The sequence below is a fragment of the Amphiura filiformis genome, chromosome 8, assembly GCF_039555335.1.
Source record: "Amphiura filiformis chromosome 8, Afil_fr2py, whole genome shotgun sequence".
NCBI lineage: Eukaryota > Metazoa > Echinodermata > Ophiuroidea > Amphilepidida > Amphiuridae > Amphiura > Amphiura filiformis.
Window position 1 is genome coordinate 31,218,655 of NC_092635.1, and position 104,863 is coordinate 31,323,517.

General features: G+C 37.7%; 5 protein-coding genes and 1 non-coding gene across 6 annotated transcripts; all 6 read left to right on the forward strand.

Moving 5' to 3' along the window:
* The first annotated feature begins 6,220 nt into the window (after nt 1–6,220).
* On the forward strand, nt 6,221–17,108 carry LOC140158249 (cytochrome P450 2U1-like). Its single transcript, XM_072181362.1, has 4 exons — nt 6,221–6,723; nt 14,857–15,041; nt 15,683–15,798; nt 16,291–17,108. Exons 1-4 carry the CDS (start codon nt 6,277–6,279, stop codon nt 16,470–16,472), a joined length of 930 nt encoding a protein of 309 aa, XP_072037463.1. The 5' UTR covers nt 6,221–6,276; the 3' UTR covers nt 16,473–17,108.
* Nucleotides 17,109–27,563: 10,455 nt separating this feature from the next.
* Nucleotides 27,564–37,914, forward strand: LOC140159485 (cytochrome P450 2U1-like). Its single transcript, XM_072182974.1, has 7 exons — nt 27,564–27,783; nt 28,497–28,625; nt 31,808–31,950; nt 32,415–32,921; nt 34,339–34,523; nt 35,152–35,267; nt 35,780–37,914. The coding sequence occupies exons 1-7, from the start codon at nt 27,564–27,566 to the stop codon at nt 35,959–35,961; spliced, it is 1,482 nt and encodes a 493-aa protein (XP_072039075.1). The 3' UTR covers nt 35,962–37,914.
* Nucleotides 37,915–39,866: 1,952 nt separating this feature from the next.
* Nucleotides 39,867–54,948, forward strand: LOC140158950 (cytochrome P450 2U1-like). The gene is made up of 7 exons (XM_072182241.1): nt 39,867–40,179; nt 43,299–43,427; nt 46,238–46,380; nt 47,230–47,736; nt 49,073–49,257; nt 52,303–52,418; nt 54,701–54,948. Exons 1-7 carry the CDS (start codon nt 39,960–39,962, stop codon nt 54,880–54,882), a joined length of 1,482 nt encoding a protein of 493 aa, XP_072038342.1. The 5' UTR covers nt 39,867–39,959; the 3' UTR covers nt 54,883–54,948.
* A 5,484-nt stretch (nt 54,949–60,432) lies between these two features.
* On the forward strand, nt 60,433–60,506 carry Trnat-cgu (transfer RNA threonine (anticodon CGU)). The gene has a single exon. It is a non-coding gene; the product is annotated as a tRNA-Thr (tRNA).
* A 593-nt stretch (nt 60,507–61,099) lies between these two features.
* LOC140158949 (cytochrome P450 2U1-like) lies at nt 61,100–83,069 on the forward strand. Its single transcript, XM_072182240.1, has 7 exons — nt 61,100–61,388; nt 61,665–61,793; nt 66,137–66,279; nt 66,727–67,233; nt 69,329–69,513; nt 81,569–81,684; nt 82,426–83,069. The coding sequence occupies exons 1-7, from the start codon at nt 61,115–61,117 to the stop codon at nt 82,605–82,607; spliced, it is 1,536 nt and encodes a 511-aa protein (XP_072038341.1). The 5' UTR covers nt 61,100–61,114; the 3' UTR covers nt 82,608–83,069.
* Nucleotides 83,070–88,857: 5,788 nt separating this feature from the next.
* On the forward strand, nt 88,858–96,274 carry LOC140158951 (cytochrome P450 2U1-like). The gene is made up of 7 exons (XM_072182242.1): nt 88,858–89,197; nt 89,942–90,070; nt 92,152–92,294; nt 92,840–93,346; nt 93,928–94,112; nt 95,467–95,582; nt 95,837–96,274. The coding sequence occupies exons 1-7, from the start codon at nt 88,978–88,980 to the stop codon at nt 96,016–96,018; spliced, it is 1,482 nt and encodes a 493-aa protein (XP_072038343.1). The 5' UTR covers nt 88,858–88,977; the 3' UTR covers nt 96,019–96,274.
* The last annotated feature ends 8,589 nt before the right edge of the window (nt 96,275–104,863 follow it).

Sequence of the window (104,863 nt, forward strand, 5' to 3'; positions counted from 1 at the left end):
ATCAGAACATTCCTCGTATTCAGAATACAATTCGATATGTCTGATGTGCTCTCATCTAACATCGAATTTTAAGCGGCTTTAATCCACCCAATTGGGCAATCACAACACCAGTTTGGTGCTGCGGGGACCCAATAATGGCCGACCAAATCCTGACCATGACTTGGCTCGTTGGATTCGTCTATAGGCCAGTTTGTTACTTTTAAAACAACGGGACCTTCGACTATTCAATTGCTTGTAACTTTACTTCTCGAAGTCACATTGGATTCAATGTGGTGTCATAATGTGCAGGATTAGATAGTGCATCTGTTACAAAAATAAATTTACCCCAATATGGTTCAGTTTTGAAATTGTGATTATTTTTCCAAGTGTAAGGATACTTTTTTGGCGCAGAATAGATTGTACACGTAGCGATGCATTTTAGCCCACGCTCGTTTTTGGAGAGGAAGTAATTTCGAGCAGCAATACATTATTTTGTAAATTAAATCTAAGTAATACTGAAACTAAAATTTGCATCTCACTTTGCTACGTTGTGTCCGAAAACATCGGACTTCGTCGTCAGGCATCTGATAGATGATGTTAATGTTGTGACATCAGATGTGATGATGCCAGATGGCGAGGAATGTCTCGTAACGCCGGGTCACATGCGTGTGATAACTGGAAGCGCCAGAGTCCACCTTTCTAGTTAATGGCGGGCTCCTGCACTCTCTCCCATATGGATTCTCTGACTCTTCTCTCGAACCACCTCTCCTCCTTATCTAGGATAACTGCTTCTTTGTTACGTGTCTTTCATTCTAACAGTCTTCCATACAAATTCTACATTAGGGGGGCTACCCATGCATATTTGCGTTGCTGAAACCAGGCTGAAACTGTCATTATAAAAACATGAATACCGTGGTATGAACAAGTTTATGCACATCTCTGACCCACTTATGCTTAATATGCTTATTTATGCCTGGTATTCTATCTGGAACTGTGTTGAGAAGTCCGCGCATCAATCCGCTGTTTCTCAAGATGAAGTATTGTGCAACATCGAAATGGAGGTATTAAAACAGAATTTGGCTTGAAGTTTGGTTAGGTATGATCCAATCATTCTGAATGATAAATAAGCCTAAACATGACTTACTATGTGAAATATAGAAACACACTATTTTGAGACATAATTCGAGGGTTGACAAACAGAAGGCCTTAACTCAAAAAGTGCCTTTTTGAGAAAAATGAGTAAAATAATATTTTTGCATTGAGATGTGACCAAGTATTATTGTGCTATAGATGCAATATTAAGTTGAATTGAGTTAAGGCTTATGATTTTAAGAATCTGTGGGTATTACAGATTATTTTGGTACCAAAATCTCAACATGGCCATAAGTGAGTTAAGGCCTTCTGTTTGTCAACCCTCGAATTATTAGCCCAGGAAAGTTGAGATCCTTGAGATAAGGAAGAGTAAAAAGAGCTTTAAAGGGCATATCTATTGCAAAAACAAGTTTAACTCCATTCGAAGAGAATAATCATTACATTACAAGTTGACACTCGTCATGCTCGTTGCAATTTTTTATTCGTATTTCTCCTGAATAAAAAAGAGAAATTGTGTTGGTAAAATGGGGACTCGTACGGGTCCTCCCCCGTACGAAGCGAAATTGATTTCCAAGGCAGCGGGTTGATGACGTAAATGAAGTAAATGAAGAGGACACCATGTGTTCTCGAGTAGTACATAACACATGAGCCCTAGAGCTCTCTTGAGGTTCATTCATGAATAAATGCGCGACCTTCATCACGATAAATTGGGAATGGACAACAAAAGGCTAGCTCACGGGCCATTGAAATTGTTTATTTACATAATACATACAATATTGATGTGTCACGCTCAAATTCTAAGCTCTTACGGTATTAACATTGCGCTAAAATATTTTCTATTTTTTAGTCCAAATATTTCTGATCATGTTGATATACATATGAATTGTAATATCACAATTTACTAATATATAATAAAGAAGCGGCCTGATTTTATCCATATGTGTAAAAACCATTCAATTTGTAATACTTTTTTCTGATAACATGCACAGTATATGTTCTGTGCATTGAGAGTGTTGAAAGTCTATTCTCTCCAAGCTGGCACACTTCATTTCATGACATCACAGTTTTTTCTAAGTCAAATCTGTCTCGTTCGAAGGAACTCACCGCTTACAGTTCGTTTTAAGGAATATCAATTTTAAACGACTTATTTTCTCAAAAAAGGAGTAATTTTCATTGTCCTCATAATATTAGCTTGCCAATTATATGATATTGTCCGAGCAATATGCCCTTTAAATATGTACTATGCATGAGTGAACAATGACACTTATTATTATAGCACATTGATGTAACACTATAAATTTCACTGAACTCTCAGAGCATCAATGAAGAGTTCCAACATATTGTCAAAGTGTGCTCAAGTATGCCAAAAACTTAATGGTGACGTAAGAATATAAGAAACATAATTGGTGATAGCTGGTCATCAGCTTTCGTGCAACATTTTCCACATTGTTTTATCTACACACCCTGATCTTTTCATGTGCTAATGATGCGAATTTTTGTCATGGTTTGTTTGTACTTTATATTAGATGTCCCTCTCGTGATAGTAACAGGATACGATGCAATAAACAAAGTACTGCAATCCAACAAAGGTTTTGACTTCGCAAGCAGAAATGAACCAATGTTCCTACTCCAGCTTCACAACCCCAAGAAATTAGGTTCGTATATGTGTACATACATAGTGCCACATTTAAAATTCGCCTTTTCCATGCCAAAAGAAGAATTTTCCATTAAGCAAAAATATCAAAAAAGCAAAATCATAAACTAGCAAGAAATATATAAAGGGTTCAATAGTTCTACATTCCCCCAAAGAATATTAAAAAATAAATCGATATTTGTTACGCAATTAAAATAAAATTTACAATGTCACACATCGTATTTGGTCACAAAATGGCTAATTATTGGTTCTGAAGATGGCACTCGCTAGAGTTCCGAACTCAGCCCTCTGAAAAGGACTTCTCTAGGAATAGATTAAATCTTACCCAATGGCTAATTACGTTTAAAAATATGCAGTTTTGAAAGTTGCACTTTGGTCAAATCAACACCCACAAAGCATGAAGAATGTAATATAATGTAGATCAGGTGTACTGCATATTTGTGACGTGTCATGTCAAAAGGAGACACTTTTGGGCAGGATCGTAAATGAAGAAATAGCCAAAAATCTGCCGGGGTGTTTTTTTCACAATTTGGGTTTGTTGCGAATTTTTGATGTTATTAATGTTCAAAATATTGTCTGATAGTTTCAGACCAGAATATAAGTGGCATTTTCAAGGTAATTCCTAATTTCCAATTTTATAATTTACAATAACTTACGAACTCGCTTAGCATGCTTAGGAATGTCCGATTTCATTGGAGAAAACGGCGTTGTGGAGCAAAATATCTCTTAATTTAAGATATATGTAAACATCAAAATTGAAAACCTGCCCAAATGTGTCTCCTTTTGACATGACACGTCACATTTATAGAGTTGAATGGACCAAAGTGCAACTTCCGTTAAATGAAATATTACAAAACGAGCCATTGTAACGAGGTGTAACATTTGTAAATTGTATTATTTTACCACTTTCAAGAAATTTTAAAAGTCACTTTGCCCTCAATGGGACAATCCTGGCGACGCAATTGCATGAGTGGCACTTGTGTGTGTGTGATGAACGGAAGAATCAATTAATCATTTTAATCTAAATGTTGGAAGTTAAGGCAAGAATGGTTCAAATGCTTCATTTGCACCGTCATATCATCTCTGCAACCATGTAATATATCATTTGATGCATGTTTCAAAACCATTACACATTTGTTTGTCCTCCCGTTCAGGCTTGTTTGCAGCTGACTACAGTGAAGGGTGGCAACAGCAAAGAAGATTTGCGCTCTCGACGTTACGTGGGTTTGGATTTGGAAAGACTAGTTTTGAGGGGAAAATCACTGATGAAGTTAGCTTGCTATCAGAGGATGATTTAAGCACTTCCCAGAAGTCTTGCGGTTAGCACAGCTGTGTGAGTGAACATGACACCACTGCCCGCCCACTGCATACACACGTGCATGGTTAAATTTGAATTTGGACATATATATTTACAATAAAAACACCTTCAAAAGGTTGGTCGATTTCACATTTTATGTTATCTACAGAAGGTGTGAATTATCCTTCATGCATACATCACTTTAGATCTAAAATCGACCAAGTAATGACGACACACGGGCAATTCTAAAACAACATCTTTTGCACAGAGTTCAATGGGATTTGAAAAGTAAAGTGGCAGTTGAAACTCTAGTGATAACACATTTACGGTGCATGATGGGGCTTCCTTAAATCATCCTCTGGCTTGCTATTAAGTCATCTTAAGGTATGATTGACAGATCTTTAAGTATACTGGAAGAACACTGATTCTTTAAAAGATTTGAATCAAACCTTTAGTAGGTTTGAATTCTGTTTTTCTTTTGATATTTAGGCTTAAGGGGTGGGGGTATGAACGTTTGGACAGTATTTATTGTGGGACATTAGAGCACATCAGACATATCGAATTGCATTCTGAATACGAAGAATGTCCTTCTGATATCAAATAATTTAGATTTTTGAAATTCGCAATGTAATACAAATTTTATGGCAAATGATTAAAAATTGATATTTTTGATATTTAACAGTACTAGAAGTAAACTTTATAAACTTTATAAATCTGATGATTTATAGTTAAAGTGTATGTAGGTGGGATGAAAAGCCGACGATCAATTGAAAATTTTGACCTTTCGTATTGAAGATATGGATTTTTTCCCAAAACACCAAAAAAAAAAATTAGGTCTTTTTGGGAAAAAAATCCATATCTTCAATATGAAAGGTCAAATTGATCGTCGGCTTTTCCTCCCAGCTACATACACTTTAAGAATATGTCATTAGATTTATAAAATTTACTTCGAGGACTGTTATAGTATCAAAAATGTGAAAAATATTAAATTTTAATAATTTGTCATAAAATTTGTATTATATCGTGAATTTCAAAAAATATTTGATATCAGAAAGACATTCTTCGTATTCAGAATGCAATTCGATATGTCTGATGTGCTCTCATGTCCCACAAAAAATACTGTCGAAACGTTCAAAACGCTCATTCCAGATCCTTTAAAGCAGTAATTGAAGATTTGTGAATTCTTAAGGGCTGGGGTATGAACGTTTGGACAGTATTTATTTTGGGATATTAGAGCACATCAGACATATCGAATTGCATTCTGAATACGAAGAATGTCATTCTGATATCAAATAATTTTGATTTTTGAAATTCGCAATTTAATACACATTTTATGGCAAATCATTAAAATTGATATTTTTGATATTTAACAGTACTTGAAGTAAACTTTATAAATCTGATGATTTATACTTAAAGTGTATGTAGGTGGGATAAAAGTCGACGATCAATTCAAAATTTTGACCTTTCGTATTGAAGATATGGATTTTTTCCCAAAACACCAAACAAAAATAAGGTCTTTTTGGGAAAAAATCCATATCTTCAATATGAAAGGTCAAAATTTTCAATTGACCGTCGGCTTTTCCTCCCTGATACATACACTTTAAGAATCATTAGATTTATATAATTTACTTCGAGGACTGTTGTATATCAAAAATGTGAAAAATATCCAATTTTTATAATTTGTCATAAAATTTGTATTATATTGTGATTTTGAAAAAATGAAAATTATTTGATATCAGAAAGACATGCTTCGTATTCAGAATGCAATTCGATAGGTCTGAGGTGCTCTCATGTTCCACAAAAAATACTGTCGAAACGCAATAAACGCTCATTTTGGATCCCTTAAAGAATGATAAAATTATATTATTATTTTACACTTCATGTATTCAGATATGTTCCAATATCATTTGGAGCCGAAGCAATAGTAAAATGAAAAGCGACATTTATTTCATTATGTACAGCGCCTAGATCGTGGAAGTGTGTATCTAGCCCTACTATAGGGCCTTTTAAACACACTATATCCGAGAACCGCTAAAACCCACTAAACCGCTCCACCTGGGGAATAGCAGTCACGGGGTTTAGCAGTTCTCTGGATATAGATATGAGAACAAGTTGAGAGACTACTCTTGAATTCTCAAGTAAATCTTACAACCGGGTTGGTTCATGTTGAAGTTCTAATTTATCTTTTTTGCAGGATCTAGCCAGGGTACCTCAGGATTTATCTACGTTGCTTACCTCCGGTGTTGCCAGTGTGATGTGCGATACGTTCTTGGGTTGCCACTATGATCATAATGACATTGAATTTCAACACGTTCTTCATGCAATGGAAGGGTGTTTTAAGATATATGGTGGGAAAAAGAGTCAGTTGTTGGACTTTGTCCCTATATCACGACCATTTCTAAAGCAACATGCACAGAAGATAATTGACGTGAACGAGGAATGGTATGGATTTCTGATGGGCAAAGTTTCAGGACATCAAAAGGCATCTGTAGCAGATAGCGAGCCTCGTGATTTTATCGACTGTTACTTGGCAAAGAGTTTGGAAGAACCAGATATCTTTACCATTGAAGACTTGAAATATGTGTTGAGCGATATGTTCGCAGGATCCACAGATACGACAGCAAATACCCTTAAGTTTGCTTTATTATATATGGTGATGAACCCTGATGTGCAGGAGAAGGTACACCAAGAATCAATGAGGGTGAGTGTGAAGTAGTTTCTCATTTTAAAAGAATTGTTTTTTTATTTTTACACTTTCTCAAGATTAATCATTCAGTGTTTGGGTCAGTGAAGTGAATTCGTATCCAATCTAACCTCTAAAACAATTCGCTGTCGTAGTGCATGTTACAATATGACCGTTGACAGGTCAACTGGATCACGCTTTCTTTGTTACGAACCACTGATCGAAATGGTCACAACACAAAGCCTATGGCATATCAGAATTCGGAACGGGTGTATGAGCCCAGGCTTGGAGCAGTAACCAATGGTTACTAACGTGCACTACGACAGCGAATTACCCAAATTCACTTGTCTCACTTGGTAGTTTAGATAAAAATTCCTTTAAAAGGAATAGGGTGGGCAAATGAAAAATTGTCAAGAGAAATGAAAGAATGAGTAAGTCAAGTTCACAATTAAAAACAGGGAAAATATGACACAACATCGATTTCCAATATAGACAAGTCAAAATTTGAGAATTTGTGCTTACTGGAGGCATTTCGTGTTAAAAGTGGTTAAACAAGCTTTTTAAGATAATTCGAGGGTGCTGAATTTGAAAATGCTGTTTAACCAGTTCAGTTTTGGAGTCTTAGCCCTCAAAATTTAAAAAACAAAATGGCCGCCATTTTCAACATATTTTTGATAATAACTTGAATTTTAAACAGCATAGGAGGTTAAAAATGGTGGCAATATTCATGTTTATGATACAGAGGAACCCAAAATTGATTGTTACTGAAGTTTCAAGTGTTATGGTTTTGCCGCCATGTTGAATTCCAAAATGGCCGCCATTTTCATCAAATTTATGCATTTCCTGCTATAACTTGGATAGTAGGCAGCATAGAAGTTTAAAAATGATGGCAGTACCCATGTTTTTAATACCAAGTAAAGGATTCCAAATTATCTGTTACCTACTATCTGTTGTAACTAGTCACGGTTGCCACCATCTTGAATTCCAAGATGGCCGCCATTTTTATCAAGTTTCTGCATTTCATGTTATAACTTGGATAGTAGGCAACATAGAAGTTTAAAAATGATGGCAGTACCCATGTTTTTGATACCATGGATTACAAATTATCTGCTACCTACTACCTGCTGTAACTAGTTAGGAACTATTTGATTCTTTCTATTTGACCTTTCACTTTGTATTTCAGTGATTCCTAACTTTAATTGACCCCTTTTAAGGCAAGAGTGCAGAAACTTGTAAAGTCTCTTCTGTTTCTGCACTCTTGTTGGCAGTTAAATGCACACGTATGCACAACCATCTGTGCATGTTAGCTTAGGTTTCATGAAGCTGCAATTGTTTATATATACATCCATTGGTACATTTGCATGTTGGTGGTAGATTCTCCTGTGGACAATCCTTTGAGAATAGTATCACATGTCCCTTATCGCATCTGTGCACATTATGCACCTTGCAAATGAATTGTGCTAAGAGCTGTCAACAATTGCTTGAAACACCTCCTGTCTTTTTGCCGTGGCCAGCAAGCTGTGACACACTGTCACAACCAGTTATGAAATAGAAGCAAAGCCTCCACTTGGCAAGGCAGCAGTTCCTGATGGATTTTATGGATTGAGATGTATTTGGGCTTCTTACAAATCCTGCCTTCATCCTACAGCTGAGTGCATAGCATCTTGTCAAAATAAGCAGCCAGCAAGACAAGTATGTCAGTGTCACATACTGAAACCACTACAGCTTCAGCATTTGTGTTAATGCAATGAAGTACAAAGTGAGTATCCGCCTCCTCAGGGCCTCTAGGGCTGTTGTGTCCATCCCTGAATCTGAAGATCTAACTTCTGTTATATGTGCAAATCCTCCAGCCACTACAAGTGTTGTGGGTGCAATTGATACAGCATTTGTCATAAGCTGTTGAGATGGGAGCGGCAAGATTTGCTTTATTCTCTGTGAGAGAACAGAGGATGTTTAAAGACATTCCCACAACCCAATGGGGTTTCTGACCTTGTATGTCTGGCTTTTGTACACATGTGGTATAGTTGATCATACCTTGCATTGGGATTGTGTGCAAATATCTGGTGTTTTCATCCTATTATTTAACATTCAAAACATCGAGACTTAGGAACAAAATTAATGCAGTGGGACAATATGAATGTTTCCTGTAAGAAAATCAAATATCAGTCCTAAGTCTCAACTATTAGCTCGTTGGCTGCAGTTTTAAAATTACCATTTTGTGTGTGTGGCAATGGGGACTTTGCCTTTAAAATTAGGTTATATTGATCAAATTTCCCAATCATAGTGCATTGTAGGAATGCCTTTAAGCCTCCTCTGGTGACTGGTGAGAGAAAGTTAGTCCAGTTATTCGGTAGAGAACGTTGTGGTTTTCTATTACCCGGCATACTGGTCGATAGCCCAGGTTCGTTTTGTTTTGGTTCCAGTCTTGATGGAATCATGCTGGTATCTGTCAAAGGTTACCTCAATCCTCTGAAACTCAGCCGCCACTGCTTATATGCAGACTCCCATTCATGGCAGCAAGTGAAATTTGAACAGGCATAAGTTCATGCTGCAGAATCTGGTCCAAGTTGTACGTCCTGCCTTAGAGGCGGTCACAAATCGCTGTAGAATGTTTCTATCTGCCTTAAGGGCTGTATTAGTGGTGTAGTTTATGGTGTCAAGTGCGCTGAAGATCAGGAGTGCCAAGCACTTTGATAAAATTGATAAAAACCGACCAATCCTTGCAGAGTCGCATATCCCAACTTAGACATGTTAGTTCAAGTGGCAACGATTCCGCAGTCTACAAACATCTTGAGGGCAGCGGTCACAGCTTTGACATTGACAAAGTTGTCATTTTGGACCGTGAACTATGTTGGTTCGAGCAGGGAGTCAAAGAAGTGTGGGGACAAGCCGAACAATCGTCCCTCAACAGGGTGAATCTGTCACATGGTTGGGATCAGGTCATCAAGCAACTTTCTCATCGATTGACCTGGGATGACCCTAAATCATCCATGGGGGATAGGGGGGTAAATTTCCCCAATATTTTGCCAAGTGGGTGGTCCATACAATCACCCCCCTCCCAATATTGACACCTGTATGTGTGTTTCCAGCCAAATTAACATGATATTTGGCCATTTTAGCCTAAAACTGTAAAAAGTGCAAATTTTTGCGCGCATTTGTACCATCATCTTATTCTGTTGCTTATAAAAGGTGCTGGATTCACTATACTTCAAGAAAATAATAAGCGTGGGTAAAAAGCAGTAAAGACAAAAATACAGAACAATTTGGAGTAATGAATTAAAGAGTTGACAGGAGTTATAGGAGTTAATGCTTTTTGCTGTTTCAGTGTGCATGTTCTCACCATTGATGGTTTGGTGAACTGTCATGTAACATAGATGTAAGCGTGATCCTAAAAATGCCTTTCACGGTGACCCAAACTATTTACAAGACCTCTTCTGCATTGAGGCTGGCCTTCCCTTTTAGAGGGAATTTTTATTGACCCCCAACCCCACATGTCAAAAAGAAATCTATGCCACTAGCACTGGCCAAATCTTTGGTTGCAATATTCTACAGTACAGGAGATGGTACCCCCTTGTTGAAAACATTGAATCATCCGAAAGCTGAGACGACTTCTCCTCATCGAGGTTGTCACGCTCTTTTCTGGATGGTGTGATCTCGTTGTACACATACTCACTTTCCAATTGGGAGTGTTCCATCATCAGCACTTGCCTAATTTACTTGATATGCAAGTTCTCATGTTATATAAGAGAGTACCCATCTGCCTAATGCAGTGATACTTCTTGTGATACCTACAATCCCACCGCTCCTCTTCCCAGTACCATTCAACCATTCTTGGCTATAATCAGGGGATACTTGGTTGAATTTCCGCACGGACTCCTTTACAACGACATTTCCTGCCTGGAATTCAAGGAGGACTTTTGGTGGACATGGTGGAAGGTAGCTCATTTCTGCCATATAAGTGGTACCCCATTTGGCATTGTGGTATGATCATACCTAAAAAAGAAAGTTAGCATCCTTCTGAAGGCATACAAGTGGAGATCCCAGACACCATCACGCTGTGCTCTGATGAAAGCAAGAGAATGCTCACCATGTCCATATATTGCCAGATGATGTGGACAGATGCAATAAGGCACGGGTGATACTATTTTCAAAGGTTGTCCACAGGAGAATCTACCACCAACATCTGATGCAGTAAGGCTTCACACAAAGTATGCACATTACCAGGCTTGTATTTGGAAACAAGCAGTCACCATTTCTCCAATTCTCCCCAAAGTAACTGACATGGGATGGACCTACATAGATAGAACCTGGTTCCACAACTGATGACACTACCTCCTATTCACAAAGCATGTCTCGAGATAGTTTCATGCATGTATAAATGGCAATTGCAGTTGCAAAAAGGCTAAGCACATTTAACAGCCAACAAGAGTGCAAAAACAGAAGAGGCTAAAGCCATTAATCAGAGTTTGGAATCACTGTACTACGAAGTGAAAGGTCAAATAGAAAGAATCAAATAGTTGAAAGATCCTAACGGGAACAATTAGCCGAAAGTAAAATCAAGTGCCAATGTTACCAGTTTTAAGAGTTGTACGGTGTAAAGTATAGGCCTAGTAGCTAAAAAGCGGCCATTTTGAAATCTTTTAAAATGCACTTGGAAAACTAATTCAATATCACTGTTTTTGTTCTAAAGAAATTAAAAGTGCATTTGGCCAGAGAAAGTAATCTGCCCTTATGAAAACGATGACAATTTTGTTTTTCTGAAACACACCCCAGAAATTACCTAATGAATGGCGGCCATCTTGGAATTCTAGATGGTAGCAACCCTAACTAGTTACAACAGATAGTAGGTAACAGATAATTTGGAATCCTTAGTATTAAAAACATGGGTACTGTCATCATTTATAAACTTCTACGTTGCCTACTATCCAAGTTATAGCAGAAAATGCAGAAACTTGATGAAAATGGCGGCCATTTTGAAAATTCAACAAGGCAGCAAAACCATACCAGTTAAAACTTCAGTAACAATCAATTTGGGTTCCTCTGTATCATAAACATGGATATTGCCACCATTTTTAACCTCCTATGTTGTTTAAAATTCAAGTTATTATCAAAAATATGTTGAAAATGGCGGCCATTTTGTTTTTTTTTTTTTTTTGGCTAAGACTCCAAAACTGAACCGGTTAAACAGCATTTTCGTATTCAGCACCCTCGAATTATCTTAAAAAGCTTGTTTAACCACTTTTAACACGAAATGCCTCCAACCTTTTAATAAAGCACAAATTCTCACATTTTGACCTGTCTAATAGGGGAATAACACAAAACGTATAAACAAAGTTAAAAGAGTTTTTAACTTTATACGTTTTATACGTTTGTTATTCCCCCATTGGAGGTTGTGTCATATTTTCCCTGATTTTAATCTGATCTATTGCTTATCCTTTGTTCTCTGCTGGTCAGTTGGAACATATTTCCCTGTTTTTATATTAACCCTTCACATCATAACACAAGACGTTTTATGTTAACATTTTATATAAAACATGGTTATAAAACTGTTGTAGATAATAGTTATTTAAAACATTTTCGTAATCATACCTAGAGTGTTTTTTTATCATCAGATAGAAAGACTTCTGCTCATCTTCTCTGGTGAGACAACAGGGCTGGGGTATCTTTCCATATCAAAGTTTAAAAATCTGTCATATCAATTTCCTCAATATGTTGTATTGCAACTTATGAGGGGAAATGTTTGATTTTACAATATTTCGATATTATTTTTTAACTTTGTAACTTTATTATGATTACCATAACTGTATTTCAAAGCGTCAAACTATATCATTATTTTGTCCCAACAAAAATAATCCAGGGAATAAAATATTCATTCATATGTTTATTTATTTTATTCAACCTGGGCCATTTCTACTGGTGCACATGCATTCTAATAATTTGTCTATAATACCTTATACAAGCATCATCAAGCACTATTTGTCACAAGATTTGAAAAGTAAATAGCCTATGTACACACTGAACACAATGCACACATACAAGCTGTATTTAAGTACATGCCGAAGCTGTCAGTATAAAATGATATATATGACCTTCACGATGCTATTAATTTAGCCCAAAGATTAGGAAAACTAGCAAAACTGGTGAACTGGTACTGTTCAAATAAAAACATCTGCAAATCTTGCTGCAATTTCCAAATAGTATTTCTATTACTTAAATAATTATTTTTGTTATTTCTTTTAATACAAACACATTACTGCCTATGACGACTTTATCGTATTACTTACATATCAAAATCAAGTAATAATTACAAAACTCGCCGTAATCTATCACCTCTGTGGGTGTTTGGGATATAACCGGCACGAATATTTTCTCAACACTGCGGCATGTGAAAAAGTAGGTAAATAGTCAGAGAATACAGGGTGGGTGCGGCACGCCGCACCCACCCAAAAAAGTTCCGTCATTCGGATGAAAGTGTAGTGTCTTTGTAATTCGGGCACAAAAATAGGTTCTGGGAGATACTTTCAAAACTTCCATTTCGATTGTTCAGATCATTCAGAAACTTCTGCTTCATATCTCAGCTTCTACATACAGTAGCGATTTCATATTTTCTATGATTAGTTTTTTGTCCAGCTTGTAAAAATTTTGCTTTAATATCTTTTTTTTAGTAAAGTAAAAATAATATCATGATTCAGAAATATGGAGTAGACTAACTAGAAATGACCGTAAATACACCACTGCGTCACTTCAGATGGCTCAAATTGAAGCTGACATAAAGACAAATATTGAAAACTAAGTAAACTGATCCAAAATAAGTTGCTTCATTTAAAGCAACACTTCATTTAAAGCAACACTGTTGCAAGGAAACGATAAGAGTATAGAGGAACTGTCATCATATTTAATGATTTTCTTTATAATGCCCAAATATACATTTATGCAGAAATTGTCTGTATTCGAAAAAAAGGCTAGCTGGAAATATTTCAAACCTGCTACGGATATGGCACTAATTGGACATCAAGGAAACTAATTTGAAAATAGCAAGTAACAAAAAGTAGTCGAGTGTCTTTATTTTTTAACTTAGCTCTGAGACAAAACTTAAAAGTCACATACGGATGGTCCCCGGTCCCCAATCAGATTCTTATTATGATCTGAAAACCCATCAGACATAAGAGTAACAATTCTCGCGTTTCACATTACGATGCGCCTCCAGCGGTCGCTGGGTCGAGGCCAAAATACGCAGTGCATCATGGGAAAATGAGTCGACATCCAAAGCCCGCGTATTACGAATACAATACAGGAATATGCATCATTGTGGGTTTAAATGTCATTATAATGATGTTGCATGCGAATGCACACTAAAACAACAATTTACAACTATACACCAATCCGAGAAGCGTTTACTGTATTTGGCCCTCTATTGACGGCAACACAGATGTACCAGAGCGGGAGATTTAATTCGTAATTCAATACTCATGATTGTGTATTGAATATCACTGTTGTGTACAATTCCCGGGTACAATTCTGTATAGCACACAATAAATAATGGATAGAACCCCCGACCTCGGGACACCGCAGTTTTACATCGGGGACACCGAAGTAATGGCGAAGTCGGATAGGTGTATAGTAGATCCATTTTCTATCTATTGATCACGGGAATCCTTCGTGGAGCTGTTTTCAACATATTTATTATCACACTCGCGTGAAAATTCAATAGCAGCTAGAACGGCGATGTCGACTCTGGAGTCGAAAATTTGACTGCCAAAAGCAACCGCTGGCGGCGCATTGTATTGTGAAACGCGAGAATTGGATGCTGGTATGATTTCTTAAATGTTGAAATGCATTCTCGTAATCTTATTAGTCGTCATGATGTCTGGTTGCACTTTGCACCTTGCTGTTTGGTTTCACATTTGATGTTGTTTCATTCATGATGTAAATTTATTAGCATAATCACAACACTTATAATATCAAGCTCATTTTTACCGTCTCTCGTGTTTCGCTTCTGAGATCAGCTACGAACAACTGGAAAAGGTAGAATTTACAGAAATTAATTTACAAAAGCGGAGACTAATATTGAATCTGATCTAATTATACACCGTGTATAGCCTATGTATGAATAAATGATGTCTCTCCCCCAAATCTCATAATATTTCATAGGTGGTAGGTACATCTCGACTACCTTGTTTGGAAGACCGTGACAAGATGCCGTATACAGCAGCTACGATATATGAAACACAAAGACTGGCTACAATCGGCCCATCTATTCCTCGGTGTGCTACTGTTGACACTACATTGGCTGGTTACTCCATTCCCAAAGGAACCAATGTCGTTTGCAATATATGGTACGTTATATCATGAAACCAGATATGAGCTAATTATGCATTCAGAAAGTGTTTGTGTTGGCACAAATATACAGGGCCGTACCGACCGGGGAAAGTAGCACTCCCCGGTTACAATTGACCTAATTTTGAACCATTTTAGCATTAAAAATTTTGCGCGCTTCGCGCGTACCTGTCCCAGTAAATTACTTGTCCCAGTGAAGTCAATTTAGTAGCGGATCAGCATGACGATTTTCAAATGTTTCCCTCATGGCTCAGTGGCCTTGATAGCACCTGCTGAAATGTAATGCAAAGCGATGCCGCGTTGTGAGTTTTACATAATTTACAGATTTGTTAAATGTGAATTAAATATGTTTGTAAAACCATTTCATTATGAAATGTGACGTGTACAATCACAAATGTAGAAGAATCTAGTAATGCAACATGTAATGTAACGTAGTGTAAGTAGGCCCTAATATTAATTAATTAATTATCATGCAATCTATCAGAACTATTGAGAGGCCGAAGGGGTAGACAATTAACATTATGTAACCCATTTTACAAAACCCATCCCTTGGACAGATAATTAAAACAAAAACAAAGTAAACTGCGTATTCTTTGTTAATCTAGTGATTTTTGTTATTTGTTGTTTAATACTTCTTCAGGTCAGTACATCATGATTCAAATCTTTGGCCTGATCCAGAACGATTCGATCCATCCAGACATCTGAACGACAAGTTGGAAATGGTCAAGAGTCCACACGTGTTACCCTTTGGAGCAGGTATAATACTGATGATTCTTTAGTCAAAGGGGATGGGCAAAGGGCAGCTTCCCCCTGTGAGAAGTCTTGCTCCCTCTTTCCCCCTATGAGATGTTGCCCTGTGAGATGCTGTGAGATATTTAGCCCATTTTGACCTTTTTCGTCAAAGTCGGCCCATCCTCTTGAAATTTGTATTGCACCCCCCCCCCTCCCTCTCTCCCTTTTTGTCCCCCGAGCTTTGTCCACCCTCTGAAAAAGTGCTGGCTAGGTCACTGTTCTTTAGTCCATTTCCGAAAATGGTCCTGCTATATACTAACGAAAAACGCAAGCAGTCTATTATAATATTTAGGACCAGACCTACATAAAAGTCTGCCCAGCTGGGAACTAAAAGATAAATCCAATGCAACTGCAAAGCAAAGTCACAGGAGGAAAGAGTAGTATAGTTTTCAACATAGCCCAAAAAGTCCGTGGTCGATTTAGTCGGAACTAAAATTTCTGTTATCTCCCCAACAGGTCGACGTGTGTGCATGGGTGAAACCTTTGCCAAGATGGAGCTATTTCTATTCTTCTCCAGTTTGATGCATCGGTTTAAGTTTGAACTTCCTCCTGGTAGAGAATCACCTTCGCTGGATCCTGCTCCTGGGTTTACTGCATCACCTTTTCCATTTGAAGTACTTGTCAAAGAATATTTATGAACTTTTCTTTAAATACGTTATTCCTTGGCATACTTACATCCGGGGTTGTGCACTCACATATATCGGCCATGTGCCTGATAATAGAGCCCTTTTCTTCAGGCAAATCTGCCACCCAATGACCCTCTTTTTCATTAATATGCACCCAATGACCCCTTTTTGAACAACTTTTACATGCCATTTCATGCTATTTTTTGTGTCTAAAATGAAAATAAAAAATTTTGGTATTTGATGGTCCAGTGCGAGCGAAGCGCGCAAAATTGTGCAATTTGCGCCACATGTTTGCCCAAAACACTATGTTTTCGCGCTAAAAAGGAAGCTGCACATGAAAATTATTGCTATATGATTTATCCTATTATGATTTTTACTGAGTAGGGGGACGTCCACCATTGACAAATTGAGGAGGCTTGCATTGTCCCCCCCCCCCCTTCAGCCGCCATTGCTCAAATGACTTTGGCTACTCGCGATCGAGATTTTCAAGGGTAGGGAGGATCGTTTCTGACATTTATTTATTTATTTTTGCTCTTAAAATATTCTTAGAGATATTGAGTTCAAGCTTGATATTTATATTTCAATAGTAATATCATTTCAAATTTAGACTTTGTAGCTTTGTGGCAGATTATTTGCATATTAAGAATATTAATTACCTTATTTACATATTCTTTGTATTTGCAAACCTTTGTTATTAACAAATAAAGCTTTGATGTTTACAAACCTTTGTTGTGGGAGCCACCTTAATTACGAACCGTGTAATTCTAGTCTTGCTTAAGGGATCTGGAATGAGCGTTTTGAGCGTTTAGACAGTATTTTTGTGGGCCTTTATAGCACATCAGACATATCGAATTGCATTCTGAATACGAAGAATGTCTTTCTGATATCAAATAATTTTCATTTTTGAAATTCACGATTTTTGATATTTAACAGTATTCGAAGTATTCTTAAAGTGTATGTAGGTGGGAGGAAAAGCCGACGATCAATTGAAAATTTTGACGTTTTGGGAAAAAATCCGTATCTTCAATACGAAAGGTCAAAATTTTCAATTGATTTTCATCCCACCTACATACACTTTAAGAATACTTCGAATACTGTTAAATATCAAAAATATCAATTTGTAATCATTTGCCATAAAATTTGCATTACATTGCGAATTTCAAAATATCAAAATTATTTGATATCAGAAGGACATTCTTCGTATTCAGAATGCAATTCGATATGTTTGATGTGCTCTAATGTCCCACAATAAATACTGTCCAAACGTTCATACCCCATCCCATCAATAATTTGTCATAAAATTTGTATTATATCGTGAATTTCATAAAATAAAAATTATTTGATATCAGAAAGACATTCTTCGTATTCAGAATGCAATTCGATAGGTCTGATGTGCTCTCATGTCCCACAAAAAATGCTGTCGAAACGCTCAAAATGCTCATTCCAGTTCCCTTAAGGGGTTGTTTGGAATGACAGGTGAGTCAGGGGTCAAAAACAAAATTTTTACCTTTTTGACCTCAGCACATGTGTATGTATGATCTGCCATACAAAAATTAAAAAACAATACCTCAAAGTATCATTTTTAATGTTTTTGTCATAATCACGCTTTTCTACAAATTTCATCTGTTTGTACCGGGGCGTGTCTGTTGCCAGGTAGGCCTACATGACAGCATAGACACACGTTACAACCTTGAATAATAATACAGAATTGTGACGTTATATTCTTCTTAACCTATCTTAGAACTGCCTATTATTTCAATTGTTATACTGTTCTGGTTGGTTTATTGCATATACTGTATAGAAATTATGCAATATGACGTCGAGCATGACAGAGTCATCTTCATTCAAATAAAATTCAGGTACCCGTAAGGTACCACGGAGCAATTCGCACGATAATACAATAAAACAGATGAAAGGTATGAATGGTTGTGGAATCGAATTGCAGACCTGTCCCTCTGTCACCTTAGAACTGCATCTCGTAGGCAATGGTAGGTAATAAACCAACCGGAACGGTATAACAATTGAAATAACAGCATGTCTTGGTCTCAATTCAAGATGTGCAATTTGGACACACCTACTCGTTGGCTGATTTATACTTCAACAGTTCCTCAAAGTGATATCAGAAAAGCCACTATCTCATTGTTCATTGGCCCGCAGTATGCGCTCGCCCCGGGGCACTCAACTTTAGAATTGATGGGTATATGTGCCTACAAGCGTCGCGAAGTAGGCGCATATCAGTACAAAACGTTGGGGGTTTTTTTAAAAAAAAAAAGGGTCATTATGTACAATCAAAATGAAAAAGGGGTCATTGTGTATAATATTTTGAAAACTGAAGGTGCCTGGTCATCGGGTATAGTCGGCTTCAAAAGAGGGGCATATATTGACAGGCACATACCGTCACCTCTAAAGTTGATGCCTCCCCGGGTACTCGCATTATATTTTGTTCATGGCTCGGCTTTTAAAACTCCCACACATCACAATAAGGCTATTGAAAAGTGTATAGAATAGCTAATGATAGACCGGTCCCTGCGATTAGTCGCGGACCCGAGCGACAATATAGTAAACACATCGAGTTTATAACACAAGTGACAGTAGTCGTGAATTATGGAGGGTTTCATTGAACTTCTACCAGCAAAATATGGAATAATACTAACACAAGACACCAATCGAGATGATGATACCAGCCATAGTGGAAGGCTTGTATTTGACCTTCTTATGAATCCAATTTCGTGGCGAGAAGTTAAAAGGTAATGTATATTTCAAGAAATTTGGGTTCAAAATTCCGTATCAGCTCGTATCATCAATTCCGTAAATATGGCGTATAGAGGCACAACTTGACAATAAACTGAACTATTTAAACGTAAAGGACGCACTGGATACACATAAATTTGTGTTTCCTTGCTGGCGGAATAGTTGCAAAACTCTTTTTTGTCAAAAAAGTTGGACAATTTATGAATTATGATTGGCAAAATAGCGAAAGGAAATATACTTTTCCAACCATGTAAAACTACACTGGGTTGTTGACATGGTCGACATACAATAAGGCATACGCATGTTCCTAAAGTAGGAGGTAAGTACTATAATTAATTGTTTAAAGTGCTCAACATACCAGCAAAAATTCATAGGGTCATCAGAGTAAAGGGACTTTGTGAAATACTGGGTACAAAAAAAAAAAGTGAGCCGATATGCAACATCAAATATAAAAGCCGATTTACATAATTTCCCATGACCTTACAGAAGTGATCGTGCTCAAATATAAAACTATAGAGTTTGGTCCTTGATATGCACCATCAATTGTGTACTTGTGATCAATATTGCTAGGCAAACAATCACAGCAAACATGCCAAAATCCTCCCATTTCTCCTCCATTTACACACATATAAACCCATCCCTTAAGGGTTCTATGAGGATGTTTTGTGGAAATGTCCAGCGCCGCTTCATTAGACTTTTCGACAAAATGGAAATTCGGACTTTCTCATCGCAAGCCAATTCAGCATCGAAGTGGTTACATAGTCCTCTTGGTTACCGGATCACGCTATTTTGGCGCTATGGGGGGAGATAGTAAGTTGGTCATTTCCCCCCCTCATATTTTTCTTGCCCCCCCAGTTTTGAGGCACCCCCCAATTACGTAAATTTCCGCTTTTTGCGGCAATTTCCCCTTCCCCAATCCTCCTGGTGCCGCCGCTTCTGTCGGCTGCAAACACCTTTCTCTCTTTTTACATAATGGCTAGGAATAAATAAATTATATCCAGTGGCGATCAGCCAACATCTACAAGTCACGTGCTTTAGATTAGGAATGGCTGATGCATGACAAGTATACCATGCTTTTGAGAATTTTCGTTTCGATTTCAATATTTTTCACGTCGCGACTGCAAAAATGTCCAACTCGGGTACTTTATTTCGAATACAACCAGCATCAGGAGAAATAATAGATATTTCTATTGCCGTCAATCATTTGAAAATTTTGACATTTCGTATTGATGATACACATTTGTTTTTACCAAAAAAGACCTATAATTCTTTTTGAGAAAAAGAAAGTACATCTTAAATACAAAAAGATGTCTGATGTGCTCTCATGTCCCACAAAAATACTGTGCAAAGGTGGGTGACCGACCCTTTAACTCACTTTTTTTTGTCAAAATGTAACTTTATTTTCAGCCCAAATTCTTATTATTCAAGTTTTTATCACAGGTTAGCTACAAGTTCAGTGGTGGTATCTCTGTAAACTCAAGATTGAAATACAATTCCTGGGGTAGGTGTGTCCAGCCAAACTTCTTGTTGGTGTGCAATGGGATTAGTAACCTCGGCCACATCGACAAAGGCTTGAGGCAGAATTGGAAATTGCAGCACTCTACTCCTAGTAGTGTCCAATACTAAAACCCGTCCAGAGGGTACATGATATGCTACGTCCGTTGGTCCGATTATTCCGCGATTTGAACCAGCTACATGTGTCACTTTTGTATCGTTTCTTAGATCTAACACATCTACACTACTTCGCGAAAAATCAGTAACTATCAATGTGTGTTCTTGTGGGCCTATGCAAAGACCTTGCGGAACACCAAGTGAATCAAATGCTCTTACTGCTGTACTATCACGATTATCGAAGACTTTGATGCAACCACCAAGCGAGTCTGCGACAAATATGAGTCTGCCATCATTACTGCATTCTACGTAACTTGGCTGTTTTATCGGATTCGCCATGTTCACCCCACGGTTAGGGGTACTGAAGGTGTGAACTACTTTACCATCAAAAATGGAATGTTTTGTAAGTGTTCGTGTCCTTATATCTGTAATGTATATGTACCAATCACTTGTAGCTACACCGTGTGGACGAATAAGATTGTCATCAATAGTTTTAAGAAGTCTGCCTTCAGAATTCAGCAGTTTCACAACACCATTGCAGCTGTCCGCAACTGCAATTGTCAGTGGGGGATTTTGATGGCAACTGATGCCACATGGATATAGGAAGTTATCATCATTGGCAAAAGTAAGACTCTTTTGTGGTTGCAATTCTCTCATCTGACCAGAGTCATTGAGAACCATAAGCCTTTGGTTGTATGTATCTGATATGAAGATAGACCCAGCAGGTGATGTGCACAATCCATATGGCCATCTGAGATCACAGAATCTATCGTTGATGGACTTGTGAAAATGGGTCGACTTTGGTGCAATCCATCAGGATGCCGCTGCTGTGTGACATCAAAAGTAAAATCTAGATTTGTCTGCATTTGTAGTTTGTTTTCTATATTTTTAGTCTCCTCCAACCTCTGACGCTTGATCTCAAACTCCTGCACTGGGTTCGCGGTCAGTTCATACTTTGATGTCTCATTTTCATGTTCCGATTTCTGTTGGCCTTTAGTAACATCAACCGCAGCATGATACATATCATAGAAGACATGTTTCATATATATTTTTACGTGCTTAATATGCTCCGTATCGAATGCACATTCTCCACAGAGTGTTACGAGGCATGATCGACACATATATTCAGCAAGAACGTTCTTCTTCGGCTTGAACCACCAGAGTGATGTTTTACACGGTTTGCATAGCGGTACTAAATTCTTACTCTGTCGCTCTGTCAGGTGCTTAAAAAGGTTGTCAAAAGAGTGTTCTGATGAAGTCGCCATGCCTAAAGTACAAATATCGTGTACACGGAATGATAAGGCAGTTCTACCTACACACAACTACTGAGCTATACAAGCTTATACATATATATACCAGCCACTGCTTAATGAACTTGGGTTGAACGCGAACCTAGTCCATAGTCCAATACGCATCTTGCTCGAATACATGTTTTATCGTCCTTAATGACATACAGTGTGTTTCGACTAATTGAAGTTGAAATCTTTCTGAACATGAAATTGAATCTTGATCGCGGGTAATGCTGATTTCCCGGCAATACTGGTTTCAAACGCAATTTCCGGTGTAAACTGAATTATTTGGGCTTGGTCGTTTGGCCATGGGGTGTCATCGGAACATAGCAGCGAATCATGCGGGAGAGGTTCAGGCGGGTAGATTGTTCCCCAAACGCCTTTATCGGGCTGGCCAGTTCCATTCACCGTGCAGAAATCATATCAATTTTTAAGCGCTCTTTAACCAAAGTTATTGTTTATTAAACTTACAACCGTATGACAAAACAGGCAAAAATAGATAGTAACTTTTCGCACAAGATTTGCAATTTAAAGAGAATTGGCCATTGCCCATTTAAATGAATCTAGTATATGAAAAATATAAGTGTGCTCTTTTATTCAATGACATAAAATTTAAAAATATTGTAAGGATCACTCGGGGTTTTGACTTTTAAAACCTACATTTTGGTCAAATCAAAATTTTGCTTGAATAGGTTGTTTACAACAGATTTACCACATTCGCCTCATCTGTTGACGTAATGAAAAAAGTGTTCTTAGAGGGAAGTGTTAGTTTTCGTTCGAAATAAAAAACACTTTCTGATTGAATGAAGGGGACATTCGGGGTTTTGACAAAAACCAATCACAGATGCCGTATTTTCCACTAGTCACCAGCTAGAAGCTCACACGGCTCTTATGATGCTATGCACTCAACCGTGCAGTGTAAACACAGAGTGTGTAGAGACAAGGCACTGCTTGCTTGGACGAAATTGTGTGCTCAGGTGTATCGAGGTGGAAACTGTGCATAGATGCGTTTATAAGGGATTCATTTTGTAGCCAAACCATTTCATATGCGACCAGAATTACACTGCGACATCTGCTGTCCATCTATCACAAACTCATCACTTTTCGCTCTCTGTCTACAACCATTATTTTTGTATAATGATGTATATTCATACGTAGCGGTAAACGTAAATAGAAAGCAAATTTATACTTCTACGCTACTCAAATTTGGTACACTCACCGGAGCGCTTTCACCGGGTCAACCGGCGTCTTCAGCGGATGTTATTGCTCTGAAGATTGTTGTTGCTAGTGATGTAGTACTAGGACACCTCCGATGACGTCACAGATGTTGATGACGTCAAACGTCAAACCTACCAAGTTTCATGCCCATACGACACTTTTTAGTCATTTGACCTCAGATGACACCTGGGAGGGGACCCCGGGGTCAGATGACTTAACGAACATAAACATCTTCTTGCCAGGACAGAATTACACCCACCCACCGAGTTTGAGCCCCGTACGACCTAGTTTCATGCCCATATGACAGTTTTTAGTCATTTGACCTCAGATGACCCCTGGGAGGGAGCCCCGTAGGACCTACGACGGCCTCACATTAGCAGTCATAGACAAACAGACAAAACCTAAATCTACAGAATATATCCATTACTCGTCGATACTCGATAGAGCGCAAAATAAATAACTTAATACTTCAAGCTTTTAATCCGATATGCTGATTATCTATTTGTTTTCATGAATTGGAAGACATTCTTTGATGTATTACTGAGCTCAATCATTTCCAAATTACTGGAGCGTGAGGTCAGCATAGTATTTTATTAACAGAAGGTATTCTCCAAATTCATTTCCTAATGTATGTGAGAATGATAAAATACCGGTATGACATGATGAACATAGTCATTGATGCATCAGTTTTAAAATAGACTAGGCGGTTACCATATTTGGCGGTTTTCGGCAGGGCACGATTACCAGGCTGATGGTGACATGCCCACATGACAGTTTTTACTAATTTGACCTCAGATGACCCCTGATGACCCCAAAATGACCTTCCAAAAAAATGGCTATAAATGTGGACTGTACCCACCAAGTTTCATCCCCATACGACAGTTTTTAGTAATTTGACCTCGGATGACCCCTGGGTGACCTTGGATGACCCAAAAATGACCTAAACTTATAACTTTAAATGTTGACTGTACCCACCAAGTTTCATGCCCATATATGAGTTATTACTAATTTGACCTCAGATGACACGTGGTGACCTTGGATGACCCCAAAATGACCTTCAAAAAATGTTGCTTTAAATGTTGACTGTACCTACCAAGTTTCATGCCCATACGACACTTTTTAGTCATTGGACCTCAGATGACACCTGGGAGGGGACCCCGGGGTCAGATGACTTAACGAACATAAACATCTTCTTGCCAGGACAGAATTACACCCACCCACCGAGTTTGAGCCCCGTACGACCTAGTTTTATGCCCATATGACAGTTTTTAGCCATTTGACCTCAGATGACCCCTGGGAGGGGGCCCGGGGTCGGATGACTTAATGAACATAAACTTGTTCTTGCCAGGACAGAACTACACACACCCATCGAGTTTGAGCCCCGTAGGACCTACGACGGCCTCACATTAGCAGTCACAGACAAACAAACAAAACCTAAATCTACAGAATACTAGGCAGTTACCCGTATTTCGCGGTTCTCGGCTGTCATAGTTATTGGCTTTTGCAGATCTCAAACCTGGGCTTCCTTGGCCAAAGTTACACCCACCGACCAAGTTTGAGTTCCATGAGCAATTTGAAATCTTTGTTTTTTGACCTATGACCTCTCAACCGTAGGTCTGACAAAAAGGTCACAATGGAACTTTTGTTTGTTAGTCCAATTTCCACCAACCCACCAAGTATGAGCTCCATAGGCATTTTGAAATTTTTACTTTTTTGACCTCTTATACGTAGGTCTGAAGAAAAGATCACGGTGGAATCTTTTGTTGTCCACCCACCCACCAAGTTTGAGTTCCAGAGGGGCAATTTGAAATTTTGACCTTTCTTGACCTATGACCTCTTAACCGTAGGTCTGACGAAAAGATCACCGTGGAAACTTTTGTTTGTTAGTCCAAGGTCCACCCACCCACCAAGTTTGAGCTCAATGGGAGCAATTTGAAATTGTGACCTTCCTTGACCTATGACCTCTTAACCGTAGGTATGATGAAAAGGTCACCATGGAAACTTTTGTTTGTTAGTCCAAGGTCCACCCACCCACCAAGTTTGAGCTCCATAGAGGCAATTTGAATTTGTTACCTTTCTTGACCTATGACCTCTTAACCGTAGGTCTGACAAAAGGTCATTGTGGAAACTTTTATTTGTTATTCCAAGTTCCATCCACCCACCAAGTTTGAGCTTCATAGGGGCAGTTTGAAATTTTTACCTTTCTTGACCTTTGACCTCTAAACCCTTGGTCTGACGATGAGGTCATTGTGGAAACTTTTGTTTGATAGTCCAAGGTCAACACAATGGCATGGCTAGATTTGCCATTTAAAGTATTTGAAATTAGACTTCAATTGAACTTGACCCCGTCCTTGACCTTTGACCTTAAAAAACATAAACTCCTTCTTCCTCATACCAAGCTGCACCCACCCACCATGTTTGAGCCCCGTATGACCTACGGTGGCCTCACATTAGCAGTCACAGACAGACACACAGACAGAGAATAGCGTATTATAATATAGAATATCCATTACTCGTCGATACTCGATAGAGCGCAAAATAAATAACTTTTTCTTGATGTCCTTTAACATGTTTCCATAGTTAGCCATGGGGATCTATTCTGTAGAACTGACCGGTGACTAAGTCCGCTTTATTGGGATGTCTATCGACTATCGACGACATATATACCAATTTTCTCAAAAATGCTTAAAATGTAGAATACGTCACTATGTAATACGGACGACGATTTGTTGCGAATTGCGAAAAATTAAAAATGTAGTCTCAGATTTGGCAAGCTTCGGTGATTTCTTTTGAGGTAACCTAGCAAGCGTCTTCCGAAAAACAACATCTTTTAGGGCTGAATGTATCAAAATCAGGGATTTGGGTAAATTCAGGGGCGTTTCTAAGCTGCGCGGTCCAAAACTTACCCGCATGGTCTTGTGTTAAGTGCCTCCCTGCCTACTTGGCATTGGGAAATCTGTCTTCCTTAAAACAGGGTGTTTTCGTCGCCTAAGTGAAGAATGTGTTGTCATGCTAATTTGCTTAACCCTAACAGTACCAGGTACTACCATGGTACTACAAAATACGCTGTTAGTGCGTGCATTCCACGTGGTGTGATGACGTAATCGCCCAAAGTGATAGGCCGGTTTCGCTGGCCAGCGAAGCCCAAAACCCGTGGCAAAGTGTCGTCGACCCAGTGCTTGGTATGCGAGGGGTATCCGGTTCGAATCCTACCCCGAGCAAAACAACTTCTTTGTTTTCTCTCTTTATTCCTTCCTTCTTTCCCTTCCCGTCGCCCAAAAGCCCTTAGGCCGTTAGGGTTGTGTGTGTGGGGGGGGCGGTGGATTTGTGTGTTCATTTATCAGACAAAAACGTCCTATACGCACCATAGAGGTCACCGGCACACATCGTCTGCACTAGGTAAATAATTATTTTGTATAGGCAGAGAAACGAACCGGTCTATGCTCCGCCAGCTGCTGAGAGTCACAAGATAACTTTTTTTTCAAGTGCAAAATAGGATGATTTGCTTGATATTCTCAATTAGGCAACAAAAATTTGTTTGCTTGTCCTCGTCCGACCGACCGTCTCGGCAATCCCGACCGTTAAACTTCTTTTTTTTTTAAAGGTTTTTTTTTACAATTTCCCCCAAAAAAGTCATGAGCTTTTCGTCTAAAAACTGAAGTTATAAAAGAAATGTTACAAAAATACATTTGTATACATGATAAAAAGCCCCTAAAACAGGATTTCAAATAAAAAGCACCTAGTGTTTGGTTTGCACCCCCGTATTTTGGATTTCTGGGGGTTCAGGGGTTTTCAGAACCCCTGGTTTAAAAACCTAGTGCTACCCCCTGGTTTCCCCTTGTCTATTCGTATCTGGCTAAGGGTTCAGATATTTCGTATTATCATCCTCAGCGTCTACACGTTGTAGGTCCTAATTCAACTTAAAAATGCAGCATGTTAGTTTGCCAGACATGTACACAGGTTTACTTTAAATTTGTAGCGCTTGACCTTACAATAAGAACATAAACTCTAGGTGTCGGTTCTTCTCTAGATAACGTATGAGGTGACACGGTGGCCAGGATAGTTGAAAATATAATAATATTGAAAATATAATAATACTTTCTATTCGGATCAATGGGGAAATTGAAAAGAAAAGTTCGTGCCATGACCTTGATGAACAGCAAAATCGTAATAAGGCCATACTAATTCTGACCGCTGCACTTAAAAGTACATTCTTTTTCTCTCTTACATTGCCATGTATATTCTACAGTTACTAGGCCTGTTTGTACTTCTATCCATAGTTGTTTTGCTTATTCAGTATTACAAACGCCGATGGCCAGTTGCTAACTTTCCTCCAGGACCAACTGGTTGGCCTTTCATAGGTACTATTCTTTCCATTCGTAAGGAAGTGTTTTTCAGAACAATTGCAGATAAGCTTATACCACGGTATGGAAAAATATTCAGCCTAATGCAAGGTAAGTAATTTATTGATTTCTAACCAGTAAGGGGTTTAACCCACCACTAATTATAACAGAATCCATTTAATCACCATTCATTTCAGAAAAGCATATTTATTAATACATCAAATGTCCAAAAAAATCCCAGAAGTGGAACAGTGCCTAATTTGCATAAATCTAAACTGGCCGCTTATGCAGGGGTGAAATTTCAAAGTTGGTCAAATCTTGTAAACAACCATACCAATGTTTTGCTCTCATCATAAGGATTCAGAAAAAGTATAGTTTGACCAGTCTCCGATATATAGTTCTTGAGTTATAGACAAATTGAAATATGCTCCTATTTTCATATAACTGGTCTGAAATTTTTCCTTTAGCGAAAATAAATCAAAATGATCAAAGTTCCATTGTTTTGGATGTTTTGTTACATAGGTAACATCACAAAATAGGTATTTGATCTTCTTTGCCATGTTACCAAGGTAACAAACCAACTGAGCTATAGCAAGCTATTCTTTTTATTAAATGCTTTTGCAAGTGGAACAATATATTTTTATAAAAATCGGAGAATTTTTCATTGTTTTGTTTAATTGGTGATAACTCGTCACATAGGTTTCGTGCGACATTTTTGCACAAAGCTCCTAACGTCGTTAACATTTTATTATGCACCATGACCTTTTCACGTGCAAATTGTACGAATTTTTGTCATGGTTTGTTTGTACTTTTGTATTATATAGATGTCCCTATCGTGATAGTAACAGGATACGATGCAATAAACGAAGTATTCCAATCCAACAAAGGTTTTGACTTCGCAAGCAGAAATGAACCGATGTACCTACTCCAGCTTCACAACCCCAAGAAATTAGGTTCGTATGTACATACATAGTGCCACATTTAAAATTCGCCTTTTCCATGCCAAAAGAAGAATTTCCATTTAAGCAAAAATATCAAAAGAGCAAAATCATAAATTAGCAAGAAATATATCAAGGGTTCAATAGTTCTACATTCCCCAAAGACTATTAAAAATAAATCGATATTTGTTACGAAATTAAAATAAAATTTACCATGTCACACTCGCACATCGTATTTGGTCACAATAAATCATTGGCTTTGAAGATGGCACTCGCTAGAGTTCCGAAAGCTCAGCCCTCTGAAAAGGACTTCTCTGGGAGATTAAATCTTACACAATGGCTAATTACGTTTAAAAATATGCAGTTTTGAAAGTTGCGCTTTGGTCAAATCATGGAAGTAAGAGACATGGAAGCTGGTCGATCCAACACCTATTGAATTAATTACGTAACATTCTATAGAGGGTACGTATCAAGCTATTGTGATAACAATGTAGTCAGCGTGTCTTTGATGTGGATCAGACTTGCCGCCTTTGTTGCCAGTTCGTTTATTTACAGGTTTATTATTATCAGAGAAGATGAGAAAAGAGGAGATCGCTCGAACATATAATCCGATTACCCACAGTTAACCTCCATTCACTTTTCGTTGTTTGGGGTACTTAAAACACCACTTGAAACTTCCTTTGTGGTAATCTGTTCATCCGCCACACGCTCGACTGATTCGGTAGTTCTCTTAGTGGAGAAAATATTCCACACACGGAAGTACATCGTTAAATTCCCAATTTCGCAGTCAAATCATGCTTTTTCTTTAAAGAAAAATAATGCTAACCAGGGTGACCATGTTTTTTAAACGAGTGAAAAAGCATCATATATATCGCAACTCCCATTAAAAAAATCAAAAGTTTTGTTAAGTTATGGAAAGTCAAGCATAAATAATTTTCCAGTAAAATTAATATAAGGTCAAAGGAAAAGAAATTTAAATGATAAGCATTTGAATATTTGCGGCAGTTTACGGAAACTTAAAACTGGTGTAATCAGTAATTCAAACTCGTGGCAGTTTCTCCATATACTCCCGTTTTGTGTCCAAACGTGTCCAAAAATGCTATTTGGATCCAAAATGAGGGTCTTTTTCACAGGGTTCTCGGGTTAACCTTAGCAGTCGGTCATGCCAAACAATACAGAAATTATATTTCGCGGTCAACTGACGTAACAAATTGATATCCGGGCATGCGCCGTTTAGAGCTAGACAGTCGTGACTCGCAAAGCCACTTATCGTATTAGTTGATCAATCGGATTAGATCATTATTTCCATCAATAGGCGGATGCACACATTATTTATTTGATGTGGGCAGCGAGCGACCTCCTCTTTTATCATCTTCTCTGATTATTATGAGCATAAATCGTGTTTTGCTTGATTATGTTTCAAGTATGTTGTTTTTATCCGGAAAAAAGTGACAGGGATGTTAGATTTGTAATCCATAATTACAGAAATCCAATCAAAATATCGATTTCTACCCTATACTTACAGATTTTCTTAAACTTCAATATATTGGAAATCATGCATTTACGTCTAAACCGCTAATTAGCGGTAATAATTGATATGCGCACTTGGCACATGCGTTACATTATAAAATGAATCCCGCATCTATTTGTGTGCCCGGGGCTGCCCGAAATTGCTGTTGACCATAATGTTCCAGAGTCGGGTATTATTTTTACATTCTGCGTAAAATAAATAGTATTTCATTTCATTTTCTGTTTTAAAACTGCTATCTGAGAGCATATAATATACACATTTAATCGGTAATTACATACTTTTTAATTAAATTGTTTAAATTAAACTGATAGCATTCTGACCATTACGCAGGGATTTTATAAAATATGTTTGTGTTCATAAAACTAGTCATGCACTGCCAGGTGGTGTATGACATGCATTCCCTAAATTCAGTAAATTTTCATCGTCAACCGTGTAATTGAATGGGATTATTTTGAAATTTTAAAACGCTTGAAATATCACAAACAAATAGGCCTATGTTGATAAATAATATAAATACAAGCTAAAACCGTTGGGGTTCGATAATGAACCCCACAAAACTAACCGACTATATTGGAAAATGCCATACGGCCGGGCGGTTTCACGAGTTGCCGGCGCGATCATGTCATCCGCCGCCTGTGCACTGCGGTAATATAACACAGCCCATTGTCAGGACTTAGTACACAACCTCGTACTGCTATTGATTTTTAAGCGGGAACTTTGATTTACGACATGGTACACGTTGACCATGCGTTGACTCAATTGTTCCACTTTCACCTGTACTGCTTTTGTTCAGTATCGCGGCAAGTATGATACTCACTTTGATGTAGTATTTGACCAGCTTCCATGTGTATTACTTCCATGGTCAAATCAACTCCCACAAAGCATGAAGAATGCAATATACTGTAGATCAGGTCTACTGCATATTTGTGACGTGTCATGTCAAAAGGAGACACTTTTGGGCAGGATCGTAAATGGAGAAATAGCCAAAAATCTGCCCGAGGTGATTTTTTTCACAATTTGGGTTTGTTGCGAATTCGTGATGTTATTAATGTTCAAAATATTGTCTGATAGTTTCAGACCAGAATATATTATAAGTGGTATTTTCAAGGTAATTCCTAATTTCCAATTTTATAATTTACAATAACTTACGAACTCAATATCTTCGCTTAGCATGCTTAGGAATGTCCGATTTCATTGGAGAAAACGGCGTTGTGGAGCAAAATATCTCTTAATTTAAGATTATGTAAACCTCAAAATTGATAACCTGCCCATATGTGTCTTCTTTTGACATGACACGTCACATTTATAGAGTTGAACGGACCAAAGTGCAACTTCCGTTAAATGAAATTAATTACAAAACGAGCCATTGTAACGAGGTGTAACATTTGTAAATTGTATTATTTTACCACTTTCAAGAAACTTTAAAAGTCACTTTGCCCTCAATGGGACAATCCTGGCGACACAACTGCATGAGTGGCACTTGTGTGTGTGTGATGAACGGAAGAATCAATTAATCATTTTAATCTAAATGTTGGAAGTTAAGGCAAGAATGGTTCAAATGCTTCATTTGCACCGTCATATCATCTCTGCAACCGTGTAATATACCATTTGATGCATGTTTCAAAACCATTACACATTATGTTTGTGGGTTTGTCCTCCCGTTCAGGCTTGTTTGCAGCTGACTACAGTGAAAGGTGGCAACAGCAAAGAAGATTTGCGCTCTTGACGTTACGTGGATTTGGATTTGGAAAGACTAATTTTGAGGGGAAAATCACTGATGAAGTTAGCTTACTATTAAGTCATCTTAAGGTATGATTGACAGATCTTTAAGTATACTGGAAGAACACTGATTCTTTAAAAGGTTTGAATCAAACCTTTGGTAGGTTTGAATTCCGTTTTTCTTTTGATATTTAGGCTTAAAGCAGTAATTGAAAATTTGTGAATTCTTAAAGAATGATAAAATGATATTATTATTTTACACTTCATGTATTCAGATTATGTTCCAATATCATTTGGAGCCGAAGCAATAGCATGGCTTTGGATCACCGCGAGTCTAATTGGCTCTTAGCTGTTTAAATTCTTATAGCTCCCGATATAAGCTTATACGATAGGTCAATTGGTCGCAAATAGCACCTTGTAGTATTTTAGTTCAAAGTACATTACGATAAAAAATATAAATTGTGAGAACAAATTGAGAGACTACTCTTGAATTCTCAAGTAAATCTTACAACCGGTTTGGTTCATGTTGAAGTTCTAATTTATCTTTTTTCCAGGATCTAGCCAGTGTACCTCAGGATTTATCCACGCTGCTAACCTCCGGTGTTGCCAATGTAATGTGCGATACATTCTTGGGTTGCCACTATGATCATAATGACATTGAATTTCAACACATTCTTCATGTAATGGAAGAGAGTTTTGAGATATATGGTGGGAAAAAGAGTCAGTTGTTGGACTTTGTCCCTATATCACGACCATTTCTAAAGCAACATGCACAGAAGATAATTGACTTGAACGAGGAATGGTATGGATTTCTGATGAGCAAAGTTTCAGGACATCAAAAGGCATTTGTAGCAGATAGCGAGCCTCGTGATTTTATTGACTGTTACTTGGCAAAGGGTTTGGAAGAACCAGATATCTTTACCATTGAAGACTTGAAATATGTGTTGAGCGATATGTTCGCAGGATCCACAGATACGACATCAAATACCCTTAAGTTTGCTTTATTATATATGGTGATGAACCCTGATGTGCATGAGAAGGTACATCAAGAATCAATGAGGGTGGGTATGAAGTAGTTTCTCATTTTTAAAGAATTGTTTTTTTTATTTCTACATTTTCTCAAGATTAATCATTTAGTGTTTGGGTCAGTGAAGTGAATTCTAACCTCTAAAACAATTATCCCAATTGTGGTCACACAACCAATATGGTTACCCATATGGTCACTTGCCTCACTTGGTAGTTTAGAAAAAGTTCGGTCATTCGGATGAAAGTGTAGTGTCTTTGTAATTCGGGTACAAAATAGGTTCTGGGAGGTACTTTCAAAACTTCCATTTCGATTGTTCAGATCATTCAGAAACTTCTGCTTCATATCTCAGCTTCTACATACAGTAGCGATTTCATATTTTCTATGATTAATTTTTTATCCAGCTTGTAAAAATTTTGCTTTAATATTTTTTTTAGTAAAGTAAAAATAATATCATGATTCAGAAATATGGAGTAGACTAACTTGAAATTACCATAAATATACCACTGCGTCACTTCAGTTGGCTCAAATTGAAGCTGAGATAAAGACAAATATTGAAAACTAAGTAACCTGATCCAAAATAAGTTGCTTCATTTAAAGCAATACTGTTGCTTTTTAGCAAGGAAATGATAAAGAGCATAGAGGAACTGTCATCATACTTAATGATTTTCTTTATAATGCCTAAATATACATTTATGCAGAAATTGTCTGTATTCGAAAAAAAGGCTAGCTGGAAATATTTTAAACCTGCTACGGATATGGCACTATAATTTGGTTCACCTCAAGTTTGGTAGTGACGTCAATGCTCTTTCGCTCAGGGCGTTTAACTTTACTCGCGTGATTCGATACTGCGGCGAGCGAAATAAGCACCTACGTCACTACCGAACTTGAGATGAACCACAGTATAATTGGACATCAAGGAAACTAATTTGAAAATAGCAAGTAACAAAAAGTAGTCGAGTGTCTTTATTTTTTAACTTAGCTCTGAGACAAAACTTAAAAGTCACATACGGATGGTCCCCGGTCCCCAATCAGATTCTTATTATGCTCTGAAAAACCATCAGACATAATAGTAACAATTGGGTGCTGGTATGACTTCTTAAATGTTAAAAATGCATTCTCGTAATCTTTTTAGTCGTCATGATGTCTGGTTGCACCTTGCATCTTGCTGTTTGGTTGCACATTTGATGTTGTTTCATTCATGATGTGTTAGCATAATCACAACACTTATAATATCAAGCTCATTTCTACCATTGTCTACCGTGTCTCGTGTTTTGCTTCTGAGATCAGCTACGAACAACTGGAAAAGGGAGAAGAAGCTACCATTTACAGAAATGAATTTACAAGAGCGGAGACTTATTGAATGCCCATCGTACATCTTATCTAATTAGACACCATGTATAGCCTATGTATGAATAAATGCTGTCTCTCCCCAATCTCATAATATTTCATAGGTGGTAGGTACATCTCGACTACCTTGTTTGGAAGACCGTGACAAGATGCCTTATACAGCAGCTACGATATATGAAACACAAAGACTGGCTACAATCGGCCCATCTATTCCTCGGTGTGCTACTGTTGACACTACATTGGCTGGTTACTCCATTCCCAAAGGAACCAATGTCGTTTGCAATATATGGTACGTTATATCAAGAAACCAGATATGAGCTAATATGCATTCAGAAAGTGTTTGTGTTGGGACAAATGTACAGGGCCGTACCGACCGGGGAAAGTAGCCCTCCCCGGTTACAATTGACCTTATTTTGAACCATTTTAGCATTAAACATTTTGCGCGCTTCGCGCGTACTTGTCCCAGTAAAGACAATTTAGTAGCGGATCAGCATGACGATTTTAAAATGTTTCCCTCATGGCTCAGTGGCCTTGAAAGCACCTGCTGAAATGTAATGCAAAGCGATGCCGCGTTGTGAGTTTTACATAATTTACAGATTTGTTAAATGTGAATAAAATATGTTTGTAAAACCATTTCATTATGAAATGTGACGTGTACAATCACAAATGTAGAAGAATTTAGTAATGCAACATGTAATGTAACGTAGTGTAAGTAGGCCCTAATATTAATTAATTAATTATCATGCAATCTATCGATATCAGAACTATTGAGAGGCCGAAAGGGTAGACAATTAACATTATGTAACACATTTACAAAACCCATCCCTTGGACAGATAATTAAATCAAAAACAAATTATATTGCGTATTCTTTGTTAATCTAGTGATTTTTGTTATTTGTTGTTTAATACTTCTTCAGGTTAGTACATCATGATTCAAATCTTTGGCCTGATCCAGAACGATTCGATCCATCCAGACATCTGAACGACAAGGGGGAAATGGTCAAGAGTCCACACGTGTTACCCTTTGGAGCAGGTATAATACTGATGAGTCTGATGCATAAGTATTCTTTAGTCAAAGGGGGATGGGCAAAGGGGCAGCTTCCCCCCCTGTGAGAAGTCTTGCCCCCTCTTTCTCCCATATGAGATGTTGCCCTCTGAGATGCTGTGAGATATTTAGCCCATTTTTGACCTTTTTCGTCAAAGTCGGCCCATCCCTTGAAATTTGTATTGCACCCCCCCCCACCCTCTCTCCTTTTTTGTCCCCGGGCTTTGTTCACCCTCTGAAAAAGTGCTGGGTAGGTCACTGTTCTTTAGTCCATTTCCGAAAATGGTCCTGCTATATACTAACGAAAAACGCAAGCAGTCTACTATAATATTTAGGACCAGACCTACATAAAAGTCTGCCCAGCTGGGAACTAAAAGATAAATCCAATGCAACTGCAAAGCAGAGTCACAGGAGGAAAGAGTAGCATACTTTTCAACATAGCCCAAAAAGTCCGTGGTCGATTTAGTTGGAACTAACATTTCTGTTATCTCCCCCAACAGGTCGACGTGTGTGCATGGGTGAAACCTTCGCCAAGATGGAGCTATTTCTATTCTTCTCCAGTTTGATGCATCGGTTTAAGTTTGAACTTCCTCCTGGTAGAGAACCACCTTCACTGGATTCTGCTCCTGGGTTTACTGCATCACCGTTTCCATTTGAAGTACTTGTCAAAGAATATTTATGAACTGTAAAAATATTAGTCCTTGGCAATCGATAATCACGTGTTTTATAGTATACACATACATACATAATACACACTAGTATCCATTAGATAGTAGTTAACGAATATTCTGATTTTGCTCTTCGAAAAAAGAAAAAAAGCTTTTCTCGGCTTTTGCGGTTCTCGAAATATCATTGAGTTATGGAACTGGAAGGACGTGTTTTATTTGCAGGATAGATGGTACACCGGTTTAGTATATAGGCCGGTATGGTCGGAAAGATGGGTTATTATTTAATCATCGTCTAAGGTAATGGAAGGGGTTTTTCGAAACTGGCTGGTACGATTGTGTACAGGTATGGCTCTCTGTACACAGGACCGACGGCTAAAGGTCCTCTCCGAAGGACGGAGTACTTTCATGATTAATTTACCCAATTTTAAATAAACCATGGGGAGAGCGGAAGTCTGAATTTAATCTGCAGAGGTTATCAATCAATATACCGACGATTCTCCACCGCCGGGAATTGAACCCAGGACCTCATGCACTAAAGACAAGTACCATAACCATTAGGTTACGCTCCCGGCCACGCTCTCCCCATCATATTTGGCATACTAAATAACACTTTAATAAAGATGTATAGAACACAAACTATCACTAATTATAGGCAATATTGAAAGAACCAACAGATATTGTGTTCCGGTAACTGGAAGCACGATTATTACAATCGCAAATTTCCAATTTGCGAGTGTTCTGTTTTTGGTCAGTTCTTGCACAGCCGCCATCGGCGCTGTGCTTTCTTTTCTCCGCGTTCTTCTGTCAACATTTTGCAGACCCCCCTCAAAATTTAAAAATTGCTCTAGCTCCGACATGCTTTCATCGATTTCAACCAAACTTAGACACACTCATCACTGGCACTTGCTACAAATGTCAAATGATCAACTTCCGGTCAATGGTCATCCACTTCCGGTCAATGGCCAAAAACGTGATTTTCACTAAAAATGCTTCTTCTTCTACATTATACATAGCACCGTGACGTCACTTGCACACATACATCACATATATCCAGTGTCTAAAAGTCCTTCACAGAATTGGGATCAAAGGTCATTAAGGGGTCACTTCCGGTAAAAGTCTGAAAAATTTGTACAAAATATTCAAAAAATTACTGTCTTTACAAATTACATAGCAGAGAGTCGCCATTAGCACACATGCATCGCTACTAGCCAGGGTCTTTAGGATGCCTACAGTTTTTGGGTCAAAGGTCATTAAGGGGTTACTTCTGGTCAAAAACCAAAATTATCAAAAATGTTTTAAAATTTATTTCAAAATTTATTTTCAAGGCCAAATGAAAAGCAATAATGTTGATTTTTCAGTAAATGTCAGAAAAAATCACAATGATTGACACTGTATATTTTTTGCAAATCCTGGTGTTAAGGTGGTACTACACCCCTTAATAAATTTATGTAGCCTATATTATAGGGGCAATGAATCCAGTTACCATGGTTACTACACTGGAATTTCAGTGGCTCAAGACAAGTGGTACGTTATTTATGATAAGAAAAGAGGTACCGCTAGAATGTCCCTCATAACGAACCACTTGTCTTGAATCACTGATATTTCAGTGAAGTAATTGGATTCCTTGCCTCTATAATATACATAACTTTTGTTACCAGTGTGTACTTATTTTTTGAGAAAAATGCAAAATTAGTCACAAAATTTATCAGGGGGTATAGTATCACCTTAAACTTAGGCGTGAAATTTAGTTTTCTATAGATGGCGGAAACCTTCTAAATACGCCTAAGATAATACGCTAACCTTATAAGATGCAATCTTAGACGTCTAAGAATTTCGCGGCAGACTTAAATCAATGAATCACAGGACCATAAATCCCAAACAGCCAATCATCTTACGCGTATTCAATTACTGACCAATGAAATCTTAGACGCTTAAGATTTTACACGCCCCGCAAAGTCGGACGCATCGATGACGAAAAAACTGTTTTTTTGAAAAAGTAGCTTCAATTTGGAATGAAAATCAAATGGTAGCGTAATCGACAGACAGTTGAGAAATAATGTAGGTAGTTAGATGTCAAACTTAACGTTCCACAATCAAGATATCGATAACAAAACAGTTTTTTCTCATGCAAGATTCTCGAAAATGCTCCCCCAAAACGGGCTTTTAAAATTTAATCGGTACTGTATTTGGTTCTTCCCCATGGTAACATTATTTCTTGATAGATTTGTAGTATAATACAAAAAAGAAGAACACAATCACTCGGCGTGGTTTTATACTGGGCGCATATTTGAAAAAACGACATGGAACGCGTTTTTGATCTTGTGAACATGGTACGCAAAAAGGATTTAAACGAAGGACTCTCTAAAAATTTGTATAAACATACAAAAATAATGTTAATCTACATCCAATGCACTAACATTTCACTCGCTGCGATATTTGATTACTTAGAGAACAACTTTATACGTCTTTTATACGTTTTTATACGTTTCTTTGTGTAACCTTAAACGCTCTATAGCGTTTGATCTTACAATATTATGCAATGACTGTTCGTGATTATATATAAATTTATATTAATGGTGCCCTCTTTTATCCGACAATATATAACGTCAATACGCACCATAGAGGTCACCAGGTAACCAGATATTTTTAAAAATATTTACAAAAAAACCCGAAGAATATGATGATTTGCTTCATATTCTCAATTCAAACGCTCCTGTATGGCGGTTGACCTTAATACCATAGGAACCAGGCCCGTACGCAGGATTTTTTTTGGGGGGGTGCTGATTTTGAAAAAGTGGACCTTTTTTCCAGGGGGGGGGGGGATTTTGTAAAAAGTGGATTTTTCCTCAAAAATTTGGACCATTTTTGACCAAAAAAGCGTAAAAACACCATTATCATATTTTGGGACTTTGTGTATAGGCCTACTTGTGCACATTTGGGGGGGGGGCTACGACATTGTTACGGAAAAGGGACTTTTCCGATGTGAAGAACAAGGTCGTGTGCACTTCAATAAAACGTCAAATTTTGTTTACGTTAAGGGGGTCAAATTAAGTTAATTAATTTTCAAAAATACGGAAAGGGCCTTTCGGACTAAAATAAGGTTGTCATATTTTTCGCTCGCTTCTTTTCACAGTAAATTTGTATGTCGTACATTTAATAAGGTTGTCATATTTTTCGCTCGCTTCTTTTCACAGTAAATTTGTATGTCGTACATTTAATATAGCAGAAATTATGTTGCGTTACTATTTAATGACACTCTGTATAATTTTGTATGGCATAATTTAAGATTTTTACTGTAATGTGCAACATTCAAGTCATTCTGGAGTATATTTGGGTATTCATTTGTTAATACTTGGCCAAATAATTACGTAAACAGTTATTCTAATATTTTATATAAATTTTGTACAGGTATTTGGCACACCCTGTATATTTTAACTTTAGGCAAAACTTAAACTGTATATTTTTTGAAGCTTCGTCATTACTATATTTAAATATATCACTATTATTGCTAAAATGATTTCGATGAAAAAAAAATAGGGAAATTATATGGACAAGTTTTCAAGCACGTATTTTTTTGTTTCACCCTGTATTTATTTTGAGCAATCCCTGTATAAGCTTTCCGAAAATATATACATTTACTATTGTTAGATTTATGGAAAAAAATGTTACAACACTTTATGCCACATCACCTCTGATTTACAACAATTTGTGACTTTGTGACAAAGGTACCTAGCTAGTTTATGACACAGTACCAATTCTAAATGACAATATTCTCTCACATTACTAATCACATTAAATAGATAATTAAAAAAAAATTTATATTGAAACTATCAGTACCGCAAAAGACAGTGACCGCGAAAGACTGGCGAGTGCTAGTAATAATATAGTTCTATTCGAATCAATGCGGAAGTTGAAAAGAAAAGTTCGTGCCATGACCTTGACGATCGGCAAAGTCTTCTCTGAATTCCGAGCACTACATTTAACAGTACAATTTTTTCTGTCTTAAAATGTCATGGATATTCTGCAGTTACTAAGCCTGCTTGTACTTCTATCCGTGGCTGTTTTGTTTATTCAGTATTACAAACGCCGATGGCCAGTTGCTAACTTTCCTCCAGGACCAACTGGTTGGCCTTTCATAGGTACTATTCATTCCATTCGTAATGAAGTGTTTATCAGAACGATTGCAGATAAGCTTATACCGCGGTATGGAAATGTATTCAGCCTAATGCAAGGTAAGATATTGATTAATTATTACTAACCAGTGCAGTCGTTCTGTCCTGATCATTAATGGGCCCTAGTTCAATTATATAAAAAAAAAACTTTGATCGTCCCAACGAATTGTGAATAGGCCTTATGGTGACTTATGTAAGAATATATGAAACATAATTGGTGTTAACTCGTCACATAGGTTTCGTGCAACATTTTTACACAAAGCTCCTAACGGCGCACACCGACACCGCCTGGCTAATAATTATTTGGTGCAGCAGAGACACTAAAATGAATACACGGGATCGATACACGTGAATTGCTATGCACGATTATGATATCAGACGAAAATCTTCGGATACCGGGTTAGAAAATGATGAATATCTCCCGTAAATGAAAAATGCGCTTTGAAAATTGGCCGTGCGCACTACGAACTTACACACTATACTGCTGTATCTAAATACCCGACAGCTTTGTAAGGTCAAACTTTTTACTGTGAGGTTACCACGCTTGCGCGGAAGCTGTTTTGTGTGACTTTTATGCTAATTGAGTGACCCGTGTTCACTCATCACGGCCCTGCACTTCTTAGATCGCCTTGATAAGAGTTCGAAGCCCTGTCGTCAACAGAGGGCAGTAAACTCGAGGTAAAGAATATCCCATATCGCGCTAATGAGCTGGGCAGTAACTGTAGAAAAAGCTCGTTTCTGGCGAAAATTGACAAGTAACTTGCACACATTTCTAGATACAGTTACTATAAGGTCGTGCGATGTATTCAAACCATTTATTTACCATTTCTTTTTTAGGGAGCAATAATTATTTATCATGAATATTATTATCATGTTGATAACATCATAGTTACTCGCATTTTGTTCATTTTTAAATTTTGAAACATTTAACGCCCAAAAGTCACACAAAATCAATCACATATATTTTTCTTTATTTCACCAGAGTGTCCTTGCCAAGATTCTAGCATCAGACCATGCTCTTTCTCAAGATACAGCCTTCATAAGTGTTAGGTCACTTCTGTACAATTCTTATAATTTGTTTCATGCATACAAATAGCGATGCACAATTTTGTTGTGTTTTTGATAGGTTTTCATGTCCGATTTTAACGATAAAACATTATTCCCTATAGAAAAACAATATGGCAAAACATACAACAGTTTGTAACATTCTCCATGAACTTAACCATCTATGTTTGGATTGTGATGTAATTAACGTGTGTAATGAGATTTTCTCTTTCTGAATCTGACTTGTAAAATATTATTTTTCATCACAATTTCTCATCAAATTCATACATTTCTGGGTCAAAAGTCAGGTAAAACACTTTGTGGTTTTGAAATTTGGTTTAGAAATAACGCTAATAAAATCATTTGGGTTGATCAAGCAGTTGCTTTTATGATTTTCAAGGCAATATGCATAAATGATGAATCTGCATGTACATAATTTTTCACTTCAGTAAGCTCGTCTTTTGACCAACGTTCATTATTGATCACGGGTTATATTGTATGCGATTGACATCAAAGAACCACCTGTGTATGAGCTTGTGCATTGAATTGAATTACACAATGGTTATTCAGGTTATTGATCGCTAGATGGAAGCGAACATGATACATATTACGTAGGATTCCATGCCTGTGCGGGGATTTGAACCCTAGCGACCAGAACTATGAACACTTTGAAGTGTTAGCACCTTGCAGGGCCGTGTCATGCTGCCCTGCACTTCCCGCCGTGAATCAAATCATCCTCCAGACACGCTCCATAAGATATGCTAATGCATGGAGTACAAAGAATTACTTTGATCAATACCAGTTAAACAGGTGATTGGTATTGTACTCCATGCATTTGCATATTATCTGGAGCGTGTCTGGAGGATGATTTGGCCGAGTAAAAATAAAAACATGTTTCTCGTCCGGGTTTAAAAAAGGAGGAAAAGGGGCTTGAGGCCCTTTTTTTTTTTTTATTGTTCTGGTAGGTACGCCCCCGCTAGTGATCACAGAACCATCCAGAATTGTTTCTTGCATATTAGCAAGGCTATAGAAAACATCTCAACTTCCAAAACATCTTTCTTCAAAAGTTTTGACTGAATTTTAAAAAACTGAAAATAAATTTGAAGCGGCCTCAAAAAAGGAAGCGGAAGGGGACGAGAAACATGTTTTCTTTTTATTCGGCCTTATGATCTTCCGTGCAGTAGAAACGGGAAAATCCGAAATATTACTCAAATTTGGTCCAACTTTGGCCTAAATGTAACACAAAAATCGAAAATGTAACACGTTAAAACTAGCACAGTGTTATACTGTGTAGTTTTCCGATGATGCAAAAAATCAAAATATTCATCTAAAAAATCCAAGAAATTGTGAATCTTGCGATGAAATTTGTACATCAAAATGTTTCAGAATTGTCAACTTGCCTAAAAATCCCGTTGATCAAAAACATGTGCCCTGAAAAATGTCATTATTTGCCTTATCTCTTCACCGATTTTCAAGGTTTAAAAAACTTTGTGTAGATTGCCATTTTGTCTAAATGGGAGTAAAAAGTTGTCAGATTCAAAACATTATTCAACCCTCAAAGACCTTTCTAAAATCCCCGTGCCGAACACACGAAGATTAAAAGTTCGGCTGGTCATTCGGCAAACATCGGCAGAAACTCGCTGAGTCGACTGTGATTGGTCAAGCGGCTGGAGCATGCGCGAGTAATTTAACAAGCATTTGGATACAGTAATATTTGTACTGGTGCGCTTTGAACTCAAAATCGGACCAAAACTCTAATTTTATATTGCGTTGGTCCTGTATGGACAACATCGTGTAGTACAGCTGCACTCACTACTAGGCAGTATAAAAGTCGATGACCATTGACCTCAATGGGGTATACAAGCTTATTCACGCACAACCAAGATCGATTACCCGGCTATTGTGATAGCCTTAGTCATGTCCCTCGACTAATTATTCGTCTCAAAGAGCTTCAAAGGTCTGAACCAAATGGCCAATCGTGGCTGTGGATTCATCCTACCATGGCGATTTCTGCCATGAAGATATAGGGTCGATGACACTGTGCGGCGTAACATTCATTTTATCTACACACCCTGATATTTGTACGTGCAAATGATATGAATTTTTGTCATGGTTTGTTTGTACTTTTGTATTAGATGTCCCTCTCTTGATAGTAACAGGATACGATGCAATAAACAAAGTACTGCAATCCAACAAAGGTTTTGACTTCGCAAGCAGAAAGGAACCAATGTACCTACTCCAGCTTCACAACCCTAACAAATTAGGTTCGTATTATTACACACATAGTACCACATTTATAATTCGTCTTTTCCAAAAGGTTACAAAGCGCCATTAGGCAAATTATATCAGACGAGTAAAATCATAAACTAGCAACAAATATATAAAGGGTTCAATAGTTCTACGATCCCCAAAAGAAAATTAAAATAATCGATGTATTTTTACGAAATTAAAATAAAGTTTACAATATCACACATCGTTGTATTTGATCACAATGGCTAATTAATTTAGAAAATATGCAGTTTTGAAACTAACTTGCACTTTGGTCAGTTCAACTCTCACAAAGAATGAAGATTGTAATTATAATGTAGATCAGGTCTACTGCATAGTTTTAGAGTTGAGTGGATCAAAAGGCAACTTTCAAGACTTATAAAATGAGCCATTGTTACCGATTGCAACGATGTGTGATATTTGTAAATTGGGCATTTTTTCGAAAATCTCAGAGGAACTTAGAACTTGTGAACCCTTTATATACAATAATGACCGCAAAAGGTCATGTGAAATACAAAAAGTCGTATCCTTGACAACGACATTGACACATAACTTGTGAACCCTTTATATACAATAATGACAGCAAAACCATGTGAAATACAAAAAGTCGTATCCTTGACAACGACATTGACACATAACCATTGTTATTCCTGTTAGTACCAAGGTTTGCGATTAAAAAAAAAAATCTGCATATCTCAATACGTTTAATACCAATGTTTACTTCTACGTATTCTGTCGGTCCAACATCCGGGCTATCTCTAGTCTTGGGCCCAAACTGCATGTGGCTCACGGTTTGTTATGAACAACAGAAACCGGCTGTGAAGGAGGCTACATAGCGATGTTGTTGGAGTGACATTCAATTTCGGAAAAAACGACACTCGACCATGGAATTGAATTTTAAGTTTGTCAGTATATAAACGGTAAATCAAGTAAGTTTCTTCCACTCTGAAGACTTAGAAACGGTTGTTTGATTTCACTGACTATTTGCGATCGAAATTTACATAACACCAATGACAGAAATCATCAACAAAAATCGAATCAAGGACTTGTTTTCACTCGACCCTGAGTCGCATCATAAACCGGAAGTGACGTGGCACGGACCGACAGAATACACCCAAACCAAACACATTGGAGTGGTTTTGAATTGTCGTACGCGTAGAGATGGTAGAGAGGTTGCGTTTAAGGCCTCGTATCCATAGGCTGTTCCCTTGTGGCGTGTGCCCTTGTTCCTTGTTTACTTTTTCCCATGTGACCTACCACACAGACAACGAACCGAAGCGGCCACTAAGCAAAACAAAGGTTCGTTGTCTGTGTGGCAGGTCACATGGGAAAAAGTAAACACGGAACAAGGGCACACGCCACAAGGGAACAGCCTATGGATACGAGGCCTAAAATAGTCAACCAACGATTTTAGGTACAGCGTTCGGCCCTCTTGTGGCCAAAAGTGACGTGTCATGTCAAAAGGAGACACTTTTGGGCAGGATTATAAATGGAGAAATAGCAAAAAATCTGTCTGAGGGTGATTTTTTCACAATTTGGGTTTGTTGCTAATTTGTGATGTTATTATTGTTAAAAATATTGTCTGATAGTTTCAAACAGGAAAACAGGAATATAACTGGCATCTTGTATTTTTTGAGACATTTTTCAAGGTAATTCCTACTCTAAACATTGTCAATAATATTTTTAAATTTCCAATTTTATAATACCATAACATACGAACTCAATATCTTCACTTAGGAATTTCCAATTTCTTTGGGAAAATCGGCGTTGTGGAGCAAAATATCTAAAATATCAAAATATGTAAAAACCTCAAAATTTATAACCTGCACAAAAGTGTCTCCTTTTGACATGACACGTCACAAATGTTTGTGGCCAAAATCTGGTAAATTCTGGAGGGCGTAAACATGTTTTTTTACGGTGATCTATATAATAACGTTAATTCAGCCTCGTTTGATTTTAGAACAGACCTAATATGCCCGGTAAAATTGGTTGTTTTTCAGTGCTACCTGATTATTATTATTATAATATTTCTTTAGATTAAGGACCACTTCATGCAAATATCAAGACTTAAGTTTCAAAATGATACTTTTTCGTTGTAAAAATAAGTCGCGTTCATGAACCCTCGTAACGCCGTAAAAATGTCAATTTCAACGTTGATCGTGCGTATGCAAAATGAAAAAGGCATATCGTAATGTCATTTTAATACGGCCGATCCAATATGCATGGACAATCTGTACGGATGAACCGGGCGTATAAATGAAGTCAAATGTTTTTGTTATAGAATTACTTTATATTGACCCAGTAACTCATTTTGAGTATTTCTAGAACAAATTATTAGACAGTGTTTTTTCTCTAGACTTGGAATTTATTTGGTACTATTGGGCTCTGGTTATTTAAAAAAAAATTATGGTGATTAGGTGCATGTTATAGAATTACTTTATATTGACTCAGTAACTCATTTTGAGTCTTTCTAGAATTTTTTTTTTTGACAGTGTTTTTTCTCCAGACTTTGATTTTTTTTGTTACGTATTGGGCTCTATAAATTTTTTGTTACGTATTGAGCTCTGGTTCTTTTCAAAGCAAATTATGGTTATTAGGTGCATGTTTTTGTTATATAATTACTTGATATTGACTCAGTAACTCATTTTGAGTCTTTCTAGAAAAAAAATGACAGTGTTTTTTCTCTACACTTAGAATTGTTCTAATGTTTGCTTTACATCGTCACCTCATCTCTACAACCGTTTAATATACCATTGGATGCATTTTACAAAACCTTTTAACATTTATGTTTGCCCCTCCCGTCCAGGCGTGTTTCTCGCTGACTACAGTGAAAGGTGGCAACAGCAAAGAACATTTGCGCACATGACGTTACGTGGATTTGGATTTGGAAAGACTAGTTTTGAGGGGAAAATCACTGATGAAGTTAGCTTGCTATCAAGTCATCTTAAGGTATGATCGATATATCTTCAAGTACAATTATAAAATACTGATTCAAATTTAGTATGTTTAAATCAAATCTTTAATAGGTTTGAATCAAATATTCTGCTTTTCTTGTGATAATCAGGCTTAAAGCAGTAATTGAGATCTTTTAATGAATTATAAAATGATATTAGTATTTTACACTTCATGTATGCAGATATGTTCCATTATCATTTGGAGCCGAAACAATGATAAAATAAAAGGCAACAGTTATTCCATTATCGCGAATCTAATGACTATTTGTTGATTAAAGGAGGATTTCGTGATCCAAGCATCCTCTTTTTATGACATTTTTCAGTAGATATCCACGAAAAAAGCTTGTTTCCAAAATGTCAGTTGATTCCGATTTTGCGTTTGTGAGTTATGCATGATTATGTGTATTACACTGCTCCATAGACAATGTGTTGTAATTTCGTTCTGGTGCACCAGAACGAAATTCAAATTTGGCGATATTTTTGCTGAACGAATTAATCTGCAAGAAATATTTGGTACATAAACATTATGTAGCCAGAGGTATCCAGTGGTGTAAAAAATCTTTTTTGGGAAAAGTGGGGGATGAGGCTGTGGATCACGAAATGCCCTTTAAATCCCTGTAAAGCTCTGTAACTCCCGTGATTTATTACGCTATGCCATTATTAGTCACAATAGCGCCTTATTTTTGGTAGGGTATTTTAGTTCATCAAAGTACATTTACAATGAAAAATTAAAATTGCGAGAGCAAATTGAGAGCCTCCTCTTGAATTCTTGACCAAATCTTACAACCTTTCTTACGTTCATGTCTTTAGTTCATGTTGAAGTTTTAATTACCTTTATTTGCAGGACCTAGCCAGGGTGCCTCAGGATTTATCTACGCCGATATACTCCGGTGTTGCCAGTGTGATGTGCGATACGTTCTTAGGTTGCCACTATGATCACAATGATATTGAATTCCAACACATTCTTCATATATTGGAAAGTAGTTTTGAGATATATGGTAGCAAAAAGAGTGTGCTGTTGGACTTTGTCCCTATATCACGACCATTTCTTAAACAACATGCACAGAAGATAATTGACATGGCAGAAGAATGGTATGCATTTCTGATGACCAAAATTTCAGAACATCAAAAGTCGTTTGTAACAGATAGCGAGCCTCGTGATTTTATCGACTGTTACCTGGCAAAGAGTTTGGAAGAACCAGATATCTTTACCATTGAAGACTTGAAATATGTGTTGAGCGATTTGTTCTTAGGATCTACAGAAACGACAGTAAATACCCTTAAGTTTGCTTTATTATATATGGTGATGAACCCTGATGTGCAGGAGAAGGTACACCAAGAATCAATGAGGGTGAGTGTGAAGTGTGTTCTTCAGATTCTCATTTTAAAAGAATTGTGATGCAGAAAATCAAACTGTTACTCAAAGCAGAAATTAGCTCACCTGAGAGCTTTTGGAATGTAGCAATATTCATTGTTCACTCAGTTGATGGCATCATGCAGTTATTGTTAACTACATGTATGCACACAACACAGGATCACTCACATAGGTATTTGACCCGTACTAGTAGCGCTGTGCTGTGGGTATAGGAGATGAACTAGTTAGCGTCATATATCAAAAAGTATAAAAGCTCTGATTTTAGTACTTGCACTATGTTTCAATTACTTATTCTTTTCAAAATATCTGAATTTTTAATCCGATACAAGCTTTAATAACGGGGGAGCATGCATTTGTATGAGAAAGGAAATCTACCATCTTATCCAAACTCCCGTGTTAATCCAATGCACATTTTTCTTCACCGGGCCGCCCTGACTTGGTCGCGCTTGGAAGAGGAGTGCCACCAAACCGTAATAGGTACAAATTTAGTACTTTCTGTCAATCAAGTATCGTTTATTTTTTACATGTCAATCTTTAAATTATTAGCATAGTCCTTATAATAACGATGGAGCGCCTTGATGAGTAAATGATAGCAAACCAGTGAAAAATCCCCAAAACTCAGTCAGTGGAGCTCCACCCGTACATGTCAATAGCGTTATTATCGATTGGATTGGTCGACCGTAGCGGACAATTCGATCGCTCATTGGATTAATATTATCACGTGGTAAGAAATGTGCATTGGACAATCGATTACTATAATGGTTTAGTACTGCATATTTCGGTTTAATCTTCACTAAGCGGGTTTATAGCTGAAAAGGTCACGGTGAATTTACCGTGCACAAAACTGCACTATGGATTGGTGAAAGATGTTTGATACTGGTCAGAGACTGTCGAACCGTGACGTGAGTCAAGTGACATGCCCTGAACTTTTTTCAAATCATTTTTTTCGTGTCCAGTAAATGGATACTTTCACGCCCCTCTGGAACCTTAACCAATCCGTTTCTCTTTCAAGAATTTTGACGTCTTTCCAATCAATAATGTGCGCCGCTTTTTGGTTGTCTCTAATAGATGTAGTGGTACTGCTAACTTCTACGGTGTTCAGCGATCCTAGTATTGAGAGAAGTCTAGCTGATTCATCATTTAATTTGATAAAATTTGAATTAAAGTGTTTAAGAATGTAAATAAAGGTATTGTTTTTAGCCGCTGTCGTACATCTAACATCACATGTATTAAAACTCTAATTCTAGTGAGTTCCGTTCTAATGTTATCATTTTCTCTCAGTCCCGCTAATAAACCTTGTACTGTTTCATAGGTGGTAGGTCCATCTCGACTGCCTTGTTTGGAAGACCGTGACAAGTTGCCTTATACAGCAGCTACAATATATGAAATACAAAGGTTGTCTTCAGTCTCTGCATATATTGTTAGGTGTGCTACTGTTGACACTACATTGGATGGCTACTCCATACCCAGAGGAACCAATGTCATTTGCAATACATGGTACGTTATATAACAAAGACCTTAAAGGAGTATTTCGTGATCCTAGCATCCTCTATTTATGTCATTTTCATTAGATATCCACGAAAAAACCTATTCCCAAAATTTCAGTTGATTCCGATTTTGCGTTCGCGAGTTATGCATGATTATGTGTATTACACTGCTCCATAGACAATGCGTTGTAATTTCGTTCTGGTGCACCAGAACGAAATTCAAATTTCACGATATCTTTGCTAAACGAATTAATCTGCAAGAAATAGTTTGTACATAAACATTATGTAGCCAGAGGTTTCCAGTGATATAAAAATCTCAACTTTTTTTGGAAAAGTGGGGGGGATGAGGCTGTGGATCACGAAATGCCCTTTTAAGGGGTGGGTATGAACGTTTGGACAGTATTTATTGTGGGACATTAGAGCACATCATACATATCGAATTGCATTCTGAATACGAAGAATGTCCTTCTGATATCAAATTATTTTAATTTTTTGAAATTCGCAATGTAATACACATTTTATGTTGATATTTAACAGTACTCGAAGTAAACTTTATAAATCTGATGATTTATACTTGAAGTGTATGTAGGTGGGATGAAAAGCGGACGATCAATTGGCCCATATTAAAGATATGGATTTTTTTTCCAAAACACCAAAAAAAATTAGGTTTTTTGGGAAAAAATCCATATCTTCAATATGAAAGGTCAAAATTTTCAATTGATCGTCGGCTTTTCCTCCCAGCTACATACACTTTATGAATATGTCATTAGATTTATAAAATATCAAAAATGTGAAAAATAGCAAATTTTAATAATTCGTCATAAAATTTGTATTATATCGTGAATTTCAAAAAATGAAAATTTTTGATATCAGAAAGACATTTTTCGTATTCAGAATGCAATTCGATATGTCTGATGTGCTCACATGTCTCACAAAAAATACTGTCGACATTTATAAAATAGTTGCTAAGGGGTCTGCAATGAGCGTTTTGAGCGTTTCGACAGTATTTTTGTCAAACGTACATAACTCATTAACAATAATAAATCGATTTTTTTTGGCTGCTCCGACCAACAATAAATCCTCTACCCTGAAAGTTTCAGCATTTTCAATGGATTTCGTAAAAAATAGAAAACGAAAGAGAGGGTGTCAACAGTGCATGAGTATTTCATATTGGTATGGATGATCTCAGACCTAGATGGGTCATTCTTCGGTAAGGTGCACACTGCACAATTGCAGTCCTCCACTTTCAGGAGTCATAACTAAAATACGAAACATGATTTACAAAAATTTTATTTTTTGCAGTTGTTTAGTATTGACGTTCCTTGTATATCTCAAAACATCAAAATATTAAAAGAAGTTCTTATTTTCGAGAAAATTGCTTATACAGGGTGACAACCCCCAAAACCCCATGTCCCGATTGGGGTCGCCAAAATTTTTGATGCTGATATCTTTTAGTGGATAACTTCAGCATCGTAAAAAACACCGGAATGACAAGTTATTTATTGTATATTGTAGAAAAGTTATTGTAACACATCTTTCATAGCCAGGAGTAAAACATATTTCACCCTATATGTCTAAAATTTCCTGTCCCTATGTCTGCGTCATCTACCGTCACGAAAATTTAGAAGCGCCTGGAGAAAAATACTAATTTTGTAAGGTCATTTATTTGACCTAGAGAGCACAAGTCAATATGCAGTAAATTCATTTAGACATTTTTTCCGCAATAAATTCATCAAAACTATAACCATTGCTTCACTCATACGGGTGGGTACCTTTATTAATCATCATCTCCGAACGCTTCTGATACCTAAAATGTTCGCATTATTTATTTTACTTTTTTCAAAATTACAACAGTTATACATTTATTTCTATTCACCTCCTTTATTGACCATGTGTATGTTATAGTTTTACCACTAGGGTCGTAAGTTTTTAATTTCGTAATATACCATCACATCATATCCGTCACGATTTTGTGACGGATATGACGTTTGGGGGTGATTTTCACTATGAGAGAATCATTTCCGTCATGTGACGGAGATGATACAGCAGAATTTCCATTCCATTCCTTGACATCATCTCCGTCACTCTACAGATAATGCCCTGCTTTGACCTTAAAACTGGTCAAATGGAAATGTAATGATATGTTGCATAATCTTGGGTATACTCCCTTCCTCTAGGTAAAAAACAAATGTTCAATGTGTGACACATTTTTGGTATCAGTTGAAATTCGTTGCATTTGTGACGGAGATGACGACGGTGATGGAGATGACATTAGCTGCAGAAAAAGCCAAAAAATTACATCAAGCTGCTAATAAAGATTGAGCCAAACACTTTTTTACTACACTGGAGACATGTCTCTTTCTTAATCTGTAAAACAAGCGGGTGGACAGGGTGGACCAAGTCCATGGACCCTGTGGGTTCAGGGGCCAAGAGCAAAGGCAAAAATGAAATAAGGGCTGAAAAAGGATATGTAAAATGGGGCCCGTACTTCTTCTTGTCCATGGGCCTCCGAGGTTCTTGCTACGCCCCACTCAATTTCGTCGCCTAGCTCGCCATACCAGGACAAAATTGACCAAGGTTGTATTGTGCATCTTCCTATGTCCCGGTTTTAGGCCAAAATGTCCCCGTTTTGCCCATTTTAGCATTAACATGGCTCATTTCGCACGCATATGACCCAATAAAGTTGTTTTAGCGGATCAGCGGGACGGTGGCTTGGTGACCCCGGTGCGCCCTGTGTCAAACTCTTACAAAATATGTCGCTGATGATGACGATGCTGATGCTGCTAGATGATATTAATGAAGATGATGGCGATACTGATGATGATGATGATGATACTGATGATGATGATGATGATACTGATGATGATGATGATACTGATGATGAAGCAGTGTGTGCATATTAGAACGTTTGCCTTAAAATGTAATGTATAAAATAGGGAAAGTAAATTTAACGCAGCGAAGCGTCATGCAATATAATGAAATGTGATGTGTAATCATATACTGACTGTAAAAACAAGTTACAGTCTATGGTGTAATCTACTGATTTCTTCTCCAGGTCACTACATCATGATCCGAATATATGGCCTGATCCAGAACGGTTCGATCCATCCAGACATCTGAATGACAAGGGGGAAATGGTCATGAGTCCACACGTGTTAAATTTCGGAGCAGGTATAATACTGATGAGTCTTATTTAGTTTTATTTAGTCCATTTCTAAAAAGAGCCATGCTAAATGCTAACGAAAATTACAAGTAGTCTAGACGTAAATATATCAAATTTAGGTCCAAGGATGAATTTTTAGCTGCGGGTAGCAGCTCTATAAGTCACCATGTCTCTCCGTTAGTCCGTCCGTCCGTGCGTCCGTTAGTCCGTCCGTTAGTAACAAACGCTAAAAAATGCTGTTGCGTCAACATCGTTTGTCGCATGGCTATGGTACTTGGTGAGGGCGAGGGCCATTGAGGGCAATTAAGGGAAATTTGGGAAAAGTGGGGAAAATGATGGAAATGGGGGAAATTAAGGGCAATTTTGGGAAAATTAGGGAAATTGAGGGAAATTCAGGTGAATTAATTGAAATTGTGGGCAATTAAGGGAAATTGGGGAAATTGAAGGGAGTCAGGGGATACGAGGTAAATTGACAAGTTAAGGGAAATTTGGGAAAATGAGGGGAAATTGAGGGAAAATTGGGAACATTGAGGGAAGTTAAGGGAAATTGAAGAGAATTAAGGGAAATTGAGGGAAATTCAGGTGAATTAAGGGAAATTGACAAGAATTAAGGGAAATTTGGGAAAATAGAGGAAAGTTAAGGGCAATTAAGGGAAATTGAGGCGAATTGGGGAAAATTGAGGGGAATTAAGGGAAATTTGGGAAAATAGAGGGAAGTTAAGGGAACTTTGGGAAAATGAGGGGAAATTGAGGGAAGTTAAGGGAAATTGAAGAGAATTAAGGGAAATTGAGGGAAATTCGGGTGAATTAAGGGAAATTGACAAGAATTAAGGGAAATTTGGGAAAATAGAAGGAAGTTAAGGGAAATTTGGGAAAATGAGGGGAAATTGAGGGGAAATTGGGAACATTGAGGGAAGTTAAGGAAATTGAAGAGAATTAAGGAAATTCAGGAAATTCAGATGAATTAAGGGAAATGGACAAGAATTAAGGGAAATTAGGGGATTTAACACTTGATGTCAAGGCGCCTTTTTCCTGAAAATCGTGTGGACATCAAAAGTGTCCGAAATTGGTTTCCGAACACTTTCGATGTCAAGACGCTTTTTTTCCGTAATTTCGTTTGGACATCAAAAGTGTCCGAAATCGGTTTCCGAACACTTTTGATGTCAAGACGCCTTTTCCCCGAAAATCGTTTGGACATCAAAAGTGTCCGAAATCGGTTTCCGAACACTTTCGATGTCAAGACGCTTTTTCCCCGAAAATCGTTTGGACATCAAAAGTGTCCGAAATCGGTTTCCGAACACTTTCGATGTCAAGACGCTTTTTCCCCGAAAATCGTTTGGACATCAAAAGTGTCCGAAATCGGTTTCCGAACACTTTCGATGTCAAGACGCTTTTTTTCCGAAAATTGTTTGGACATCAAAAGTGTCCGAAATCGGTTTCGAACACTTTCGATGTCAAGACGCTTTTTCCCGCAAAATCGTTTGGACATCAAAAGTGTCCGAAATCGGTTTCCGAACACTTTTGATGTCAAGACGCTTTTTTCCCGAAAATCGTTTGGACACCAAAAGTGTCCGAAATCGGTTTCCGAACACTTATGATGTCAAGACGCTTTTATCCCGAAAATCGTTTGGACATCAAAAAGTGTCCGGAATCGGCGTCCGAACACTTTTGATGTCAAGATGCTTTTTTCCCGAAAATCGTTTGGACATCAAAAGTGCCCGGAATCGGTGTCAGAACACTTTTGATGTCAAGACGCTTTTTTCCTGAAAATCGTTTGGACATCAAATGTGTCCGAAATCGGCTTCCGAACACTTTTGATGTCAAGACGCTTTTTCCCCAAATATTGTTTGGACATCCAAAGTGTCCGGAATCGGTGTCCGAACACTTATCGATGTCAAGACGCTTTTTCCCCGAAAATTGTTTGAAATCAAAAGTGTCCGAAATCGAGTTTCGAACACTTTTGATGTCAAGACGCTTTTTTCCCGAAAATCGTTTGGACATCAAAAGCGTCCGAAATTGGTTTCCGAACACAATTGTTCAAATTTTGATTTTTTTTTTGGTGTGGATGGAAATACCCTTTCTGGCATTATTTTAAGATGAGCGCCCTCAAAGGTTAAGCTCACAGAGGGGTTACAGGTCAAAATAGGGGTCAAACTTAAACCTGCTTCAAAGACACAATCTGCACTGCAAAATTGAATTCCTTGTCCCGCAGCGACCGCTACGGTTACCAACGGTCCTTGTTAATCAGGATTTTAAACTCGGAACTAAACATTCTGTTATCTCTCAATAGGTCGACGTGTGTGCATGGGTGAAGCCTTAGCCAAAATGGAACTATTTCTGTTCTTCTCCAGTTTGATGCATCGGTTTAAGTTTGAACTTCCTCCTGGTAGAGAACCACCTTCGCTGGATTCTGCTCCTGGGTTTACTGGATCACCTTTTCCATTTGAAGTAATCATCGAAGAACGTTTGTGAACTTTCCTTTTAAAAACCAATATGAAAACCGGAATTACGTTATCAAATTTATTCATTGGCAAATCGATAATCTTACTATAAATAGGCTAATGTTGTATCTATCTATCTATCTGGGTATGGGTATAAAGGCTCTGTCAGTTTCGATCCAAATGTTGTGTATATGATTTTCATTCACACTCTGTTCAGGGGCGTAGCCAGGATTTATTTTAGGCTGATTTTGAAAAAGTGGGTCTTTTTCTTTTGCTGGACATTTCCCAAAAATGTTGGACTTTTTTAATCAAGAAAGCATAAAGAACCTAAGTTTTCGCTGGCTACGCTTGCAAAGTGGACCTTTTTGGCCTGTGGTGATTTGGGGGAGTTAATTTGAGTTAAGTGGGTACTACACCCCTGGTCAATGTTGTGCCTATTTTTGCATTTCTCGAAAATTATAGCGCATTGGTAAGAAGTAAGATATGCATATTACAGGGGCAAGGACTACAACTACTGCACTGGAAAATTTATTTCAGCACAGACAACAGTTGTGGAGTTACAGTCAAAAATGAGGGAAAACCAATATTTGATCAATAAATCAATAACTACTTGCCTTGATTTCCTGAATTTTCAGTGCAGTAGTTGTAGTCCTTGCCCCTATAATATACATATCTTATTCGTCACCAATGCGCAATATTTTTTGAGAAAAACGCAAAAAATAGGCACAAAATTGGCCAGGGGTGCCTTAATGGTGCCTTGAAGTTTATGTTGTGTTCCTAAATTCGCGTGTTATATACAGTGTGAGTGAGTGTTAATGTTCTCGCCAATCTGTTCTCAGCTAGACTTGCGGATGGATTGTTGTTGTATATAATACCACTTTGAGCTTATAAGGTACTAGATTTCGCGGTTCTCGGGTCGGGCGGTTCGCGTGATAGGCCTATCTCTAATTACCCAACACCAGTTACCCATAATGTCCTAACCTTTCAAACTACTACGATATGCGTCGCTCAATGATTAATCAACTCTGTTAATGTTTTGTAGCTGTGACGCTTACTTCGGTAGGCTACCCATAATCTGAAAACCCATCGTTCGCCTGTTTCAACTTGAACCCTGTCCTGCTACCACATTGGAGGACCCCAAAATACCCCGAAATAGGCCTACAACGCAAACGGGTTATAGGCCTACCATAACTGATGATTTTTATGTTAATCCTGTCTTGAAAATAGGCCTAATTGGTCCGATGAGATGCACCTGTTAGTCACACTGTAATGCTTTTCCGATGCGCGCACTGTACTCCGCGCACACTCCCGTTGATACTCCGCGATAGCGCACCGCGAGCACGCGATAGTGCACCGCGCGGACGCGAACGCGATAGCGCGCGGACAGAGGACGGACGGACGGACACGCCGTAATTAGTATTAAGATATTTTGTTTTGCGTAATATCACATTTGTTATATCATTGTAATAAATTTCCTTGCTTATACATCATAGTAATATGACTTAACGTTATATCTCTGTTATTATCTTATTATGTAGTTAATAAAAATGTCACAGTGTGACATACATAGTTTGAGTTTATTCACATGATTTCTTGAAATTTATAATGTGCACAAAACAGGGGCGGCCAGGCGCTTCCCAATATTTGAGCTTTTTTATGTATTTCTTTGCCACATAATATCAATTAATTCTTGATGGCCGTCTCAATATTTTTGTCCATTTGCTCATTTCTCTACTCATTTGCTCGATTCAATGCTTATTTACTCATTTCACTGCTAATTTACTCAGTTCCCTACTTATTCGACTAATCGATCCGTCGGGTGACGTCGTCGGCAGTATCGATTAACTGTTGCTGGAAATCAACACGTTCTTCGAGTTTGGATTAAACGTTGCTGGAGACTTGATTTTTTAATCAGTCACCTCTTCTCACGAATACGCAGATTAACCACACCTCGTGAATATCCTAATGAGCCACCCCATCTCATTAATATGTAAACCCGGAAGTGACATATGACCTCATGAATATTCGTGAGCTCGTGAATATTCATAACGTCGGAATAGTCTATTATACTACTTCTATCTCCTAATATTCGCTGTAATATCGAATAAAATTTTTGAATAGATCGCCCTGCACTTCAACGTTCACGCATTCACGCATATGCATTCAACATAGATGTCAAAGAAATGCTGATCACTCGCACCTGTAAGATTAGTATCTTTGAAAAGAGTGGTATTGTATTCAATCTATGATTTTTAGCTATACAGGTGATGAGTGCAACCTGCTTGTAGTTCAAGGCGATCTATTCAAAAATTGTGTTCATCTATAGAGGCCCTGCATGCTCTTATTGATTGGCTCCAAACAAAGGATTTAAACCGGTGTCCTTCACCGTAATCATGGCGCATTGCAGTCCATTCAATCAAATTGTCATCAAGGGCATCAACCTGTTTGATCGTAGTGCATTTGTTATGTGTGTGAGACGAACTCTCGCAGTAGATTGCAATCATGCTTTTATTGAATGCATTTGAGAAGTCTGACATATTTACGGTATAATACGTCTACCTCTATTGATGTGGTAGTTAATCCGATTATTACGTCACTTCGACAGCGAATTGGTTTTCAAGCGCAATATTAACGTCCAATGAACAATATTCGCTTTTTATCCCCCAACCTAACCAGGTTCAGCGCCAAAATAAAATCAAGCCATAGTTCTGGCATCGATGACGTTAGTTGAATCTGATTTAAATCAAATAGTATTAGCAATGGGCATAGTCACATCGCATCGTCAGTCTACTACTGGCAAAGTTTTTGAATCAGGAGACTCCGATGATTTTACAAACTATAAAGGCACATATCAATTCTTCCGGCAATTTCAAAATTATTTTAAAAAAACTTCATTTACAAACGCAATTTGGCTCCCGGCAAAAATGGTCCACTTACATTGCAATACTGTTACATTACCCAGGGGTCTCGTGCTCCTTGAAGCATAACATCTCTAGTTTGTTTTGGGTCTATGTCCGGAAAGCTGGAGCGGAAAAAGGTGAGTAATAAAAAAATTAAATCCGACATAGTCACCTATGTTTCAGATGGACATTTTATTTTTGAAAAGACCATACATACAATACCTGCAGCTGATGAACTGGTCACTCCTCTTGCACGGCTCTTACAGCTGTGTTTCAACAGAGGACACATGCCAGCCCAATGGAAAGTTGCCGATGTGGTCCCATGTTTCAAGAAAGGGGACAAACACTCTCTAAGCAACTACCGGCCCATCTCTCTCCTCCCTGTTCACTCCAAGATCATGGAGAAGTTGGTCAACAAGGCTATGTTTAAACATCTCAACGATCAGAAGCTGATATCTGAACAGCAGTTTGGTTTCAGAGCTGGACACTCAACATCAGATGCCCTCACTTATGTTTCCCAGCGTCTCACCAACACTTTGGACAACAGAGAAGAAGCTCGTGTTGTCTGCCTGGAGAAGAACTTTCCTCTCTTCAAATTCAGCCTTTGGCTCACCGTAGAACAGTAGGTGCCACCACTATGTTCCATCGAATTTTCTACGGAAATGCCCCTGAATTACTATGCCAACTACTTCCGGACCAGCTCCAGACTGACCCTCGCCTTCGCCGCTCAGTTAGATCTCACGACCTTGCAGTTCAAATTCCAAGAACCTTGTTAGTCATGAGCGTTCTTTCATTCCATCTACAGCCCGCACATGGAATGCACTCCCGCCTCACGTTCCTGGAATTGTGAACGGACCAGCTTCAAAAAGGAGGTTAATAGCTATCTAGGCGCCAACCCGTCAGCTTTATCGTAATGATAACAGCTGTTAATGCCTTGATATGTCTTGACATAAAAATGTTAATAATAATATTTCGTATAGCTCCCTCACAAAAACTAGTGCATTGCATTCGTGCTTGCTCAATTAGCATTTTGTGCAAATTCTTTTTTATGGACCTTTTCATTTAACATGTAAAGTCTATGGAGATTAATGCTGGAAAGGGCGCAATCTATGGAACAAAGGTGTAGTATAGAGGCATTAGAGGGGTCATGAAAATGTCACTGATCACTGACATATTTGAGACAAACTAGAGCTGGTTCCATTTCACCGAGGAGGGATGCGCATGGCAGTCATCGAGCCGCTCAGCGACGTGCTGCGGGGGAATTTGTATATAGTGCCAGAGAGGGCCTGTCATCTAGGCACTGAACCGAGTGCTATTGCAAGTCTAGCCTCGGTTCGAGGCTTCTGAGCTCTGGGATGGTGTTCCCCCTTTTTTTTTGCTTCTCGATTTATTTTTTATTCTTGTGTCTTCATATCATGTCCACCCACCTCTGATCTGTACATGATAATATCAGATTACTACCTCTCTTTGTTGTCATGGTTCTGAGAAAATAACCACAGAAAATTGCTGATTCCAATCAGTTTTATGCCTTACTCACAACACTGTAAAGTTCTCAATGTATTATAGGCTCCTTCTAATTCTTTCTTGTTGCCCTTGTTTGAGGCCACCAGAAAGATCACTAACGGAGCCAATTATAGATTGAGAACTTCTTGTAGTTGAGAGCAGTTTAAGTGATGAAAATTGGGATCAGCAATTTTCTCTATTATACATAGTCACATCCCTGCCTGTTTAAATCATGGCAAGCAGGACCTCTGGAGATCAGAGGTAGGTGGACAGGACAACACTTAGAGAGATCAGAATAAAAATAAATTGAAGCAAAAAAAGACAAATGAAAGACAAAAAAAAAAAAAAGATAAATATATCAAGAAGCAAAAAGGAAAAAAAAATACTATCCTAGTGCCCTAACGCCTCGAACCGAGGCTATTGCAAGTCTGTACATAGTATATCCATAAAACATGGGTTTTTTCCCGGGGGGGGGGGGCACTCAACTTTGGAAGTGACGGTATGTGCCTGTCAATAAGCCCCCTGTTTTAAAGTCGACTATACCCGATGACCCCTTTTTAAAAGTCATACCCGATGACCCCCTTTTTTTTTTTTTTTTTGAGTTGCGGCTACCCCAATGACCCCCTTTTTTTGCTTGCGGCTTATCCAATGACCTCCTTTTTTCTAGAATAGCATCATCAAAATGCCACAAAATAATGCCGAAACTTTCAAATTCTCTTATTTCAACAAATTTGTATTGGAAATTTGGAAAATTTGAAACAAGAAAATAGAATTTTGCTCCATTTTATCAAAAAATTTCTACCCGATGACCCCTTTTTTGAAATCTTATACCCAATGACCCCCTTTTTATTTTGTTTGTACCCAATGATCCCTCTTTTTTAAATAACGTTTTGTACCCGATAGGCCCCTACATCACGACTCCGGTAGACACATACCCGTCACTGCTAAAGTTGAGTGCCCCCCGGGGTTTCTTTTTTAAAGCGAAGAATTGGTTGTGTTGTTATATTCTCAACTTAAACGGTCCTGAATAGCCCTCGACCTTAATACAATAGAAATTTACCCTCCAGGTCTCTATCCTTTTCTAGATAACGTATGAGGTGATACGGAGGCCAGACTAGTTAAAAATAATAATATTGAAAATACTTATGGGTTCGAATTTCAACCAGCCTAATCATGAAGCTCCCGTGGCCAAGTGGTTAAGGCGTAGGTCTCGTAAACCTGAGGTCCTGGGTTCGATTCCCAGGCGGGATCACTTTTTCTACTTGTCTCCTTTATTATTTGAGGGCGAGTTAGCACAGCGTTAGTTCCCTCGCTTTGCACCACTGAGGTCCCGGGTTCAAGCCCCGGCGCGGCCCAAGGACTCATGTGCACTTGGTTTATCCCGATTCCATGCTCACTCTCGCAGGTTTTCTCCGGGATCTCCGGTTTCCTCCTGCTTTCAAAAATCGGTGATTAGTTGTTTGGCTATCATAAAACTTCCTTCACCCAATGGAATTTGGGGAGCTGCATAGATAATTGGTGGATGTTACAATCTAAGTGCGGATAGGTTTGCGCCAAGTTCGGCTGCAACCAGCCTAGTTGATGCGATCTGATTGTGATGATCCACCATGGCAGCGAAATTACAGCGCTTTGATCCCTCTTAGATCCGGAAAAGGCGCTATATAAAACACCGAAATTTATTTATTTATTTAATTTATTTATTATTTATTTATTTATTTGCGACGGCGAACCTGATGAAAAATAATGCTTATTTATATATAATTCCCGTCGATCATGCCACTGTTTTTCTGTGTATTGAAAATACTTCCTATTCGGATCAATGCGGAGATTGAAAGGAAACGTTCGTGCCATGACCCCGCCATGACCTTAACTTGGCTACACTTAAAGGTACACTTCGTGCTCTCTGAAATTATCATGGATATTCAGCAGTTTCTAGGCCTGTTTATACTTCTATCTATAGCTGTTTTGTTTATTCAGTATTACAAACGCCGATGGCCAGTTGCTAACTTTCCTCCAGGACCAACTGGCTGGCCTTTCATAGGTACTATTCTTTCCATTCGTAAGGAAGGGTTTATCAGAAAGATTGCAGATAAGCTTATACCGCAGTATGGAAAAATATTCAGCCTAATGCAAGGTAAGGGATTGATAAATTACTAACCAGTCGTCTGTACTGATCATTATATGATACCTAGCTTAAGTATATGAAAACTTTGATCGTCCGGTGCCCCACCCAACGAATTGAATTTATGTGAATATGCATAATGATTAAGAAACAGAATACTCTTCACATGGGTGTCTTGCCATTTTTGCACAAAGCTCCTAATGGCGTTAACATTTATATACACACCCTGATCTTTGTACGTGCAAATTTTACGATTTTTTATCATGGTTTGTTTGTACTTTATATTAGATGTCCCTCTCGTGATAGTAACAGGATACGATGTAATAAACGAAGTATTCCAATCCAACAAAGGTTTTGACTTCGCAAGCAGAAAGGAACCAATGCACATACTCCAGCTTCACAACCCCAAGAAATTAGGTTCGTATATGCTCATTAACTCATTACCTATTCACCGTTATGTATTCTTCTCCAGTGCGTTATATTTTACGAACTACCTTCATAGCCCTGCACGCTAAACAATGCATTATCTGAAACCTCCACGCTAAACAATAAATTTTAGAAAATACCTTGTTACAATCACCTTTTACCCAAATTCACACGAATGCACAACCCCCGGGTGCACAACACAAATACACTGTTTGGTTAAAGGGCAGGTCTATTACATTACAAGTTGACACTCGTTGCAATTTATGATTCGTATTTCTCCTGAAAAAGATAGTGTGTTTGTAAAATGCTGCCTCGTACACAAATGTACCGGTCCTTCCCCCGTTCGAAGCAGAAGGCAGGAGACTGGTGACGTCACAGTAAATGTAGAGTCACATTCAGTCATGTGTATATAATATGCGACCTTGTACACGAGAAATCGGGAAGGTTCGAACAAAAGGCCATTAAATTGTTTATTTGCATAATATATATATAAAAAAGAAGCGGCTGATTTTATCCATATGTTTAAAACCATTAAATTTGTAACACTTGATTAGACTTTTTTCTGATGACAACAACAGTATACGTTCTGTGCATTGAGAGCGTTTACAATACCTTTTCTCAAAGCAGGCACATATCATTTCATGACGTCAATCTTCTTCTAGGTCAAATCTGTCTCGTTCGAAGGAACTCACCGCTTAAGTTGGTTTTTGTGGAATATCAATTTTAAACGTCTTATTTTCTCAAAAAAGGAGTCATTTTCATCGTCCTCATAATACAGGGTGTCCCAAAAAAGAGGCCCCTCATTGCGCCATCTTTTTCTCCTATTTTAGAAAGATTGATCAAGTATATGTTGGTATGTAAAGAAGCCTGAATCCGTTAGCTTTAATAAACCGAAACAATTATTTCAATCGGCTCATAACTTTTGAAGATATGCCCTTTTAAAGAAATGCATCCGTTTTTCACTCTGTCCACGGAGGTTTGGCTACTTCAAAGATTGAAAAGTGCATATACCATGCATGAATATTAAACATTCCTCGATGATAACTTTATAAAATAACAACTTTATTTTAGGAATTGGGCGTAAGGCTGCGATCACATAGAAGTATACTATTCGGGTATACGGTGCACGTTTTGCAGGTGCACGCGTATAGCTTAAATCGAGCAATGCAATTTCACAGTACCGGGTCACATAAGGCTACGATCGCATAGAAGCATACTATTCAGGTATACGATGCACGTTTTGCAGATGCACGCGTATAGCTTAAATTGAGCAAGGTAATTTCATAGTACCGGGTCACATAGAGCTATTCGAAAAGGCCGTATACCTGCGTATAGTATAGTATAGTGGGAATCGTGCGTGTTCGATTTTAGTGCAGCGTATACCGTCCTAATTTTAAAAACCTAAACCATATGTGGGTAAATTAATTTTTTAAATAGATGCACTATCTAATTCTGCACATTATGACACCTCATTGAATGCAATGTGACCTCAAGAAGTAAAGTTACAAGCATTTGATAAGACGAAGAAAATGGGTAAACTGACATACTCGCTATTCGCTATACGAAATACGCTCATTCGATCAGACTGAGTTCACATAGTACACTCCTATATGAACTCAGCCTGATCGAATGAGCGTATTTCGTATAGCGAATACCGTATACCGTATACTTCTATGTGAACTCAGCCTTACTGGTGGGCTTATGGGTTATGGATTTTGTTAACTGTCATTAATTTGGGCGAAATGGATGTGGGATGGGACTTCTTTTGCTATACTTCCATACTTATGTTTTTCTCGGTTATTTTATGCCTTTTTGTTTTATTATGTTTCTTTCTTTTTACTTTATTGTTTCTTGCTTTCTTTTTATTTACAACAATAAGTCATTTCTCTTTTGGAATAAAAGGTAGCCCTTAAAAGGGCTGTTTGGTTTGTCTTTGGTCTTTTGAAGTGAGTTTACTGTGCTGCTCTGCCCTCTACCTGGTTGCCTCCTTGACGAATACAGGTTTCAGCCCTAGTCCTCATTGCATCAATTGCGTTGCGTACCAACCTTGTGCGCCGGATACTTGCGAATATAGCAGTAATACGTTTGCAAAGATCTTGGATTTTGCCACAAATAACGAAATCAAGTGGTGTGAGGTCTGGTGATCTTGCAGGCCACTCCACAGCATGACCCATCCCAACCACTCTGTTTGCTATCCGTGGACAGAGTGAAAAACGGATGCATTTCTTTAAAAGGGCATATCTTCAAAAGTTGTGATCCGATGGAAATAATTGTTTTGGTTTATTAAAGCTAACAATTAAAGGTTTCTTTACATACCAAAAGCTAACAAGGCTGGGGTAAGGGCAAACTTAAAGTACTGGTAACTAGAGAGAGAAAGCGACGAGGAATCCCAAATCATAGCGCCAGGTAATGACCTGGTCACCAAGTGCAAATGTGCATTTATTTTGGAAGGTTCATTTTTTGGGGCGTTTTTCCCCGAAATTTGATATTTTGGTGATATTTCAAGAAGGCGACATGCCAAAGACAAATCTTTTTGCAGATACTTTGTTATTGCCAATACAACTCTTTTCTGCATACCTACGTTACAATTCGTTTTGGTAATTTAGTAATATTATAAATTTTGTGACTGCATTTTGGCGTTTTCGATGCGTTTTTAGGCTTACCGGGAATAAACGTTGATTTCTGGTCCTCCTCCTTTTATAATTTTACTTTGATCGTCGGCTTTTGCAAATAACAGAATGTATAGTAGATTGGCTCTGAATAAGTATTGTAGTCCTCTCGGTGGGTTTTTTAAGGATATAATTACTTTGAATTCCATGTAACAACCCAAAATTTACCCCTGAATTCAGGGTTCAAGGCTGCTTTCGGAACAGCCGTAGATTCAAAAAAGTGCACGAGTGGCGAATATGGTTTTATACTTCCCGCATTCGAGCTACGACCGTATGTTGTTGATTCCGAACTTACCGAGGGCGAGCTACGACCGTATTTTATTGATTCCGAACTTACCGAGGGCGAGCTACGACCGTATGTCATTTGTATGTTGTTGATTCCGAACTTACCGAGGACGAGCTACGACCGTATGCTCTTCGAGTTTTGACCCTAATCCCGCCTCATAAATTACTTCTTTGACTTCTCTCTCATACCATCTGCTTTCTCTGTCCAGGATTTTAACATCCTTGTTGTCAAAGGAATGTTTAGAACTGTCCAAGTGTGTATAGACGGCCGAGTCTCCACAACTAGTGCTGGCTCGTCTATGTTGGCACATGCGTTTTGCAAGCGTTTGTCTCACCAATACACAGTTCTTCACAACCGCTGTCTTGACACTGGATCACCTAAACGATGTTACTTTGCTTATCCTTGGGTTGTTTGTCTTTGGGGTGAACTAGCGCTTGACGTAGCGTGTTCTTGGGCTTGAAAGACACCGGTACCCCTTTGTCTCGAAAAATCCGGCGACGTTTTTCTGACAGTCCAGAGACATAGGGGATGGTGATGTTCTTACCACGTTTTACTTCTCCGTCACCTTGGGTCTTGCGTGCGGCGGAGTCTTTGTCGGTGGATTTGTTCTGAGAGAGAGCCTTTTGAAAGGTCCAATTGCGATAACCGCAACGGTTCAGTGCTTTTTGTAGGTGTCGCGTTCCTGTTCCTTTGCGTTCTCGCTAGAGGAATAGTATTCGCTCTGTGAAATAAAGTCCGTATTACCCCCAGTTTATGGATCAATGGGTGGTGCGAGTCGAACAACAGATACTGATCTGTGTGAGTGTCCTTGCGATATACCGATGTTTCTAGACTGCCATCGCTGCCAGAATCAATCAATCATTTCACTCAAGATGAGGCAATATGTGTTCAAAAGCTTGCTTTGCACCGTCCACGGGGGTGGCATTTAACACAAATGACCATACGGGTATGTTCCCCAGGAAAGACCTCCACCCTTTTTGGATTTCGCAGCTCCGAAAGACCCCCTCTAAATGTGACCGAAATAGAGCTTCGAAAGACCCTTGATTTGGATAAATATCAGCACTAAAATACCATTTCTGGGTGGGTTTTTTTCAGGCGATTTTCAACCAGAAAGTCAAGAAAGACCCTTCATTTTGACTGTTCGCAGCTCCAAAAGAACCCCTTTTACTTGTTCGCAGCTCAAAAAGACCCCATTTTACCGATACGTCGTCAGCTCCCAGAGACCCACCACCTCAAAATTCCGGGGGGAACATACCCACCAAATATTTATGATGTGTCCTCCTTCCCGGGCACCGTCATCTCATCTCTGCAACCGTTTAATATACCATTTGATGCACTTACAAAACCATTACACATTAATGTTTGCCCCTCCCGTCCAGGCTTGTTTCTCGCTGACTACAGTGAAAGGTGGCAACAGCAAAGAAGATTTGCGCTCTCGACGCTACGTGGATTTGGCTTTGGAAAGACTAGTTTTGAGAGGAAAATCACTGATGAAGTTAGCTTGCTATTAAGTCATCTTAAGGTATGATTGGCAGATTTCCAAGTACAAATGAATTGATTCTTATCTTAGGCTGATAATTAGGCTTAAAGCAGTAATTGAAGATTTCAGAAAAAATAAGATTCTTTTAAAGAATGATAAAGCGATATCAGTAGTTTGCACTCAGTACCTGTATGCAAATAATTATGTTCCTTTGTCATTTGAGCCAATGGTAAAATGAACAGCAACAGTTATTTTATTATGTACAGCGCCTAGATCGTAAAATTGTGTATTCGCGAGTCTAATTGGCGCTTAGCTGATTAAATCCCTATTGGCAGTAATTGGTCACAAATAGTACCTTATGTCTTGTTTGCTGTGTGGTATTTTAGTTCATCAAAGTACATTATATTACTATAAAATAAAACGTGAATTATCGAGCAATCTTACAACCTGTTTGGTTCATGTTAAAGTTTTAATTAATCTTTTTTGCAGGATCTAGCCAGGGTGCCTCAGGATTTATCTACGTTGCTTACCTCCGGTGTTGCCAATGTGATGTGCGATACGTTCTTGGGTTGCCACTATGATCATAATGACATTGAATTTCAACACATTCTTCATGTAATGGAAGAGAGTTTTGAGATACATGCCGGGAAAAAGAGTCTGGTTTTGGACTCTGTTCCCATATCACGACCATTTCTAAAGCAACATGCACAGAAGATAATTGACCTGTACGAGGAATGGTATGCATTTCTGATGAACAAAGTCGCAGAACATCAAAAGTCGTTTGTAGCAGATAGCGAGCCTCGTGATTTTATCGACTGTTACCTGGCAAAGGGTTTGGAAGAACCAGATATCTTTACCATTGAAGACTTGAAATATGTGTTGAGCGATATGTTCGCAGGATCCACAGATACGACAGCAAATACCCTTAAGTTTGCTTTATTATATATGGTGATGAACCCTGATGTACAGGAGAAGGTACATCAAGAATCAATGAGGGTGAGTGTGAAGTAGTTTCACATTATGAAAGTTTTTTATTTTAATATTTATACACTTTCTCAAGATTTCAAGATTAATCATATTCAGTGTTTTGGTCAGAGGAGTGGATTCCTATCATGTTCCTTTTAACCCTTTGAAGTCAATCTAACCACTAGAAATGTATGAAACATGGCCAACATGGCTATTATGGTCACCTGCTTCACTTGGCAGTATAGAAAAAAATCTCTCGTCATTCGGATGAAAGTGTAGTGTCTTTGTAATTCGGGCACAAAAATAGGTTCTGGGAGATTACTTTCAAAACTTCTATTTCGATTATCTCTTTCTTTCATGGTTACACTCATTGTCACGATGATCATTCAGAAAGTTCTGCCTTCACACTCGTATCCCGATCAGCTTATAGTAGCGCTTTCGTATATTCTTTGATTATATCTTACCCCTCCCTCATTCCAGAAAAATACAGCACTATTTTTTTTTTTGGATTAAAAAATGTTATCCTGTTTTGCCAAATGAAGCATAGCTAATTATGACTACGAGCTGCGCAAATTGCAGGAATCAAGATGATCACATTTGAAAACATGGGTTATTTGATTGCTGTCTACTGCTATTTTTGCATTTTTCTCAATAAGTATAGCGCATTGGTGACAAGTAAGATATGTATATTATCGGGGCAAGGACTACAACTACTGCACTGGAAATTTTATTTCAGCACAGACAACAGTTGTGGAGTTACAGTCAAAAATGAGGGAAAACCAATATTTGATCAATAACATAACTACTTGCCTTGAGATGCTGAATTTTAAGTGCAGTAGTTGTAGTCCTTGCTCCTATAATATACATATCTTACTTGTCACCTATGCGCTATCATTTTTGAGAAAAATGCAAAAATAGGCACAATTTGGCCAAGGGTGTAGTACCCCCTTAAAGCTAACAGATTCATTATAGAAAATAAAGTTAAGATTTTGGTCTTATCGTGTACAGCTCCTTTTCCCTAGGAGCCGTTTTTAATTTTTTTTTTAAATTTCCGTCAAAAAACAAAAATATACACCAGAATTGCCTAAATTAGGCTGAAACTGTCAAATTCCAACTATTTTTTATCGAATATTTCTAAAAGATGGTCAAAATAAAAAATAAATAAAAAACGGATCCTAGATTTTCATACCTAGTTTTTGAAAATCAATAAGAATTTTTTTACTGAAAAAATAATTAGTTGTGGTCATACCATCAAGTGTGTCACATGTCAATTATAGTTCACCACCTGATCAGTCAGCCTGATGATGCGTCTTGAATGAGACGCGATACTGTCGCTATCAAAAATAGTATTTAAGTCCAGATGAACAGATTTAATATTAATTTTATTATGTTTATCTACCTGGATGACTGAGAATATTCACAAATTTAGTTGCGGTTTACGTTAATTTTTGGGTCAAAATTTTTTAATTAATCTGACGTCACCACTGGATTCGTAAGGTAATTTCCATTCGAAATATGTATACTTTTATACACTTTAGAAACTCCAAGAAAACTAATTTGGAAATAGCGTGTGACAAAAAGTTATTTTGAGCTTTTAGCTCTGAGACAGAAGTAATTTCATACACTTGTCCCCAAACAGATTCCCATGCTCTGAGAAACTATCAGACATAACAGTACAAATTTGATGCTTGTTTGGATTTTAAAGTTCAAATGCATTTTATAGTAATCTTTTTAGTCGTCTTGCTGTTTGGATACAACTTGCATCTTGCTGTTTGGTTTCACATTTGATGTTGTGTCAGTAATAATCTGTTTGCATATTAAATCATAACATTTGCATATCGAGCTAATCTCGTAGGAGGAAAGCACCCATAATTATTTCATGTAAGTAAATGCTTTATTGATTTTTTTTACCGTTTCCGGTGTATCAAATCGTATTTTGCTTCTGAGATCACCTGTTTGTAGGAGACATTCCAATTTATAACCATGCTGAGTTTGAAGAAGCTACCACTTACAAAAACAAAGCGGAGGTAGAACTGATTGAATGACCATCGTACATCTGATCTAATAGGTATAGCCTATTTATGATTCAATGATGTCTCTCCCCAAAATCTCATAATTTTCTTAGGTGGTAGGTACATCTCGACTGCCTTGTTTGGAAGACCGTGACAAGATGCCTTATACAGCAGCTACAATATATGAAATACAAAGGCTGTCTTCAATCGCGCACTATATTGTTCGGTGTGCTACTGTTGACACTACATTATCTGGTTACTCCATACCCAAAGGAACCAATGTCATTTGCAATATATGGTACGTTATATCATGAAGCCAGATATGAGCTATAGGGTAAAGTGAGGCATTAAGTACCATGGGGCATTAAGTACCACCCAATAAACAGGTAATTATTATGCATATTAGGGAATCCTGACCATTAAACATACCTTGCAAGAGTGGTTTATAATAGCTACTCATTAAAATGATCAGTGCTTATGTAACACTCATGTTAGTTGCTCATCACAGTTTGACCCAAACATCATCTTGGCAGACATCTTCTGAGTACATGCTGAACATTTTAGTATCTCGGACTAGATAAAGTACATCATTAAACATCCTTTTTTTCACATGAGGTATAGAACAACAACTTTTGATAGTTTCATCTGAAAGAGGACACTGGCAAGCATATATCAAGATTTATTTGTCTCATTAAATGATTTGAAGTGAACAAATGTCATGTTGAAAGTGGACTTCCGACTGATGTCACCACTTTCGCTGGGCCTCTGAGTAAATTACAGATTATGATGTGCTTATTTAAAGATTGCACTAAGACCACAATTGTATAACAAATTACATTAAACCTGCTTAATAGCAGTGTAAAAATGTATAGTTAACGGAAAATAGACCCTATATGTACTTTTAATTTTTTTTTGCAATTTTATGATTTTAGCGATATCTGGTGGTCCCTAATGCCCCATACTATGTTTTCAGTGAAATGTAGATGATTCCCCACATATAAATCGGTTGTCCGACAACAACTTTTAAAGTTTGTGCTTATTTTATGTCATAATGGGTTTATAGTAAGTTAAATTACCTAACTATGACATTTTAGGGTCAAATCATAGCCATAAATGACGTTAAAAGTGGTCCTTAATGCCCCATGTTCAATATGCTGCTGCACTCCAGAAGAAGCAGCAGCTGAACAAGAAGTCAAAACCAGCCAACAAAAATAACAAGAACCCTAAAACCAAGCCAGTATAAGAAGACAAAGAAGTAAAAAGTGGGTAATGGATATGATCCTGACAAAATATGTCCTGATTGTGGACTGAAGGCTATTGGTCATGTTGGTTGTGGTTGACTCCAGTGCATGTTTTATAAACTTTTCTGTCATTTTGCATATGGAGAAGTTGTGGGCTCGGAAGAGGACTGGGGCTGCATGTGTCAGTTGTTCCTCACATAAAATAAACACCATACTGATATAAGACTTTTAAAAAGAAACTCATAAGAACGATTAAAGGTCTCAAAATGGTCAACAAACATGGTACTAGTTGGTGGTACCTAATGCCCCACTACTGGGGCAATAAGGACCACTTGACATCACTGTAATATGCATGGTGTTTGAAAATGAACACATCTTAAGCAGAATTTTTTCGTGTGGTACATAGCTGAATTACTGAATAACAGGTCTATCAAGTGAAACCATTAAAAACAGAAACAAGTATTAAATAAAAGTCAGGCATGATGAAAACTAAAAATAGTGGTCCCTAATGCACCGCTTTACCCTATTCATTCAGAAACTGTTTATATAGCGCCTAATACGCTACTGAGGACGATGAATTGGTACTATTTTCTACGGCTTCCAAACGCTGTTTTTACATGGATCCCTTGTTTACGTATAGAAGTTTACCTGACCGGACTCCAAGACTCACTGCCTAACGAGATGAATAAAGTTTCTTCGTGTCTTTAATACAGTGTAAATCTTACCAAGCAAACATCCATAACATAGCTGAGTTATTAATCCTTATGATTAGCAGCCTCATTTGTTCGTAATCATGCAAATATTGATCCAAATCAAATCAAACAGGTAGAAGAATTGTAGATGTTCCGAGATTCACAAGTCCTCCATATTAGAAGCAAATTACGCCGCAAAGCGAGGGCGCTATTTAAGGCGTACAACCAGGGGGAGTGCGAATGCAAGGAACCTCCACTAATCTTGAGAAATATATATAAAACTGCCAAATCTGCACTAACATTCCGGCGCCTAATTGTGACACCTAGAGCACAATTACCAAAGATTGGAACAATATAGTGCTGATTTGATGCTTTACCAACCATCATTAACTTCAGTTCTAAGTTTGATCTCATACACCACAATAATCTTTGAACTAACAAAATTCAATAAATTTGAACTAACTATAATCAATGTGAATTACAATGTGTACAAACATTTGTTGACACTGGTCTGTATATAAACTTAATACAAAACTTTCATGAACTTTGAACTATTATACAATAAGCTAGTGTAACCTAACAATTACTGGCTTCCATTAACCTAGAAGTGATGTTGAAACCTCAATTTGGAACCTTAATTGAAGTGCTCTATGCCAAATGAGCATACCTAAGTGAAATATGATCACTTGTTTTAAGTGAACTGTACATGTACGGTATATACATCAAAATACCAAAATAAACTTGACTTTGAAACCAAAGTATTTGTGACAATAAGTGACTTTCTTACTGTGACCGAGCACATGTCTAGTAAACTAAAGCAACATTACATGAATCATGAATTACAAAGTTGACTACAATAGTACAATCATGAGCTTACATTATCAAGTGAGGTAGGCAACAGCAAGGTCTAACTTAGAATGATGCTGGGCTAGCTGAAACAACAGCAAAACCTGAAAATTGCCAAAAAGGTGTGTTAATTAACACACAAACACAGAGAAATGAGCAACAACATTCTTTAGAGCTGGCTGTTCCCTGCAATCAGAATAGCATTTTACAAACCATTTTGCTCGTGCTAATGTGCACACAATATTTCCTCAAAAAATTTAATAGGCTGGCAGTCTTTCACACAAAGTGGCAATATGGGAGAACTTGTGGCCACAAACTTATCACACCATAAAGCAAATTACAAATTCACAAATGATCAATGCCTGCAGCAGATTCCAAGCAACACAGAATGCTGTAACGCAACTTACAAAGGAAGCCCGCGAATTACACATCATCCTGGTGGTGAATGAAAACTACTGCATCCATTGTGAGCTTTGGGAATACCTTATAAATGATACACAAATAACAGTAGAATCCCCACTGGCCACATTAATATTGTTTCACTGTATTCAGTGTCCATAAGATGTGCTATCCATGGGTACCTATGAGTTATCCAGTAAAATTAAATTCACACAATTACTGGAACTTAAAGAGGTACTGTAGTCTCTCAAAATGTCATAAAAATAGAAACCTTCCTTGAATCTTCATGCGTCACACAGAGGGTAGATTCCTCATCTGACTTAACTTCGCTGATCTGTGGACACACCCAAACTTCTGAAATCTTCATGCGTAGCAGAAGGTAGTTTCCACATCTGACTTTGCTGATCTGCTGACGCACCCAAACTTCTAACAGAGCCAGACTGTTAGTTGGACTTGCATCGTGCTGTAACATTGTAGTAAGTCTGTACAATGTAGGCACTGGAAGTTGCAGTACAAGCCTTAAATGTCACAAAATTCAATGATAACAGCTGTGACCTTTCACTAGTCCACATGTACAGTGTAGGGCACTGATTGCACCATACATGTAATTATCTCATTGAAATCACCAACTGCAAAGTCTAATTTTCTTGTTTTCTTCATTGGTTTTGCTAGTTACATACAAAGTGCGAAAAAGGTTTGGGATGCACCACGAGGGCAGATCAGTCCTCGCCGTGAACCTTGCACTAGGCTGGGCCGTTCACCGGTTCTTGAATCATATCTATCTCTTTACTTTCAGATTCCACTAGTAAGCAGAGTTTGCTGATTGGACGTACTAATGTTGAAGAGGCGGTCTTTACTTGCACCTGTCGAACTAGTCCATCATTTCCTGGCATAGCTGCGATGACTCTTCCAAGCTGCCATGAGTTTCTTGTTCTGGAACTGTCAACAATTATCACAATATCCCCAACCTTGAAGTTCTCTGTTGGACGAACCCATTTCTGTCTTTTCTGGAGAAGGCACAGATATTCTTGACTCCACCGCTTCCAGAAAATATCCGCGAGGTATTGTACCTGCTTCCATCTCTTTCTTGCATAGGGACCGGTTTCGCTGGCTAAGATGGGTGGCAACATTGGCTTTCCCTTGAGAAGCAACAGATGATTTGGTGTTAACGGTTCCAAATCACCAGGGTCGCCTGACACTGTGGTGATAGGCCTTGAGTTGATTATCGCCTCAACTTCACAAAAGAAGGTGCTCAGGCTTTCATCAGTAAGTGGCTGTTGCTGCATTATCGACATCATTATCTTCCTCACCGTGCGAATTTGTCTCTCCCAAATTCCGCCGAAGTGTGATGCTGCCGGTGGGTTGAACTTCCAATTGATTCCATTCTGCAGCAAGTAATCCTGGATCTTTGCTTCATTCCACTTATGTATTTCGGCTCTTAACTCTCTTGCAGCGCCAACGAAGTTAGTCCCGTTGTCGGATATTAGTTCATTTGCTTGTCCTCTGCGGGAAACGAACCTTCGAATTGCGTTTATACAGCTATCTGTGTCTAAAGAATCTGCCTTCTCCAAATGAATGGCTCTTGTAGATAGGCATGTAAACACGACACCGTATCTCTTCACTAGACATCTTCCTCTCTTGACTTCAAAAGGCCCAAAGTAGTCTAGGCCTACTCTAGTAAACGGGGGGTCATCTGGCATTAGTCTTTCAGATGGTAAGTCTGCCATCATCTGCATTCCAGGTTTAGCTTTGTTCTTTCTACAAGTTACACATTTGTGTACTATCTTCCTGGCTGCTGAGTTAGCTGCAATAACCCAGTACTTCTTGTAAAGGCATGCAAGCATGTGACTTCTGCCACTATGACCTGTACAGCGATGAATCTCTTCTAGAATCAACTGTGTCACGTATGACCCTTTTGGAAGTATTACAGGAAACTTAGTTTCCTCGGGCAGGGCTGATCTGGACAACCGGCCACCCACTCTCAACACGCCATCGATCAAGACCGGATTTAGCTTAGATAATGGACTTGTCTTCTTCACACTATGTACAGGTCTCATACTCTGGTCCTTCTGGACTATCTGATCCCCTGGTAGCTGGCTTATGGTCTTTAGTTCTTCATGAAAGGCTCTTCGCTGAATGTACTTTATAACAGCTTTCTCTGCATCTTGAAGATCAGTCAGAGTTGGGCGACCAGTAGTGATGTCTGGTTCTTTGTTGTCTTCAGTAGATACACCTGCATTGGTGCTTTCTTCGTCTTGTTGATGTTCTTGACAGGGATGTTCTGGTAGTTGTCCCTTTCTCTTGTCTTTGACTTTCTGGAGCAAATGTTTCTTAACTCTGAGAATCCAGGTGATAGCCAGTCTAAGACGATACCAAGAAGAGTAGTGCTCAATTAACTTATTCAGAATATCTGCAGATTCTTCAGTGTGCACTGTAGCAACTTTAAGCTTCTTCTTAACCTCAGGATCATCTGTGAGGTCCATGTCTGTATCCCCAGGACTTTCAGGATTCTTAGGCCATTCACTTTCAGGGCCATATAGGAAATCAGGGCCTTGGATCCATCTTGTATTCCTTAGGAAATTCTCCACTGACATTCCTCGAGAACATTCGTCGGCAGGATTTAAGGCTGTGTTAACATACCTCCACTGTGATGGTTCTGATCCATCGTGTATCACTGCTACTCTGTTAGCCACGAATGTGTGAAATCTTGCTGAGCTGTTATTGATATATCTCAGTACGGTCATACTATCAGTCCAGAAGAATGTCTCAGTAGGAACGCCAACGTCCAATTCCTTATGTATCATCTGGTTCACTTTGACAGCAACGGTGGCCGATGTCAACTCCAGCCTAGGAATTGAGATTTTCTTAAGAGGAGCCACTCTTGATTTACTCATCACCAGTGAGCAATGTACTTTGTCATCTTCAGTCACTGTCTTCAGGTATGTGACTGTGCCGTAACCCACTTCACTGGCATCACAAAAGTGGTGCCATTGTGCCTTTACAGTGTGTGGGGGCTTTAGGCATCTGTCTACTTCAAATTCTGTCATCTTTGGTATTTCTTGAAGCCATTTTTGCCATCTAATCAGGTAGTCACATGGAATAGGCTGGTCCCAACCTAGTTTCTGCTGACACAAGCTCTGTAATATGTGCTTTGCTGGCAGAATAACCGGTGCAATCAAACCCAGTGGGTCATACACCGAACTAACGGTTGATAATATTCCTCTCCTTGTTGGAGGTTTCTCCTGGAGATCAATGGAGTACCCAAAGGTATCACTCTCAACCTTCCATTTCATTCCAAGTGCTCTGTCTGGTGGCAAAGGATCTTGACTTAGATCTAGGCTTCTAATGTCTTTGGCTCTTTCTGCAGGAGGTACAGTCTTTAGGACTTCACGGCTGTTACTCAACCACTTAGTGAGTCGGAAACCTCCGCTTCTGCAAACTTCTTGTAGGTCCTTGACAAGACTTACTGCTTCTGACTCTGTGGACACCGACCGTAGGCAGTCATCCACGTAGAAGTTATGCAACATGGTGTCGATCACTTCTTGACTATACTGAGAACTTGCTGCTTCTGCTGTTCTCCTTAGGGCGAAGTTTGCAATCGCCGGTGAAGAGGTGGCACCAAAGGGGTGAACACACATCCGGTATTCTTCCACTGGTCTTTCAATATCACCTTCCTGCCACCATAGGAAACGTAGGAGATCACGGTCTTTCCTGGATACTTCCACTTGATGGAACATGGCTTCTATATCACCCATTAAAGCCACTGGCTCCTGCCTGAATCGCATAACAACTCCATGCAGATTACTTGTGAGGTCAGGGCCTTGCAATAGCTCTTTGTTCAATGAAAAGCCCTTATAAGTTGCTGCGCAGTCATACACAACACGGAGCTTGTTCTTCCTGGGGTGAATCACGCCATGATGTGGTATGTACCACGTTCTTCCAGGTGAGCCTTCCAACTCTTCCACCGGTACTCTCTCTGCGTAGCCTTTCTGGATCATGTCATTGACTGTCGTCTTGTAATCTGTGTAGAAGGTCTGATTCTTGGATAGTTTTCTCTTAAGGTGTGCAGCTCTGACTTCTGCCTGAACCTTATTATTTGGAAAAGTAACTTCTTTGTCATCAAGTGGCAGGCCTATTTCATACTGTCCATGGTCAGTGAACTTTATGGTTTCTTCAACATTTGCCAGAAACTGCTTATCCTTCATGCTCTTCTCTGGCATGTCATCAGCTAGGCTCTCCTGAAAGTCATGATTATAGAGTTTCACTAGTTGACTGTCAATGCTTTCTTGCACTGCTATTCTGTTCACTGATATACCTGCTGTTGAGTTTACAGACTTATGGATTCCATACACAATCCATCCTATTGGAGTGTAGCATGCATAAGGACCTTCCTGTTGGCTATTTATGACCTTCAGAGGCTCTGTAGCCTTTGGAATGTTGTTTCCAATTAGGATTCCCACTTGCATGTTGCTTGGCTTCGGAGCAAGTTTTACTTCTTGCAAGTACTTCCATTGTGCAATGTCCTCTGGTTCAATCAATTGCTGTGGATTAGCTGGAATATGCTTAGTTGTGAATGCTTCTGGGAGTGTTATTATGTTCTCTCTATTCATGTCTGAAAGCTCTAGGCCACTGAGTATTACACTGTCTGTCAGGTTGTCATCATTTATGGTCTGAATTTCCAACCTTGTGGTCTTTCCCTTTGCATTTAGCTGTCGCTGAAGTTCTTCTGAAATGAAGACAGCATCACTTCCGTCGTCCATGAATGCAATTGTTTCCACTGTAATTCCAGTCTCTCTTGAATGTACCAAGACTGGTACAAGTAATGGCGACGAGTTTGATGACATCTTTCCGGCGCCAGTAAGACCACACATCACATTGCCTTTACTGGTATCTTTGGTTGGTTGATTGGTTGCACTTGCATTTTGTCCAGCATTTTGTGCATATTGCTTAGCTTTGTTCTGTATGTGCAATACAGTTGGGTGAGATTTCTTGCATTTTTTACAAGTTAACTTCTTCGTGCAGTCCTTGCTCATATGTGTAGCTTTTTTCAGACACCCGAAACACACTCCTAGTTTTCTCAAACACTTCAGTCTTTCACCTACACTCATCTCCAGTAGCTTGTTACAGTCTTCAAGAGTGTGATCACCTTCACAGTGGATGCATGGCTTACTCAATTGCTGAGTATTTATAGCAAAGGAGTTTTTCTTCACAGCTGGCTTTCCTTGTTTTTGTGGTCTTCTAACACCTGTGTCATCCTTTAGGTTTCCAAATGCTGGATTGTTCAAGATGCGTGCTTCTTTCTCTACGAATTGCACCAGGTCTCTGAAAGTTACCCGGCGATCTTTCTCCTCTAGTATTTCATCAGTCTTGCTGCGCCATTTTCTTCTCAGAAAGTACGGCATTTTCTTACTTAGCATCCTGATAGTGCTGTTATGTTCCAATTCACTCATGAAGTCCAGTCCCTCCATCATCACCTCCGTCTCCTTTATGAACAGAGCAAACTCCTTCAACGCACCCGCGTCCTCAGCCTTTACCTCTGGCCAATTATATGCTCTTTGCATAACTGCCTCCGCTATCTTGTGCTTGTTCCCAAAGTTTTTCTTTAAAAGTCTTTTGGCTTCTTTGAACCCTTCTTCTGGTTTAAGGTGGTGGCAGCTTTTGACCAGACTCTTGGCTTCACCTGTGGTTGATTTTTCTAAATGATACAGCTTTTCTTGATCACTGGGAGTATTGTTTTCGATAATGAATTCAAACGCCCGTGTGAATGATGCGTATTCTAGTGGGTCACCATTGTAAGGCGTTATGGTGTGTCTTGGTAGCTTAGTTTTCAAGTTCTGCTCTAGTAACAACTCTGTCAGATCACCTTGTCGTTTCACCACCCCTGCAATAGTGTCTTTATAATCTTTCTCACTATCCTGCTCCGTCTCATCAACATCTAATGAACTTGATACGTTGACATTCTGCACCGGTGAACGAGCTAGGATGTTTTCCTTGTGATGTAGAGTTTGGCTGGGTTGACAACGCTGATCTACAAACTTAGGAGTAGGAACTTGCTGTCTGCTATGATACTGGTAGGTTGGCTGATGAACTGAATAATTCTGGTGCCATAACTGGTACTCTGTGTCACCACTTGCATGCCACGGTTGTTGACAAGCTGAGTTGTGTAATATTGTTTCGCCTTTAACACCATGCATACCAATGTAATTTGGAGCTGGGCCCATGGTGGTACCTACTTGAAATGTATTAGATCCAGGTACCTTGATGCTTTCTGTAGGCCTACTTGGCTGAATAGTTTGTTGTCTTGGGATACTCTCTCTTGCAGCACCAAACATGTCTATATGATCTGGAGCTGTAGACCTACTTGGCTGCGTAGTCTGTTTACTTTCCATGTTAAATGGAATCCTTTCTGTTGTAGCACCATATTCATGCGCTTGACTTGAAGCTGGCCCCGTAGTAACTGCTTGACTTGGAGCAGGATACATAGTCTTTATACCCTCTAGGATTTGAGTTGGTACCTTGGTACTTGGCTGCAAAGTTTGCTGACCGGTCATGTCATGTGAGGTATTTTCTCTCCTATCGTCATCTAGCTTACTGGTATTGTGGTACCTATCCAGCCATTTTCTGACGCTATCTTTAGAGTTCACTTCCATCGAAATCATCAGTGACGATGCATCACCTTCGACTACAGAACCTCCTTGTTGCTGGTATAAGCAATTTACTTCTTTCGCAGCATTGTATTCTCCTTCTAATTTTATTTGTTCCTGCCTTCTGGTCAATTTATGCTGCTCATTCTCTATCTCTAGTTGCCGTCTGATTCGTGCTGCTTGCTCCTGGCTATTTCTTATTATTTCCTGTGCCTTTCTCAAACCCTCATCTTCTGCCGACTTAGCCTCTTCTTCATTCAATTTATTCTGTAACTCTCTCTTTCTTTCTTCCAACAAGTCATGTTCCTTTGTTATCTTTAATCGTGCTGCCAACTCAATTTCTTTAGCTTGTGCACTTTGCTTCAATTTCAAGGACATTTTGCTTGTATTGGATGAGCGAGTAACATGTGATTTGGCTGATACGTGAGATTTGGCCGATACATGGGATTTGATTGATGCACTTTCCCTTAGGTCAACTTCATCTACTATATTTTTCTCAGTTGTCATGATTAAAAACAGTTATTTTCTGTTCTGCAATCAGTTTATTTGATTTTTTGTTCTTAGTTTTCTTTCACCATTCGATCTCCTTATGAAATCGCTTCTTGCACCCTTTGCGATCGTTGATCAGGTGACTAAACATGTGACCGTGTCCATGCGGTGCGAATTTGCAGTGGGGCGATTTTGCGTGACATAGTGACAAATTGACACTCAAAAGTTTTCAATGTTTACACTAATTGCTTACGCTGTAAACTTGACCCTGACGCACGCTTCTTCCTTCCAAGGCTTCTTTAATATCTTGACTTTGATATCCTTAATTCTTCTACTACAGTATAGCGCCTAATACGCTACTGAGGACGATGAATTGGTACTATTTTCTACGGCTTCCAAACGCTGTTTTTACATGGATCCCTTGTTTACGTATAGAAGTTTACCTGACCGGACTCCAAGACTCACTGCCTAACGAGATGAATAAAGTTTCTTCGTGTCTTTAATACAGTGTAAATCTTACCAAGCAAACATCCATAACATAGCTGAGTTATTAATCCTTATGATTAGCAGCCTCATTTGTTCGTAATCATGCAAATATTGATCCAAATCAAATCAAACAGGTAGAAGAATTGTAGATGTTCCGAGATTCACAAGTCCTCCATATTAGAAGCAAATTACGCCGCAAAGCGAGGGCGCTATTTAAGGCGTACAACCAGGGGGAGTGCGAATGCAAGGAACCTCCACTAATCTTGAGAAATATATATAAAACTGCCAAATCTGCACTAACAGTTTATGTTGGCACTAATGTACTGAGGAGTACCGACCGGGACCAGAGGGGGTAGGTTGCCCCGAACCGGGACAAGATTGACCAAAAGTTGTAATGAGCATCGTCCCTTGGCCCAGTTCAATTCAAGACCATACCAATTTGTAAGCGCTCTTTAGCAATAGATAGTTCATTGAATTTACAACCGCAGGCGAATTAGTAACCTTTTGCACAAGATTTACAATTTAAAGAGAATTGGTCATTGCTCATTAAAATGAGGCTAGTATATGGAGTGGACAATATAAGTGTGCTCTTTCATTTGTTGACATAAGATCTGACAAATATTGTGAGGATTTTTTTAAAATCTTTTAAAACCTACATTTTGGTCACAAAATGTGCTTGGATAGGTAGTTTTCAACAGATTTACCACAATCGCCCAGCTATAGCATTGAATTGTGTTATTGAACTGTTGACCTAATGAGCAAAAGAGTTTTTAGGGGGAAGTGTTAGCTTTCGTTCGATATAAAAAAACTCTTATTGGATGAAGAGAACACTTGAGGTTTTGAGAAAAACCAGTCATTTACCATTTTTGATGCAACGTAATGAAAATCGATACGATGCAATATAAGATTTCACACCACCAAATAGAATTATATGGTTGTGTACCCTATTTATGCATTAAAATGAGCAGAAATTTGCATAATTTTGGCAAAATTTGGATTGGTCATGATTAGTAATGTTAAATACTGCAAGTGTACCACAGATGGGAGAGATCGAATAACTTTTAATGATTTTCAGCAGCCTTTTCTTTACAGAAACTGGCATGATTTTGCCTGTAAAATAGGTAATTCCCGGACATCGCAGACTTCGAGGGCCAGTCGTAAAAAATAATGACGGTCCCAGCCAGAGGGATCAGGCAAGGGTTGATTTCAACCATCATAGCTGTCTCTTAAAACTGAGTCGTTCCTGTGAAGAAAAAATGACGTTTTCTTAATGCAAATTTAGCACATATCTCTATGGGACTCTGATTTGGTGGTGTGAGATCATAATGATGAAATGTGATGTAATTCAAAGTGTAATGTAAAGTAATGCGTAATGTAATGTAGGCCTATAACTTAATGAAATCAGAATTTTTGAGACACCGAAAGGAGGAGACAAGCTACATTCGGTAGCGCTTGGAAAAATCATGGTTCCCTTTTAATGGGCAGATAATAAAAACAATAACTGTGAATATCTAATAAATTAGTGATTGGGTTTTTTTGTTTTGTTGCTTCTCCAGGTCACTACATCTTGATCCGAATCTATGGCCTGATCCAGAACGATGCGATCCAACCAGACATCTGAATGACAAGGGGGAAATCGTCAAGAGTCAACACGTGTTACCTTTTGGCGCAGGTATAATACTGTTGAGTCTAATGCAAAAGTATTATTTAAACCATTTCCAAAAAAGGGCCGTGTTAAATACTAACGAAAAAGACAAGTAGTCTAGACGTAGACATATAGCAAATTTAAAGCCATATTATAACATTTGCTGAGGAGGACGCCCTCACTGAATTTTTTTAATTCATTTTTTTACACGATTAAATTGTACTTTATTAAACCAATATAGCCTGCAAAAATCAAGACTCTAGGTGCTGTAGTTTTGTCAAAATCAGAGATTTTGAATAAAAGGCTGATTCAGCCAATTATTATTACGATGGAATTGTTAGTCGAACGCATACACGATGTTCATAACACACAGTACTACGCAGCGTGCGCGACGGTGATATACACAACAAAGGGTCGTACCACAACATGACCGAAGGAGTGGTACGTATTGGCGACATGTGCGCTGGTAGTAAATTCAATTTTCTTTGCTTTGAAGTAGTTGTTCGGCTTAAAAATAAAAGGGGATATATCTGACAGTAAAAGCTAACATTTTATGGCAAAGAAATGCTAATCTATTTTGTTTGAAAATGTTATAATATTGCTTTAAGTCCAGGTCTGTATATCAATAACATAGAGTCTAGGATGAATCCAATGCATGAGTCAGGATAGTGTCACATGAGTATAGCTTAGATTTTCAATTTTCTACATAGTCCACAGTCCGTGGTAGATTTTTAACTCAAAACTAAAATTTCTGTTATCTCCCAATAGGTCGACGCATGTGCATGGGTGAAGCCTTAGCCAAGATGGAGTTATTTCTATTCTTCTCCAGTTTAATGCATCAGTTTAAGTTTCATCTTCCTCCTGGTAGAGAACCACCTTCGCTGGATCATATTCCTGGGTTTACTTCATCTCCTTTTCCGTTTGAAGTAATCATCGAAGAATATTTGTGAACTTTCCTTTTAAAAACCGGAATTACGTTATCAAATTTATTCCTTGGCAAATCGATAATCATGTATTTATACATGATATGTATAATAGTATACCAATAGATACATACACAATACCAAGTATATATAAAATAGTAATTAATCAACGAACATTTGATTTTTCTCCTGGAAAATATGTATATAATATATAATAATAATAATTACATCAACTAAAGAGGAACTTACGCCGCGGTTCTCGATATACACGGTTTATGAGGTAAGAGTTACGCAGCTAGAAGGGTGGGTTTAGCAGGATGGGTGGACGGTTTTGGGTATTTTAAGTATTGGTTATCTCCTTTCTTTACATCTTCTCTGGTTATACGTTGACCGTCGTCTTACTGGGGCTGTATCAATTCCTCAAGAGATATTTCCGGCGCACTGAAATACTCTAATAAAGGCTCAAATACCTTTGGCTAGTCTTAGGTCCATCGAAATCCCTTGCACTCATTTTAGCGATTGGGTTTTTTTTTCACCAACAACCGTCCCACCTTACCGGGGACCCGGGACCGGGGGTTAGAATGGTCGATCAAACATCAAAGGAGGTAGGAGGATTGTTATGGTTCAACGATATTTGATGTACCAATTTGGCGTGTACACACTTTCATTATGACATCTTAGTAACGTTATATGTGTTGAATGTTAGTACGTATTTTGAATCACTGTATAGATATAATATAGATATTATATAGATATCCTCTGGTACCAAAGGGAATAACGGATCCAGGGGTGTTTTAAGGGGGAACCGCCCTCACCGTATTTTTACAGGGCAAAATCAGCCCACTTTTCTGCCAAAGCTCGTAGCCAGGATTTATAAATTAATCAATCAATCGATCAATTTATTATTTTGTGATGGGGTGGTGAACGGGCTCAAAAGCGGACCTTTTGTGATTTTTTTCTTCAAAAAAGGGCTGTATTTCAAACGTTTTACGCACCTCTAATGCTGGATCTGCGGTCGGAGGGGGATTCGTACAGATATTTACAGAGTATACCAGCCCCCCTCCAATGAAGCGTATAACCAAAATATAGATCAATCGTAATTAAGGTGGCCCCATGCAAAAGTGTGTAAATAACAAAGGTTTGCAAATAAAAATAATATGCAATATGCAAATAAGCTCATTAATATTCATAAATATGCAAATAACATGACACAAAACAATACAGCACTTCAGGCTACCATATCCAATTACCAAACGAAGTTTGAAGTTGATTGGTTATTGCATTTAATCTGCAGAGTGGATTAATGAATATGTAGGCAAAATTTGCAAATAAGCTCATTAATATTCATAAATATGCAAATAACATAACACAAAACTATACAGCACATCAAGCCACCATATCCTTTCACCATACCAGTGCCAAGTTTGTAGTTATTGCGTTGGAGCTACAAGTGGAATGAATTTGCTTCCTCCCAGACAGCCAAACAAATACACATAAGTGTGGGGGCCAAAAATTAAATAGAAAAGTGCCCTCCTGACAGAAATATGGAAGGCACAGATAGCGAAAAGATTCAAGGAGTCAGTTTCCACCCCGATCATGTACCGAAATAGTGTTAATACCAAATCACACTCAATAAAGTCCCTTTTTTGAAACTCGAAGACTTTACATTACATTTTACAGTCTCTCTAAAAGCATGATATTGATACCTGGTCAAATGATGCGACCAAAATTCTTAGTTCCCCCCACGTGGATCTAGCCTAAGAACCAACCAATCATTATACAGTACTTTTACTGGAAATTCTGAGACTAACAGCCACAGTGACATTGTTGATACTGAGATTTGTATAGTTCTGAGATTTGTATCTAGGAAATTGGTTTGTTGTTGAGTGTGATGAGGCTCATTAATCGGGCAAACTGTATTTCAGTAATGCAACAAGCAGGAAATCACAGGAAATGGTCTCAACCAAAAGATGACCAAACATTCTATAACTCAGAAAGCAATTTATAAAGAAAAACTAAAAGAGCCAATCATTGTAAATAACCATGAACATTGCAAGTTTTGTGAACGAATTTAGGGTCAAAATATAATATAACCTGGAAATAAAAGTCTATGAATTTGTTAACTGTTCAATTTAACTGTTGAAATTTAAGCCCTAGTATGAACTGGATGGAGCAAGGCATTACAAGTACACAGAGGATGATTTAAGCACTTCCCAGCAAGTCTTGCGGTTAGCACAGCTGTGTGAGTGAACATGACACCAATGCCCGCCCACTGCATACACACGTGCATGGTGAAATTTGAATTTTGACAGATATATTTACAATAAAAACACCTTCAAACGGTTGGTCGATTTCACATTTTATGTTATCTACAGAAGGTGTGAATTATCCTTCATGCATACATCACTTTAGATCTGAAATCGACCAAGTAATAATGACACACGGGCAATTCTAAAACAACATCTTTTGCACAGAGTTCAATGGGATTTGAAAAGCAACGTGGCAGTTGAAACTCTAGTGATAACACTTTTACAGTGCATGATGGGGCTTCCTTAAATCATCCTCTGACAAGTACATGAACATGTATGTACTGCTGGAATGTAATGTGTGTGGTACATTGTATGCGAGCCTGATGTATACATACACCATGTTGGTGTTATTTGTACATAGATTGGGTTATTTTGGTGTTATTTGTACATATATTCGGTTATTTTGGTGTTATTAGTACATAGATTGGGTTATTTGATCATTATACCAGTTGTTGAGGAATTGTTATCAAAAAACTCTGACATTTAGATGAACAATACCATTTTGTATATGCCCGGACAAACTGTAGCACGAGTTACCGTAACACGAGTTACCATGTTTTTTGCCAGTCAATGTAAAACTATGAGGGGCAAATCCATTTAAGATATACCAAAACAAACCTTATCATAGCAATTACTTACCATATAATCAATGAGGCTTTAGTGTTTTGTTTTAGAACACCATCAAAATAAAAAGGAGTGATTTTTAAGCATGTCCTTTTCTCGTAGCACGAGTTACCGTTTTTTACAGGTGTCCCATACGTACAAAAGTTGATATCCTCAATTAGCAATACTATGAGTATCAAGCCTTGAATGTTGGGTATTAAAATACAAAAAATAATGATTCCAATCAAATGAGTTTAAAAGCTGGAGCACAAAGTATGTAAAAGGACGTCCAAAAGTGTAGCACGAGCCGTGGAATTGCTCATATGTAAATTCATAAAGCTTAGCGTAGCCTATACCCAAGAAGAGAAGGGTAGGAGAGGAGACAGAGGAGAAGTCTGGAGCGAAGAGGGAAATGATGGGAGAGAACGAATATCTAAGACTGAAAGGAGAAAGGGAATGAGTGATTGGGGACATGCAGTGACTGCAAATTAAGTTGCCCCATGTGGAACATCCTGCCTACCCGATAGATTTGTAGGCCATTTGCGTCAAATCCCCCCTTGAAAGTCGCTTTCCCCTTCCACTCCCACCCCACCACACCCCACCCCACCCCACCCCGGCAAAATCTCGGCCACGACACTGTTGAGGGAAGATGTAAAGGAAAGTGGTGAAGAAGAGAAGAGGGAAGGACTTGGGGTTGTTCGGTTGTAAGGGTTAATTTAATTGTAAGGTTTTGGCAAGTTAAAATATTAATTGTTATAGGTTCCTCTATTCTCTGACATCTTTTTTGTCAAGTTGGCAATAATTGTCTTTATACTTCATTAATATTGATTGGATAAAAGTGGATCACATGACCAAAAATAGTTCTACCATCAGTACTCCTATCCGTTAATAGTACCTCTAAACCGTAAATAATATTTACAATTACAATTTACAAATATTTGCAATGTCCCGGATGAGCCGTAAATAGTACCTCCAAGCCGTAAATAGTACTTTTGACCATGCCTTCCGCGTGCGCGCATTCTATGCGACAGAACAGTTCACGCACGCGAAACTGCCATAGCGTGATTTCTCGCTGCTGTAATTGGTTAGCTCGATTTAGCCTATTCGATTTTTTTGAAGGGCAAAATATAGGTTGTGCTTAAATTGGTCGTGCTGTTCACTCAGGATAGAAGCTGGAGAGTCAAAACGTCAAATAATTTTCTTTTAACCAATCAATGAACAAAGAACATATTAATGAAGTATATAAAACAAATATACTGCCTTTATTGGAAGTTCTGGTTATTAACTAGTTCCCGCAATTATTTTGAATACTTGAGTTATATTTTGTTTTAATTATCATTGATTTACATGTGTAATTAATACCCATACTTATATATTATAGCAATATGGCTGATAGTCAGATAGTGGTAATGATCCCGCATAGCGCTTGACCTTAGAGCTGGTTTCATACTACCCTGCCGCACGGTTGTTTGATGTATATAGAATTGGCTTCATTATTAAGAAAATACAAACTATAGGTGGCGCTATTTATCATAAGTTATTTTTTAAAATTTGCAACTGGTAGGTAATCAATACTGCCATTAAAACAGTCGGAATAGGTAAAACAAGCAACAAAGAAATTTTATTAACATATTTCATCAAAAAATAAAAGCAATTATTTGTATTAAAAGCCTAAAAGAGTAATTTCCAGCATCTAAATAGCGCCACCAATCTTGTCATAATTATATAGGTACTTTTTATACCTGAAAAAGCTTTAAAATATGCTGTGAAAGTGAATAATGTTGTAAATAAGGGGAAATTTAAGTTGAAAATGACTCAAAAGCATCTATATACATTAGCATGATACCGCTTTATGCTGTTTAAGCCTAGAATTGGGTTGAACATGATGTTTTGTTTGAAAAACTAACAAATGATCACATCAAACAACCGTGGCCGCTTGCCGCTGAGCGGCGTGGCACACGCGCATTGCAGACAAACTGACACAATCAAGGCTTGTCATTGGTTGAAACGCCCTGCCACTTGCCGCAGCGGCAAGCGGCAGGCAAGTATGCTGGGGGCATAAGGGGTTGTAATACCACGATTTTCATCAGTATCCCTCTCTTTTTTTGTGGCAAATTTATGAAGTATTTATAAATATGTTCATCACCCCATGTCCTGAACTTATAAAATACCTCTACATACAAAGTGCTTTTAAACCATTTTAGTAAATCATTTTGGCCCCATATATTTTTTGTTTATTGTACTGTATCCTAGTAACTCAGATTTGTGTTTCATAACAAACCATAATTTATTTTATTCAAGTAGAGTACATGAATAGAATACATTAAATCCTATGTTATACTATCTATTCTAAACGTATTCAGCCATGCATGCTAAATACCACTGAATAAATTAAATAAGCTCTTCCACAATGGATACATAGCCAATTTAATACTACATACTTTCTATAATGTGTTGTTAGGAAAAGAGATTTAAAAAGGCTATAGGTCATCATAGATCAGGTTATAGGTCACTTGGTTCAGGTCAAATTTAAGCATCCATTTTGAATACATGTGAGGCATCAATTTTGATATTTTGTCTTTTACTGGATATATATTGAAAAGGTGTGAGGTGGATATAATTATTAACATACCTTGGGATGTAAATGGTGAGTACAATTTAGATTGCCTAGTTGAAATGGATTGGACTAACAAATATAAAATAGTTACCAACATCACAAAAGTGAAGCTTACGAAAAACTACCTAATATGGTGGTATAGGTGACAAGAAATACAATTTTTTTTCAACATTGCTGTAGTGTGGTTGTGGTAACCTGTTACCTATGGCTTTTAAGTCACTGAAACTTAATTAAAATTAAGTTTCAGCGAAATAATGTCGCAAGTTAAAAATATATAATATAGCTCAACATTGTAAATAGAAGCATTTTAACCAGTTCGTTTTTTGATAGGTGTGGAGCATCAAGTTCATGAAGTCATAAAAGAAATCAGGAACCACTTATTCCCATTTTACATATCAACATTATTTCTCTAATGCATTAGCAATACATGTCCAAAATTTTAACGAAATCCGTTGATAGTAAGCTTTTCAAAATGAAGTGAATTTAAAACATCAGTGATGTACCACCTTTTGGCTTCTACCTTTAAAAGCATGCAAACTACATTGATATCGATGCCACCAATAGAACGAGAAGATTTGCCCCTTCATTTTGCCATGATTTTGCATACCACTTTGTCCAATATTTTTCTCATTTCCTCACAAAATGCAAAAAACGCAACAAAAAAAAAAATCCAATGGGTGTAGTACCCCCTTAATTCAATAGAATTTTATTCTCCAGGTCTGTGTTAATACTTTCTATTCGGATCAATGCGGAAATTGAAAAGAAAAGTTCGTGCCATGACCTTGACTGTCAGCAAAATAATAATAAGGCCATACTATATTCTGACTGCTATACTTAAAAGTACACTTTTATTTTATCTTAAATTGTTATGGATATTCAGCAGTTACTAGGCCTGTTTATACTTCTATCCATAGTTGTTTTGTTTATTCAGTATTACAAACGCCGATGGCCAGTTGTTAACTTCCCTCCAGGACCAACTGGTTGGCCTTTCATAGGTACTATTCTTTCCATTCGTAATGAAGTGTTTCTCAGAGCGATTGCAGATAAGCTTAAACCGCAGTATGGAAAAATATTCAGCCTAATGCAAGGTAAGTAATTGATTAATTACCAGCCAGTCGTTTTGTCTTGATCATATATGATACCCCGTATGATAAATAGCTCAACTTTTAAAGTAAAAACTTGTGACTATGCCTAATGGTTAGCCTACTTATTTAAGGGGGTACTACACCCCTGCCCAATTTTGTGCCTATTTTTGCATTTTTCTTAAAAATTATAGCGTATTGGTGACAAGTAAGATATACATATTATAGGGGCAAGCACTGCAACTACTGCACTGGAAATTTTATTTCAGACAACAGTTGGGGGAAAACCAAGATTTGATCAATAAATCAACAACTATTTACCTCGAGTTGCTGAATTTTCAGTATAGTAGTTGTAGTCCTTGCCCCTATAATATACATATCTTACTTGTCACCAATGTGCTATAATTTGTGAGAAAAATGCAAAAATAGGCACAAAATTGATCAGGGGTGTAGTACCCCTTAAGAATTGTTGATAACTCGTCACTAATGGTTAAATACCACTAAAAGGCCTGGGCGATACATAGAAATACGACGATGAACTATTTCTTTGTGTAAAATCACTGAAATTGACCAAGTTATACAGCCTAAAAAGTACATTTTGGGTTTTGATACTTCGAAATGGTATATTGTCTCTCATTATATGACAATTTTGTTGTAAAAATTCATCCGCACGACATCGTTTTTTAGATATGCCACCCTGATCTTTGTACGTGCAAATGATATGATTTTTTTGTTTTTACTTTGTATTAGATGTCCCTATCGTGATAGTAACAGGATACGATGCAATTAACGAGGTATTCCAATCCAACAAAGGTTTTGACTTCGCAAGCAGAAAGGAACCAATGTACCTCCTCCAGCTTCACAATCCCAAGAAATTAGGTTCGTATATGTATACATACTGTCACATTTATAATTCGCCTTTTCCAAAAGGTTACAAAGAGCCAATAAAGCAAAATCAAAAGAGCAAAATAATAAACAAGCAAGAAATATATAATGGGTTCAAAAGTCATCCAAAGACTATTTGAAATAAATCGATGTTTTTTACTAACTTAAAACAATACAATTTACAATGTCACACAAGGGTTTGTTTGGCTACAGTGGCTACGTAAGAAAAGACGTAGTTTTGAAAGTTGCAGTTTGGTCAAATAAATAATTAATAAATAAATTTTGGATTTATATAGCGCATTTTCCCAGAGGTTTCAAAGCGCTTCAATTTCGCTACCACTGGTGACTTATCAGAATCAGATTGAATCAACTACAGTTGGCCCACTCTTAAGTACAAAGTACCGACGCGGACGCACACATTATGCCGACTTTGAAGGCACGCATACCTGCAGCAGAGACGCAGCACCGCGCACCGTTTACACGATGTATACGCGCTGTATACGCGCGCATTGTCACTTCGTACTTCAGAGTGGACAAACTGTAGGCCGCTTACCATGTTTACAGCCGAGCGAGCCTATCCGCACGTAAATTGTACAATCCTTACATCCACCAATTATCTGTGCAGCTCCCCAAATCCCATTGGTTGAAGTAAGCTTTTGATAACCAAACTAATCATCGATTTTAAGAGCAGAAGCAAACCGGAGATCCCGGAGACGAGAGTGAGCATGGGATCGGGATAATTCAAGTGCACTTAGAATCCTTGGGCACGGCCGTAGTTTGAACCCGGGACTCCAGTGGTACAGGGCGAGGGAACCGCTGCGCCACCTCGCTCCCCCAATTCAACTCACACGAAGCATGAAGAATGCAGGATATTGTGGATCAGGTCTACTGCATTTATTGAGAGTTGAATGGCCCAAAGTGCAACTTTCGAAACTGTACCTTTCCTTATGCAATTGAAACGATGTATGACATTATAAATTGGATTTAAAAAACAAACAAAACAAAACAAAATGAAAAAAACCTTTTTGATTAATTGAAAATATTTTAGGGGGGACATACAATGATGACAGCAATACGTCACGTGAAATACAAAAAGTCGCATCCTATGTGGACGCATGTATTATTTTCAATGACATTGACAGATATACCCTCACTGCTTTTGATCCTGTTTAATACCTAAATTATACTTGAGGTAAAAAATAAATCTTCCTTATCTCTATGTTTATTTTTTATTATTTGAGAGGCTGCAATTCAGTTCAGCAATCCAATGCTTACTTCTACGTGTAGTTTTTGAATAGAAGATAGTGAGTTAGCGTAAGAACTGAAAGCCAATTTACCATGTCCATAGTCTATGCCTGATGTATTGTATGTTTCGGTTGGCTTTTCAGACTTGGCTGCGATACGTAGACGACAACAGTGACACCAATGCGATGGCATAACCAGGGGGAAAGGGCAAGGAGGGCGCTTCTCCCCGTCATGCCCGTGGAATATCTCTCCCCTCGTTCCCCATGTGAGATGCTGGATGCTAGATTTTTAGTCATTTTTTGTCCATTTTACCACTTTCGAGAAATTATGCCCCCAAGAAAGTCAATTTTCCCCTCCCCTCGGAAAAATCCTGGCCACGGCACTGCATGAGTAGCATTTGTGTGTGTAATGAAAGGAAAATCAATTAATCATTTTACTCACGTTCAGGCAAGGTGGTTCAAAAGCTTGCTTTTACACCGTCATCTCATCTCTACAACCGTTTAATATACCATTGCAGACTTGTAGTACCCGTACCCGTACTCGAATCCCAATTTTCGTACCCGTACCCGTACTCGTACCCATGGCTCCAGACCCGTACCCGTACTCGTGCCTTATTTTGGCTGCGGACCCGTACGCATCCCCGTACTCATTGACTGGGACCCGTCCCCGTACTCATGGCCTTGGACCCGTATCCATGGTCTGGGACCCGTACCCATGGTCTGGGACCCGTAACCGTAGCCGTACTCATGGCGGGTCCCAATACTACAAGTCTGACCATTTGATTCATTTAACAACATTTTTTTAAAACATTTATATGCCTTCACGTCCAGGTGTGTTTCTCGCTGACTACAGTGAAAGTTGGCAACAGCAAAGAAGATTTGCGCTCTCGACGTTACGTGGATTTGGATTTGGAAAGACTAGTTTTGAAAAGAAAATCACTGATGAAGTTAGCTTGCTATTAAGTCATCTTAAGGTATGATCGGCAGATCTCTAAGTTTGTAGTACTTGAAAATGCAATGTAACGCAGCGTAATGACATTTGACATGATGCAATGTAATGAATAGGTTTGAATGAAAGTCCTTTAATAGGTTTGAATCAAGTATTCTGTTTTTGTTTTGATAATTAGGCTTAAAGCAGTAATTGAAGATTTGTGATTTTTTAAAGAATGATAAAATGATATTAGTATTTAAAAACTTCATGTATTCAGATATGTTCCATTATCCATTTGGAGTCGAACCAATAGCAAAATGAAGGCAGCATTAATTTTATTATGTACAGCGCCTAGATCGGGCAAGTGTGTCCGCGAGTCTAAATGCCTCTGTGACTCCCGGGATTTACTACGATATATTATTAATAGGTCAATTGGTCGCAAATAGCACCTTGTGGTATTTTAGTTCATCAAAGTACATTACAATAAACAATAAAAAATTGTGAGAACAAATTGAGGGCCTCCTCTTGACTTCTCGAGCAAATCTTACAACCTGTTTGGTTCATGACATTGATTACTCTCATTTGCAGGATATAGCCAGGGTGCCTCAGGATTTATCCACGCTGCTAACCTCCGGTGTTGCCAATGTGATGTGCGATACGTTATTGGGTTGCCACTATGATCACAATGACATTGAATTTCAACACATTCTTCATGTATTGGAAGAGTGTTTTGAGATACATGGTAGGAAAAAGAGTCGGATGTTGGACTCTGTCCCTATATCACGACCATTTCTAAAGCAACATGCACAACAAGTAATTGACCTGAACGAGGAATGGTATGCATTTCTGATGAGCAAAGTCGCAGAACATCAAAAGGCATTTGTAGCAGATACCGAGCCTCGTGATTTTATCGACTGTTACTTGGCAAAGGGTTTGGAAGAACCAGGTATCTTTACCATTGAAGACTTGAAATATGTGTTGAGCGATTTGTTCTCAGCATCCACAGATACGACATCAAATACACTTAAGTTTGCTTTATTATATATGGTGATGAACCCTGATGTGCAGGAGAAGGTACATCAAGAATCCATGAGGGTAAGTGTGAAGTAGTTTCTCATTTGAAAAGAATTGTTTTTTTTATATTTCTACACTTTCTCAATATTAATCATATTCCGTGTTTAGGTCACTGGGGTGAATTCGTATCATTTTCCTTTGAGCCTTTGAGGTCAATCTAGCCTCAAATACATTTTAGTAATCTTTTAAGTCGTCTTGCTATTTGGATACACCTTGCATTTTGCTGGTTGGTTGCACAGTTATAACCTGTTACCATAATCATAACACACGAGCTCACATACATATCGAGCTAATCTCGTAGGAGGGAAACCCACATAATTATTTCATGTAAATGCTTTTTAGATTTTTTTACCGTTTCCGGTGTGTCAAATCGTATTTTGCTTCTGAGATCACCAACATAAAACTGGAAAAGATATCAATATGCCTTTGGCCTCGTTTGTAGGAGACATTCCAATGTATGAGTTGAAGAAGCTACCACTTACAAACACAAAGCGGAGGTAAAACTGATTAAATGACCATCATACATCTGATCTAATTAGACACCGTGTATTGCATACATGATGCAATAATGTCTCTCCGCAAAATCTCATAATATTTCATAGGTGGTAGGTACATCTCGACTACCTTGTTTGGAAGACCGTGACAAGATGCCTTATACAGCAGCTACAATATATGAAATACAAAGGTTATCTTCAATCGCCCAAAGTATTCCTCGGTGTGCAACTGTTGACACTTCATTGGCTGGTTACTCCATACCCAAAGGAACCAATGTCGTTTGCAATATATGGTACGTTATATCATGAAGCCAGACCAGATATGAGCTATATTCATTCAGAAAGTGTTTGTGTTGGCAATAAATTGTACCGATGCGTACCGGCCTGGGGCAGAGGGGATAGGTTGCCCCGAACCGGGACAAAATTGACCAAAAGTTGTAATGTGCATCGTCCTTTGGCCCAGTTCAAGACCACAATTGACCTAATTTTGACCCATTGGCAATTACATTGCAATTCACCTTTTCGGTAAATCCCATAACCCTTTGCGAGTACACCTGAGAACTCGTCATTTGACGTCACGCCGACTTGTAATGCGCAGTAACGATGTTCGATAAACGATGTGCGCATCGGCGCGACGCAGTATGACGAGTTCTCAGGTGTACTCGCAAAGGGTTATGGGATTTACCGAAAAGGTGAATTGTTTGCGCGCTTCGCGAATGCTTGTCCCGGTAAAGACATAGCGGATTAGAATGTCATTTTAAAATGTTGCCGCTCTTGGCTCAATGGCTCCGTTACGCCCCTCCTGAATTGTAATGCAATGCCATGCGTTGAGATTTTTGTAAAATTATCATCAACGTTTTTGAGTTAAAACAATTATTAAATGGGAATAAAATGAGGATTGACACAATCTTTGGAATCTTTTGAAGATAATGCAGATCAAGCATTGCCTGATGCCACAAACATTAAGGCCAGGTTCGCATGAAAGAAAAGTTGTTCTGAACACACCGTAGACAAAAGAGTAATCACCATGATGATGATGATGATGATGATGATGATGATGATGATGATGATGATGATGATGATGATGATGATGATGATGATGATGATGATGAAGCTGAGTGACAATTGTAGAACGTTTGCTTTGAAATATTGTAATGTCGCGTAATATTGTGGCGGATCAAAGTTTTTGACACAGGAGAGGCACTGATGAAACCTTTTCCGGCTCCCTTCGCTCGCTCAAATTGTACAGCAAATTCGACTCTATTGGCCATGGGAGGATTTCCCCCTTAAGTCGGTTTTCTACCCTGTTTCATCATCATCATCATCTCGACCCGCCCTTGTAGTTGTATACAATGTAAAAGAACGCAGCGTAATGCAACGTAATGAAAATTGACATGATGCAACGTAATGAAATGTAATGTGCAATACAAAAATGTAGTGTAACGTAAAGTAATGCATATTGTAATGTAACGTAATGTAATGTAGGCCTATAACTTGATTTTATAAAATCTAATTTTTGAGACACCGAAAGGAGGAGACAAGCTACATTCGGTATAACGCTTTTATTGGGTATACGATAAAAACAATAACTGTGAATACCTAATAATTTAGTGATTGGTTTTTTTTTTCATTTTGTTGCTTCTTCAGGTCACTACATCTTGATCCAAATCTTTGGCCTGATCCAGAACGATTCGATCCATCCAGACATCTGAATGACAAGGGGGAAATGGTCAAAAGTCCGCACGTGTTACCTTTTGGAGCAGGTATGATACTGATGAAGCTCATATATACGTATTATTTAGACCAAGAGTCGTGCTAAATACTAGTCTAGACGTAGACATAGCAGTCCAGGTCTACATATCAATAACGGATAAAAGTCTGCACAGCTGGGAACAAAAGGGTTAATCCAATGCATGAGCCATGACAGTGTCAAAGGAGGAAAGGGTAGTTTCGATTTTGAATTTACGACATAGTCCATTTTTAACCCAGAAATGATCTTTCTGTTATCTCCCAACAGGTCGACGTGTGTGCATGGGTGAAACTTTAGCCAAGATGGAGTTATTTCTATTCTTCTCCAGTTTAATGCATCAGTTTAAGTTTGATCTTCCTCCTGGTAGAGAACCACCTTCACTGGATCCTGTTCCTGGATTGACTTCGTGTCCTTTTCCGTTCGAAGTAATCATCGAGGAATATTTGTGAACTTTCCTTAAAAGAATAAATATGGGAATTGTAATTATGTAATCAAAATTATTCCTAACCAAAATCATGTATTTTATAGTATGACTCCTTTTTTGTTTAGAGCGAGCCGAGCCCCAAGCAAACATTCTACAATGTCTGTGATGAACCCCCCCTCCAAAATAAGTATGAAAACTGGAATTACTTAATCATAGCTATCTTGTAGTACCAGAGAGAACAGAATATGTGGTTTTCGTAAAGCGTGTAACCCAACATTGTTTTAAGGGCTGGGGTATGAACGTTTGGACAGTATTTATTGTGGGACATTAGAGCACATCAGACATATCGAATTGCATTCTGAATACGAAGAATGTCATTCTGATATCAAATAATTTTGATTTTTGAAATTCGCAATGTAATACACATTTTATGGCAAATCATTACAAATTGATATTTTTGATATTTAACAGTACTCGAAGTAAACTTTATAAATCTGATGATTTATACTTAACGTGTATGTAGGTGGGATGAAATGCCGACGATCAATTGAAAATTTTGACCTTTCGTATTGAAAATATGGATTTTTTTTCCCAAAACACCAACAAAAATTAGGTCTTTTTGGGAAAAAAATCGATATCTTCAATATGAAAGGTCAAAATTTTCAATTGACCGTCGGCTTTTCCTCCCTGCTACATACACTTTAAGAATATGTCATTAGATATATATAATTTACTTCGAGGACTGTTATATATCAAAATTTGAAAAATATCAAATTTTTATAATTTGTCATAAAATTTGTATTATATTGTGATTTTCAAAAATGAAAATTATTTGATATCAGAAAGACATGCTTCGTATTCAGAATGCAATTCGATAGGTCTGAGGTGCTCTCATGTCCCACAAAAAATACTGTCGAAACGCAATAAACGCTCATTTTAGATCCCTTAAGGTTGATCTTAACCCTGGAATTATAGAAACTTTCGAGCCTTTTTTTTTAAACACATTATGACAACATTTTTAAAATTTCAAAATGTTATTGTACAATATTTGTTGCAAACATGTTTTTCCAAATACCGTATTTTGTCAGCACCTAAACAGCATTATATTGGAATATTTTGCAGTAACATGAAAACGTTTTATACTCTTTATATACCCTTTGACCCGACATTGAAACGCTTTCTGACAACCCTTTCTAACCTTTTCCGAATAATGTCAAATACGTTTTGTGTTTGCTGGGAAGCGGTTATTATTATGAAACATGTTGGTGTAAACGCATATGCAAATATGAGTTTGGGTGCAACATGCTTTAGTTATTTTAAAAAAACTACTATTTTTTGTTAGAAATATTTGAGCTAGGTATATCAATTTGATGTGGTGAACAAGACAAAGCCAAAGAAAGTTTTAAAAAAGTAATGCAGTAGCATTACGTTAGCTCTCTTTCTGTAGCTGCTCTTTTGTCTGTAGTTGTGACATTTTGCTTGCTACCTTAATTTACTGTAATTTTATTAATTTTTGGTGCTTGCTACCTACATGCAGCTCAATTTACAATTATATTTTCGTTGTTTCACTTTTGTTCACTTCAGTCTAATCCTGTGGTTTCGGATTTTTACTAATGAAGTTTTTACCTTTCTGTGTCTTTGTCTTGTTCCCCACATCAAGTTGGTATACTTGGCTAAAATCTGTCAGTTTTTATATATGCTAGGTATCATCTTGTATCATTTTTATAGAACATCAATGACAAATCTCATCCGCCACATCCTTGATCTTCATCTTTTTACATGAAACTATTCGCTGCAACAATTTCCTTAATATTCACATTACATCCTTGATCTTCGAGTTTTTATAGAACATCAATGACAAACCTCTATGAAATGATTCAATTTAACAATTTCCTAGTATTCACATTACATCTTTGATCTTCGTAATTTTATAGCACAGTAATGACAAATCTCATCCGCCACATCCTTCATATTTTTATATCATACGATTCACTTTAAATAATTTACTAATATTCCCATCACATCCTTGATCTTCGTGTTATTATAGAATAGTAATGACAAATAAATGATAATCTCATCCGTCACATCCTTGATCTTCATCTTTTTATATGATACAATTCATTTTTAACAATTTCATAATATTCACATTACATCCTTGATCTTTGAGTTTTTATAGAACATCAATGACAAATCTCATCGGTAATATCCTTGATCTTCATCTTTTTATATGATACAATTCACTTTTTCATAATATTCCCATCACATCCTTGATCTTCGAGTTTGTATAGAATAGTAATGACAAATAAATGATAATCTCATCCGTCACATCCTTGATTTTCATATTTTTATATGATAAGATTCACTTTGAAGAATTTCCTTGATCTTGGAGCTGTAAAGAACACCAATGAGAAATAAATGACAATCTCATCCGTCATACCCTTGATCTTCATCTTTTTATATAATACAATTCAGGTTCAACAATTTCCTAATATTCACATTACATCCGCAAATAGATTCATCAGGATTGTCCATTGAAATTATTTACAAAGTTCTGACACAAATCCAATATAAAATAGGTGATGTTGACATACCTCAATGACGTTTCGTGCTGTACCACAGCACTTTCTCAAATTGAATGACCAGTATCTTCCAGTTTTTATAGAACATCAATGACAAATCTCATCCACCATATCCATGATCTTCATCTTTTTATATGAAACGATTCACTTTAACAATGTCCTAATATTCACATTACATCCTCGATCTTCGAGTTTTTATTTATTTATTGCATCATATTTACCCAGGGTGGTCCGATCAGCTAAAATGCTGTTCTTACACGAGGCCCTGCATAACATTAAAAAAAACATACAGATACATGAGTAATATAATAAAGCATAAACATATAAAGCACAATTTAAATAGAGTATACCAATTTACAAGTACTTAAACTAATACAATGTTAAGAACAAATCATTACAAAGTAGTACTAATATTGGAAACTCAACATTATGGCACAAAATTATAAGCAAATATGTGATGCGATGAAGCAAAATCAGTCGGAACTCGGAAATATTCAATTTTCAGTTTCTTATTAGATATTCTATTACCTCCACGACCCATTATTCAAAATCGCGCACTGTGATTTGTTGAAACGCGTCACGTGAGAGCCCATTATTCTGCAATAATGGGTCAAGCGCCGTAACACATTCTACGCACAGCATTACGCTTCGTTACGCGTGCAATATTTCCGCGATACGCGCTGTCACTTACGCGTACGCGCTCCACCTTGAAGTAAACAACTTAAAATATTTGTGCCCAAAAATGACATTTTCTCTTTAAATTGCACTATTTTCTGGTAATAGAATAGAAATAAAGGGTGCAGCATTATCCTTTACACGCAAATAATGTGTCCTCGGCAGTTAAAACGTTTAAATAATGGGTTCGGCTGCGCCTCACCCATTATTTACCTTTTTACAGCCTCAGACACATTATTTGGGTGTAAAGGATAATGCATTACCATTTATTTCTTAAGTAAAAAACATTTACAAAGCTGCATTTTGCAGAAAACCCTATTGAAATTGAACAACTAGTTCCACAGATATGAGCAATTAAAGAGTTTCCAAAACAAAAGGAAACTAAAGGAAATATTGCCTTTGTTTGGCTATATCTCAAAATCAATATTTTCGAGTTCCGACTGATTTTGCTTGATCGCATCACATATATTGCACAAATCCGAATCAATTTCAATATTTTCGAGTTCCGACTGATTTTGCTTGATCGCATCACATATATTGCACAAATCCGAATCAAAAGCAAACCCACATTGAACTCATATTCTCATATCACCCTCAAATATCCACCAGTACACTACTCCCCACACAACATTATCGTCCTCATATCCCCACTACCACACAAACACCTGCACATCCCACACTACTACCCCCTCACGTACAAACTCACACCCTATACACTCACCCCCACACACACCCACATAATTAAATACAAACATAAAATGAAGATACTGCTTATCATGATGTTTTGTGCGCATCAACCACGATGAAATAATTAACAATAACATAAAATAAGATACAAATAACAACCAAATTCATAAACATTAACCAAAATATACGATATACTCTTACATGTCCTAGTGCAATATAGACCAATACTCTTAATGCAAAATAGACCAATATTGGTCCTAAAGCAACAAATGTTATGTTCATCAAAAAGTATATAATAAACTACATGAAAATATACCATTTGATCATAAATTGTACATGTGCTTAAAACATTGAATACTTTCTGATGTCAAGATTAACTTTGTTCCATACTTCAACACCACTATAGGAAAATGAAGACTTGAAATATTCAGTATCATTGCCATTGGAACATGGTGGTAGCGCCAGCAGACCAGCTGCGGCTTGTCTCGTATTAACACAATGTCTATCTGAAATATAATTAAATTTTGAAGAGAGATATGATTTTCCTAATATTCACATTACATCCTTGATCTTCGAGTTTTTATAGGACATCAATGACAAATCTCATCCACCATATCCTTGATCGTCATCTTTTTATATGAAACGATTCACTTTAACAATTTCCCAATATTCACATTACATCCTTGATCTTCGAGTTTATATAGAACATCAATGACAAATCTCATCCGCCATATCCTTGATCTTCATCTTTTTATATGAAACGATTCACTTTAACAATTTCCTAATATTTACATTACATCCTTGATCTTCGAGCTTTTATAGAACATCAATGACCAATCTCATCCGCCACATCCTTGATCTTCATCTTTTTATATGAAACGATTTACCTTACAATTTCCTAGTATTCACATTACATCCTTGATCTTCGAGTTTTTATAGGACATCAATTACAACTCTCATCCGCCACGTCCTTGATCTTGATCTTTTTTATGTGAAACGATTCACTTTAACAATTCCCTAATATTCACAACACATCCTTGATCTTCCACTTTTTATAGAACATCAGTGAAAAATCTCATCCGCCACATCCTTGATATTCATCTTTTTATATGGAACGATTCACTTTAACAATTTCCTAACATTCACATTACATCCTTGATCTTCGAGTTTTTGTAGGACATCAATGACAAATTTCATCCGCTACATCCTTGATCTTCATCTTTTTATATGAAACGATTCACTTTAACAATTTCCTAATATTCACATTACATCCATGATCTTCGAGTTTTTATAGAACATCAGTGAACAATCTCATCCGCCACATCCTTGATATTCATCTTTTTATATGGAACGATTCACTTTAACAATTTCCTAACATTCACATTACATCCTTGATCTTTGAGTTTTTATAGAACATCAATGACAAATCTCATCCCCCACATCCTTGATCTTCAACTTTTTATATGAAACGATTCACTTTAACAATTTCCTAATATTCACATTACATCCTTGACCTTCGAGTTTGTGTAGGACATCAATGAGAAATCTCATCCGCCACATCCTTGATCTTCAACTTTTTATATAAAACGATTCACTTTAACAATTTCCTAATATTCACATTACATCCTTGATCTTCGAGTTTTTATAGGATATCAATGACAAATCTCATCCGCCACATCCTTGATCTTCAAGTTTTTACAAGAAACGATTCACTTTAACAATTTCCTAACATTCACATTACATCCTTGATCTTCGAGTTTTGTAAGACATCAATGACAAATCTCATCCGCCACATCCTTGATCTTCAACTTTTTATATCAAACGATTCACTTTAACAATTTCCTAATATTCATATTGCATCTTTGATCTTCGTGTTTTATAGGACATCAATGACAAATCTCATCCACCACATCCTTGATGTTCATCTTTTTACAAGAAACGATTCACTTTAACAATTTCCTTATATTAACATTACATCTTTGATCTTTGAGTTTTTATAGAACATCAATGACAAATCTCATCCGCCACATCCTTGATCTTCATCTTTTTATATAAAACGATTCACTTTCACAATTTCCTAATATTCACATTACATCTTTGATCTTCGAGTTTTTATAGAACATCAATGACAAATCTCATCCGCCATATCCTTGATCTTCATCTTTTTATATGAAAAAATTCACTTTAACAATTTCCCAATATTCACATTACATCCTTGGTCTTCGAGTTGTTATAGAACATCAATGACAATCTCATCCGCCACATCCTTGATCTTCATCTTTTTAAATGAAACGATTCACTTTAACAATTTCCTAATATTCACATTAGCCCAACATCCTTGATCTTCGAGTTTTTAGAAAGCATCAATAACAAATCTCATCCGCCACATCCTTGATCTCCATCTTTTTATATGAAACGATTCACTTTAACAATTTCCTAATATTTACATTACATCCTTGATCTTCGAGTTTTTATAGAACATCAATGACCAATCTCATCCGCCACATCCTTGCTCTTCATCTTTTTATATGAAACGATTTACCTTACAATTTCCTAGTATTGACATTACATCCTTGATCTTCGAGTTCTTATAGGACATCAATGACAAATCTCATCCGCCACGTCCTTGATCTTCATCTTTTTATGTGAAACGATTCACTTTAACAATTTCCTAATATTCACAACACATCCTTGATCTACCAGTTTTTATAGAACATCAGTGAAAAATCTCATCCGCCACATCCTTGATATTCATCTTTTCATATGGAACGATTCACTTTAACAATTTCCTAACATTCACATTACATCCTTGATCTTCGAGTTTTTGTAGGACATCAATGACAAATCTCATCCGCCACATCCTTGATCTTCAACTTTTTATATCAAAAGATTCACTTTAACAATTTCCTAATATTCACATTGTATCTTTGATCTTCGTGTTTTATAGGACATCAATGACAAATCTCATCCACCACATCCTTGATGTTCATCTTTTTACAAGAAACGATTCACTTTAACAATTTCCTTATATTAACATTACATCCTTGATTTTCGAGTTTATATAGAACATCAATGACCAATCTCATCCAGCACATCCTTGATCTTCATCTTTTTATATGAAACGATTTACCTTACATTTTCCTAGTATTCACATTACATCGTTGATCTTTGAGTTTTTATAGAACATCAATGAGAAATCTCATCCGCCAAATCCTTGATCTTCATCTTTTTATATGAAACGATTCACTTTAACAATTTCCTAATATTCACATTACATCCTTGATCTTCGAGTTTTATAGAACATCAATGACAAATCTCATCCGCCATATCCTTTGATCTTCATCTTTTTATATGAAACGATTCACTTTAACAATTTCCCAATATTCACATTACATCCTTGATCTTCGAGTTTTTATAAAACATCAATGACAAATCTCATCCGCCATATCTTTGATCTTCATCTTTTTATATAAAACGATTCACTTTAACAATTTCCTTATATTAACATTACATCCTTGATCTTCGAGTTTATATAGAACATCAATAACAAATCTCATCCACCACATCCTTGATCTTCATCTTTTTATATGAAACGATTCACTTTAACAATTTCCTAATATTTACATTACATCCTTGATCTTCGAGCTTTTATAGAACATTAATAACCAATCTCATCCGCCACATCCTTGATCTTCATCTTTTTATATGAAACGATTCACTTTAACAATTTCCTAATATTCACATTACATCCTTGATCTTCGAGTTTTTATAGAACATCAATGACAAATCTCATCCGCCATATCCTTGATCTTCATCTTTTTATATGAAACGATTCACTTTAACAATTTCCTAATATTCACATTACATCCTTGATCTCCGAGTTGTTATAGAACATCAATGACCAATCTCATCCGCTACATCCTTGATCTTCATCTTTATATATGAAACGATTCACTTTAACAATTTCCTAATATTCACATTAGCCCAACATCCTTGATCTTCGAGTTTTTAGAAAGCATCAATAACAAATCTCATCCGCCACATCCTTGATCTCCATCTTTTTATATGAAACGATTCACTTTAACAATTTCCTAATATTTACATTACATCCTTGATCTTCGAGTTTTTATAGAACATCAATGACCAATCTCACCCGGCACATCCTTACTCTTCATCTTTTTATATGAAACGATTTACCTTACAATTTCCTTGTATTCACATTACATCCTTGATCTTCGAGTTTTTATAGGACATCAATGACAAATCTCATCCGCCATATCCTTGATCTTCATCTTTTTAAATGAAACGATTCACTTTAACAATTTCTCAATATTCACATTACATCCTTGATCTTCGAGTTTTTATAGAACATCAATGACAAATCTCATCCGCCATATCCTTGATCTTCATCTTTTTATATGAAACGATTCACTTTAACAATTTCCCAATATTCACATTACATCCTTGATCTCCGAGTTGTTATAGAACATCAATGACCAATCTCATACGCCACATCCTTGATCTTCATCTTTTTATATGAAACGATTCACTTTAACAATTTCCTAATATTCACATTAGCCCAACATCCTTGATCTTCGTGTTTTTAGAGAGCATCAATAACAAATCTCATCCGCCACATCCTTGATCTTCATCTTTTTATATAAAACGATTCACTTTAACAATTTCCTTATATTAACATTACATCCTTGATCTTCGAGTTTATATAGAACATCAATAACAAATCTCATCCGCCACATCCTTGATCTTCATCTTTTTATATGAAACGATTCACTTTAACAATTTCCTAATATTCACATTAGGCCTACATCCTTGATCTTCGAGTTTTTATAGGACATCAATGACAAATCTCATCCGCCACGTCCTTGATCATCTTTTTATGTGATACGATTCACTTTAACAATTTCCTAA

Bases quoted from the DNA above. Each gene is read 5' to 3' on its own strand.
- LOC140158950 (XM_072182241.1), top strand. From the start codon at position 39,960: ATGGATATTCTGCAGTTACTAAGCCTGCTTGTACTTCTATCCGTGGCT. The intron at 47,737-49,072 runs GTGAGTGTGAAG...ACTGTTTCATAG, and splicing joins TACACCAAGAATCAATGAGG to GTGGTAGGTCCATCTCGACT. The intron at 49,258-52,302 runs GTACGTTATATA...TTTCTTCTCCAG, and splicing joins AATGTCATTTGCAATACATG to GTCACTACATCATGATCCGA.
- LOC140158249 (XM_072181362.1), top strand. From the start codon at position 6,277: ATGTGCGATACGTTCTTGGGTTGCCACTATGATCATAATGACATTGAA. The intron at 15,042-15,682 runs GTACGTTATATC...ATACTTCTTCAG, and splicing joins AATGTCGTTTGCAATATATG to GTCAGTACATCATGATTCAA. The intron at 15,799-16,290 runs GTATAATACTGA...TCTCCCCAACAG, and splicing joins CGTGTTACCCTTTGGAGCAG to GTCGACGTGTGTGCATGGGT.
- LOC140158949 (XM_072182240.1), top strand. From the start codon at position 61,115: ATGACCTTAACTTGGCTACACTTAAAGGTACACTTCGTGCTCTCTGAA. The intron at 61,794-66,136 runs GTTCGTATATGC...CCTCCCGTCCAG, and splicing joins TCACAACCCCAAGAAATTAG to GCTTGTTTCTCGCTGACTAC. The intron at 69,514-81,568 runs GTACGTTATATC...TTGCTTCTCCAG, and splicing joins AATGTCATTTGCAATATATG to GTCACTACATCTTGATCCGA.
- LOC140158951 (XM_072182242.1), top strand. From the start codon at position 88,978: ATGGATATTCAGCAGTTACTAGGCCTGTTTATACTTCTATCCATAGTT. The intron at 93,347-93,927 runs GTAAGTGTGAAG...AATATTTCATAG, and splicing joins TACATCAAGAATCCATGAGG to GTGGTAGGTACATCTCGACT. The intron at 95,583-95,836 runs GTATGATACTGA...ATCTCCCAACAG, and splicing joins CGTGTTACCTTTTGGAGCAG to GTCGACGTGTGTGCATGGGT.
- LOC140159485 (XM_072182974.1), top strand. From the start codon at position 27,564: ATGTATATTCTACAGTTACTAGGCCTGTTTGTACTTCTATCCATAGTT. The intron at 28,626-31,807 runs GTTCGTATGTAC...CCTCCCGTTCAG, and splicing joins TCACAACCCCAAGAAATTAG to GCTTGTTTGCAGCTGACTAC. The intron at 32,922-34,338 runs GTGGGTATGAAG...AATATTTCATAG, and splicing joins TACATCAAGAATCAATGAGG to GTGGTAGGTACATCTCGACT.